At 41.4% G+C, this 144,179-nt stretch overlaps 4 protein-coding genes across 4 annotated transcripts; 1 reads left to right on the top strand and 3 right to left on the bottom strand.

Moving 5' to 3' along the window:
• Positions 1–61,626: 61,626 nt before the first annotated feature.
• On the bottom strand, positions 61,627–66,663 carry C2H3orf38 (chromosome 2 C3orf38 homolog). The gene is made up of 3 exons (XM_058800263.1): positions 66,531–66,663; positions 65,026–65,246; positions 61,627–63,310 (listed from the first exon to the last, which is right to left on the bottom strand). The coding sequence occupies exons 1-3, from the start codon at positions 66,661–66,663 to the stop codon at positions 62,735–62,737; spliced, it is 930 nt and encodes a 309-aa protein (XP_058656246.1). The 3' UTR covers positions 61,627–62,734.
• Positions 66,664–69,803: 3,140 nt separating this feature from the next.
• ZNF654 (zinc finger protein 654) lies at positions 69,804–99,889 on the bottom strand. Its single transcript, XM_058800564.1, has 9 exons — positions 99,757–99,889; positions 91,033–91,178; positions 87,987–88,068; positions 86,592–86,727; positions 82,710–82,912; positions 81,837–81,976; positions 77,653–77,794; positions 73,859–76,184; positions 69,804–73,535 (listed from the first exon to the last, which is right to left on the bottom strand). Exons 1-9 carry the CDS (start codon positions 99,886–99,888, stop codon positions 73,528–73,530), a joined length of 3,315 nt encoding a protein of 1,104 aa, XP_058656547.1. The 5' UTR covers position 99,889; the 3' UTR covers positions 69,804–73,527.
• Positions 99,890–100,327: 438 nt separating this feature from the next.
• Positions 100,328–107,965, top strand: CGGBP1 (CGG triplet repeat binding protein 1). The gene is made up of 2 exons (XM_058800565.1): positions 100,328–100,430; positions 102,775–107,965. The coding sequence occupies exon 2, from the start codon at positions 102,782–102,784 to the stop codon at positions 103,283–103,285; it is 504 nt and encodes a 167-aa protein (XP_058656548.1). The 5' UTR covers positions 100,328–100,430; positions 102,775–102,781; the 3' UTR covers positions 103,286–107,965.
• Positions 107,966–111,392: 3,427 nt separating this feature from the next.
• Positions 111,393–115,594, bottom strand: N6AMT1 (N-6 adenine-specific DNA methyltransferase 1). The gene is made up of 7 exons (XM_058800566.1): positions 115,434–115,594; positions 114,684–114,773; positions 114,199–114,289; positions 113,579–113,662; positions 113,331–113,472; positions 112,549–112,676; positions 111,393–112,125 (listed from the first exon to the last, which is right to left on the bottom strand). The coding sequence occupies exons 1-6, from the start codon at positions 115,577–115,579 to the stop codon at positions 112,570–112,572; spliced, it is 660 nt and encodes a 219-aa protein (XP_058656549.1). The 5' UTR covers positions 115,580–115,594; the 3' UTR covers positions 111,393–112,125; positions 112,549–112,569.
• Positions 115,595–144,179: the final 28,585 nt, after the last annotated feature.

Raw genomic sequence — 144,179 nt, 5'->3', positions numbered from 1 at the left:
CTTTCATATTAGCAGCAGCTTGAAAGAATTCTGGCACGTAATTGGTGCAACCAAACATTGCTTCAGTGAGAACCCATGCAGAAGAGGAAAGCTGCCTATTTAAAGCAGTGCATTTAGAAAGAGAGAGCAATTTGGGATCACAAGACTGCCTTAAAATCATCCAGATTTCTTTATTTTCTGGATTTGATATGTGCCTATGTATCTGTGTGTGCATCCAGGTGTGCCTAAAGCAAGAGAGCTTGAATTGTTTTCACAGTAAAGATTCTTGTGCAAAGTGTTAATTTTAAGGAAAGAAGGGGACGACTGTAAGAATTGAGATGGAAAAGCAGTAAAGATCTAGGATTTTTCATCCTCCATCCTCCAATGCTAAATCATACCATATTTATCAGGAGGAGATGAGTCTCAGGGCAGTGTAGGATGTCCTTTGCCAGCACCCCTTTTCCAGGAGCAAATGATGTCCAGAAAAGCTGGATGTGCGCACTGGGAACGTACGTGACCTACGGTGTTTGTCAGAAGATAGAGGTGCACTCAAGGATTAAATCAATTGCATCTCACAAAAAGGACAGGCTTCCCTTGGGAAAGCTCTGGGATTGCTTGTCAGCTGTAGCACAACTGAAAAACAACAGATCAGTCCTCTGCTTGTTTATGTTGTCACATGCTTCTGAATTCAGCGGCACTTTGTCATCTCATGTCACAACTGGCTCCCTCTTTCCATAAGAGTCGTGCAAATATATGATATTTGTAATAATACAATCAGGACTCCTCAAGCAGGTGCCTACACCACTTTTTTTTTTTTTGCTCCAGTTTTAGATATTACTCCAAGATAAAACTTGGCCAAATCAGAATCATGTCAAGCATGTTCCTCTCTTCCAAGAATTCTGTTCATATAAGCAGTGGATAAGCCACACAGTCCTGCTGGCCACAATGACAGCATATGTATGTCTGCTAATATAAAATTATTCAAAAATAAGAGCAACAAAAATATTACTGAAAATATAGATTCTGCAACTTGAATTATTTCTAAAAAGTATGACACAGCAAACAACCCTTGTGCAAATATTAATTGTAAAATAAAGGACTTTAGGCAATAAACAGACTTTGAGAACTCAGAAATTTTCTCATTGCTCTTTTTTAAACTCAGCCAAAGGAATTTGGGTAGAAAAGTCTTGGTATACTGGATAATTATATGAATAAAGTATAAGACAATCAAGCATGTATAAAAATGCATTTACTCTTGCATTATTCAATTCAACATTCTCTCCTATTTTCTAAGGTGCAAACACTCTAGAGTACTCGGTTAAAACCAATAACAGCAGAGATTCACTTTCCCATTTCCCACACACTGCATCAGCTGTGCCAAGAATAAAACAAAATAAAAACCAACAAAACCAGCCCAAGAACCTGGAAGTCTCTTTGAATTCCAAGAAAGAAAAGTGCTAGGCAATGAAGCTTTAATAACACATTCTGAATTAGATCTAAGCACACAGCAAAGGTCCAGAGCACCCACTGAGCCTCAGCAGCAAAGTGAGATATTTCAAATTTGATCAATCCTGCTCTGGACTGCAGGCTAACCTTCCTTTAAATGTATCTCTGGTGAGGTCAGAATGTGCACAGAGTTCACCTGGCTCACCCAATGCGCCACAGTTTCTGGCTCACAGCATTTCTGTGTTTATCAGGACAGGGGGCTTGTCCTTCAAGGACAACAGAAGCTGCAGGAAGCATTTGGGTGTTTCCAGAAGAAAAACCATTTAATTGTTTAGCAGGCACAGACAGGACACAGCTGGTAGAGATACAACACAGATTTCTGCCATGAGAGGAGGAGAAAAATGGAAAATACAGAAATACAACCCCACCAGGTCTGTGCGCATAAACCAAAGTCCTCCATGCTCCACAGGTCTCGTGTGGCTTTGCACATGATGGTGCAGGAGCAGGGCTGGGCCAACCAGCACAGAGGTTCCCCTGCAGATCTGAGCAGGCAGCTGCATCTGGTCAACCCATTCTGCACCAGGAGCAAGAGCTTGAGCCACTGCTGCTCTTCGGTTCTGCTGCAGGTTCTGAGAATTCATTAAAAACAGCTCAAGATCTCATACGCAGCCAGAAGAATATAGGACTTTGAACCAGCAAGGTCCTGATCCTCTCTGATTCCTGCTACTCTTTTTCTTTGCCCTTTTTACCTCTCTTTTCCTGGCTCTACACTTGCACTTAAGCAGATTCTTAGGAAATAAGTTTCCATTACCAAATCAGGGCACACACTCAGCTCCACTCACTGCTCACCATCTCACAGATCTTTGCGTAACAGCTCCACTGGTGCTGGTTTTAAGCTCCACTCATTTTAAGGCAGAAAGAGGGACACAGGACACTTCAGCCACTGCTCCTGTGTCCCTGTCTGAGCTGCAGCCCTTATCTGGCAGGCCATCTAACAGCTTGTCTTGAGATGGAGTTTCTCACCCACTCACTCACCCAATTTTGCTGAAGTTAATACTCATTCCTGACACAGGCTTTGCCCAGCTATCCAGTGCCTGAGCAGGAACAGAGCAAAACCTCTGTATTCAGTTCTGAGGCACTGACAGGATTTAATTCACATGTGAATAGTGGCATCATAATACAGGACTGAGTCATTCCAAACCCTTTTGAACAGAATTTCATAAAACTCACTTGCATTTAAATCCTGAAGCTTTCCTGATGTAAAAAAAAAAATATAAGCTTACTCTTAAAGAGAATTTCATACGATTGTGCTGTTTGGACCTCTCCATCCTGGGAAAGAGATAAGATCTCAGATTTTAAGAGCAGTATCCATGTGACTTAATGAGTTCAGGGAGCTGGAACAGATATGAAGGCACTCTGAGGGGTTTCTTTGGGGAAGAGATTATTAAGAAGCAGTGTATTTGCTTTAATCACAACTGTAAATGCCTGCTCAAAGCACTTGGTTACTTCACACATTTTAAAATTACAACAAGGGCCCTTAACTGCAAGGGTCAGAGGGGAGTGAGCATTTCTGCAACTTGACTTGCACCCTGCCATCAAAATGCTCTGAACACTGTTCATTGTGGAGGAGCTTGAACATTATAATGAACAATTCTTAGCTAGAAAAGCCTGGCTGATCTGCCACCAGCACAGTTCTGTCATAGGCCAAGGTTAATATAACACAGAAATAAAAAGATTTAACTAGACCTTTTGATCCAAATGCCTCTAATCAGTTTCTAGTTAAAAGTAATAAATATTAGGCAACTGTTTTCTTTCACTGAAGATAAAAAAAAATAAAAATTCTATCTGAAATGTGCAGTGTTTGCCTTCCCCGTTTCTTCCTGAATTGCAAGATTTAAGGGGGTGATTGAGATACAATCAGCATTAGCAACCCAGTAAAATTTTACAGTGAACAGGAAACCATGAAGATTTGTATAAATATTTGCAGAAACTGAAAAGAGCAGATGCACAATCAAGTAATCCAGAGGATGTGTGTATACTTGCTTTTAAAAGAAAACATTTCTGTCCCAGCCTTGAAAAATAATGAGACAAAGAGAATGCTTTCATCAGCTGGACAGCTCCAAAATCCTTCAGCAGTCTGAGTTTGTTGCCAAAATAGAAATTATTAGGGAAAATATCTTGGCAGAAAGAAACTTCAAAGCATGTTCTTGTCAGTGTAGACTTGAAGGTCAGTTTGTCTAAAGACACAATATAGCCTGCATTGATAATACTTATATAACACAGCCATAAAAATAACTATATTGAACCCAAAAAGGAGAAAAATCAGGTGAAATTGTACTGGCATCATGTCAAGGGTCCACACTGACACCAGCTCTGTTCCCTGAGAGACTGGGGCCCTGTCTCAGGCAGATATCCCCAATTGATGTGTCTGCATCACTCCTGTTTTCCCTCTAATATGGTTCTGCAGAGCCGTGCCAGTTCCTACTGAGTGTGAGAAGATTCACAGAGTGTGAAATCTTGCAAACTAAATGAGCCATAGGAGCAGTTTGCCCAAATCCCATATGATCAGCGTGGTAACCCTGTCACCTAGTATGTTATTTCCATTATTAGCAATAACAATTATTCAGGCACAGAAATGACAGAATAAACCCCTCGCTCCGAGCGTCCGCGCAGCGCCGGCTCTGAAAAAAGGATTATTATGTTTTTCCACTCACAAAGGACAACTGTATGCTAATGTCCCCCCTTCCCTTCACTAAGCTGCAGGGAAAGAGGCTTGTCAGGCTCCTGGACAGCTCACACTAATGCAAGGAGGCTCACTCAAGCTCAGAAAATGGGCTGAGGCATCTTGAGTGCCTCTCACTTTGGAAGGCAGCTGGAAGGGAGGGAGCTGTCAGCCAGGGGAGCCCCCAGGCTGGGAAAGGGCTTCAGTGGGAGCTTTCTGCTTGCTGCTCAGGGGGGGCCCAGCCTTGCAATCTTGGAATCACGGCCCCACTTCCCTCCAAAAAAGCACCAGAGCAACCAAAAAAATTCTGTTTAGGTTTTCTCTGCCCCTGACCCCAGAGAATTTGGGCGTTGCCACCTGAAGCTTTGCTGTGCTGTAAAGGAAAGCAGTATTTCTAAGTGGTGACCACACAGAAAACCTCACAGCAGACACTCATTAAAATGCACAGTGTAATAAAAGAATTTACCTAGAGGAAGAAAAAAGACTAGAAGGATGGTTAATAAAAAGAGTATCCTATTTCTGAAGAAATTAACAAGTGAGAAATTGCATTTTCACAACTGAGGTGACTTCCTTGACAAGCATGTTGAAACAGGTTTTAGTTCTACTTCATTTATAGCTACCTTCAGATAGAGCGCAGGGTGAAGTTAACAAGCACAAGTTGCTTTGAAGGCTTTGCTTTTGGTTTCTGGGGGTTTTCTGTATTAGGGATTTTGAGGGGTCATCTTTGTTGGCATTCTTCTAAGAACCATAGTTTGGATTTGTTTTCTTTTTTTTTTTTTTCCTTAATTAAACTAGACATTATGTCCTGTTAATTTTTTTCCAAGAAATTTAGGAAAGGAAGAAAAGAAATACACACCCCAATCTAACATTGAAACATTTGTCTGCCCAAACATAGGCATTCATTTGGCTAAGTAAAGATGTCCTGTTTGCAATCAAAATCAGAGATGACAATGACAAGAGAAGTGGAAGGTGTAGGACAGGAAACCTTTGACAATCCATCACCATCTGCTCAAATTTCACCAAAAAAAAAAAAAAAATCTGTGCAACTGAACCTTGAGGAAACAGTATGAGAAAACTTGCACATGCTTTAGAACAAAGATAAAAAACACTGATTAAAATTCATTTTGAGTCCCAGTACGCTCATTTTCAACCCACCAGTTTGAGCAAGTTTTGCAGAAACACTTGGCACAAAACCTTTTAACTTGTTACAGATCAAGTGTGAGAAAAACTGTGGGTTTATGCCTGAAGCTGAGAATTCAAGTAGTTCCATACCAGGTGAGTGTAATAACACCATTTAAGATGAGCTTTATGAAGATGACTTCAAGATTTACTTCTCTTAAGGTGGCATCTAAATATTAAAAGAAAGCAAGCACTACAACAACAATGATTATTTTGGGGCTCCTTCCCTGCCTGTGAGCAACATCCCTCTGGCACTAACTCATCCCTTCCACATTTAATTATGGATACACTATTGCCGACACACCACAGATTAATGGCTGGGGAGGAGTCCTTGTGAATCATGCCACTTTCAGCTGAGCTCCTTTTTCTCCCACTCTCTATTCCTACCTCTAATGCTTGCTCAATTAGGTTTCCCTGTCAATACTCTAAGAAAATATGATGCACAGACTGGAGGTGATCTCAGTGATGCATCAATATTTTAATGTAATGAATATGAGTAATGAAGTACTCTAAAATTAATGTCAGTTTTCTGGGAATTTCTGCTTTTTTTAATCAAACTGTCTCCTCTCTTTTTGTATGCACAAGGTTTGGGGGCCACCCTTTATTCCTTTCTTTTCTAATTCATGCAAGGCTCAGCTGGGACATGGGCAGGGTTACAGGACCTGACCCAGGAAGGACCAAGCACAAACAAGATCTGAGGGGAAATCCCACAGCTCCATTCAGTCTGGGGAGATGTCTCCCTGCTCCCAGCATCCAAAGACCCAGAGTTTACCTCTGAGAAGGGACTGGAGCACACAGGGAGGAGCAAGAATCAAGCTGCAGACACCACCACCCCAAAACAGCCTCAAAACCACAGCTGTGACAGAAGTCTCTTTGCTGAATCATTCCATTTTATAGGATCTTGAGTGCTGCTTCATTACATGTCCTAAATAGAGCTTGATTCATCTTTTATATCTGGAGATGATCATACATTGCTTTAACCAGCCCCAACCTAAACAAAGAGCATCAGAAAGATCAAAGAAAGATCAGAAAGAGTTTTTTGGTGGTTGAAAAAGAAATAGACAAATAACATGCTTCTAAATATCTTCGGGAAAGGCTCAAGCTTTCCTGTATTTCAAAAACAGTAATTATACAGACATTGTTTAAGAGAGATAAAAATTATCTTTCAACAGAAGATTCTTAATCAAGACTGCAAGATTTAACTTTCTTCCTAAAAGAGGGGCTGTGCTGCAGTCACTGTTCACTGGGATGGTAAAAAAAGTTATTAAATCCAACTGCATTTTAGGTCAAGATGAAGTAAAACAGCTGAAAGTGATCCTTTCCTGCTTTCATATCTATGTCTCCACAATCTAGAAGCTTTTATTTAGTTCACTTGGAATCAAATTATCAGGAAGCAATTAGCCTTCTTAAAATGGAAAAAGGCTACATCATGCTCACTTATTTTTAATACCTCTTATCACATCCAACAGGGAATAGTGAGGATAAGGGGAGAAAAAGATCACTGCTCACAAAGAAAAACATTCATTAGGCAGATACACAATGCACCTCAGAGAAACCCACTGCTACTGCCACCTCTTATTGCTGAGCTCTGAATACATACACTGTTAAAGGGGATTTTTTGGGAAATTGGTGCCCTGCTAGTCTCCTTACTACCTTGAGGTCTCTCAGAGCACAAAGGACTATAACTGGATTACTCTACATCTTATTTTATACTGACATGCCCTTGCAAGGCAGGACTTCTTCATCCCAGCATTACAGAAACGGAAAATAAAGGAGACACACAGGGATACTCAGAGTTGGGACAACTAACACTGGCCTCTGGTGGCCTGTGCAGAAACTGGCCGGGCTCTGGAAATGGAAAGTTCTGAGGCAGCACCATGCCTTACTTTGAGCAGAGCCTACCCAGAGTGCCTGGGGCTGTGGTGTTAATTAACCACCTGCCACCTAGGACTGAACAGCCCGAGAAACCCTGAGCTGGGGCTGGTTTTCCGAGGCCAGCCAAGTCACAGGTATTGTTTAACCTCTCCAACCTTTCCCAGCCTCTCTCCCCACTCTGGTTTGCTGCAGGAACAGCCTGTTCCCCCAGCTCTAAAGTATCAGGTGTACTTTTGCTCACAGAGCTGAAATACCTCACTCTGAATCAGACCGTTCTGCTACAAAACCTTATAGGTTTGGGCTCTGGGGTGAAATCTGCCCTTTTCCCCTGTGATCTGAAATGCAGGAGTGCTCAGCAGGGATCCTGGATGTCCCTGCTCCCTGCACTTGGATCCCTTTTCCAGGTGCCTCCCTGCCAGCTCACAAGGATGCCCCTCCTTCGCCAGGGGGCTGGGAACAGAATTGCCACCCCCTGTAGCACAGGACAGCCTCAGAGAGTAAAAGCAAGTGCTTACCCAGCTTAACACCTAATTTTTTAGGTGGAGGGAGATTTTGCATCAGCCATCCATTTACAGAAAATGGGGAAAATTTTTGCAACTCATCTGGAGTGCTCTGGAGAAATTTCTGGGAACACTCCGTGTTGTCTGACCCTTCTGTATGGAAATATCTTTGTCCTGTGCATCACTTTCAACTCCCCTTTACAATTCCAAGAGAAGCATTGCTGCTTTCACTGGGTCCATCTGGTGCAGTTGCAGATCCCTGATAACCCCTATTTTATCAGGGGAACAAGAAGTCCCCCTAAGCTGCCTCCTGCTAACCAGAGGGGAAGAAATTTGCCAAGGGCCTTGGTAAGCAGTGCCCCAGGTAATTCATGCTGCCCAGAGCTTTGCAGGAGGTTGGATTTACTGTAGTTTTTGTGCACAGCAATGGAAAATGCCCTTGTTTAGCTTCCCAACAGTTGTGGAAGAATTAGTCTCACAATATTTACTATTTATTTCTGCCATGCATCCCTTGAAAAGAAGAGGCAGGATTTCTTTTGCAAAGATCAGGTGAGAACATAGACAGTGAGGGCTGGCTGGGACAGAGCTCCAGACCACCAGAGTGGTTCTCCTGGTGCATCTCTCAGACCAGCCACATTTGTCTCACTCCCTCATTGCATCAGGCACCGCTCAGCACCAGCACAGACACCTGGCAGAGCTCACAGGAGACGAGCTGGGAGGGCCAGAGCGTCCTGGAGAGGCCAGATCCAGCACATGGGCTTCCCAGGCACAGCTTGGATCAGGGACACTCATCCTTCTGCTGCACTGACAACACCCAACAGGCAGTCACACAACATCCTCATTGTTCATCCGGTAGAAAAAGCAACCTCAGAGCGGCCACAAAAGGGAAAAAAAATATGTATGGGCACTCATGGCCCACCATGAGTGGGCTTTGTCTGGTCAGCAGTACTGCCAAGAAAGATGTGGCACTTGGCCAAAAAAGCCTCAGCACAGCAACAAAACCCAGTGAAAGCTCAATTACAAGGTGGCAAAAGCAGTCGCGGGCATCAGCGGTGACACGAGGGAGCGCGAGCGTGCAGAGCCATGCAGGAATGGCCCTGTCCATCTGCCAGGGCCTTGGGGACACGGCTGGGTGACAGGCAGGGCTGGTCAGAGTGACAGAGAACGCTCTCAGCGCCTCATCTGAGCTGCTCTCCAAGTGCTGCCCGACAACTGTCAGACAGTGCAGGAGATATGAAGACGTTTCCAAAGGACGGTAATGAAGTAGCTCTGCAAATTGCTAGGAAGAGCTCCACTCAGGCATGAGGGACTTAGCAGGGAATGAAGCATGGAGACAAAAATATAAAAAGCAGGTGATGAAAATAAATCCCTTCCTCCTACCATGGAGATCTCATCCTGGATTTTCAAGGAGATAGCAAGTAGCTGAAGTGAGGGGCTGCTGACAGCAGAGGAACCACGGGGCATGCAGTAACCACAGAGCTCTTGGGCTGTGGGACTTGTTTAGGTCACGGGGAGGGCCCATGTGGTGCTCCCAGTGAAAACCACTGGATTTTAACACTTAATGTCAAAGGATGAGCTCTGGATTGAAGGGAGGAGTTCAGCCTGCACGGGTGCCTCATATTTGTGGGCTGCTAAAATTGCCTTTACAAAAAGACAAGAGGTTTTGTTTTCCCACATTTCAAAACCTTCCTCAAGCAGCATTTGGAGATATTCCCAGCCTTCCTCATACCCCTTTCCTTGCATTCCCAGTGAGCCCTGATCTTGGCCTGAGCTGCACCACAGGCAAGTCTGTGCCTAGGCAGACCTTGTGCCTTCCTGATCCTGACTTGCTGCATCCACTCCATTTTTTGGGACGATCCGGAAGGAACACACCATTGCCCAAAGCAGCTCAGTGCCGCTGCAGCCATGCCATCACCTCAGTGGTGTCCTGCAGGTGTGTGCCCAGTGACAGCACTGCCCCTGCTGCTCCCTGACAGGTTTTCACCTGTGTGTCACCTCTGACAGCACAGCAACATCCACAGAGTTTTGGTCCCATTGAATGAGGAGCAAATTCATGCTAGTGCCCCAGGAATACTCACTGTACAACCAAATCAAATAATAATGAAAATGAAAAAGTCAAGCCACAAACCACTCTTCTCTTCATTGTCTAGAAAGCCAAATGCAGTGGCTGCAGGCATAAACCCCTTCCCTGCACTCCCTGTGAGGAATGGGCTGGTACAGACAACACTTCATTAGTCATCCATTAAATACTTTCTACTATTACAGCCCAAGGTGAGCCAGAGCCAGTGATCTAGAGTTTAGCAGATTAAAAGCACTCTCAGTTCCTCTAACCATTCTGTCCTGCAGTAGTTTAATTTCTCTAGGCTATCATCAACACATAAACCATTTTTGTAATCATATTTGTTTCTCCTACTTTCTGTATGCAAGCTTTATTTAAGTCTTGCTTTCATTCTCTCAACCATATCTTTTCCCAACTTTTTTTTCCTTCTTGCTACATCCACTGAAGGAAAAAATGTATGCAGGTGTATAACCAGCAACCCATAAATTTTCTATACAAATGCACTTTATAATGTGAGGAATAAAAAAATAGCCCAGTCATGTCAAGCTGCTTTAGAGCTGTAAATGGATCAAAGTATTAAAACACTTACATGAACCTGAATATGTAAGGCTAGCCAAAATACCCAGTGAAAGAAAGCTTTTTGTGATAAATATTAGTTTGATAGAAATCTTACAGCAGTTTCAGTTGGGATTATAGGTTGGGGTGCTTTTTCCTACAAGTCTTGTCAAGAGGTGCCTGCCTAACTGTCTCTTCTGATTGAGGTTTTAATCCTCTTGAAATTAATGGACTCCTTCTGAAGGTAATTCAGCACCTGAAACTGCTCCACTGCTTCTCAGGGGAAAACAGGAGTCAGTCAGTCCATGACACCTTTCACAAAAATAGTAATATTTACTTGCAGCAAAAAGATTGCAAAGTAAACATCTGTGTGTTCATGTGTGTACACACACTATGGATATAAATATATGTGTACATATACAAAATATGAAAATATCTAATTAATGACTTGAAAGCCAAAACTAAATATTGCACTAAGAGTCTTGGTAACTCAAATTTAAGATAGTCTGCTCTCAGATCCTGAGTACATCACATAGTCCTAAAGGGTCTGTGTTTTTTGGTTGCAAAAAGGTGAGCTTTCAGACATTTTGAATGAAAAACTAACTGAGGAAAAAGTGCTCCAGAGCTGCCACTCACTGTAAGGACATGCAGAGAGGAGTTGATATGCAGGAACACTGAGATGTGAAACCAGGAATACACTGCCTTACCAGCCCATCACTAATAGTTCTAACTACACAAAAAAACCCTGGAGATTTGGGGTGTTTGGAACATCACCTCAGCCATGGGATGAGTGCCCTCATGGAGAAGAAACCCAGAGCTGTTCAAGTTCCTGCATGAGGGCTGCAATGACAGACTGACAGAGTGATGTGCAGCCCCCTGACTCCTTCCACCCAGATTTCAGCCCATTCCAGGATAATCCTTTACCAGTCTGTCTTTGGGACAGGAAAGACACCCAGCAAACACAACATCAGTTTGGACCTAAATGGACAAAATGAAGATGGGAAGAGAGCAGAGTGCACAAATCCACCTTACAGAAAGGAAATTAAATGAGAGTAAGGAGCACTTAAGGGACCTGCCCCATCAGCAGAACTTGTCTATGAATGACCTGTGAATTAAATCACACGTTCAATCCTGTAAGCCACAAGCCATCCTCTTATTGAGACAGCCAGAATTCCTCTTAAGGAGAATGATGGATTTCCTGAACAGAAGCATAATTCAGACATTTCTATGGATTAGGTTAGTTCTGATTATAAGATCCATATTATTAGATCCTTCCTAATGAGAATTTAACTGCTTAGAAAAACAAAATAAGTTTTCTGAGAAAGTATGGTGGTATTCAATTCAAAGCAGATCCAACAAAAGAATGTTTTAGACATCTAAAGCTCCCTTGTGATGGGCATTGGTGAGGCTTTGCCTTCCTTTTATTTTTCATAAGAGTTTGTGGAGTCCTGACCAAGCTGGACAAAGTTCCTATCCTCTAAAATTACTGATTTCTGAACATTTGAGCTGATCTATTAATGTTGACTACAATTTTTTGGGGGGCACAGAAAGCCATAGAATTGAAATAAGTTTGTTATATCAGCACACACATTATTTAAGGAAAACATTGCTATTATTTTGCTCCTCACCGAAACCTTAGTTACATTTCCTTCTTTCAGTGTTATCACATAACTCCAAAATTAATAGACCATTCCTTAATGTGGCTTTCATGTGAACTAGTAAGGGGAAATAAACTTTACAACAGCATTTAAAAGATAATCCAATTTTAAGCATTAACTCGGCCAGTCTATCTTATAAATTTTAGATTAACTGATACCAATTTACATATTAGTGTTTAATTCTGGCTTGATGGCCCCCAGAGATGTTCCAGAATCTTGCCATGCTTCATAGATCATATGCTGATATCCTGTATCAGGGAATATAATCAAATGAGTGTATAAACTTAGAATAGCAAAGCTGGTGCGTGGCGGGCAAACAGAAGTTTTTACAGACAGTTTGTACCAATTAAAAAAGTTCAGCCAGTTAACTAAATACCTGAGGCAATCTTTCAGCCTTCAAAGTTGGAGAAAAGGTCTGTTTCAGCACCAAAGAGTAATTATATCCAGCCTGTGACTGGCAGCTGAGTTTACAGAAAGGTTAAGAAAGCCCTATAGGTCAGCATAGCCAAATAACACTGAGATAGCTTAGGAGAAAACAGTAATTGAGGAGCAGAAATGTCAACACTTAATCATAGTCCCCACCATTTTTAATGGGTTGGAAGAAAACATCTGATGCCCAGCTCCCAAACAGTTCTTGCAAAACAGCACCCAGTGTGTTTGGAAGGGATCTGGATGCTCCATTTTCCTGGGGAATCTGCTTTTCCCAGCCTTCCTACTGCAGCAGGTACAGTACAGATTATCGAGCATGGAAAACTTGTGCAGCAAAGAGTTATTTCCCTGAATCCTCTCAGTTTCTTCAGGCTTTAACAACAGCTAAAAGCAGTTCTTGAAAGTCCTTTAAAAATCATGGAGAGCTTAAGAAAAATATGGCTGGAGGCCATATGAATATTGTTCATTACTTTAGATCCAGCCTTAGATATTGTCATGTCATTGTCCCCTAGTTCTGCACCAAAGGAAAGGGCCTTGCACCCACATAAGATCTCAGAAAGAAGAGCTGTGCCCCTGAGCAGGTGATAAAACCACAATTCCAGCCCCAGGATGTTGTTGCCATCCCATCCAAGAGGAAGCAGTGGCTGGAGGAGAAAGGCAATCACAGCAACTAAAACAACATTTGTCCTAACCTTGCTCAGTGAGAGAATCACAGAAATATTCCCTCTCCCCTCTCAATAATTTTATGTTCACAAAAGGGGACAAGCCTTGCTAGATAACCCTGATGTCCCACAAGGGGTAAAAGGGGAGAAACGTGGGGTGACTTAAAGCGCAGCTTATGGCAGAAAAAAAATGAAGAAACATTTAGCTCTTTTAGCTCAAACAGCAGCAGGTAATTTGAAAAATCTTCAACATGCTCTCTGAACCAAGATGGCCACAGAATCACAACTCCTTCCTGAGCTCATGAGATATTTTCAGCTTCACAAAAAAATACCAAAAAGGAAAGGAAAATGCTACAATATCATTCTGAAAATTTAAGGACCTCGGTAGCACGGGCTGGAATACAGAGCTCAACTGATTTACTGCTCTCAAAGCAGGCAGGGGAGAAGGCACCCTTTGTTAGATGAAGACATTAAGTGAGGAAATTACTCTTATAGGAGTGAATTAATTTTCATTGATCTAATTTCCTGACAGACATACCAGCAGTGAAGAGTCTACTAACTGTGGGCTCCTCCTTTGTCAGGTATCCCCTCCTTGTGCTTTTACTGCAGAAGCAGAAAAACAGAACTAAGGAATGGAGGAAATACTTAACATTTCTCTCAAATCACCAATTAGTGTTTCTCTGGAGTAAAAGCTGTCTCATGCTGTTCAGCTTTTAAAAAATTGCTGAATTCAAGTACAAGAATGGCATAATACAGAAATGCTGCTGGATTAAATTCCTTTGACAAAATTGTGCATTTCTTTCTCTTATTTGTTGGACCTTTTAATATGCTTTCAGGGTAGCCCAATCAACTTAAATTCAATATTTGGCTGCAAAAGTAGAAAGTAATGGTAAATGTTCTTTTTTAAAAGATGTTTCTTCTTTAAAAGAAAATATGTAAAATCTAGCTCAGGTACACCATCAATATTAAGATACTAAAGGTTAATAAAATGACATCATAGATTCTCTTTTATATCACCATTTTTTAGCAGCCATCCTTCTAGTGGAAGCACAAGGCTTGATCTTGGTTGAAAGCCTGGGTCTTGCTGAGCTTTCATTTTTCCAGCCCTCTATAAATTTATGGTATGAAATTTTAATTGACTTAATTTCACAGAGTCATAGATTCATTTGGGTTTGAAAAGACTCCTGAGATCACTGAGTGCAACCATGAACCTCACACTGCCCAGGCCAGCCCTGAGCCATTCCCTGAGCATCACATCCACAATTCCCTTCAATCCCTCCAGCATGGGGACTCTGCCCTGGGTAGCTCCACAAGCTTTTCAGTGAAGAAGTTTTTTCTCATCACCAATCTAAACATCCCCTGAAGCAGCCTTGAGGCCATTTCCACTTGTCCTGTTGTTTGCTAATTTGGAGAGGAGACCAACATACACCTCACCACAATTTTTTCCAGGTAGTCATAAGATTGTTCTGAGTCTACTTTGCCTCAAAGGACAGCACAAAAGCAGCAGCTGGTTCTGGCATTGTGAGATCTATTAAATACATCAGTCCTTTTTTTTGTTTGTTTGTTTAATCGAGACATGAAATGCAGCTATGGAGCCCATGTATCCATGTGGATGCATGATGGTGACAACAATATTTCAGCATCACTGGCTATATGAAAACTTTAAAAAAACTTGCACTGTGTGTGAGAAACTGATGGAAAATCTGCATTAGCTGCAATGGGAACTCTTGTACTTTCTGCATTTCCTCTCTGTGAGGCTGAACACTCCTGATTATGCATTATTTCCCTCAGCCTTAGTCATTCCCATGCCCTGCTGCAAACAGTGCAGTCTGTCATAACTTTATCCACACATCCAGACAAGATTTGGACCTTAAAATTCCATTTCTAATTGTAATAATGGTCAAAATAAAGGTGCAAAGCTTTAGCAGCTGGGTCATCCTCTGCCTTCTGCTCACAGAACATGCAGGGAGAAGAAATTCCCTGTCTTTATTGGCAGTTCTGCTGCTGCCAGTGAAACAGGATCACCAGGAAATTTCAAAAAAAGAAGGGTGAGAGAATTTCAGTAAGGAAAACTTCACGCCTCACATAAATAATACCTGAGTTTTCTAAAACGTGAGAAATATCGAAAGAATTAAGGTTATTTACAAAACAGAGCAGTGTGTTCCCAGGGTGCAAAAGGACTTTTGAGACTCTGGTTACTACCACAGTTTAAATCTGCATGCTCACAGGTCAGCTGCACCACAAAATGCAAATACTATAAGAGATTCTGCACTGAAAAGAATTCAAATACATGCCCACTTCAGCAGTTCCCTATCCATGAAGAATAAACCATTCTTTTCTAATTTATTACTGTGATATAACAATTAAAAGCTCATCTCTCTTCCCCACAGCACGTGGATCTGACAAAAATTTTTTCATGCTGTTTTCAATATGAGTGTGCAAGACACTTTAAAAACTGTAGATCACTTTCTATTCTCACTATTAGATGATCTTATGATAATTATTGTGCTCCCCCTTCCTAGCTGTGACATTTAATACAAATCAGGACCTCTCTATTAACCAGCAGCTCCAAGTCAGCCAATCACAGAACAAGAGTGAACCTTGAATTTCAGCTCCCTTCTCATTAACTCCCAATCACTGCAAATATCAAACTGCAGGACATGGTGGGAAACAGAGGCTTTACACTTAGACCAAGAAATCCAGATAGTATGGAATGGTATTTGGGAAAATTAGGTTTTGTAAATCTCTCTCCCTTGAAAAAGAAGGCACTGTGTGTCATGGACTCCAGAACACATCACCTCCAAATATCAAATAATTTCTGATTTGATCAAATATCAACAAGGCTGATGGCAACTGCAAGAAGAAAGGTCAAAATCAATGGCCTTGTGAGGTTTAGAGGGAAACAAGAGGGTGTTTGAGGGCTGAAGAAGTTGGTTATTCACTTTTCATTTAAGTGGGATGGGTAAAGAGTTATCTCACTGCTTTTCTTCGTGTTTACTTCAGGTACCAAGGCAATGCTTGAAGTGACCCAGACAAAATATGTGGGGTTTGTTTATTAGGGGGGTTATATTTGCAGTTTAGTCATTGACACTCCACATGAACTTAAAAAATAAATCACACTTTTCCATAACCAAGCATTTTATATGTAAGGACTTGCTGAAATTCCACACATTTTTTTCTATATTATTCTAAAAACGAAAGTTTTCCCCCATGAATACTTCTGAAAGCAACTTGCTGTCTGGAAAAATAATTAATGGAAACCCAAGTCTCCAAGAAGTGTGGAAAGATGTTCACAGAGTTCAACACTGGAAAATCTTCCCAAGGCTGCTCCACATTTTCACCTCTCTAACAACAGCAAACAAAGAATATTTGACTAGTGAGAGGGAAATCACGAGTGCTGAATTATCACCTACTCACACATCACACTGTACAGCAATAAAACAAATTAGGGTTGGTAAACAAAGACTCCTGTGAGCACAACAGTCAACTCAAAAAATGGCTTCATTCAGCATTAACTGGGACTCCATCCCTACACCAGAAAATACACATGTACTTGAAGAATGTCTTATTTCAGTGTCCTCAGAACCCTTCATAACAAATTGGCTAAAATGGCCACATCTATCCTTACTATGAGATGCATGAGGAAATTATTTTACTGCTTTAACTCATCTCAAAACACAGAAGAAACAAAAAATAAAAATCATAGGCATGTCATGTAGCAGATTAACTTAGGCATTAACTGCAGCCCATTGAGAAGAGAATGAGTAATTATCCTTAAATCATTGGTGATAATTCTGGTCTCCAGCTCTCCACTGCCTTCAGTCAAGAGCAATTCTGATCAAGTTAGTCAAATGGAATGAGTCAAAACCAGTGTGAGATCAATATCAAGTTCAAGAACTGATGAAACCTAGGAGAGAGTTTTGGTACAGTCCTTTTGCTTCCAAGGAGGAAGGGCATGGGGAAGAGGGAGTGGTTTAATGTCAGCATTTAAACCTTGGCTCAGGTTCTGTCCTTCTTTCCCCACAAAATACCAGTAGGAAAACTGAAGTCTCAAAGTACGAGTTTTTTTTTAGGGGACCTTGCTGAGATGTTGGGTTTCTTTGTCGGGGGGAAATGGCTGTGCAGTTATTTTTAGTAGAAACTCCAAAATTTCACATTTCATATTTTAAAAAAGAGACATTTTAAGAAAATGTTGTCTACCCTGAAGATTTAAATACAAAGTTATTGACAAAGCTTTTTATTGCATAACGTTATCTTTAAGACTTACTTCACTTCTCATTATTCCACTCTGATATTTTTTTCGTGATAAATTCAATTAACATCCCCAGGTTGAGTCTGTTTTGTCTGTGATGGTGTTTGGTGAGTGATCTCTCTTTGTCCTTAACCCACAGAGTTATATTTTGTTATATTTTCTCTCCCTTGTCCAGTTGCAGAGGGGAGGGATAGACTGCATTGTTTGTCTTTTTGTTGCTGTTGTTTGGGGTTTTTTAAAGTGAATAGCTTGCTACAATGGACACCTGAATCTCAAAACCCTACATGAGCACACATTTACTCCTCAAAATCCTGATGCCTGCTAACAAATTTTCAGGCTGACATTTTCAGAGAATACTTTTGCCTGTTAAAGCTGGCCCTTGAAGAACCTGAAATTTCAAATAGGCTAGAAAGTTTTTGTTTGCTTTTTAAATAAAATTCATTTTTAGCAAACACATTTGCACTCATCACAGAGGTATCACACAAAATTTACCCTTTGCCTATGAAGATTATCGCTTCCACTGTCCACCCTCTCCGCATAGAACTGTAATTTAATGTACAAATTACAATGGTATTTAAAACACTAACATTTATGCTAAGTATATGTATAATCTCTTGCAAAATTAGATACTGATGTAGACAAGAAAAAGCAAATTAAAATGTTTCAGTTTTGTCTTTTACAACACTTGAAAACACAGATGAAATCACATTCTGCCTGAAAACATCAAGCAACCATACAGAAAAATCCTTCCAAAGGTGATGTGGTGATCACACCATGATCACTGCACACCTTTCTAAAAAAGCTCATTTTTCACAGCACGAGCCTGCTGTTTCATTTTTCAGCCTTGAAAGGACACACACATCTAAAAGTTCAATTTGCTCTGGTAAACCAACAACCAAACCACAAAAAAAGTCTCCCCAACAAAAAAGGCAAAAAACCTAAAACAAACAAACAAAAAAACCCAAACAAAACCCCCAAAAAACAAACAAATTAAAAAAAACCCAACCCACACCCTTACATCAAAGTCAGTGGGAAGAAGATAGAAATATAGACGTTAGGATGGAAATGTTATTTGTTTAAGCAGTCCTGGGGATATTCCCACGCTTACAATCCTCTTCCTTGAAGTGGTTTGACAAACCAGGCAGTGCTTCCAGCATGGGAAGTGTGACATGGCTCTGCTTACAGAGACAATTTCTGGCATGTGCAGAAATTCCTCAGGCTGCTGGACAGAGTCCTGCTTTCCTTGCGGTGGTGTCTCTGAAATACCCAGAGATTACCAGAGAAAGCTGGCATTTATCCTCGCAGAGCTGTTATCAAGTCCTGGTTTGCATCTCTTGCCCTTGTACAGAATGGGATCAACAGTTTTGGGGTTTTTTTTAACTTTCAAGGGAATTGTCATCCCATAGCTGGTGAAAGATAAATCTTGGACAAACACAGGCACACAAAACTTTGCAGTGCACACACATAGTTATTTTCACATTCCTATGCATGATATCTAAGAGAAAATCAAAATGCTTGTTCCTTGCTTCCCCATGAAAAAAAACACTGTACTTTCAACATCACATCACATTCCCATATGGGAATTTTTTTACCAGGCTCAAACTTCCAAGTAGTCTGTACTAAGGTATATTCTTCAGAACTATGAGGTAGCACTGGGACAAGAAGGCAGAGAAAAAACTGCTTGTCTATTTAACCATTCCTGCATTCTTTTTGGTGTTCATAAGTCATAAAAGCCATCATAACATTTGGACCAAAAGTTTCTCAACAAACAGGTATGCAAAAACTGTTTTTTTTAAAAGAAAATGTGGTTTATTGCTGTGTTTTGTTGGCATTTTAAACAGGAAGAGAAGTGGAACTTTTTTCTCCTGTAATAGCAATAGAAGGTTTTACTTGTTGTTAATGGGAAACATTATCTTACCAGAGAGCTGAGTCTTCTCATTTTCATTTATATAGGAGATTGATTAACACTTAGCTAATTGGCACATGCAAATAAGGATTAGCTGGATTGTTTTTCTTCACAGCTCAACGACTATAATTTAGATACTTATTTAGATTAAAATCTGTTATTTTTTTGAAGGTAATTATCTGCCTGTTGTCAAAAATAACACAGTAAAATATATTACTAATTGTATTTTACAAGTGTTTCAGAAAATAGTTAATTAACTTTACTAAAAAAGTAAGCACAAATAAAGCAAAGCTTCACAGTATTGGAACCAGGTCTCCTAATGAGAGAATAAAGACAATTTTTTTCCTAGTGAAGTGAGGTCAAGTAAGTAGAGGATAACTCCAGGTGCGAGCACATCTGAAACTATGAAGTTTTCCAGCAGAAAACATCTGCAATATAACTAGAAGTAGGTGAGAATGCAGACTGGCTTTTGAATCCCCACTCTAAATAGATTTTTCCAGCACTGATTTATAAGGAAGAAGTAAGGCTGTTTGGCTTTCTACTCACCTGCCCTTCCATATTATTCACTGCAAGGCCTATTTTCTAGAACAGCTTGAGGGTGACTGTGTGGTTGGATGGGACAGGGCAGTTGTTTCTGAGGCATTTTTTGAGGTTTGAATTTCTTTTTTGGATGTTTTGGGCTGAGTGAGAGCAGGTGGTCAGATGCGGGTGTTCAGCACAGCAGCAGCACAAGAGCAGAGACCTCACAGCAGCCACTGTGTGTGGCTCAGCTCATTTTATGGCTTAGGAAACAATGCAGCCTGACACAGAAATTCTTCCAAAAAACCCTCTCTCTTTGCTCTCTTCCTGCACTGCTACTGGAGGAGCTCATATAGATGTAAATAATTCATTTTACTACTTATTATCTCACATAACCAAAGCAGCTATATCATGTGCATGACACTACAAAGATTTGAAGTTCTATTATCATCTTCCAAGGTTTATTCTGTCACATGTATGAAAATATTTTAGTAGAACTTCTCACAAAGCACCAACAGACCAAAGGCAAGAGCTTACAGGACAATATTTAAAATTCAGAACAAGCACAATAAAGCTACAGTGACCCATAGGGCAGCAGCTGGCATTGTGAAATTCAGCCTCTCATACATAATTTGAATGTTTCTGTGAGGTGTAGTTATTATCTCTCCAATTTTTCCTACAGCAAGTTCAGTGTACAGCAGCCCCAAAACTTATTGAGGTGGTTGAGTTTATCCACCAGACAGTGAGTGGTGACCATAATCAAACAATTATGTAACTTGACTCAGCTTATTTCCTTCACACTTAATTCAATCCTCCCTTCCCACCTCAAATTTTAGAAAGCAGCACATCCACTAAAATTAATCTCCACAGATTCCCTCTTTGGGTAGCAGGACCCAGGTTCCAGGAAGGTGCCATGGGCACATTTCTGTCACAAAGAAGTGCATTTTGCATGATCAGTGCTCACACCCTGCACATCACAAAGCAGCAACCCCTTCATCTGTCCAGGCTTCATTTCTCACTCTCACTGCCTCGAGCTGGAAGCTCCTCAGAAAGCTAAGAGGGGGAAAAGCACTCCTTGGATGATCTCTGGGTGTTTGCCCACTTCCTCTGCTTTGGATAAAATCTGGCTAGCTTGGTTATTTTTCTCTTTAAGAAACAAGGGAAAGAACTGGATAATCATGTCCCACTTTGTGTGAAATAGCCCACCCAGAGCTATCTGGAGAGTCTCTCTTTCCTTTCTTACCCTCTAAAGACACAGGAGAGGTGACATCAGGGTTTTCTCCTGTCTGGCTGCATTCTGGATACCAGGAATGTGTGCACAGAAATGCCTGAGGTGCATCAAGGAGGACTCAGCCTGGCTGCAGCCACACAGACTTCATTTCTCTGTAGTCCCTGCAGAGTTTCTGTTCCATATACCCTAAATCTAGTGCACAGATTATTGGTATTCCATTGGGATACTGCAGGTACCTCTCCAACACCCTGCTAAAGTCAACTTTAAGAAAGACAACACCAAGATAACCAGCTTGAAGTTCCTCTCATGTCCAAGCACATCACTGACATCTGGCATCTAACTGAAACCTAATTGTACTTCCTGAAACAGCTTCTGGATTTCCTCCAGAGCTCAGCATGATCACTCCCTACAGTGATATTCCCACAGTTTAAAGGAGCTGTGATCATGTCACAAGATGGTGCTACCTCCAAACACTTTCACAAAATAAAATATTAAAACTGGGGGGCACATGCTCTAGGAGCAGAGAACTTCCCACTCAACCTCTGCACAGAACCAACAAGTGCCAAAGTTAAATTTAAAACTTCTAAGTTACAAGTGTACAGGGCAGATCAGAATCAAGCAAGCTCCACACCAAACAACTTGAAAACTTTGCCAGGAATGCATAAGAAATATGCACATTCTCCTTAAAGTCTAAAATAATTTAGAAGTTTTAAATAAAATGTCAGCATGTGTCAAGAAATATTAACTTATATAATACTGCACCATTTTACTTGCCAGATAATATTGTAGAAACTTGGCATTCTAAGTGTTTCATGCTTTTCTAAGTGTTCTTACATGGCTACAATAACTCAGCATGATTGAAACAGCAGTAAATCTTCCCCTGTTTAATTTTCACTTTCCATTTTATTCCACGACTGCTATGAGCACAGTTACATTTGGTTAAAATACCAAAGCTGTAATGACTTAGATTAAGGGTTCTTGTTTCCAAATACCCAGGCTAAACTGGTCTTTAAGGGGTTGAACACTTCAGCACCCATTTAATCAAATAGCTCATAATTCTACACTACTAACTTCTATATACATAATCTTATATAAACCTCTGCATCCCTGCATGCCTTGAAAAATAAACATTGACTCAACCACCTTTTTGAGGGGCTGAGTCCACAAGGACCTCACTTTGACAAACACCTATTATCACATCTAAGTTTTCAAAGGAACCAGCCCCAAGACCCTACAACATTTTTGGTGATTACTACAAGAATATTAAGACAGATTAGAGTCCTTTCCTTCAGCATAAATACAAGCTTGAGCCATCTGGACCTTAAAACCTGGCAAGGAGTGGACAGAGTTTTATTTAGATTTAAGAAAGATGTTCCATAACAGTAAGAATTTGTGAACTGGCTTTGATCTAGGCAAATAGAATATAATAAAGTTTTTTGTTTTGTTTTTTTTTTTTAATTTTCCAGACACCACATGGAGGTGCCTGCAGTTCTATAGCAGACAGTAAGAATGCCATACAGAATTACCCCACCCATTTGCAAGCATCCACTGCATTTTTAAGCGCACTTCATATGTTCCACTCAATGCCAGCTCTGAAATCTTTCCCTGTCTCGGAGATGAGATGAGTGGGAACTGGCAGAGCAGCACTGAGGACTAAAAGAAAGCTCTGTCCTAGAAGGCAGAGCTGGATTTCCACAAATGTCTGTGGTACAGACACCCAACTCCTAGTGGTTTACCAGGATGATCACTTGATACATCATGCTCTTTAAACTTATTCATAATTTATGTCTGGCTTTTTTGGATCCTGAATCCTGTGCCTGCATTTTAGCTCTCATTAACTACTATAAATTAAATTAATAAATGAATAGTTAAATAACTTGCTGGAAAACCCTTAGGACCGCTAATCAGATATCAGGGTTTGTAACCTTTACTAAACCACTGGGAACAGAACACTAAATAACATTTTTATTATCTTTTGGTTGTTAGATATTTATTCAGCTTTAAAACAGTGACATTCTAAAGGGTGATAGCAAGCCAAAAAAGCACAGCCAGAGACAGCTGCATTCAATCCACATTTCAAAAATATACAGACTTAAATTCAATTGATTTTTTTTAAGTATTTTTAATCTTCCTTCCAAAATGTATCACATAATTAGATATTGTATATTTGAGTTTTTAATAGGAAACAGTGAATTGATAGCCTGACATAGAAATCAATATATTGCTTTCTGAATTTTGCTTTCAGGCTACCAACAAACAAGGGAAGACTGGAGATTCAGAAGGCAGAATTTCTTGGTGGCAGTGTTTTATTTACTGGTAGAGGCAAGGACAAGAAATTAGGGCTGGCAATTCCAGGAATGGGGGTAGGTAAGGTTGGGACTTTGGTTGGAATGAGATGTTCTCCAAGCTCCCTTCCAATCCAAACCATTATAAAATATAACCATTAACCAGAAATGTCATGGGATGGTGAAAAAGCCTAATTAATGAAAACCAATATTTTTTCACCCTCTTTTTTCCCCAGTTAAAAAATGCACATGTGTACGGCCCTGTAACTTTTCAATTCCAAACCAAAAACAAGTTTTTGAGCCAATGTGCTACAAATATCACACCTGGCTTTTTGGTACATGCACCAGCCAGAAGAGCCTAACTCATCAGCCTAGGTGTGAGTGCAGTGAAAACATGCCTCACCCACACTGGGTAATCCCAGGGGTTCAAATCCCATCCCATAAACATTCCTGACATCAGCTGTAAAGAGGGATAACCCTGACCTGGCACAACCAGCACATCTCCCCCAGAAAAGGCTCCCATTTTAAAGGCTCCACCAAAATCACACTGAATGAAAATATCACCAGTTGTGAACAACTTCAGGAAAAATCCACTCTTTTAAAATGGGACATTGTTGGTCATGTGCTGACCAGGTAAGTAAATCACACTGTATTGGAAGATCTGCTTGAAAACATGAGCAGCTTTTACAACCATATTTGTTTCAAATTTGCTTTGGATGAAGATATCTGTGCTAAATTTCAATTCAGAAAAAAATTCCAAAGCTATCATCTAGGTAGGAACAGTGGAAGGAAAACACCCTCCTGTTACAAAAATCTAAACTTGAATTTAAAATGCATACACATAAAAAAACCCAACTAAACCTAAAAATTTAACCACACACAAAAAAAGCCCACCTCACATACACTTGGATAAAAAACTAGACACAAGATGATCACACAAAGATTTAATGCTGTCCCATAAATAGACACCACACAAGTCTAAAGTAGAGACTCAAGATGCTGGAATGTAGATTTCTCCCTGTGACACTTGTATGTGAGTTCTGAATTTGAAAGCCAAGCTGAATTCTCTACACAGAAAATTCTCTGTTCAAATAATATCAGCCCTCTGTACTTTTTAGTGTTAATGTACAAGAAAAAGTAAAATATTTCCTACCAGAACTCCTATAAGGAAAGCTTGGGAGGGAACCACAATAAACTGTTGCCCATATATAATTTTCTTTTGTTTCTCAAGTAAGAGAGAAATGAGGAAAATCCAAGTAGCTTGGTAGAACTCGATCACAAGAAAGGGGAGGTGCAAATATAAACTTTGCAAGAAAAGCAAAAAACCACAGGGGAAAAACCAGAAAAGTTATATATTCATGATTTTGAGAAGTCACAGCTACATCCCTTTGTGCAGAGAACAGTAAGAAGAGCAAAGTGTGACAATGCAACATCTCAGCAAACCTCTCTGAGTAGTTTTTAAATATGAAGGGAAGATGAATTTGGATCTTTGCAGCTCTGGATCCATGGTGCTGAGGGAGGAGACTCAGCTTGGAGACCTCTTGCCTTGATCTTCATCATGTTTTTACCACAAGGGCATACTGCTGGCGTTCCTTTTACTCAGAATGGCAGTGAGACCCTTCCACCTTGCACTCCTCATTGCTATTCCACCACAAACAGAATTTTTCCTGCCCAGTCAATGCAGTTGTCTATGCATTCACCATGTCTAGCATGTAGCAGCAAGCAGAGTACCCTAAAAAATCATCTACTCTTGATTTTCATATCCTGCAGTTCACCTTCTATGCTGTTGTCAAATCCCAATGAAGTACCAGGCTGTCCTACCTGAAATTCTGCACTCAATTGAAAATGCAATTTCTTTTCTTTTTAATCTCACTTGGTTGTGTTGTTCCAGGGGAAAATTGGAAAAAAACATGATCTGGAACAGTGCTAGAAACCTACTCAAAGGATGAACAGAAACACAAGAGTCTCTTGTAGCTCCTGGACTCCAAACCCAGAACTGCTGAACCAGACTTCTGCTTGCTTACATCTGCTCAGGATTTATTTCACTTTTCATTTTTAGTCTACTTCATTTTTTTTAGCATCTTAATGTAAACATTCTCCTGGAAAGAGTGAAAACTACAGCTAGAGCCCAGGAGGATGCATGTGTGAGGCTAAGACAGCTGCAAAGCTGAGCAAACATTGCTTGTGAGAGCTCATGCAGATCACAGGAGCAGCAATCTGCTGAACCTGCACCCTTACGAGCCATGACACATTCTCCTGTGCCAGTAGATTTCCCTACAAGACAGATGAGTGTATGTAAATAGTTAATAGATCATGTCCCTTTCATAAAGGCAACTCATCTGACAATAATAAACAAAAACGTGCAAACACAGCACATGAGAAAATGCCTGAAGAGGGTCCAATTTACATTAAAGACAGATGTTGTGACCCTGAGCATATTGTCTTCCTAAGGATCTTAGTTTTTGTGTCAGTCTGTCAAGCATACCCATACATTTCACACAAAGTAAAAAATAAAAATTTAAAAAAACATTGGTATTACATTTTAAATCTTGTAAAACAGCAGGTAACTCTGCGGAAATCAGATTTCAGCTGAAGTTGGATTCTTCAAAGTTGTTGTTTTGAATGTAAAGACAATGACAACACTGCCACAAAGACAAATTTTACATGCTCATTTAAATGGGGAATTTCATTCTACTTATCTGTATTACCTCCTTCTTTCACCCAAATAAAGGTTTTGATTGGCAAAACCTTTCAAACTCGAACATTTAGTTCCAGACATATCTGGGGAGCCAGAGGGCAGGAAATAGGTCACTGGTTTTGCAAGACCTTTATTTACATTTTAGCCAAATAACATGTTTGGATGGGATTTTTTTGGTTCAGCTTTGTCATTTCCCATCACCCCTGCCAGACACCACACAGAGGGGAGGGAGCCTTGGTGTGTTCCCATGAAAGGCAGCCTGTGGCAGACACTGAAACCAGGAATGTGGCAGATGTTGGATGCTCCCCCTTCCCCTCCCCTGGCAGGGAATCTGCCCTTACAAATTCTGGAGCAGGAATGGGGTGAGCAGCTGCTCCTGGTGGCATCATTCCAGGTGGGAGCTCCTGCTCCTCTGCTCCTTTACCTTCCTCACAGCCCTTCACTCAAACCTGGATTTTGAGCAACCTGCTGCTGGAGCCCTCTCCTCTCTCTCTCTTCCTAGCAAGATGGATCTCGTACAAAACTTTCCCTGCCATTTTCATTAAGTCTCTGACTGCACCTCCTCTCTTGCCCCTTTCCCACTCACAGCACTCTGCAGCTCTAAGTGGAATGTGCCCTCACACAGCAGAAGCAGTCTCTGTTCACTACCTCCCCCTCAAAAAAGTCCTGATCAATAATAATCAAATAAAGGCTTTCAGGCTAAAATGCATCACAAAAGCTGCACTTTGGGCTCTAGAACAAGCAAAGGTTGGATATATGTGCTCTGAAGTTTTGGTTTTGGAGAAAAGAAGACAAGGGTTTTATCCCCCTGAGTGTGCAGCATAGCCCATGTCCCTGGGAGGCAGCCCCAAGGGAATGCTTGGTCCCAAAGAGAGATTCAGTGAATCCTTTGGACATTCATCCTACTTTTCCCCCATTTTAAGTAAACTGACTGCTCAGCAACTCAGCTCTGGTATGCCTGGTATCCTTCCTGCACTGTAATTTTAATTCCTGCATGGATTACCAGATAAAGTTTCCTCCAAAGTTTTTTCCCTTACAGAAAGATGAAAAATGTCATAACAAGTTTCAACTTTCACTCCCTTAAAATGGGTTAGCAGAAATTAATGTTATCTGGGTATGTTTTGTGATTAGGTCTCCAACATCTTTCCAGATAAAAGGAGTTTATCACTTCACACTTTAATAACAGCTGAGAGCATGAGCCTAAAGCTAAAAATGTCGTCATCATGCCAACAAGAAAATGATCCAGAACCATCTTAGACAAATATCTTAATAAGAAAAGCCAAACTTTTGCCCTCTCACTTCAGAAACAGAGATACACTAAATTACTCAGATCCTCATTACAGATTTATCCGGGAGGAAGGAGGGGAGGAAAAGAACCAAGGCAAAAAGTTGAAGCAGTTTTTCAAAGAAACTTCCAGCAGCAGATTAAAGCCTAAGGAACATCAGCCTTCTCTCCCATCTATAACACAGAAGTGCTGGTTCTGGGCTTGGATTTCAGAGATGACAAAAGACCACATATAATTCCAGTGGCATTACCAGGAGTTCACCTAGCCTAAAAAATTCTTGTGGGGGACAAGCACTCAAAATCCTGAGCTAAACCAGGAGCAAGTCTTAAATTTGCTGTAAATACACACAACAAATTCAGACACACTAAGTACTTCAAAAGTTCTGAAGGTGGGGGAACATGTAAATTAAAATAGGGGGGGAAGTCTGAAATTTGCAAGAGATGGGTTGTTTGAAGCACAAGAACATCAGAAAACTTCACAGTCTGCTTGGCTAGGAGCATGTCAACGGAGAGGAAGCAAAAATATTTCTGCTACTATTTTTTTTCTGATAAACTTGTTTCCGTGAGCTGAAATGCTGCTAATTGCTGCTGTGGAATCCCTCCCCCAAAAACTTCCCTTCAGCCCATTTTCAGCTTTGTTTAATGAACCAGCTTTATAGACTACATAGAAAGCGTTCCTAATGCCATTCATGTTCAAGTCTTTTTTCTTTTTTTAATCCCTGCTGAAGCCCTGTGTCATATTTTGCACAGGCCAAGGAGAAATCCATATGAAACATATGCAGTTATATAAATTGTGGTCAAAGACTTCCTGACATGGAGATCTATGAGGCTGTGGGATATTCTCCCAAAGGAAGTGGAGGAGACTCTAACAAGTGAGACCCTTAAAACATGTCCTAACAGGAGAATGGCAGATATTAACTCTGTAGGAACTACAGGAATACTGCTCAAAGTAGCTACTCCCAGAATTTCAAGTTTGTCATGGTTACTCTCAATAGAAAGGCCAATTAAACACTGTAAAATGCAACAAAAGACCATATAAATCTATTTGCATGGTTTCCTCAATCTTTAATAGGTTTTTGCAGCACAGGAACCAGATGTACTTTTATTGAACTGGGACCTTAAATATGGTGTAATCCATATGGCTAAAATCACTAGGTAATAACAGTGCATTTACTAGAGGACCATAATAATTATAGGATATTTCTCTTTATGATGTATAAGGAAAAGTTAACCACAAATGAAATTTGTAAACTATTATTTTCACATATGAAATAAGCTACAGAGTAAGTGGCAGTGGGACTGCACAAAAAAAATTTCAGGAAGAAAAGACATTGAGTATGACTGTAGCTGGATCCTGTTTATCTCCCAACTGAATAGTAAGGAAAAGACCCCCCCCTCCAAGCACAGATTCCCTTCCCATCCAGAGGGAGGGAAAGAAACCCTCACCTCCCAGCATCATCCCTCCCCAAGGCTGGAGCTGCAGGAACCACTGCTGGGGATCTGCAGCCCAAGTGCTTCCAGGTTTCAGCCCAAGGAATGGAGCTCCTGACCACATCCAGGAAAGCCACACGCAGAGCTGCAGCCCTGGGCTGTTTCACAGAGCCCTGAAATCGTTCCCTCCCTCTCACATCGTCAGGGCAGGCTGGAGCCTTGCAGGCAGTTGGTGCTTGGTCTTTCATTCCTTCACGTATTTAATAAAAAATATTCCCAGCCACGCTTGCCTTGCTCCTCCCCGGACTCTTTTCCTTGCAGCTGCCCCAAATAGATGTTTCCAGAAAAAGTAAAAATAATCCCAATCCTGACTTCCATCCACTGCTCTCCATTATTTGTTGTGCAAAAGGCTGGTTGGGAAAATGCCACCCATGATTTTCTTAATTACCCCAGCAAGCATGATCCTTAAAAGAAAACTGTGCTAATACAAAGTTTCTAATCCAAAAGTAAAAGGACAATCTTTAAGCCTAATTGCTCCATTCTTTTATTTTGATGCAGACCAGGGCATAATATAAGGGCTGTTTTCAGTAAAAAGTAAAATTTTTATTTATGTTTTACCCTAGAGTAAGGGTACAAAGTGCTAGGACAGAGTTTCAACATTTCAAATTTAACCTCTTTCTTGAGATAACCCTACACTCAACATGGATTGCTTGTCTCATGTTTCCCAGGATCCATCCCAATTCAAAGTTTTCTGTTTGCTTTTCAAATTATCACTAAATGCTTTTAGGATTGAGGGTGTTTTGTTGCTTTGGGGGTTTCTGCTGTTTTGCTTTTCATGAAATTCAGCAGCTGGGAATGTACATTTCCAGCATCAGATTTTTTTCCTCAAATTTCATCCAGAAAAGTACACCTGAAAAATCCTTTGACAGCTTTCAATGAATTCATATTGCAATAATAAAAACAGTAATTTAAGTTTCTCATCTGTACTTGAAACTAGATCTTGGAAATATCTCAGGCTCCTTCTCCCAAGAGTTTAGGTGGCCAAATTAGCCAACCAACCACTGTAAGACAAACTTTTAACTTCTTGTGAGGGTTTTAACTATGTAAAAATTTTATTAAATTGGTTCTGATGCTTCCAGATGTAGTGATAAACTAAAATGTTTCACTCTGTTACAAAGAGCAACATTAACAGGAAACAAAGATTTTTGCATTGTAGAGGGGAGAATAAGAGGAAGCATTTTTTATTATTTCACTTTAGTTTCATTGACTCAAATTATTGAATGACTGATTACAAAAATCCTTTGCAGTACTAACAACTTCTCAGATGATGTCTCTTGAAATGAATTAACACTGTTCCTTTCTGAAAAGCACAATTTAAAGCATATATAGATGTCATAAAAGGGGGCAAAACATGTTAACTTCTCGATTTAACCCCAGAGCAGAGGAGGGGCCATGGAGACCAGCACAAAAACCTTGTGGCAGAGTCTGTGTCCAGCCTTTGAGGCAAAGCTGAGAGCCCAAGCAGAGTCCTGCTGTGCTCCACCACAATTTTTAGGACACAGCTCCACACCCTCCAGGCAGGAGCTGTGCTGGCTCCCAACCAGGCCATCAGCAGCAGCTCCATGGCCTCAACAACTTGTCTGACTTCAGTGGCTGCAGGGGAAAGCTCTGCTCTCCATCACCCATCCCACACCACCTGCTCCTGCCAGCATCCAGCTATTCACTGTGCAGCACTCCAAACAAGAGCCTGCTTCTCTGCCACTATTCACAATCAATCCTGCAAGAGCAAGCAGAGCTCATAAAGAACAGCTAATAATTAATTACACTCCAATGGTCTTCCAGAGAGCTCCCATACATCACAGGCTGTTGGATGCTTTTAATCAAAGTGCTTCATTATCATATAGCCATGTATCACTTTTTCTTTCTTTTTTTCAAATAATAGATGACATTTTTATAGCAGTAACCTTAACCTTTCCAGCCACACATCTTGCTAGCAAAGAAATGCCAAGAACAACTACAAATATTACAGCAAAATATTCTTCCCTTTGGTACATGAAACGGCATTCATACACTTTGGGGATGTGGTGCGGAGAAAACAGTGGGTACAATATAATTTCAACAGAACAAATGTGTATGGAAGCTACTTTAAAATAACTTTACTCCTGCCCCTACCCAGCCAGAGCAGGTCCCTGTTCTGTCAGCAGAGAGAGGTACTGCTGAACTCCCTGGGGCAATGCTAAAAACCAATTTCTATTTGGCATCACTCCACATTCACCAATCTCATTCAATCCCTGACAAAAGTGGTCAAAGTTCTCAGATTCCTGCAAAATCCCTTCCTGAGGGGACACAGCACAGGGGAGAACACAAGACAGGAAACACAACTTGCAAATTTGGGTTATGAGACAGCCGCCAGTCATGAGGTAAGAATCCTGCCTGCTCACCTGAGCCATTTAGTTCTCCATTTTTAATTTCAAAGAATCCTTCCCCCGCACGTTCATTATGGTACCAACAACTCTCTGAAATGCACAATAAATGTTGTTTTAATAAAGTCCCTCCTAAAGCATTCCCAGCAGTGGGCTTTCACCCTTCCCTGCCTCCACAAACATTTGTCTCTTTTCAAGGAGTTGGCCTCAAAAAATGTATCACAGAATAATTTAGGCTAGAAAAGACCTCCAAGATCCTTCCCTGGACACACTCCAGCCCCTCAATGTCTGTTTTGCTGTGACGGGCCCAGAACTGGACACAGAACTCAAGATGTGGCCTCATCAGTGCTCAACACAGGTGACAATCACTGCCCTGATCTTGCTGGCCACACTATTCCTGATCCTTGGCCTTCTTGGCCACCAGCACCCCCAGCTCCTTTTCCTCTGGGCAACTTCCCATAAAAATCTTTGCGGTGAGGTTTTTTCCCATTTATTTCTCCCCTGCTGTTAATCTGTGGGTAGTTAATACATATTTTTAATGGGAATTATACCTATTATGGAAACTTCATTTATTTTGAAGCATAGCAATAATCTGCTAACGCACTCCTGGAAAATTAATTGGCCACAAGCAAATACCTCTAGCCTCTCTGTTCAGAAGTCAAGGGTAAATGGCACACAAAATTCATATTCCAAGACCACATGGCTAGTTTCATGTTCATCACACCCTTCCAAACCTGTCTGGACTCCTAATGACAAAAATTTCTCACTGGAAAAATTGTGTGGAATGCAGCTTTAAAGATCTCAGACACTGTGGAAAGTAAAATAGATCTCAGGCTAGACAGATACAACTTATTAAAATAAAGTAAGTGATATAGAAATAATTCAACTGTTGTGCCATAGGACCTCCCTCTTTTCCTTTCCATGGAGACAGAAGGCACACACCATTTTTTCTACATAGGACACCTACATGGCTTAAAAACTATGCTCTGAAGGTCAGTGTTTACCCAAGTGATGCATGGGTTCAAAAAACTATTTCTAGGGCACATGGCCTTTGCAGCATGGCCAGTGACTGCTCCTATCACAAAGCTGCCAAGGAACAGAAAATTGAGATATTGTGTCTGTCAGTTCCCACAATTTCATACAAGTTAGACCAAATCAAGGAGACTTTCACCAAATGTTAGCATGGAAATGGATGGTTTCCTTCAATTTGCATGGAAATGAATTGTTTCCTTCAATGTGCAATGCCTTGCAAGGAAAAACAAACAGTTCTCATCTCCAGAGCACTTTAAATAGCCTAAGTTAAGATGCCTTTCCTTACATAAAGCTCCTCTGGGCCTGAGCAGAGGATGGAAGTTTCTGCAGCACCATCCACTGTTGCTGGCACTTGGCCTCAATTCTTGGCTGCTTCTGATAGGAAAATGGGCATTCATCGTATCCAGGAGCAATCAAGATGTAAAATAAAGAGAGGTATTTTAAGGAAGCTTTCTGGTCTACTCTGTCCACTGTGAAATGAATTTTAAATTGCCCCTTTAGCAAAAAGGTTATTTTTACATATATGGGAATAGAAATGTAAGGAAAAAAATAGGCTAAGGCTGAAACAGTGGCACTAAAATTGATGTACTGAAAACATACACATTTTTACCTTTCATCTTAATAAAAAAAGTAATGGTGTTAGCATAAAAACCGATTGGAGAATCTGGAGTATTTTCTATTAACTCAATCACATTTCTTGCCTTATTAGTAATTGTTATCTGAGATCTGATAGCATTTGATTCTCAGACTATTTTTTCTGGAATATTTATAAAGTCTAGCTTCCTACAGCCATTCATAAATATGCTTTCCAATCAGAGATACTGAACAATGAACAATTAAGCTCAAAATCCTTGAGCTGCAGCGTCCAAGTGCTGGGGAACTGGAATGTGCTGCAGTTGGATGAGACAAACCTTGTAGATCGCTTCTAACTGAAAATATTCTGATTTTAAACAGCATCCATGGGGATGCAGGAAGGGCTGCAGGGGGTGCTGTCCATGGTCACAGCTGGCTCTTAGGAAATGAAGATAGGAATTCTCTCCCTAGAAAACCGGGGATGTGAGAACAGCCTTTCCTTAGGCAAGCACACATCCAGCACTGAAACATTAAATTGCCTCTTGAGCTGCCATTTCTCACCACAGTGCCTCCAGCTGATGGTGCCAAGCACACCAGGGAGGTGAGGGAATTCCTTTTCCTCTTTACAAACAAGAAACAAACCCTTGCCCTCTGATGCTGACTCCTAGACAGCTGTGCCCCCTCCACACTGACAGAAAAGGAGGGAAATGTTCGCTTCCTGCCACACAAGCACAATCATGGGACAAAGCTCCTGGGAAGGACTCCCATGACAGGCTAAAGCCTCAAATTTTGGTTCCTGGAAGCCCAGATCCGCTCCACATCTCCCAGCTCACACAGTTGCTGCCTATCCCCTGATCCACAGATTGTGCCCATGTGAGAGGCTTCATACTTGGGATTTAACTCCTTGTCACGGCTCCCTCACTGAGAGCCCTGAAAAACCTCGATTTTAAGCAGCCCTTGGCAACTCTTGAAACACCATAATCACCTTTGGGTCCTCTTATTACAAATGTTTAAAAGCTAAAAAATGTTTATACAGGGTCCTGGGGATGCTCAGTGTGAAATGCCAACCTGGGCAATTCCAAGAGTCCTCACAGCAGCCCAGGTTCATTTACTGACAGGCTCTCAGACATTTCCACCCTAGGCAGAAGTGGGTCCATGGGGCATAACTCACCTGCTGAAAATTCCTTCCTTCAGATCTGCTATCTGCCAATTGAGAGATGTCATTATTCAAAACAACAAGCCTAAAGAGGTGGAAGGCAGGGGAATAATTCTGAATCAGGAGTATGAAGTTATTGCCACAAACGAAAGGTCATTTCACCAATTATCTCCTGCACATATTTTGTATTAAATCCTGCATTATTAGGTTCACTAGGCTTTATTCTGATTGCTATAAGGAGAACTGAATATTTATGTAGAGCAAAAGGTTAAATTATAAGTCATTGAAAAATTATGATGATGGATTTCAGTTTAATAAGCAGTGAAATAAGGAATAAAATATATATGCATATACATAAAGTAAATATACTGTGCTTAATTGATTGAAAAGGAAAAAACCTGCTTTCCTATTCTAGGTGATCTCCCACCCCTGCAAGGAAAGCAGCATCAGGAAAGGTTTCAGATTAAGCACTATCCCCTGCAGTGATTAGGTGCTCCACAGCAAGGCAGTTTAAAAGAGTTTAATTTCCTTCACAATTTACCATTCTGATTGATAAGCCTTTTGTAATTCCATTGTGTTAATATAAAACCACCTCCATTTCCAAATGCTGAAACAGAACAGAAGCCACATTTAAAGCAAGATTTTGTGGGTGTTTTTCCTCTCCCCTTGCCCACCTCTTTGAGAGCAGGTCCCTGGTTTTGCAGAGGAGCTGGAGGGCACCAGGCCCACCTGTGAGTGATGGGGCTGGGTGAGGGCCAGGCTGGAGCCCAGGCACAGATCCTGTGGGCTGGCAGTGACAGAGACAGATGCCTCTCTGTAGCTGTGCAGATGGCACCAGCAAGGCATCTCTGGCTCCTCCAACTAGGGAATGTTATCCCACCAAGAAGTGTCTCTGAGCAGAGATAAGAGGAGCAGGGGGGAAAGTATCAGCTTGCCTATCAAGTGGGAGAGATCTGCAGGCAGATTGAACAGCAGAGGATAACAAAATTGGAGTGTTCCAAAAGCAACGATCAGGCCCAGGGGGCTGAAATCTGGGGAGGTGATAAGGAGCTGTAATAGAGTCTATCAGAAGGAGCAGCAGCCTGACACTCAGGGAAACTCACTTGGATGTCTGTTCAGCAACCCTGGGAGCAGGGGAGAGAGGGAGAGAGGAGCAAATGGGAGCTCCAATACTTGAACCAGCACTAGTAGAGGCTTTTCTGAGCAAACTCTACAGCTGAGCACCACTCACTCTGTAGGAAGAACACAGGAACTGATTACATTAAATTCTAAGTGTAATTCAATGTGAAATGAGGAAAAAAGACCAAAAAAAGGAAAAATAAAGCACCAAGGGTGATGTCACTATTTCCTGTCACCAGATCTAAAGCAACCCAGAAAACAAGTCCTTGATGCACAGGGCAGGGAACTTCATCCAAGGATGTTGATAAAGCAGCACAGAGCCACACTGACCACTTGGAATTCACTGGGATAATCTCTGGATAAGTTCCCCTAACCACCTCCAGCTACCAAAAAAATAAATTTAGAGCAAGTACTAGAGAGGAGTTATTTCTGCTCCAGTCCTGACTAACAGGAGAATAGAAGAGAGGCAATTGAGAATCTGACATATGGGAGTAATAAATAACACTGTGGATTAAAGCAGTCCAAAAAAAAAAAGCATGAGTATATACATACATAATTATTTTAAGCAAAACAGCTTTTCTTCTGATAGAGAGGAACAGAATGCATAGCAAGACTATCACTGCTGTGCCAGAAAGAAGCACTTGAAAACAGAAAGAAACATAAATCGTATGTCAAAAACAAGTTTACATGGCTGAGGAATACAAAAGAACCAACATTAATCACAGTGCATTAAAGACAAGACACAAAGCTAACTAGAACGGGACAAAATGCATCAGGAACAAATTGCCTCACATCTAACAAGAGGAAACAAAGGCAAGAAAGACATTGTCCCTACATAGAAGATGACGCATTTGCTCCCTTGTGCCAAGGAGTTCACCAAAGGGGGAGGTGTCCCCCTCCTCCTGGGGTAACTAATGGGAGAGCAGCCCAAGGGCTTCCTTTTCCTCCCTCAGAAGGTCTCTGAAAGGATAAATAGACAGGTACTTCTCTGCAGTTCTCAGTGCCTCCTTGATCTCCATGGGAAGTTCTCCATTGATAGGGGATAATTAGGGAATTGCACACTGCTAGGATCAGTGGGAGCACACAGCTCTGTCTGTAGTGGTTACAGAGTGGTAGCTTGGCTCCAATAAAGCCTAAATTAAGGCAGCATTCCCCTATCATTATCTTTGATTTCTCTGGGAAACCAAAAAGCAGAGAGGGAACACTGAGCTGTCCTCTCCAATCCAGCTGTGTTTGCACAACTGACAAGGACACAGAGACCAAACCCTGCTTGCCTCATAAACACACAGAAAAGAAGCAAACACACATCTGGAAAACAAGGAAATTTTAAACTGTGTTGGGGGCTACATTGCAACCAGTAACAGATCTTGAACACAAGCTGGTCCTGCAGGACATGTGAGAAAGCACATTTTGAGGCAGCAGAAGCTGCTTTTAATGTTGTATCTCACTGATGCCTTGTGTTGATACACTGTTGTGTTGATACTACAAACATTATCGGAGGATTTCTAAAAAGTTTCCTTAAATTTTAAACAAACATACTCTGGAAAATTAAACCAATGGAGGATTTCCCTATATTAGCATCGGCTTAAATCAGTTTTCATAGGAGAAGTACTCCAGGAAATACTAGATTAAGTTTATGTTTACAGAATGCTTAACAGTGCTCACTGCATAAGCAATGCCAGGAATGCACCAGAACCAAGTTTTCAACCATTCACAGTTTAATAAAAGCTGCATTTTGAATGGTTGTTATTGAAATGGTGGCTATAGCCTTCACATTGAAAGAATTTTCCATTTTGTGGAGGGAAAAAAGCAACTCTATCAGAGCTGTATCTCACAAACCCCAACTCCAAAAGCTTGCAACTGAAAATGGATTAATACCATCTGATCAGAAGTAGTAATGGAAGGAGAGGACTTTGGTTCAATGAAAGAGGCTGTAGACATGAGTCAGATTATTTCTACCTTGTGATAGGGCAGGTGGTCCACACATTAAAGGGCAGAGAAGCTTTCATTTGCATCAAAAGCCATAAGAACACATTTTAGGAAGGAACAGCACAGAAAACCAAGCGGCAGCCAAGGATATGATCAGTCAGGCATCCATCACAAATGACTTCAGTGTACTTGATGGCCCTCTGGTGCACTACTTTTTTTTCCAAGTTTCCTCTGCCTTTGTAGTTTGATCAGTCTTATCTCAAGATCTCCTAGAAATCAAGCATGAGATGCTGCTGCTGTAAATCACAATCAGGCACCAGAGTGGTGACGTGGGGGAATTTGCTGTCATTATTTGATCTCCAATGATTTTCAATACTGCTTTGCTGTGGCAATAATTTGCATTCTTATTAAGATGAATTAATATCATCATGTTGTATCATAACATACCCCATTAATTTAAAGCAGATTTGCAGCTTTATCAGTGAGATTCATTTTCCCCAAAAGCCCAACATCCTTGCACTAAAAAGCTTTTAATGTTGTTACCATTCTACTGCATGAACACAACAAATCCTTTCTGTGGCTTCCCTCTGTATTATAAAGTATTTCATGTACATTTTGCTCAGCATCTATTGGAAACACAAGAGTTGTGTCAATACTGCCCTTGTAATGCTCCTGGCTTTCATACCCAGAGATAACACAGTGCATTAACACACCCCACTGGATTTAGTTTAACAGCTGAGCAATGAGAAGATAACCATTTATAGAAGCTGATGTGATGCTGGAGGCATTTGGACCAGGACCAGGCATAGATGCTTTGTGTGATGGGGAACAGGAGACTTTTCCTCTACCCCCACACACTCTTACTTTGACTTGGGAACATGATATACTTTTAAATGCACTCTCTTCAAGTAGCATGGTGGAGAAATTTCCTCTCTAAAAAGCAGGAAGCTATTTTTCAAAGGCTACCTTTTAATTTTGAAAGAGACTGCATTCAAGCCAGAAAATCAGCTACCAATATTTTTTAAGTGATCTAAAGCATGACAAGCTTAGCCAGCAATAGAAAACCCATACAATCTATCCACTATTGTCTGAGGGTTAATATAGTTATACCAAGCCTATTACTTCTGAGCCTCCTAATGAAAAATGTTCTATTTAACAAAGTGAACATCAACATCCTGAAGAAGCTCTTCTGCTATCTGTCTTCTACCTTTAATTTTAATTAAGAAAACAAATGGACAGTAAATTTGAAGCAAAGAATCAACATTAATCTCTAAATCAAAACGATTTACATTGAGATTATAATTAATCATATGCATGAAATATCTTATTTAATAGGGTGATGCCCTCAGTTACTTTGTTTAATCACTAAAACAATTCAATTTCCAAAATTAGAATTTGGAACCATTCCAAACATAACCCATTAAGATTATCAATCCAGCAAGAACAGTGACACTGAACCTCTGAAAAATAAACTCTTCAAAACTTTTTATTCCTATGCTGAAGAAAGTAAAGTGGGCCCAAACAGAGCAAACCTCAATTAAAAATAGGGAAGGGTAATGCAACATCTAAACAAGGAGATGACCCCAAGACACTTGCACTTAAACTTGCTGGTGACATTACTCAATCCCCATTCAAATAAAGGCCACTAGGCCAGATTTTAACCTTCAATAAACAAATCAACTCCATAAAATTACTGGATTTACCTCCAGTTACAATGGGCATGGGTTTGGTTAATTAATTAAGGCAAGATTTTGTCAACATCTTTAATAACGAGCAGAAAGGACACAGTTTTAGCTTTGCAGTTGGGATCAGCAGCTGTAATGGGGGACGCTGCACAGAGATGAAGTGTTGGACAAAGGCACACACTGGCTCTCACCAAAATGTACCAGGGTACACCAGTGATGGCTTCTAAGCCTTCTATTCAGGTTAAACACTTAAAAATGTCTCTTCAGCCACCTTATCCAAAAACAGAGTTACCATCATCATGGTCCACACTCACCTGTTGTTAGGGAGAATCACACATCCCTCACAACAGTCTCCTGTTGTCCTCCAAAACAGGTGGAGGCAGGATTTGAGCAGGCAAACCAAAGCAGCCAGCTTTGATTTAGCCTGGCCATAATATTTCAGCCAGCACATCAAAACATGGCTGGAACACTTCATGGAGACATGAATTTACACACACACAGAGGTTTTTTACCTTCAGCCAAATGTCATAAGTCTTGAGATGCTGCCTCAGCAAGATTAACACAAGACTATTCATTACAGGGATCAATAAGCCTGTCCTCTCAGGAGCTCTTTTCCTCTTGCCCCACTTAGCTTTCCACTCTGTGGCAGGGTGGATTTACTTAAAGGATAAAAGTCTTCTTAGCTGAAGACTGCCCAATGATTTCTGTTCTTATCTTGTATTCTAGCACTATGTCTCCAAAACTAAACAAAAAAAAAAAAAGGAGCAGGGAAGGGAATCAAGAAGAATCTGGGTCATGGTGCTCTGGACAGCCCAAAGTGTGTTTGTATGTCTTTGTGTCACATCTTAACAGAGAAAAGCAGTCACATTCTGCTTTCTTACTTAAATGCCACTTCTCATCTAAAAATTCATTTTTCAAGTAGATTTTCCTCGCTCTGCATGCTCAGAGTCACCCTGCCAGCAGAGGAGAACAAGTCCTTCTGGCTCCCTGCCCCCTCCACGTGCCAAATCTCCTCCAGTGGCACCTCAGCCACCTTCTCCTTTTCTCCCTCACACAGCTCCAGCCCCTCCCTGCTCTGCAAATCCACCAGAAGAGCCAGCCAAGCAAAAAGCACCCCCAGCTCCAAAGCCAGGGTTGGCACTGAGACCTACCCCAGCACATCCCCACCTTCACACAGGCCACCAAGACCCCTGCTATGAGACCTTGATCCACCTCAGCCAGGGACAACCCCAGTCACAAAAGACAATAAAATTCATTGTTACTCTTCAAATCACCAGCCCAGAAGGGGTGAGCAATGCCCCTCCATCCTCATCCTCAGGAAAAAACAAGTTTGCCCATTAGAGCAAGGTTCTTCATCCTACAAACTTCTAGAGGTAAAAATGTACTTTTTATGTCACACAACTCTCTCTGGCAGTTCTTTTTGAGAAGATGGTACATGGCTGGTTAGGGAACAGTCCTACCTCTAACTCTTATTTCTCCTTTGCTGGAAAACATTATTTTGTTACCTCCAGGGACACTACAGGCTTGCATTTGCCTGAATTGCTGATGTGTGTGGAGGAAGTACCTGTAGTTAATGCTAAAATGGGACAAGCTACTGGAGGGGGCACTATTTTATTTCCTTAATAAATAAATAAGTTCTTCTCAGCTTGTCTTCTTGACATATCAACTCCCATGTTGCCTTCAGGCAAGAAATAAAGGATATTAACCAACAAATCAAGTAAACTCATTTTGTGCGCTGCTTTCAGAACGCAACCTGATAATGGGTTTCCTAAATAATTCTCACTTTTGCCAGTGCCAAACCAAAAGAAGGATAAATACAGCAGCAGCCCATCTCACCTCTTCAGAGGATGCAAAGGGATTGAAAGGGAGTCAGAAGCAAAGCATTGGACTGCTCTGTTCCATGAAACCCATGGAGAAAAGTTCAGCAAGACAACACAAACACCTGAAACCAAGGGGTGTGACAACAAAGTGACACCTCCTGAAGTGAAGGAGCACTTGTCCTGCCCAGAAGTGCTCATCCCCCTGGAAGCTGTGCCAGCTGCAGCTCCTCGGGGTAAGGACAAGGCCCTGTCCGCCACCGAGCCCATGCTCAGCTGGAGGAGACCCGGCCAGCCACAGCCACCCCACGGGGCTGGGCAGGCCTGATTGATCCCATTCATGGGGAAATGGAACACCTCGTGCTGGGGAATCCGATCCTGCTCGCTGGCAGGAGAGGCGAAGCTGGGCAGGGAGTGATTAATGGAGAAGAACTGATCCTCCCAGCCCTTGCCACGCAGCCTACTGCTGCCTCAGACAAAGAGGGCTATGTGGAATGCTACCAGGCAGCCACTCAAATCATGCCACAGCTTATAATGCCTCCCCATAGCTCCCCCCTTCCTTTTTAACAGCTACTTATGGGCTAAACAAACTCTTTTTCTACACGCTTTGAAGACTGACAGCAAAAAAACATCCCTGAGGTACTGCAGCCTTATCCAGCCAGCTGCCCCCAGATCACGTCTCCCTTTCACTCAGAAACAAGACCACGAGGAGTTTTCAGAAAAATCCAGAAAAGAAACTCTTCCAAAGAACAGAGACAGATGGAGGGACATTTTGTGAAGCTTCCTTGACGAGAGAGCCAACAGGTAAGGAAGGAACAGGAGCATGTGCAGAGCTTCCAGGGCTGAAGTATGCTCTGTCAAAACCCAGACTAGACACAATGAAGAATTATTGTTGCCTTTTGGCAGTATGCATCACATGGGGGGAAAAAAAAAAAAAAAATCACCAATCTTGATACATTTTTTCCCCTGAATTAATTCCATGGCATGGTGAGGCAGGAGAGTGGCACCAGCCCCACCGTGAAGGGCAGGAGCACACCTCTCCTTCAGGTTCGACCCTCAAATCTCATTAATTGCTGCAGCATCCTCAGGGCCCGATGTTTGCATGCGCCGCTCCCGAAAGGAGAAGGGAGGGAGAGGAGATGAGCACACCCCACACGAACAGAAGGCTGACTGCTCCATCTGGCTCCCTTCCACCCTCTCCCTCACAGTCCCCGGGGCAAAGCTCTGCTAACAAAAAGGGGCTCTGCAAATACCACGCGAGATAAGCACGGTAGCATACACGCAGCTTTTGGCATCTGTTTATCATTAAAGATAACCTCACCTGGATGGCTGGGGAAATGGCCCACCTGCTCTTTAAAGATAGGTTTCATCTCTTCTCTCACAGCAATCTGCCTGTGCTGAGTGATGCTTTAAAAATATACCAAGACATGGTGCTAACACTGAAGCATTTCCTTACCCAGCCGGGCAGGGATAAGATCTGCATCTCACAAAAGGCCAACATATGGTGCTGATAGCTCCCTGATTATGTCAACATTTATTAGTTAAGTAAAAATCACCAGCCTTCTTTAAAGGAAGGAGCCCAGATGCCTGCAATTAATATTTCTCCACTCCACCGAAGAAACTGTAATGCAATTCCTAATGTCTCTACTTGAGAAGGCTCAAAACTCACAAATTATGTCATTAGAAACTGCAATGGGGTAACGAGAGGCTCGGTATAATGTATTTTCATTAGCCGAGGCTAATTGGAGCCAAATGAGTAAAACAATGCAGGGAGGGCAAAGCAACAGAAATCCTTGGGTCTTTAGGAGCCGAAATAAATGAGGGTAATCAGTGGTGTATGCAGAATACTGCATGTTCAATTAATACAAATGGGAGAGCAGTCAACTGCGGCGCTCTGCCGGGGCACACGCGGGAGCTGGTGGGCAGCAGATGTCTCCTTGTGCTGTGCAAACACCAGCAGGATGCAGGATGAGACAGGGAGGATGCTCATGTCTGAGATACCCAAATCAACAGGATTTGGGGGTGAAAACACCCACAAGGTTTTCCTGAGCAGGGAAAGGAGCACAGACCTGGGGAGGAGATAGCTGCCTGCTTGGGCAACACCCAAAAAACCAGAAATCTAGGGTTGAAAACCCCCACGAATTACCACAAGAGGGATATCTGAGCAGGGAATGAAGCACAGACCTCAGGAGGAGATGGAAAATGGGAGGAGACAGACACCTGCTTGAGGGACACCCATAAAATAGGACTGGGGGTTAAAACCCCAAAAATTGTCAGAGCAGGGGAAGCTGAGCAGATAAACCAGCACAGACATCAGAGGAGAGGGAGAAAGGAGATAGCCAAATGCGTCACTCACGCTATGTGAGTGACACGCAAAAATCAGAACTAGGGGGTTGAAACCCCCAAAAATCACCAGATGAGGGAAATCTGAGCGGGGAAAGCAGCACAGACCTTGGGAGGAGATGGAAAAGGGGAGGAGATGGCCGCCTGTCACATAAGAGCAAAGGCAGTCGTGGCAGCTCTACCCTTGGCAGCTCCAACACTTGCCACCTGCACACACAGATATTTTGTGGGGGTGGATTCTCCGATCCATCCTCCTCCTCCATCTTTTCATCACGTCAGTTTAATTGTTACAGTAACCACAGTAAATTGATTTTGCAATTTAGCTTTCAGACCCTTCTGAAGCGAGAACAACCAACCTTGTCTTTCTCTTCAATCTTCTTCTCAATAAGATCAAGGCTGCTGTCCCTCAATTTTCTCCTCTTTTAGAAGAGAGAATAATGATGAGCTCCCTCTTCAGCATTTGCTTCTGGTCCAGTCTGTGGCAGAGCAACATTTTTTTTTATTGCCATTAGGCAAATCCCCTTTTTTCATATATGCTTTGGGACTTAAAGCTTTAGAGATTATGTTATTTCATAGCTCAAAAGCCACAAAATCCCTATGCTTTTTCAAGTAACTGGCATTTGTGTGGAATTCTTGATACCCTTCTTTTTTGCCCTTCCCAAAGAGGAATTGCCAATAAATTATTTTTCTCCAAGTACAAAGCTAAGAGGGTGACATACCTGTAAAACACTGAATTTCCCTGTACAAATTTCCTACTGAAATTAAGCAAATTATAGGAAAGTTTAGTGACCTACCAATCACTCACAGCCATAGATACCCTGCCTCTTTTTCCTATTCTGGAAAACAATAATAAGGTTCTGCATCCATTAATAAAATTGCAATTTCATGATCAAGTCTGCACTGACTAACCTTGTCTTTCATCACTTCTCATCAATAAATGATGCTCTGTGACTTAAGCACTGTATGATAAACATGTTTTCAGTCAAAGACCAATTTTATCTTAAAGCAATTAATCCATTTTTGTTTTAGCATTTGGTACACAGGTTTAAATGGGGGGTTGGTTTTAATTCCAAGATTCCCCTCCCTCCTTATTCACTCCCACAAAAAAATAGCTTTCACACTGAAGAAATCTGAGGGAAAAAAACAAATTAAATATTAGGAAGGTCAAAAAGCTTTATCACTGTATATGAAAATGAAGATGAGGCAGCGTTTCGTTTTGTGCCCTACTACACTGATTGTGCCTGAGGATTACGACAGACATCACACAGGAGACGTCCATGCCACACAGCCAGAATTAAAAAATAGCCAAACATACAAGACTGCACACCAGGAGTGGATTAGGAAAGAATTAAATAGAGAAGCAAAGAGTTAAAGCAATTATGGGTCCTAAGTCCTGCAAAAATTACTGATGAGCAGCTGAACATTCATATCCAGGAGCTGGTAAAATACATTCCAAGTTCCTGAAGTGTGCCTAGATATTTTTCTCTTAGCTTGGTTTGTTGGTCCCAGAAATCCATCTATGTATATCAAATTAAAAAACCAAAGATTTTCTACTGCAAAATCAAACAGCCCTAATCCTGCAACAAGTCTTTGAAAGAGGTCTGATGCCCATTATCCCTTAAAACCCAAGTAGAGGTAAACTTCAGACGCTGCTAATGCCAAATCCAGAACAAGTACATGAAATTCACTGAAAAGAAAGAAATGAAGCTGAATTAACACAATTATCAGCTCCTTGGATCCCTTACAGATGCTACAAAAAAGTTTGACTTAGGTTTAAATTATTTTTTTCAGAGAAAAAAAAAAAAAACATTCCAGGGATATTTCCCTGTAACATATAGGAGAGGAAAAAAAAAAAAAAACCAACAAACCAACAGATTACTAACGTCCATGCGATTTTGCAATTTTTTTTAAGTCCTAAAATTCTGCTCCAAAATAATTCTGCTCCCTTCCTCCCTCAGTGATATATGACAAGGAGAAAGGAAGAACATACAGATGCAAGAGGAGATTCAATAACTGTGTTTAAACATAAGGAAGAAGCTGTGAGGATAGACAAAACCAAAACCCACATCGTTTATTTGAGATTAAATCCTGGTCCCTATTAAGACAGTGGGGAAACCTTCAAGAAGTTTATAAATTTGCCTCTTCTGTTTTAATATATTCCTCCCTCCATTTTTATGTAACTAAACACTAAAAAGGTTAAAAGAAAAAAAAAAATCCTGAAGCATTCCTGTAAAACAGCCCTTCCCAAAAGAAAAAAACCTCAAACTCATAAAAAACCTCATACTCAATTAAAATAGTATTTTCCCCAAAAGAGTATGAATATGTAAAGCAACATTTAAAAATGCCTGTGTGAATAACTTGATGTGGAGAAACTCTGATGACATTTATTTCCATTTTAGAAATTAATCAAGATGAGTATTTCTATTAATAAATACATATTTTGAGGTAAGAATAATGTTCTAGAAGATGGCAGGAAAAACACAAGCCTAAAGGTGTTATTCCTAAGCATAGCATCCAAACCACCTTCCAAGTCAAATCCTACAGATTTTGCTATTTTAGCAATATTTGGCTTCCACATAAAAGAGTGGGAGAAAGGACAGGGGGATGGTCAGTGAGAATAAGCTGCACATTTTTCAGCACACATTTGTAAACACATGATATTAAAATATCTCAGTTAAGTCCTTACTGGGAAAATCCTAAAGGATCTGCTGAAGGTCAGGTGCCAGGCAGATTTCAGCTCCAGGAAGCCACAAACAGAACACAAACAATTCAGGTTTTCCAGACAAACAGAACTCAGTGAAGAATCTGTTTTCCCAAATGGTAGGGAAAAGTGTGTTCAGTGCAAAACCTGGTTCAGCTTTTACTATATAGGTCAGAGTATGTAGGGCAGGCAACCTGTGGGACACCAGAGGTGCCACTACACAGTCTACCTGCAGCAACTCATTTTTCCAGCAGCCAGCCCATCCCAAAGGTTTGTCTGATAGATTGCTTAGGTTAAGCTCCAGCACCCCAACTCATCTTAATGTTCGTGTTTGGGCATCAGTGTCCAAATCCTCCCTGTTTCCCACCAATTCAGCATCCTTGCTTTTGTCCTTGCCCTATATTGCCTTTGGTATGGAGGAGAAAGGAAAAGGCTTTCAAAGATGATAACAGGAGAAGGCACAGTCATTGAAAATTACTCTCTCAGGCCTAGATATCAGACATACAAACAAGAGCTGACCCAGTGACCTTCCCATCAACAGTAGCTAGAACAGAGGTCTTGTATTATTATTTTGTTCCTTGAAAAAACTAAGCTCAAAACACTGCTGCTAAACCCACAGAGCCTCATGTCACTGTAAAACAGAAGAGTATTTCATGTTGCATTTTACAGCATCAGCACTTCAAGGGCACAAAACCATCCATGAGCATTTCCACTGCACCAGAGACAGAGAAACCCACTGGATACTTCCCAGATTTATCTCGCAGCCAAATAAAATGAAGATTGTTCAGCTGATGTTTATTTGCCAGACTGTCAGCTGAGGGCTCCCCTCTGCAGTGCCCAGCTGAGCAGATTAGCAGGACACCAGTGAGTGTTCCTCTGCAGATGTTCTTTATTTGCCAAGCAGGAGCTGCAGCAGGGGAAGGCCTTTCTGCCATGACAGATCTCAGGCTTTTGGGACTCCTCACATGCCCTTCTTTGCCAGTGCACACAGACCTGGGGGTTGCTCCCTAGCAAGCAGGCTCCCAAAATCCTTGCTCTGGTCATCACTCAAGAGTCTTGCATATTTTATTTCCAAAGAGGAATATTTATTTTCTCTCTCTCCACTTCCTGAAAACTACATCAATGCTTCACCTTTACACACCCCAAAAGAAAAACAGCTCTACCACATCCCTCCTGAAAACAATGTTATCCACAGTTCATTGCTTTGACATATTTAGGGTTTTCCCTCAGACAGCCAAGTTTTCTTTGGGGGCAGGGGGAGAACCTCAAACGCCAGGATATCCCATGCACACATCTTTCCTTACACAGCTCCTTGGACTCAGACAAGGAAGCAGCACTGCTGGCATCACAGGCATGAAGAAATCCTGAACAGAAAGTCACAGACAGGAGCAAAGGTTGGGGTTTTTTCTCCCCTCGTTGCCACTGAAATGCTGATGAAGTTGCACATCATTCCTGTGCTTTAAACATTAAAGTAGCAGGTAAAGGTCAGCATGGTTCCTATCTGCCCTGTTAGCATGCAAGTTTCAACTCTGATTTCTCTTTTGAAACACAAAGTGATTCTCTGTCCTGCCTGCGTTTAAAAAAGATTTGCTCTTGAGCAATACCAATTCTAATTACAGTTACACAGAGAGTAGATAAACCAAGGTATGGGAGCAGCAGAGAGAAGAGAGCACCAGGACTTTTTGAAGACACTTATCAGAGACCAGACATGAGGCACTGAGGTTTTGCAGAAGGGTCATCACCTGTGCTAAAGCACTAACACAAAGAGAGGCTATATTCACTTCCAAAAAAAGGCAGATAACCAAAAAAAAAAAAAACAAAACATGCCTCACACTCACAAACACTAAATAATTTCAGAATACCTTAGCTCAGGCCCATGAGCCCAACATAGGGAGAACAAAAGTTGCTACAGCTGTTGATTGTCAGGTCTCTTCTGAGAGAACTTTGACCACGATCATGAAGACCAAGCCAGCAAGGAGTAACTCCAGCCGTCCATCCAACACCACCACCGGCTTTTATTTTCTGCTCCAATACCCCACAAACAAACTCTTATTCTAAAAATGACCAAACAGGCTCCTTCCAGCAATAATCTCCCGGGGCATCATTGCTGTTATCCTGTCAGTTTGGATACCAGGCCCAGCTCACACAGACTGTTGGGGCGGCCACTGGGCCACACAAAAATGTTCTCATCACCTGTTGCTTTCGCCCAGTCTCTGTATTCAATTCCCACAGACCACATGGGATGAGATTTTGGTACCACCTGAAGCAAGACAGAGTTGTTTAAGGGTTCTTGCAATGCCATTAATTTGTTATTCCACCTGATATCACTAGAAAACATTACAGAAATGAGAACTTTCACCAACCTTCTCTCCACAAAGGCAGGGGCACACCACGGTCAGCCAGAGGGTCCTTCTGCTGGGGGAAGAGCTCTCTCCACTCAAACAGGAAATCTTCTAAAACTTCCTCAAAGGAAAATCCCTTCCTGCTCCTGAAAAGAGGAAAAGCCAGCTTCCCTTACTGCCTAATTTTTATCTTACACTCCCAACAGCCCTTGCTATTGACAAGTCAGCTGTGATTAATCAGCCAAGATTCATGAACCGGGACACTCCACAAAACACAGATTAGGAGATTAGCATACACAGCTGACTCCGCCACCTCAGCAGCACTTTACAACCATTAACTAATCAGAGTTTCTTAAACTCCCTTCACCTGGCCCTCACCTGGCTCCCTCCTATCTCTTTCCCCTCCTCTTGCTTGCTTGCATGGAAGCTCCTTCCTCTCCCAGCTGTGAAAAATCTATATTCTGCTCTACCCACACCTTACTTGCTCCCTCATCTTCTCTTTACCTCTTTTCACCCTCAGGCATCCTTGTTCCAATTAAAAACCCCAGATGGAGCAGCTGGAAGATGCCTAAATATCCTAATGAACAGTGAGATGCAGCAAAAGAGAAATTTAAGGCTTCACAAGGAGGTGCACAGCACAGAGGGAAGGAAATGTGAGTGACAGAAATGGGGTAAGGCACATTTGCCTAAAAATGAGGATAGCAGAGAGCTCAAAAAAGCAGAAAAAAAGCAGAAAAAAAGCAGAAAAGAGGAAAAGAACCAAGCCCATTAGCATTTGTCTTTCCTTATCAAGAGGGTTTCAGGTGTGGTGAGTTTCTTGTTGCAAGCTGCCCATGGAGACACAGCACCATGTAAGCCTGTAGGAAAGAGCAGAAGCTGATGCTGACAGGTATTTAAAATGCACTGAAATTCAATAGCTCTGGTTTCATTCCCCATAAATTTCCAGATATCCACAGAATTGAAGTGAAATGTGAATAAAATTCACTTTGTGTTCCAGAAAAAAGAAAGGAAAATTACAAAATAAATACCAAAGTTTCATTATAAGTCTTCTTTCTGTTCAGGATGACTTAGAAAAAATTAAAATTACAATAGAAAATTCAAGGAGAGAATAAATTATTTCATTTGAAGTCAATGTATGTACAAAATCCCATTGTAATAACTTCATGGAATGGTGGAATGGTTTGGCTGCTCCAAGTCCCATCCAGCCTGGCCTTGGGCACTGCCAGGGATCCAGGGGCAGCCACAGCTTCTCTGGGCACCCTGTGCCAGGGCCTTACCACCCTCACAGTCAAGAATTTCTTTCTAATATCCCCAAATCTATCTTATTTTAGTTTAAAACCATTTTCCATTGTCCTATCGCTGGCTGCCCATACAAAAGTCAATCTCCCTTTCATATATAAGCCCTTTTCAGGCACTGCAAGGGGCTCTGAGGTCCTCTTGTCTTCCATTTCCAAAGATCAGGTGCAGCACCTTGAACTTTATCACCTTCACTAATGCATGAATAAATTTTAAAGCAATCATTTGAAAGTTTCTAAGAAAACAGAACTTCTCAAAGCAAACAAGATGATGAGGAAACTGTGCTGCCATAGCTCCAGCCTGATAACCTGATGGAAATGGCTGTACAACAAAACACAGAGATCCATAGAGAAAAAGAAGTTCAGCTGGTGATGCCAGACCCCCAGAATCTCTGAGCAGGTTCAGAAAGGGTGAATCACTCTTACCTTCACCCTTGCTCATGCTGAAATAGTTCTGCACTGTCAGGTGCACTGTGAGAGTCCACCATGGACTGGATTCTTCCCTTGAGACACAACTTGCCTTTTCTAAGGAAATATCAAGGTTCCTGTGAGATGTTGCAGACATCAGACACCTCAGGTGGGAATTTGCAATATCATTTTGGTACTCAGTGCCTGATTGTCTGGTTTGGGGTAAGTAAGGTGAGACCAAGGGGTGCCTTTCTGTCTTTAACTTTATTTCACAAAAGTATGATTTAATTTCCTAGAAAAATCTGGGGATTTGCCATAGGCCAATCTCCAAAGACAGTCAAAATGCAGACCGGGACTGTACCTCAGAGCACACCTGCCTTGTTTGCACAGTGGAATCCTGATTAAACACCAACATGTAGGATGGCCGTGCTAGGAGTCTCTCTTGTTTTGCTGGAGATGGGGAACAAAAAAAAGCATTGTGGTAGAATGGCTCAATAAATTACGTGCAGCAGAGTTAATGCAGGTGTGCTTTCTTGGCCATGGAGCAGGCAAGGGACTCAAGAAGTGACTCTGAGGCAGGGAAATTTGAGACCAGCGGTGCTGCCTTCAGCAGAAAACTGGTTATTTGGAATTAATGATAATAAATCTAGCTCTCTTTTCCTATACCACTCCCCCTTCTCCCAGCCCTGCCACAAAGACGCTGCTGGCCGATGACAGTATCCAAAACAACCCCTTCCCCTTCCTTTGTGTCACGTATTTCCACTGATACAGAACCTTTGTGTCTCTTGCCTGGCTGACATGCCAGCCAGAGCCAGCAATCTTCACTTGGCAGCAATTTCCATGTGAAAGGGATATTTTGAAGAAAGCCTGTGGGCTGGAGCCAAGGTAAAAGCTCCTCACTCTCTCCAGCAAATGCTGCTTTTCCAGTGTGAAAGCATTGGGCCCCTGCCCTCCAAACCACTGTTCCCATGGATTTGCCCCAGGTTGGAGCCTGTCATCATCCCAGCAGGAGTAGGAAGAGTGTTTTTCAGTGGGATGGGGATAGCCAACAGCACAGACATTGTTTCTTCACAAAGGAAACAAACTTGAGCCCGAGGTTTTGGCCGGCAACACATCCCTAATGCAAACAGCCCTCGGTTCTATTGCTCTAGGAAGGGTGACTGGACCTGGCAGGCAGAGGAATAACCCCAGGCAGGGGCTGACAGCTAAATCCAGGTCATGGAAAATGAGAAGCACAGTACGCATTTTTAACAGCTATCCCCTGAAATGAACTGCCAGGGGATGAAGTTGGATGGTTTGGGTTTTGTTTAAATTTTTCAGGTCAAGATTAGGGTGCCCTCCCTGCATCACAAGTTATTGCAAACCTGAGCAAGACTTGTTGAGTTGCAAACACCCTTGCATGGAGCAAGCACTGCCAAAGCATGAAGCTTTGTAGAGCCAGGGTTTCAGCGAGAATGAAATGACCCTTATTGGTACTGCTGTTCTTCTAACTCCAGCCACAGACTGGATTTGGGCTTGCTCACAGTGTCCCTCAGGAGGGACAAGCCCTTCCCAGTCACCTCATCATCCAAACTCCTCTCCTGCCTTTCATCACTGCATGCCACCACCAGGTTTCCTGCCCCCTCCTCAGTGTGCCCATCACCTGCTGCTCAAGGAACGATGGCCGTACCCCAGGGAAATCCCATGCAAGGGTTTTCCCCAGACTCTGGGCCAAAAACGGTGGGGTTTTAGTCACTAAATCTGACTGCTGTAGCCACCCCCTCCGTGCAGGACCTCAGTGCCTCCCTGCTCTACGTGAGGCGAGGCAGGAGAGGAGGGCAGTGTCCTCACGGCTCCCTCAGCTCCGCGATGCTAAAACCAGCCCGGCACAGCTGCAGAGTCCAGGACAGGACCCACAGAGCCCCGGGACAGGGCCCACAGAGCCCCCGGGACAGGGCCCACAGAGCCCCCGGGACAGGACCCACAGAGCCCCCGGGACAGGACCCACAGAGCCCCCGGGACAGGACCCACAGAGCCCCCGGGACAGGGACACGCAGACAGCCCCGGGGACAGGGCACACGCAGACAGCCCCGGGACAGGGCCCACAGAGCCCCCGGGACAGGGCACACGCAGACAGCCCCGGGACAGGGCCCACACAGACAGCCCCGGGACAGGGCCCACACAGACAGCCCCCGGGACAGGGCACACACAGCACCAGTGCCACCCGGCCGGGCCAGCGGCTGCCACCCGCACGGAAGATGCTCACAGCGCGCACGGGATGCTGCGCCAGGATCCCTCCCGTGCGGACGGAGCAGAGCACGGTATTCACGACTGATCCCGTGGCTATCGCCTGCGGAGCTCGTCCCCTCTTGCCGTGGCACGGGCAGGCTCTCTTTCCTGCCTTTTTCCCCTGCGGAGCGCGGCGGCCGCGCCGCCACCGCGGGGCAAGAGCTCCGCAACGCGGCCGCTGCGCGCACTGCGGATGGAGCGGGGCCGGGGGCTCTGCCCGCTCCTCCCGAGCCCTCCCGCCACGTTCATGGCTCAGGTACCTAAACCCTGGGTGAGCATCACCCTGAGCGGGGGGGCACCACTCCCGTCTCCATCCCGCTCTCTCCGAGCCACGCCTTGCTTTCTCATTCCAGCTGAAGTTTCTTATCCCAGCTTTAGCACTGCCAAGTTTTGTAATCCTGCTTGTTTTACTTCATTTGAACTAGAAGACTCCTGCCTGTAAAAGAAACGATTGCCACAAGGGTTCTGCAGGCTGTTACTCTTCCTGTCCTCGAAGTGAATGTCTGTCATTGTTCTGTGCTGGTGGGCATGAACTATATGTGGCAGTGCATTGGCCCTGAAGGAGTTTCTCAGTTTTCTGTAATATGTGTAATTTTGAGCTGTCTTCCTACTGTCTCTATAACTGCAGGAAAAATAAAAACTCACCAACAGCATTTTTCGTGTTGGAAAATCAAGGCATTACTTTATGCTGGCCAGGATATTGTTTTGGCCAGGATGTGCAACAGAAATAATTTCATCCACACAGGGCCCGAGCCGTGCAGAGGAAATCATTCCACCACACATCAATTTTACTAGATTTTTCACACACTTACAGAGTTAAAACCCATAGAAATTCATTGGTTCAGTGTTCATTGGCTCCAAGTCACACACTTCTCAGTATTTGGCTTCCTACTGGTTATCAATCTCTTCACCTTTGATGATAACTACGTTCTCATTCCCTGATTCTCTTACCAAGTTTTTTGGGACCAAGTTTCTCTGACCATGCCAGCGGTGGTTTTTGATCATTGATGGTTGTTATCCTTTGTGTACCTTCTGTGCTGTTCCCAGTCTGAGACATCAGGCCTTGAGGGCTGAAACAGTCCTTTGAAAAGAAAGTTAAAATTCCCTTCCCCAGGGGCAAGGGTGAACAAAACCCATGACCAAAGTGATATAAAAATATTTTGAACTACCACTTAACACTAAGGGCCTCCTGCTTGTAGGGCTTTTCCCTACTGACAGGCTGGAGCACACAGAGTATCCCACAAGGAAACACTGCTAGTACATCACACACACAGGGGTTTCCAGCAGCATTAAATCTGCCAGACAGGAGGCAATCCCACAAATACTCTGCACAGCATTCAGGGATAACACATTGCATGCATAAAGGTAAATTTCCCCACTGTGACCCCTGGAAGACCATTCCCTGTGCCTATTCCTGCACCCTCTACCTTCACCCTCCTTCCCCAGCCCCCCAGTGACTCTGCACCCTGTCCCCTTCACCCCCAGTAATCACTAGAGGACCCCTTATCTCTGTGATGATCTCTGGAAATGCCTTTTGTCTCCAACAGCTCATCTGCCCTGCCCCTCACCTGCTGAGATCAGCTGCTTTCCTACTGGGAAAAAAGAATAAAAAATGAACCCTGGGAATAATGAGGAGTTCTGAGAGCTTTCAAGTTCCCAAAATAAATAAATAAAGAGAAGGAGGAAGGGAGAATTGCATGCTTCTTTTGATTAATTCCCTTTCTTCCCACCCCCAAAGACCATGCAGTAAATAAAATGAAGTCCAGTCCTGACAGACACAAACCTTGACTGTCTGTTTATAGATGGTGTGAGTGCCAATATTCCAGCGGGACTGTGCAGAACGAGTCTGTCAGGGAATCGGAGCACATGTTACAGAGTGTGAAGGTACATGCTTCACATTAAAAACAAATCCTTCAGAAAGTGCAGAACACCCTAAATCTACATCTGCCACGCTGGTTATTCCTGTTGCGTTCTTAAAAATCACCCTGAATTTTATTTTCCACATCTTTCAAGTGCTAGATCTGCAAAGCAGCATTATAAGTGCAGCTGTTGTGAAGTTCAGCTCTGAATAGATATGGAGCCGAATGCTGGCTGGAATTTTGATTTTTACCTCTGAATATTTTTCCATCTTTTGGAAGCTGCCCAGTTTGAGAAAACCACCTCTTCTGCCTATGATCACCGATACCATCACATTTCAGGGTGCAATTTTTTCACATCTGACTCAACCCAGCTCTAACACCTTTTCCTAACTGCCTTGATTCCTCAGCACCAACTCCCTGTGCAGCTGCCTTTGCTTCTGTATTGCCATTACTGTGTCCCCAAGAGTCACATTCAGTGCCACTGATGTCATTGAAAATAATGTCAAGGAGCAGCAAGAAGCCTAGTAAATGACTAATTTATTTTTACTTTTTAATCCTTTGTCACCATCACCACCTCCTGACAAAGGAATCAGACTTGAGGAGGGTCTGTGCTGTACAGCAATTTGCAGTGTAAAAATTTTGAGCAAGGCCTTTGATCACACCAGAATTCAGTCATCTGCAAATACAACACAGAAACCTGCCCACTTCTGAGACATGGTTTAGTATCAGCTGATGACCCTATTGATTTATTTTGTATTTTTCATAATGAGCTATAGCTACATTATAGAGTTGCCAGCATTGGATTGCAATTTGATTTTCCAAGTGCCATTTCTCAGACGTGAGGTTTTTATAAAAGCTTTCCTCATAACAAAAGCCACTTTCAATTTAACAGAACAGTGTTGCAAGTTTGTATCTACAGTTCAACAACAAATAAAAACCTTTTTATTTTCACATAAACAGAGCCTGGAGCACAGCAAAACAGGCCAGTGTGCTCCCTTTGATCCCATTTTTCCTTGGAGGTGGAGGAGAATAACACTACTTCTCCTCTGCTCCTACACATCAACACTGCTGGAACTTATCACCTCTCCCTGGCTGGACTTTGCCAATAAAAATAGAATAAAACATTCTAGCTCAAAGTTCCTAACTCAGAGCTCTTCCTATAGGACTTTGCCTGAAAAATCTGTTTCCTCAGCAAACAGTTCACCCCCTTCCCATCCTTCACCTGGAGCTAACATCAGACAACAAAGGCATCAGCATGACTTTGCCAGGTCTGAGTTGTGTCTCTGCAGACTGTGCAATGTCCTAACACAAAACAAAGTTTAAAAGAAGTGAAAAAAGAAGAAAAAAAAAGAAGAAAAAAATCCTTCCACTCTTCTCCCACATGTTATGGATTTCAAACCTTGGTTCACATGTCAATTCAAAAATATTTAAAAAGCCACAGGGAGGGAAGAGCTGGAAAATATTATTTTCCCTAATTTCTCAAAATCAAGGTCCCAAGTACTTGCTGGAGTTTTTCATATGATTGCATGCTCTCCTCATGTGCAGACCAAACTCCCTGGCCCCTGCATTTCCCCAGGGCTCAGAGCAGAGGGAACATTTCCTCGCCCTCAGGTGGGTCACTGGCCCCATCACAATTATTCTGCCACTGTGTTTCCTTCAGGACATTCAGAGTGACCAACACACTGAACAAGCAGCCTGCCTTGGGTGCAAACAGAAAACATCCCTTTTTCTGCTCAGGAACAAGAACAGAGCTTCTTGTTCCATCCCAAAGCCTTCCTTCAAGGAAATACAGAGCTAATGGTGCTGTCAGAGCCCCCAAAGTTTTGTAACTCTTTGGGGACGGCACAATATTGGAAAGCGACTTGATTGGTATGAAATGTTATTTCAGCTGAGAATGAAAAGAAACACTTCCGTCTGTGCATTAAATAGGAGAACAAATGCATACAGGTGTAACATTTGCCACAAGCAAGGCAGCAATCCCCAGCACTGCTCCAAGAGACAGCTTCCTTCTCCTTCTACTCACCTCAGGTTTTGGCATACACACAAGATTTAAAATGGGGGGGAAAAAAAAGACAAAAGAAAAAGAAGGAAAGAAGGATCCTAATGAGCTTGCAATATTCAACCAATTGTTCCTTCAGGGTATTTCCTAGTGTTCACTTGGTAGTTGAGAAAATACTGACAAGATATTCTCTCAAGAGGCCAGAACAGCTTTAGTGGCACTTTAGAAAAACCAAGGAAGTTTGACAAAGAGTTTACCACAACATCCAGTCTACATAAAACACTTCTCAGGGCATTAACTTAGCCCATTCAACTTAGCAAACTTCAAGTCCATTTGATGTTAAGTTACTCAAAATGCTCCAAGAAGGGGGAAGAGGAAGACAGAGAGAGAGAGAGACAAGACAGAAGAGATAGAAAAGCACACAGGCCACATACCTTCAAAGAATACAAGATTTGAAATTAAAACATCCTGAATACCATTCAGGAGTACACAATTCATCAGACAACTTTTACCTGCAGAGATCAAATGACATCACAAAGAAAGTAGTTACAAATAAAAATCCAGTCCAGCAGCCCTTCACTTTTGACCTGGGATCTGTAACCATACTTTTCTGGCTCATTTTTACTTCTGTTTAAAAACTGGAATACTACAAAAAGCCTATCTACAGACAGTAGACCCAGGATTTCCCAGGTTAAAAAGAGACATCGAAGGTGTTTTGATTAAACTTTTTTGTTTAAACTTTTGTTTAAGCAACCACTGGGACTGGGAGAAGGGGAACAACCTTCCAGCAGCATAGTTTTCCTTTGGCACACTGAAAATGTCAGGGATTTTCCAACATGTGTTACTATCTTGTGGGGACACTGAGAGCAGAAGGAATCTGGAAGTGAAGTGAGGAGCTCAGAATTTCAAAGTGAAAAGGGTGAAAGCTAAAAGACAAAAGAAGTAAAGCTAATTTTAAGCCCATTCCCTAATTTGTAACGCTCTAGTTGCTGCGAGCAGATATGGAAATACAAAACCTCTGATTCTCCCCAGCCCTGCCCAGCATGCAGGAGGCCAGGGGAAGCACACAGGGAGGTAGAACACATAGCTTCTGATGAAAAGTCCAGATTCAGGGCACTCCAAGTGAATTAGACAAAGGAACTGTGCCAGGTAACTCCATGCAACTAAAACATGGCATGGTTACTAATTAAACTTACACATTTATAGAATCCTTATGGCTCCCAAGACATGAGAAATCACAGCTGACATCCTGCAAGCAAGAGGCAGGACACTTGTGCTTAGCAGCTTCCCACATGTGCAGTCACAAGTCCCATTTTAGGCTAAGTAGACACTTTTACCTCTTCCCAGGTCGTGAGGAGGACAGGGTGGGTGGTCTTTTCCAAAGGGCTGCAGAGCTGTCTCCTTGTGTCACAGGACCACATCCACACACCAGCTTCTCCCCAAGGAGCCCACAGCCAGATCATTTCCATAGCAGGCTTTAAAAAAATCCTATCCATCATGCTTAGCAGTGTCAGCCTGCTGCCAAAGTTTGTCAGCTATAGCCTGGAAGCATCCAACTTTTCTAGGTTGGAATCCAAGCCCTCTGTTCCATATGAAAAAGTTTCAGGGCAAACACAGAGTTTGCACCCACAGTGCAAAATTTCTTGTGGGTGGTTTTCTCCCAGATGCAAAAACAATGAACAGTGTTTGAATTAGAATGTTTCTAACATGTTCATTTTATGATCTAATGGTTTTATTGTCACCACTGACACTGCTCATGCTTCCCAGACAGCTGTAAAGGGGTGGCATCCTGGGCTGAAGCAGGAGCTGCCTTGGCAGTGACAAACCAGGCTCCTTCAATACCTGGCAGATCCACAACACAATCCCAGTCTGGGTCAAAAACATGGAAGACCAACCAGCACTGAAATTCAGCTCACCTGGGGAAGAATTTGCCCTTCTGTTGCTCTGAAAGCTTTATCCTTGCTGTTAATCCCTCACTCAGCTCCAAGTAAATTGTGTGATGCCCTCCTGCCTCCAGCAGAGTCCTTGCCTTATATCTGGGGAAAGCAGCTGCTGGAGACAGCTGGAATGATACTTTTATGATTATTACAGTAGCTGCAAAGTCATCTATGCCATGGTTAGCACTCAGATGTTTAGCAGTTTCTGTCACCAACACAAATTTTAATGTAGAAATGAATCTGCAGGCAGCCAGGAGACCCGCAGCACCCCATCCCAGCCATGTTTCCAGAGAGGGGCAGCTGGCAACCCCCTGGAAGATGCAGGAGACATGGCTGAGAGCTCATGGTTTGGTCCCTATCAGGATGCCACAGATGTGACATTGTAAACTGAAAATACTGAGATACTTTTAGTGTCATGAGATGCATTTCTAATGGTAGCACTTAAAGAGTTTGTGTCTCATAAGATGATGTTTCTAATTTCAGAGAAAAAAAGTCTACTCATCTGAGCCTTTCAGATGCACATCAGCCAGCAAGTAATTGAAGACAAAGTGTTTTTCTGTAATAAACCTTCATAATGAAGCACCAGAGGAAAATCCTAAAGTTCAACTCAATAAATCACACTAATCTGCAGAATGGGATTTTCCTGCCACTAATCTTGTTAGAGCTGGGGCACTGTGCAAATATATCCAAACACATAATTACTGTAGAGATATTAAATGGATCGATTTATTTCAATAAAAAATGCAAACTTTGAGGAGAATTCATTAATACTCAAAATCCAGCCAGGCAATAAATAACACTAATGAACTGAGAAAAAGGAATAGATGAACAAGTACTGACATGATGTCTTATGCTTATTGCTGTTAAAGAGGAGCTGACAACTACTCCATTTGAAATATAAATCCTGCAAGGGAAATGCTAGAAAGTGAGCGAAAGACTTGTTAAAAATATGTATGTACATATATATATACACACATTTTAAGAAAGCATTAGGATGAAAACTAATTTAATTTCATCCTAAGGAGGCCATATTACCATTTTCATCACCCTTAAGCTGTGTTTACATTAGCAAACAGTGCTGTGCAACAGGAGCATGAAACAGCTGTTGCTGAGATGCTGCCAGCACAGCATCTCTACATGTGTTGGGGCTTTGCTGCCAGCCAGCTCCAGGGTGGTCCTGCAGCCTGAGTGCCTCACAGAGAGCAGGGCAGCCTGGCCACAGAGCTGCAGGAGCTCCCTGGTCCATTCTGTCCCAAGGGAATTCCAGGGAGACCGCTCTGAAATGTAAATCAGGTGACAAGGATGGTGGGTGTGGCAGCAAACACAGCATTTTCCTCAAAAGCAGCCTCCTGACTGGCACTGAAATGTTTCCTGCAGCAGAGGCACTCAGGGCACTGGAAAGGGCTCACACTAGGACAGCAGAGTGCAACACTCATCCACACAACCCAAACGACCCAGTGACAACCAGGGGTATCTAAAAGAGCCTTTTCAGTAAGGACTGTGAGAGCTTGTCAAGACAGAACCCAAGAACATGTTTTCCCTTGTGCCTGGGAGGTTCTGCAATTTGCCAAGAAGAAAAATCAAAACATTTGGTTTGGTGTTTTGGAATTATAACATGGTATTCAAACAGCACACTTGGAGTTATGCAGGCTGCTTCAGAGGACACTTACAGAGATTTTCTACAGATTCCTGAAAAAGAAGGAAGACATTGAGGGGGAGAGATGTGTCCAGAGAAGGAAACAGAGCTGGGGAAGGGTCTGGAGCACAAGTCTGATGTGGACCAGCTGAGGAAGCTGGGGTTGTTTAGCCAGAAGGCTCAGGGGACATTATCACTCTACAGCTACCTTAAAGGAGGGTGCAGTGAGGTTCTCTTTTCCCAGGGAACAAGACAGAAAGAGAGGGAATAGTCTCAAGTTGTCCCAGGGGAGGCTTAGACTAGATATTATGAAGAATTTCCTCACTGCAAGGGGGGTCAGGCTTTGGAGTAGGCTGCTCAGGGAAGTGATGGAATCGCCAGCCGTGAAAGTGTCCGACAAGGTGCGGATGTGGCACCTGCTAGTTTTACTCAATCCCACAGTTCTTACAGCAAAGGACGTGCTGCCATCTGTCCTGGTGGAAGATCCCCAAATTATTCTTCATTCCTTACCTGAAAGCTGCTCCTGTTCATTATCTGGGACAAGAGACTTCGGTAGCTGAGCAGAAAGAAAGCTCAGATAACAAAGATGAGCCTGTTTCATTAAATCACAGACAGGTTATTAAAAATCACAGTCAAGTTATTAAAAATCACCATTTCCTTTCAACAGTCTTAAGTGGGAAAACGCTGGCAAAGCACCCAAATCTCATCTAGATGAGCAGCTCAGGCTTTTACTGGTTATAAAACGAGTGATTTATGTACAACATGATGTTATTTCCCTTGCAATTTATGCACTCAGAGGGAAAAGAAGAGGTAGCTGTGCAGGAACTACACATCCCCTGCTCCTTCCAGCAGATGCCTCTCTGCACAAACACCGCTTCCACAAAAATCTCTGCTTTGTTCTAACCCAGGTCTCTAAAGAGTTTCTGTAAGGGAACTACTACTGGCAACAAGCCAATAAATGTTGTATTTTTGTCATTTCTTTAAGTTTATCCCAGAAATATAAGAGGTTTCTTAGTTTTCATTCTGCTGAGGGATTTCCTTCAAGCTTTCCTTTAGATCAAGGCAAGGGGGAACCTGGCAATTTCAGGGCATTTTGTTGCCAGCAAGAAGTGGGATAAAGCAGCCTGTTCTGCACAGTCTCCTCGGGACTGCAGCTCCGGGCAAGTGATGAATCTGCCACCAGATGTCACCCAGAGGCCACTCCTGTCACCTGCTGAGACTCCAGCAAACCTCTGGATTTCCTGCAGGCAGCAGGGATGGTCACAGCACTCATCACTCCTGCAGTTACACCCACATTTAGCTTTAGATTTCCACTTTGTGCCCTTAAAAACGTAAAGAAACCTTCAAGCTGCAGTACATTTTCAAAGTGCTTTGTAAGCTGAAGTACACTGCAAGACCTAAAAGCAAAATGCTGCGGCTTTTGGCATCTTTACTGGAGACCTGTTTTTTCTCCTTTTACAGAATTTTATCACCCTGCAGAGTTCACCCTTATCCAGCTTTTAGGGGAAAAGGAACAAGCTACTGAGACAGATAATGCATTGCAAGAAAACAGCAAGCAAGAAGCATCTTGTGACAAGGGAACATAAAAGGTTTCCTGTCATAATAAAGACAATTATAACAGGAAAAACCCAAGCAGAATAAAAAATTAAAGAGATGAAGATTATTTGACACCTTTTACAAACTCCTGAATACACTTAAAACATTCATTTCATGGGCAGCATCCAAAGGAAGCACAGAGGGACACGATTTCCATTGCTTAACGTTCAGAAAGTTCCATGTACTTTGCTGCAAATCAGAATTTTGTTTTTTATCAAATTATTTACCAGAGAGAGATCTAGAAAGCACAAATTTAGCATTGCAGCTTCAGTGGTAGTGATAGACATAAGAAACTGTTATTGAAAACATTTGTTGTGGTAAGAAACAGAGGAAAATGGATGACAACAGTTATGAAGAAATTTTTCTTCATTTTTTCAACCTCCTAAATACAACTAAAATATCCAGTGCTTCCAATGGTAAATCAACAATTAATTCCTTCAGCTCTGAACAGCAGCTTCTAAAAAGAGGGATGAAATCACTCCTGTAAAAATTTCAGCTTTTTGAAACTTGTCCAGCTCCATTTAAACAAGTCCTAACTTTTCCCTTAAAGTCAAGGTTAAGCCAAAACCTTTACCACACAGTCAATGTTCTTCTACTCTTAAAACATTCTGTCTGTGTCAATGACTTGAAAATTGAATTTGGAACTCTAAGTTTATTCTAAACAATAGAAAAATTAGAAGCCACAACTCAGTTGTTTATTGAGAAAGAACATCCCAACACAGTATATGAACTTTTGCTTAGAAAAGAAATTAATTTAAGGAGAAAGCAAGATTCTGACTGTTCACAAAGATCAGTTCTGTGCATACCTGAACCTTCTTGTTTCCTCTCACCCAGCCATACTTCACCAACACACACCTGGGAACAGTTCTTCTCCTTCTGCTAAAGTTATGGGGAATGTTTATGTTTTCAGAACTTTAAACATGAAGACAGAAAATTAAAACAAAATTCCCAAACAATCAAACAAGATGCAGAAAAAGAAGTTTTCACCTCACTTCACCTCTAATCCCCTATAAATAAACACAGCAAAAAAAAAATCAAGTTTTACACTGGCAATAATTTAATAATTTCCTATTATTAAGTAGTAATTGGATAACTTTTCTTAGTGTGACCTATCACTGTAACCACCCAGTGGTAACAAATGGACTTTCAGTACCTGTAATAAAACAGCTCAGAGTAAACAAAATACTTATTTTGAGAAAACATACAAAAATCAAAACTATTACATTAAAAACTCTCTTGTAATTACATACAAAATAACTATCAGAGCATTTGGTTCATACAGTGTTGCTGCAAGTTTTGAAATCAAGTTGTTGATCCAACCCAGTCAGTGCTAGAAATGGGCATCCATCTCAAGCCTGTCTGCTTGGGGACACAGACAGAAAAGATTCTGTGTGTTCAAGACAAAACTGGAACCATAAGGTAAAAGGATAGGAAGCAATCAGTGCAAAGAAGCTAAAAAAAAGACTCCAACAATGCCAAGTTCCCTGCACTGTCCCATTAAAACACATTTAGAACATCCACAGCAGCTGCCTCCATTCACAGTGTTTTGTTTTGGGTTTTCTATTGGTTTTCCTGGGACTCAGATGTCCATTTAAACACGTAGCCCTCCCAGATTTCCACAGCCAGATGCAATGACTTCCTGCTACAGCTCAGGCGAGAGTGTCAAATGGTGTCTTGAAGAGAATGGGCAGTTTGTGAACCCCTCATTACACATGGCTGCCAATCCATATTTAAATGCAACCACGAATAACCAAACTCCACTCTAATAACAGTGCAAAACCTGAAGGAATACCCATGAAATATTTGTTAGCTCTTGGAAAGTGCCTACAAGCATCACTTGTGTTAATACCCTGTATCTCAGCCTGCCACTTAGCAAATCTTACTCAGAGAAGAGAAACTGCATGGCAGCAACAACCCAGCCCCTCAGCCAGCTGTGACAAAATGCTCAGAATTTCTGAGGTTCAAACACAGTCAGTTCATTCCCATCATAGAACTCTCTCAGTTGGTTTGACTCATATTTTATGGAAGGTGGTTCCATTTGCATCCCAGGCTCCAGAGCGTTCTGCCCTACTATTTTAAGGTTCACCAGTTTTATCTTCCAGGTGTTATTCCTCATGGGGCAGCTGATGAGCCCAAAGATTTGCTCAAAGATACCCAAACAAGTGTTGTCTCTGTGAACTGTGCCAGCCACTGCCACCAGCACCAATCCATGAGGGGACATGGCACATTTCAGGCCACTGGAATGCAAATTTGGGTTGAAGAGGAGACATTCTTCTTTAACCAAGGACAGCAGGCGCAGGCTCACCATGTCTGCACCCACATATTGTTCCACGTTTTTTTCCAAAGTGTTGTAACAGAACTTCAGTTTGGCATCCTCCCAAAAGTGCTGTGGTCCCCATGTTGCTTCAGATTTTACTCCCAAAGGGTGCTGAGAGTTCAGGAGTTCAAAGTACCACTGGCAGAATTCTCCTCCTAGACCAACAATGTCATCTTGTGGTGACTTCTGTCCACTTCCATGACTCTGCAGTCAAGCAAATTTTTTTCCTTAGAACTGTTCAGCAAGATTATCATTTAGAAAAACATCAGATCATGCACATACTTAGATTAAACCTTTTAAGAGAGTGCCTGAAGAGAAATACCAAAGTAAAATCTCATTTATTTTTACCAACATGATCATCTAATGTAGAGAACCAGGACAGGTTCTTGGAATTACACCCAGAAAGTGCTTCACTGTCTTGGGCTCTTTACAAACAAAGAGGAAAATCCTGGTTCTACTGAAAAAGAGCAAGGAAAGGATGTAAATTGACATTTTTTGGAACTAAATGTACAGGAACTTGGTAGGTCTTCTCAGTATTTATGACTTGACAGCAAGACGTTTTTTAGAAATAAATCAAATATCAAGTTTGCTAACACCAAAGTCTGGTAAGTATTAAATTGTGTTATAAGCACTAAGCAATTAAGTCTGGAGAATTCTGTATAGAAATGCAGTATTTGCTTCACTACAAGTTGAAATTAATTTCCAATTCTGTTACATGGCTTAGGGCTTCCCATTTCTTCAAAGTGGTGAAGAGACAAGAATTAAGATAAAACAAATGCAAAGAAAGATGTGATAAATAACTCAACTGACTTTCTTTTAAATTTATGAATGTGTTTCAAGTATTTCATTTATGTACCATTAACCACAGAATTTTGTTAAGAGAAACCTTTCTTTTTTCTCTAATTATGCACACAGAAAATTGTTTTGAAAACAATTCACAGCTAAATGCTAACTGTCATCAGTTAATCCCTGAGTGAAAGCTCAGTGCAAGAGATTCTTAACAGGGACAGAGCTCTCACAGCCCAGGAGGTGGGGCTGCTGCCCATGAGGGTTCTGAACTACAGCAAGGGGGCCAACTAGAACCACAAATTAACTTCTTCAAGTTCATTACACCATGAGGATTTGCTAACTGGCAAAAGTTTTTACTTCCAAACAAGCTATTAACGCCAAAATACATTTCCTTACACTGTATTAAGTGTTACAAATTCATGGACAAATTTTGTTCAGCTCTTTCTGCCTCACATGGAATTCATTGCTGCAGCTCAAGAGAACAGCTCTTACTCAGCTGAATGTTTGTTGCTTTTCCTTCTGATCAAGAGACATCTGCATGGACATTTTTTAGATCTCAAAGAGGAAATAATCATCTAAAATACAGGGGTAAGGAACGTGTCTTCTGTTCCCACCAGTGTTCTGTTGTAGGTTTTCCAGATCTTGGGGGCAGGCATTCCTCACTACAGCTCTGAAGAGAGCTCACCATAACGATGAGTTCAGTTGTTTGGAAAAACAGGAAAATAAATGGCACTGACCTGCCACTGCTGGAAACAGCACATTTAATCAATATATAAACTCAGTAAAACCCCAAAGGCCCTTGCAGGATTTCTGTGCCATTCTTACTGTTTTCAGTTGCCCCTCAACTCACAAAACTACTTGTGAATAACTTCTATTTTAGTCTATAAGACAATCTAAAAACTCAAAGCATGGAGAAGACCCCTCACATTAGAGCTCAAACAGTGGGGAAAACAGAACAGACATCTTCACACGTTGTAATTTAAAACCCTACCAAACCCAACTGACACCAAACCAACCAAGAGTTAAAAAGGTTTGGGACCTTCCTACAGGTGCAGAGCCACATTTGCACTGCTCACCCTGTGGAGGCAGCGCTGAGCAGCCGGAGGGTTTCCAGCAGCAGCAGCACTCACCTGCGCAGGAGGTTTCCTGTGCCCTGGCTCCGGGGCTCGAGCCGTGAGCTGCCTGCTCCAGAGCTGCCTCACTCGCTCGATCAGGACGTGTTTCTCCGAGGAGGGAGGCACCGAGATTCCCTGCGCCGCCAAATACTTGAAGATGATTTCTCTGTAGACTTTCCTGCGCCTCAGAAGTTCCTCCACGTTTTGGCTGTACACCAGAATGGCATGAATGGCCTCTGCAAAGAAAGAAATTGAAGTTAGAGTTATCTTCTTTCACAATAAAAACCCAAACCTAAGCTATTTCTTAAACTCCTGAGCTCCAAACACAGCACAAGACAAGGGGGCAGGACATGAAGACAAAAGTTTGTAAACTGAAATCTAGCCTCGTCATCTCAGACACAGAATACACCCAAAAGCTTGCAAATATGCTTCCTGGACAGGAATTCCAGTGACTATTTCAGCAATGCACAGTAGTTTGAGAAAATGAAGCTCCACCTCCTTCCTCCTTCTTGAAGCCTGCTGGAAATGAAACTAAATCTGTTTTACTTCCACACTAATGTGATTACAACTCTCACATTCATAAGAATATGCATCCTAGCACAACAGTGCACTGAGTGGCAACAATAAACAAAATTCAGCTACAAGGCTCTGTGGCAGAAGAAGGAAACATGATAAAACTTAAATTCTCTTTAAAGCAGTTATAGCAGACAGTTCCCACCTGAACTGAGGCTAGCACTTAACAGGGGACCTATAAAACCCCTAAATCTAACCAGAAAGAAATAGCTAAAGCAAAACACAAAAATCTTTTCATTTAACTTACAAACACTGCAAAAAGTAGGGGAAAAAAGGTAAGAGGAAAAAAAAAAACCCAAAACCTACAGGCAAAAGACCTTCCAAAGACATGTATTGGGCAAATCTTACAGGTTTTAGTTACATCACATGAAATATACTCAAGGCTGAGTACAAGCACATATATATTACATATACATACTCATCAGGTGTGTGTATATATATACACACCTGAGGCCACTGGGCAAAAACCCAACAAACCCAGTGGCCACAGGTAACTCATAAAAAATTAATTCTTAGGAAACAAATCTCAACAAAGCAATGGAGGATGGTCACAACTGGAACTGTCCTGCAAAAAAAGTAAGTTCAACGGAGATTTGTATTTTACCCTTTCAAAACCTGAAAGCAAATGTGACTGACGCCACCAGCGAGAGACTAGAGCTTTCAATACTTCTAAGCACTAAGGGCCCAGCCGTGCTCGCAGCTCACTGCAGGGGTCTGACAGGACAGAGATGCTCGCGGAACTGAAGCTTGGCTAAGACCCCGTCGCCGTCGCAACCTCCTCGGCCTGAACAGCCCCAAGCTCCGAGCAGCCACCCCCCGGAGCTGCCGGGCCGCAGGAGACCGCTCCCGGCAGCGACCCCGAGCCCTGCGAGCCCCGGGGCAGCCAACGCAGGGCCCGGCCCCGCTCGGAACGCCCTGGGCCGGCGGTGCCGGCGCTGCCCGCGCACCTTGGCGGCTCTCCGGGTGCACCAGGCGGTTGGTGACGGTGTCGGTGAGCGCCAGCAGCTCCTCGGTGCGCAGGAGCTCCAGCAGGTCCCGGCACCCCGCCCGCTCCCGCTCGCTCAGCCCCGGGCCCGCCATGGCTGCGCCTCGTGCAGCGCCGAGCGCCCGCCGGAAAGAACGGCCGGCACCGAGGTTCCGCTCGGAGAAACGGTCCGGGGGGCGCACAGCGGCTGGAGGCGGGCTGAAATGTATAGATTGTGCGTGTTAAACTCAGTTGAGATCCGAGTCTGTCCTTCCCTTCCAGCCCGCACTGATGTCGTGCTGAGCTCTGGGGAGATGCCGGAGAGCAGCAGCATAGAAAGGGATGTTTGGGTACAGTGGATGGGAGCCGGCCCTGGAGCCAGGGGCACCATCCCTGTGCTGGGGACAGCTTGGACAGGGAGGCGATTGTCCTGGGGACAGCCAGGGGGATTGTCCTGCTCTGCTCTGGGCTGGGACAGCCTTACCTCCAGTCCTGGGGCCCCTCTGGGCACCACGGTTATAAAGCCATTAGAGAGCGTCCATGGGGAAGGGCCTTGAGGAGAAGACGTATGAGGAGGGCTTGGTCTCTTCAGCTGGACAAGAGGAAGACTCTTCTCTCCTGAAGGGAAGAGGAGGGACAGACACTGACCTCTCTGTGGTGACAGTGACCTGAAGTGTCAGGGAAGGTTGAGGCTGGGTATTAGAAAAAGGCTCTTCTCCCCAGCACTAGCCTGGCAGAGCTCAAACAACAGCACAACGGTGCTCGTAGCACAGGGTGTGGCTCTCAGGGTCCCGTGCAGGACCAGGAGTTGGACTCCGTGATCCCTGGGGGTCCCATCCAGATCAGGATATTCTCTGATGTCATCCTATGATTCCTACCACTGGTCACCTCACCTGGACTAAGCCAGAGTCCAATCCACTTGTGCCTGAAGCAAGAACTGCATGTGCCCAAGTGATGCATGGCCCCAGGACAGCATGGCACAGCATCTGTTTAAGGAAAAACAGTCCTATAAGCTAAAGATGCTTTTTGTTACTAAATAAATGCAAGCTCTCAACCTTGTGTTACTCTCCTCCACTTGGCACTGTTTTCTCTGTCAGGGGCAGACAACCAGTGATAGACACTTCATAAAAGGGGAAAGATAGACAAAAGAGGGAGTAAAAGACAGTAGAAGCTTCCACTGAACTAAATATCATAAGCTACACGCTGAGAAAAATAAAGGTGCAAAGAGTGCTTGACCTCTCTGTGGCAGAAAAAGCCAACACTCTGCTCCACGCCATGCTTTAACAGGAATGTGTAAGGAGACCACCTTTTTGTGCTAAAGCTGTCTGTGATTTCAAACCTAGGAACACACAGATCCTGTAAAGACACTCAAAATAACTACATTTGAATTACTGATGATGCTTTTACACAAACAACTGAACTCATCGTTATGGTGGGCTCTGTTCAGAGCTGTAGTAAGGAACACCTGCCCCCAAGATGTGGTAAACCTACAACAGAACACTGCTGGGAACAGAGGACATTCCTTATATCCCTGTATTTTAGATGACTACTTCCTCTGAGATCTAAAAAAAGCCCATACAGATGTCCCAGGTTGATCAGAAGGAAAAGCAACAAACATTCAGCTGAGTAAGAGCTGTTCTCTTGAGCTGCAGCAATGAATTCCATGTCAGCCAGAAACAGCCGAACAAAATTGGCCCATGAATTTTAAATTCAGCATTCAGATAAAAACTCAATCTGGAAGCATCTGGAAAGCTTTAACAGAATAATGCTTATTGTCTGCTGTGCCAAACTTCCCTTCATGTGCACAATGATTTAATATTCTTGATTAGTATCAATCCTGCAAACTACAAATTAGACAACTCATCTGAGAAATATAAATTACCTTAGCTTCATTTTGCTTATGTTTCAGTAAACCTTTATTTAGATTTGCAACCTTCAAGGAGTAATGCCTATCCAAATCTTCTGGAATTCAGCAAAACAAAAAAAAACAACCCTCAAGATACCATTTTAAAAATTAGATTGAGATCTTTGCTCTGCTTTCAGTAAGAAATCAGGGGATGGGAGGGGAAGGCAGGGAGAGGTTTCCTCAGCATAGTCACATACCCATTAATCCTTAAGAGAGGAAAAGCACACTGGCATCAGAGATTAGAGACACTTTTCAATATTCAGGACTAATGTCTCCCCACAGTTCCTTTCCTGTTCTAAACCAAGACCAGCCCTGTCAGCAGGATTACCTATAATATATTTACATTTTATCTTACTTTTTAAATCTTCCCCCTTTGGAGGCAATGGGGTGGAAAAGTGATAATCTCAGAAGTAGGTTTCCTTTTTTTCTCTCCTTCTCATAACTCAAAATTCCCTTTAGAGTTTTTATTCAAACTTTTAATTGACTTGAGCATTGAGCAGGAACTGGCATTCCCAAAGGGGAAGAAACAGGAAAATTATTAGCCTATATAAACCAAAAGGCAAACAGTACTCTTGTAACAATAAACTGCTGTCTTAATTCAAGGAGTTACTACAAGGACTGTCATTGTATTTTCTCCCTTCTGTCCATCTGAGGAGGAGCAAAGAAGTTTCTATTTGGTGTTGACATATTTAACAATATACTTATTAAATAGTTTATGTACACATAGCCATTTTGATAAATATTTTTGCTGGCAAAATGCACCTGAGATCCCTTACCCTTACACTGACACTTACTTTCCTCAGGCAAGGACCTCGTCAAAATTATCCACAGTAGAAAACAAAGGTAAGTTTGAAGTTACACACACACAAAAGTCACCATCCAATATTTTCCAAAAGACAGTCAAAACGCTGCAGTCAAAAAAACCTAGGAATTTACAGGGCTGTGAATAATAAATCTAAATTATCCAGTAATTTCAGGTGGCAGTGTTGAACTTTCTGAAGCAAAACAAAACAGCAGTTGCACTGCCTTGCTGTCTGAACTTGACCACCAACCAGAAGCAGAACTACCTTAAAACAGGGGTACCCTGACTTGTTTGTGGCCCCAAATTTGGATGTTGAGCCCTAGGAATTAACTGCTGCCCCCATTTCGAAGCTTGGTCTGTTCAAACCCAAATATGCACACACCTGGAACATCAGGACCTGGCATCTTCACACAGGTGCCACTCAACCATCACATACCAAACATAACACAGCAGCTCTAAACATGACAGCAGCATTTCCAGAGTGATTCTCCAAAAGACAAGATCAGTTTCTATCAACAACAAAGACAATGTTTTATTGAACAAATCTATGTACAGTAAAAAAGGTCTTTAAAATGAAACCCTACTGTCGATTTATTGCAGTTTGATGGCTCAGTTTTAATTTGTACTCTTATATAAAATGCAAAGTAAAATAATTTAACATTCAACAAGGAAGCACAAATTTCCTTTCTTGCTGAACCTGTAACAGCTTTTACAAATTAAGAGTCCCAAATGCATACACTGCATTTAATCAGAAAGGTGTTATACAGTACCAAATAAATTAAGAAAATAGTAACACTACCCCCTTTGGGTCTTTTGTCCATAGCACTGGTGTTAAACAATAAAAGAAATGAGTACAGCTGAACCTTCCATGTGATATTAAAATCACAAAGTTTAATGTTATAAATTATCCAAACTATACAATTCATATAATTTTTATGAATATGGCTAAATAACCAAAGTACCAGTGACCTTGTCCCACAGATATGACCACTTGCAACCTACTTTCAGTATTCCTTTTTTTTGTGAAAGGCGCCTACACCAAGTGGCAGCTTTTTGAAATGAGAAATTCCATGACCTTTACAGTGAAACATGATGGGGTTAGAGGAGACACTCTCAAAAAGAACGCCCAAATCCAACAGAAGGAATGTCATTAATTGCACCAGCTTTGATCCAACAAGGCTCCTAAGCTCATAGAAAACTTCAGGCAGCTTTAGGGTAGCTGGAGGCTTGCATCAGGATTTATTGAATCAAAGTGTTACATCTTCAAGGATTTCCAATTATATCACACAACGTTAAGTATCAGGGGAAAAACTCAGCCAAAAAACCTACAACTTTCAAGACCTGTAACCTGTTTTCAGCCTTAGAAGTTGCAGGCTTGGTATGGGGTAATACTCAAAATTAAAAAAACATCCTTAAAAAGCATGGAGAATTATTCCACACATGATCCAAGTATCTTTTTGCCTCTGATTAAGGTTGCTTAATACTGCAACTATCTGAGAATACCAACAGGTATCAGAGTAGCTTAAAGAAAATGCAATGTCTTTTGAAGTGAAAATAATTATTTTAAAACAGTACCACCCACTTGCTACTTTAAGTCAATTTAAAAGATTCCTGGATAATTGTTAGATGATGCTCATCTTCACCTATATGTAAGAATTCGTATTTCCTATTCTCCAGAGTGTACACACTGAATACATGAGAGAAACAAATGGTGGTGTCCCAGAAAAGCATCTTGGAACAAAAATAACTTTAATGCAGGTACAAAAAATTATGGTCACAGTTTATGCATGTACACATATGCATTTATCTACACACTTAAAACAAAGATAATACAAGTCTCAATCATATTTTTAAAGCATCTTCAAACATATGGAACTCCAGGGAAAAGCCAAAAAGCACCAAAGACGAAAAGGTATATTAAGAAGATTTTACACAAGCATCTTTTTTGATTTTTTTTGTTGACTCACTTTTTAGATTTTCAGAACTGTAATACTTTAACATGAACCTTTTTTTCTCCCAAATATATTTAAGCAATGTCAAGCAAAGAAGGGGGAGCCTGGGAACGTTCAACACAGTACCCAGATCCTTAAAAATTAGTTGGTATCTTAAGTAAAAAATGTGAAAGTGCATTTGTCTGATAAGGAGCATTAACTTGGTTTAAAAAATTTAATGTATTTACACATGTAAATATATATATAGTGTGTATATATGTACATATAATGAATGATGCATTTAAATCAGGTTTTCTGCAACTGCAAAAAAAAAAAAATTCTTTGGTGCCTCAAACATCATACAAATCTCTGGAAGTGGGCCATAACTGGGATTCATGTAATGCACACATATCTGTGATCATAATTTTAGAACCTTTTATGTTAATCCAACTCAAAGTTAAGGCAAAACTCTCCTAGAGCTCAAGAGCATGATTTTGAATTCACATTCTTTTTACCTTGCAGGAAGGGGAAAGAAAGCAGAATTAATGCAAGTATCTGTTTAGTTCCACAGAGGATTATCAGCAGAGGCATTACTGAACTACTGAGTTTGTTCCAGAACTACTCCATAGCCAACCTTACAGAGAAACCCTTGGGTTTGCAAGAGTGAGCCATTGCTACAATGAAGAGAGGGCTTGACGCACCCCCTCATTTTTTACTCATGAACTTTCACCCACCTGTTGATTTAAGCCCTGCACACACTGTGATGAACTCTTCAGTGACAGATGAGCAGAAACAGTTGCTCTGTGCTGTCCTGCATTTCTGGAAGGACTCTGAACATCAGTTTTCACCCCTGTGCCTCCCCCTGCCTGAAATCCTACTAAAACTTCCATAGAACAGAATCCCAAATAAAAAACACATGGCAAGACAGTGTGAGACAAATTAAAGGACCAATTTGTACAGTAATTGGACAATGTGCATGTTTGCCACACCTCTGCCTTCGGGTAGGAAGACCAAAAATTACAATGGCATCTTTTTGGTTTCAAAATCTTCTGTATTACAATTTTCCATATAGAATTGAAGAACTCCTATTTCCTGTCTTCGCATTGTGATTGTTCCTATGAACAATGAATTGTGAATAAAGTGCTTAACATTTAAGTAACTCCTTCACCAGCCTCTGGGAAAGCCTCTCCTTTCAAGGGATGCTACTAAATGGGATTGCAATATGTCTTGGGGATTGAGAGGACTCCTGTTTTCTTCTTTCTAGACAATGAATAATTAGTGACAGTACTGAGTTGTGGCTCATCACCATTAAGCAACATAACAGATGTGAAACAGGTTCTTCCTGACCTTTCTGTTCAACCCCAACCTGATGTGCTCTGCCTCTGTTTGCCTTCTCAAGTTCTTGTCTGTCCTACCAACAGCTGAGGGACCCCTGTGCTTGCAGAATATTAGTTTAACTTAGCCCTCCCAACATTCCAGATTTGCTTCCATCAGCTGCTGTTAATATCCACACAACCTATCACTTGTGTTGGTCTTCCCACACCTACAGCAGATGTTTTACAGGAGCCACTTATACCTCAGCCTTGCAAAGGGCTTCTCTTGCATGCATCCGATTTCCACTGTGTGCAAGTCTTACAAAATAGCACATCAACTCACTTTCTCCTGCTTGTTCTGTACTTCAAGTTTTTGACTATTCCAGCATCCCAGCTAGCTCAAGATTTCCTTCCACATTCCTCTTTGGATTCTGAGTAGAAGTTTATTAAACAATCTCCATTCTTTTGAGCAGATAATGGACTCACATACTCAGAATAAAAAAAAAGTAAAAAAAAAAAAAACGCATGGTTTCTTTACGCATTTATCCACAAGGTAAGAAAGTAATACCTCCTTGAATGATTCCTTCTCAGCAGTGTGGACAGATAGCCATTAACCACACAAACTAAAGCAGCTTTCAGAACTGGCTGGTTGGATTTCCACAAGGCAATGAACACCTCTGCTTCCTCTGCCTCCTCACCTCTATGCCTCATTGTTCTTCAACCTTCATGCTAGAAAAGCTGTGCCATTAAGCTTCAATCATACATTTGGAATGAACATGGCTTTTTTTGATAACTGGTACTTTGGGGGTTTTGTAGCAACTTTTCTGGACTCAAAACCTGCAGAGCTCCTATTACTCCTTTGTGAGTTTTGTCTAGAAAATGTGCTTTGTCTTTATCAAGGTCATGTTTTTCTACAGGAATTTGAGACTGCTTCATGATTAAGGCCAACTAGGAAACAAACTGACGCTGCTTCATGTAGTGTTTCCTTACACCACTCCTCATCTGATACTTTTCTCCACAACATTGAATCAGGCACCTGTAAAAGACAAAAGATCAGAACATAAATAATTTCTTAACCTAGAAGACTACTTATGTTTTTCACCATATTTAGTTTCAAACACGGAAGGAAAGACAGATTGATTGAATGACCCCATTCTGTTTTATCAGAAGTCTTTTCCATTAGTTTGACTACAAATTCTCACCACCTCTTTCTTATTCTGGACAGCATGTCCAATTTTAACTTACAATTTAGCAGAGTACTGTGATTTAGTTAGTGTGTGTCTTATCTATTTCTGTTTGCAGAGAGCATTTTCTGATTGACTGCCAAAGAAAGCAGCATGGAAGGACTGGAGGACTTACTTTCATCATCTGAATCGAATCCAAAGAGCGTCTGACACTTCTTTTGTGCAAGGTGAGCCTCAAGTGCTTCTGAATTACAGTAGATGGTCAAGCAGTTGCCACATCTAAATCTTTCTGTTGATTTGCTACAAACTTTGTCTTGTTCAGAGTAAGCATCTACCTCATCAGCCAAAATTTTTCTCCGTTTTGGCATGCTAATGTAACGTTCATCAAGGTAACTGGGAGGCAATGGTCTGACGTAGGGTTTTGTTAAGATGACACCATACGAAGTAGTCTCTGTTGTCTGATTTGGTTTAGAAGGTACTTGTGAGACTGCAGGAACAGTATTTTGTGGTGCATCATGACAATTCTGTAAAACTGGTAACACTGACCCATTTTCTGTCCTTGTTTCATCTGCTACTCTGTCCAAAGGTACCTGGGCCGCCTTGGATGATGTCTGATCTGGGTCACTGTGCCCATTGACCAGTTGGTCACTAACAACACTACAGTTGTCAGGATTTGGCTGTAACACAGGAGTCTTTTGGTCTATCAAACTTAAAACTGGAGCACTACACTCAGATGAACTTTCATTTCCATTGTGAATTACATTATTTGCTTTCTTCTCCACACTTTGAATATATGTCTTTGGTTCTGCAGAATCTTTCCTTGACTTCCAAGTTGGAATTGGTAAATCTACAGTTTCTTTTTCATTAACGGATTCATCATCATCTTGGTAACTACCAGGTTCTGAAGGATCATCTGAAGAATCTTTTTCACTTGCATCTTCTGAACATTCTGGGGTCTTACTTAAATAATGCTGAGCCTCGTGTTCATACAGCAAAGGGAGCTCCTCAAATAGCTCACAGCAGTTTGAGAAATTGCACTGGGCTTTAAACACACTGTGACTTTTTGTATGTTCTGCAAGCTCAGTTGACAGCTTAAATCTCTGATTACAATTAAAGTGTAAACAAAAGTAAACATTTGGATACACATGTCTCTTCAGGTGGTCTATAAAATGTTGGGAATCGGCGAATTTCCTCTGGCAGAAGCGGCATTTTCCTTTATTCCATTTCATTATGTGCTGCTGCACCTTCAGGTCAGTTGGGTGAGTTTTTCTAGCATGTTTGTTGAGGAATCTTATTTTTTTAAACACTCTAGCACAACCATTAGCAGGGCACTTAAAGGTTCCTTCCTCATCCAAAGCATCAATATCCTTTTGAGGGCAAAACACTCCATTCACTTTATGCAGAATGGGTGACTCTTTACTGGAGCTCTCATCATCCTCAGGCAAGCTCTCTGTACTCAAAGCATCAGGAACATTATTAAAACAGCTGTCACTACTGTTTTCAGTAGCATCATCCTGGTCACTTAGATGGTTTTCCACTGCCTCAAAAACCTGTTCTGCATTCTCAGCCTCCTCTTGGACCTGATCAGAACTCAGAGGTACTGTAGCTGCTGTAGCCTCTGGTTCAATATCTTTGGAACCCTCAGAATTCCCATTTTCAAGAGACACAGGAACACTAGAACATTGCACTTCATGAAGAGCAGGAGCCTCCTGATCAGCCTCAAGAGCTGCAGCAAGATGTTGCCTTTCTATCTTCCTGACATGATTCCTCAAGTGCTTCAGCATCAGTCCTTTCTGCCTGAACTTCCTGGTGCAAAGCACACAGGAGAAGCTGCCCTTTTTTTGGTGAGCTTGTGCGTGTTTCACTATGTGATCCCCAAGGAACTCCTTGTTGCAGATCACACAGCGGTGCCTTGGTTCAGTCTGATCCAAGGTTCTGGATGCCTCAAGAGCCTGGTGGTTCTTTCTGGCATTCCCTTTGGAGCTGGCTCCAGAGCCATTTCCAGGGTCAAGCTCCCCATTGCTGACATCTGTTAAACAGCCACGTTCCTCAGCCAGAGCTCTGTACTCTGCTGTTTTCTCTGTGTTTGCAGGAGAGTTCTCCAGTGTACTTTCATTCAAGCCATCCAAGGCTTTATCCCCCAACAAGGCTAAACAATTCTGCTTGATCATCAAGAAATTCCAGAACTCTGGATCAAAAAACAATCCTTTCTTCAAGATGGGCAGCAGCTCGAACCGCACGCGGTTCTGAACAGAACTAGTGCACTCATTGTATTCTTCATCTGCACATTTGTACAAATGCTCAACAGTGTAGTAAGATTCCAAGGTGCGCTCCAGGAAAAAGATGGAGAGCGCACAAATTCTGAGGATCTCCAAGTCATTTGGCAGAAAATGAGCGATTGCTTTATAAATAAGACTTTTCATGTTGGGATCTTCACGGAGGTCCAGCTGTAGGGCACACCCACATATCTCAACACAGATCTGAAGGCCATCTTCACCAACCTGCAGGAAGGAAATCACAGTGTACATAAACAATTCCCAAACATCCCACATATTAATAGTCACCTACTGCAGAACAGGAGTTCAGAAAGCATCCTGCTACTGAACTTGACCCAAGGGCATGAACATTTTTAAATATTGCTCAAACAAAGCTAGCAATACAGATACAAAAATGGTTTGCACTGAAAGCTGTAAAGCTACAAAACTTCAGCTCTGCCCCATGCAGCTCTGTAGTTAAAGACAATTATTTGGGGATATAAACCAGAACTGCAAGAGATCATAGCTGATCTATCAGTATCTTCTGCCAGCCTTTACATTACCTAGGCTGCTTCACAATATAATTGGACAGTTCCTCTATATTTTGGCTATCGTAACTTTTTTAGCTTTCTTTACATGAAAACCATGATAATATTGCTCAGTTTTGAACAACCAGCAGGAGAACCATAACCCATAGCCAAAAAGTCTAAAAGGCTTCATTTTCCAAAACTGATGACCCATCTTTCTAACGAGCAGAATTCCTATTCAACACTTGAAGCTGGGGGCCCTGTCCTGAACATGGAACTCCAAGGAATGATCAGCAATACTCTGCCCTACAGGCAGCAGATTAAAGCCAAATGTGGCACAGGAAATTTAGAAATAATTATTACCTCCCATATTTGGGTTTTAACAAATACAGACATTGCTCCATAAGTAGGGGATTATTAAAAAAATAAGACGATTCAGACACAAAGAGAATTATTAATATCACCACAGGCATTTTAGAATATATACCCTTGAACAGCAACAAATTATTGCATTTAGATCTGGCAAAATAACTTAGAATTCATTTAGGGCAAAAAATATGAAGGAGCTGTTAAGTGAAGTCAATGGTAACATTTGTTGGGAAACAGCTCTCAGCCTATGTGCAAAGCATTCCATGTGACATCTTTGGCAGATGGGGCAGAACAAGACTGAGATCTAAAGCATGAAATACAGCACAGTTTTCTGAAGCAAAAATCAGGTATTCTTCTGTATTATTCTGCCTTTCTCTTTATTTTATATTAAGCCATTTTGTCCAGTTTTTGTCCAGTTTTGATTTGAATTGGTAACAGCATTCAGAATTTAACAAGGATGAAGGGTACATATAATTACACAGATCCTATTTCCTTAAGAGGTCAGCCTGAAAAAAAAAAAATCCCCAACCCAATCATTCACATTTATTCCATGGACTTAGCCCTCAAACTTGCTGCAGAAACAGAAAAACTCAAATCAGTAAAAAAAAAAAAAAAAAATCTTAAAACCACACAAGCAATCTTAATATTGAAGCCCATTCTGGAACCTGACAAAATTTTAATAATATTATGTCCTTCCCTAACCCCTCTTTTTTAGCTTTCCACCAAAAGTGGTCATTACACAACATAAACATCACTTCTCTTGATTTTAGCTGGTTCCCAAAGGAATGGTGCATGAGGTAAAAACAAACAGAACTTACTTCATCCTTAATGACTTTCATGAAAGGGAAAATGACTCTGATATTTGTAGCAATTCTTAGAAGCTGGTAGCAGTGGTCCACAAAAACTTGTTTGGATGGGTTAGATTTGAGCTGCAGTTTACTCCAAATGAAGATCAGGTCCCTATTAGGTAGAAAATAAAATATTCCAATTACACTGAGTTTTAGAACACTCTCACTAAGCACAACACATTACTAAGACAATTATTTGCATATTCTGTGATTAAAATCATATTTGAGGGTGTAATACTGACCTAATTAACACCAAGACGTGCACAATGGAAAATACAATTTAATTACTTTGTTAAAGCATTCAGGGTATCTCCTATCACCAAGCAATTAAATATTCAACAAAACATTCATGTATTCAGCTCAGTTTCAGAGAAGTGCACAATAAAATCAGATAGAACAGCAACTAGCCCTCAACACTACAGGCAACAAACATCTGTGTGCTCTTGGGATTAAGTCACTTCCAGTAAAAGGATGAAGAGTCCTTAGGAAAAGAAGCTTTTGAATGTGAAAAGTGGAAACAGCATAGGAAGCTCCTGATGTGCCAGGAAATAGTGATGTTCTCCAGTTATTACAGAGCAGTCATACCAAAACTTCAAATTCTACAGCTATCCTACATCTCCATGATCTGCAGTTAAATAACATTCCTGCCTGAGAAAAGGAAATGTAAGAACAGATTAGTGCTAAACTCTGCACATATGTTAGCCTATAAAATAGAGCTACTTGAAGTTTACAGCATAAAAGTTCTGCGCACTTTAATTCAAAGATCTAGGAAGGCAACTGGGCTAACTTTTAGTCACGAGAAGATTTGCCAGCACTAAGATCTCACACAGGGGCAGCTCTAGTTAGGACTCGGGAGAAATCCCACCACAGTGTTACAACGAAAGCAGGACCCACCGACTTTCCTTTTCTGAAGGAAGACACTTGTCTACTCCAGCAATCTCCTCCCTCAGAAAACAAACCTGGCTACTGAGAAAATATTTGGCCGATTTCCAGTGTCAGACAAACCTTTTGAGGTTAAGCTTCTCTTAATGAGCTCAGAGCCTGAAAGAAGGGAAGTGACAGCACAGCCTATGACAAAACCAACTCCGCTTTTAAGTTCAGGACAGCTCTAGAATTCTGCTTGACATTGAGACCTTGACTGGTTTCTTTCAATCAGAACCCAAGAGAACTAAAGTTGAAACAAAGATCACGTCACCCTTATGGGGGAAATTGAAAAACCTATAAGCAGCTCATACACAAAAAAATTAAACTTTCTGGTTTCCTAAAGATACAAACTGCTCACATCTGCATTTACCAAGCTGAAAATCTGAATTCTACATACTTGCAAACTTCATATACAAGTTTGAAATTAGTGTCTTCATGCACTAAACCACTCTTAAGAACTCATTAGAAGCCTCAACCTGAAGTACAGAAGAACTCAGTAATTTTGCTGTTATATGTTACAATTCAATAATCCATCACATCCTCTGGTTTGCCTCCTATCATTTCAGAGCAAGCCATATCAATACTAATCCCAGAGAATGAGAAAAATCAAATTACTCTTGAGAGATTAGTGGTTAAAGGGGCTTGCAGTGTGTTCAGACAAGTGGTAGGTTGGCACAAGGAAAGAGCTGAAAAAGGAGAGCAGAAAACTGCAAGTAGAAGGAAGAGCTGCATGGTTAAAGAACAAGGTGTTACGCACAATTTACCTAGACCCTGACATGAAACAGTATTTTAGTCCTTTAGTTTTATTTTTCTATGTCAATACAATAGCTTTTCCTTTTTAAGTCCATTTCTGACTTTGGAACAATTTAAATTGTTACTGAGAGATCACAGAACTCAGCACCTCCTTACCAGAGGCAACCATGCATTCTAGCCTCTTAACTACCTACAAAATACCAAAACCACTATGTGCCTCCAGCAGCAACATGAAATGATGGTTAAACGCTCCCTAACCTAGCTGGATCTAAACAGTTTGCTGCTCTTAGTAAGTAGTGAACATGCTTTGCCAAAAGATTGATCAAACTGTGGTAAAAATTCTTTGACTTACTAAATTTAATGCATAGAAATCACCTGAGAAAAGCCAAAATAGCATTTAAAAATCTTCTGTCAGAGAAGGAAGGCCATCTGTGCCTGCTTGATCAAAATATTGTCTTCCTGAAGAGAACAACACTTTGATACAAAGTATAATAAATTGATTTCTTGCCATTATTTCACACAAAAAATTTAGTATGACCAAGCACAGCTTGCATGATGATTTATTTTCAGGAAAATAATTTGTTCATCTGAATCTAGAGTTTATTCTTGATATCAGTGAAAATTTGAGTTTTGTGACCAAGCTGCTTAAAGATCATCTTCCTCTAAGATGACAGCTAATGGTTTTAGCTAGAAGATTTCACATAGGCTGTCACAAATATTTGCTATTTACAGCTTTCTAATCTGTTCTTTTGCCATATCTTTGCTAGTAGTGTTAGCAGCTAGATCTCTGTTAGATCTGCAAGGCCCTCAATTCCAGATCAGGTGAGATGATTTCTACTGTGCTGGAAACACTAACATGTTCCCTGGGGAAAAAAATAGACACTGTAAGTTCATTTAACCTGGCTCCTACTACTTCAAAGATTGGACTACAGCATAGTCATGCCTTCACAACCTTTGCTGCAGTTTCCATGAGCTAAGAAGTATTACAGAGTTCTTGTGGAGAACACAATTGTTAAGGCTCAGCATGTGAAGAATGAAACTTCTGCTTGAGCAGCACAGACAGAATGGCTCTGAACTCTCTTCCAAAGATCCTCAAGTTCTATATTCTGAATAAATTAAAGTACCGAGATGGCAAGATTATTTCCCTGAAATCTAGATATCAAACAGTACTCGAGCCTCTAGCAGAATTTCCTCTTGGACTCATCTTTGACATCTGATTTGCCAGAACAACAAGAGATACATCTTGCTTTGAGCAGCAATTTCAAAAATGGATGATGCAAAACTTGATCAGCTGGGTAAAAGCAAAGTCAACATGTTACTACAGCAAAAGGAGCTTTAATTACAGTATTGAAAATGCATTTCATCAAAGACTGACTCCCCCAATCAGAAAGCATTAATTCATGGAGGTTATACTTGTAATTTCCTAGTAAGAAACAGGGAGATGCAACTTTTGGGCTGGAATCAGCAAACACGGATTCAATTCCCACTGAGCTCACACAAATGCCATCTTTTGGGTTGAACTTCATCTTTCCTATGGGGACAGTCCTGTCCATCATTTCCTGGACAGACTTGAAAAACGTCAGCAGCCATTGCCAACACATTGTACTACAATGGATGTCATTATCATAATCCCAACGGTTTTGATTGAGCAACTACTCCTACTACAGCCTAGTAGTTAAGGAAAAAAATTAGTATCAAAGTAAACATTATCACATCTAGCTTGTACTAGTTTCTCAAGACAAAAAAGCTTCTTGATTTCCTGGAATCTGGGAACACAGAAACCCAAGGTAGCTTCTGAACTCAAAATTACTTCGATAGATAATTTGATCTCTATCAGATCCTTGCTAGGATGTTTTGCTTTAACTACCTAAACAAAGAAAGCATATTTTATCAAGGGATGCAGATCTTCCTATAGTTACAGAAATTATACAGGCTCAACAGAATCATAGTCCTTAGCCATCTTCCAGTCCTCAGAAAGATGAAATCTAGAAAACACAGACTTAAAACTAAGTCCAGGTATCAAAATAATTAAATGGGTGTGAAGACATCTTCAATGTTCTCTAGAGAACTCCATCTAGGTGATACCTCTGTTCATGACAACCAAGTTGCCATAATTAACAGCACATTTTCAGCACCACACATTCTCTTTTTAGGCACACTGGTAACACACTACAGTTACAGAGCAAAATATCTACATGGTTAAGACTACAGACTGCATTTTGCTAATAATAAATGCTACATTTCTAGGTAGGGTACATAAAGTTTCACTTTTCTGTTGCTTGGAAATAGGAAATAAAGAGTTATAAACTATTAGGCTACCCTATATATGACTGTGTTAAAGGGCAAACAGGCACAACAGAAGCACCAGGAACACTTGAAAGTCATTTTTATCTTGTATTTTTAAGTTAGACAAGTTTCATTTTGGCAATAAGCATGTATTTTCTGTTCAGCTGCTTCCCCAGAAATAAAGTATTTACCATATACAATACATGTCCCCATTTTGGAGCTGTGGGACTAGGAAGGATTCACAAAGCTGTAAGGCTAAGGTAGTCTTCCCTTCTTTTTCAGTGTTGCAGATGATCTCAATTCCACTCTTGCAATCAGTCCTCAACAAGTGCTATACAATTAAAATAAAATCAATTTAGATCAATTTGCTGACATGAAATCAAAACCAATCAGATCTTGCTCTACTAAAAACTTCAGGAATTGCTATTAACACAGGACATCTTTGAAATGGCTTTTGTGTACACCTATAAGTAAAGATTTTAAAAGGATTTCAAGCTCTTTCATATTCTGATGGTCATTACTCTAAGAAATAATTGTCTCAGAAATTAAAACACAACACTAAAGCACTTGTTCTTGCCATTTTGGGTAGCTTGTTCTTGAAACAAGGTCAAGAAAACCCCTGTTATCTACCAAGTGCTATTAGTGATAAAATAGCTCAAATCAAATCAGCTCAAGTGCCATTTTACATATTGGGGCATCATTAAAAAGCTTGAACAAAACTATATCATGTATGATTAATGTTAATTAGGCTCAAGTGCTTTTACTAAAACTGTTAATAGTAAAATAGTCAATACACTGAAGTCACAAAATATTTAGGGACTAGATCTACCAGAATACTTGACCAAAAAAATGCATTTCAGCCAACAAGATTTGCAGGCACTTCACATTCAACTTTTCCAAGCTTAAGCCAGCACAAAGTTGAGCAACGCCAATGTGGCTGCCTGATTTTATGACATTTGGTTCCACAAAATCAGAGTCCCACATGCTCCTCTTGACAACTCATACACAGCAAGTATAAAGCACCACTTCATTTTAAAAAAGAAATGTATACTGACAAACAATACCTCCTGGAATAGCTGATCTTCTAATGGTGACATATAAAGACAGGTGAAAAGAGCTTGATGGAAATACAGATCTTTACTGATATCTGGATGATTTATGCAAGATTTGATAAGAGCCATTGCCTCAGGGATGCGTTCACAGGCAATAAGGTATCTGGCACGGAGTTCAAAGAACAGTGGATTTTCAGAGCTTAAATATTTGTTAACTGCACAGAAAAGAGAGATTTAAAGGCAATTAGAATATGAAGTCCAAACAACAAATATATCTAAATGTAACTCTGTCTTTAATAACAAATAATATTAAGAAAAAATAAAGGCTAAAAAAAGTCTATAAAATATTAAATACCATAAGAAATCTGTTCTGCTTCGAAACAGAAACTGTTATTTTTCTTAAACCAGTAATCTAATTCAGTATTTTGTTTCTAACAAGTTAACACAAGGTGCTACAAAGGATTGGTGAAATTTATATTGTATAGAAGCAGATGTGAGCATTTTAAAGAAAGAAAATTCCCTCCTTTCTAAGCAGTGGAATACGTGTGACTGTCAGAAGCACAGGATTGACATCACCTCCAAAGCTATAATTATAAATATTTTTAAAAACCTCAAGATACTCATTATCCATTAAAATGTAAGACCTCAAACTAGTGAATAAAGTTAACTGCAATTCACAGGCTATTGCCTTAAAAAGCTTTGAACGCCTTGATTTTGCTTGCTTGGAAAACATATCTTCCTCTGAAAGGGTTACTGGGCACAATTCCTATCAAAATCCCTTTAAAATCTGGCTCCTAATTTCTGGAAATCTTTTTTAGCTCTAGAAGGTAATATTAACACTAACATTTGAATGAAAAAAAATTCAAGTGAGATACTGAAAATACTCAACATTGAAGTAACTGGAAATTCATAAATACCTACAAGACATGCTTTGCATCTTTTTTATAAATGATCATACAGATTGTAGTATCTCTGTCGACTACAAGCTAAAACATCACTAGCTACAAGGCTATAACTTGAGTACTTTAGTATTTCATGTTTTAAAGAGACAAAGATTGTCAGTTTAAAGTCAGTGAAGGCAGAAAATTCATCCCTTAGAAAGGATCGGTATTAATTACAAGCAATTGAAATTGATGATTAAGAACTGGTTACTAAAAACTACAATCAGAACAAAGAAGTTTTCTTCCCCCAAAATGAAGAGATTACTTGTACAATAGCCTTTCAGATAAAGCTTTTTTTAAGGATTTAAATACTTTCTTACACTTAAACCCAAGATTTCTCCAGCATCTCTATTTTTATGCAAGCTAGCAGTGTTCCATGCTAATGAACATTTAAGCAGTACAATCCAAGGTGTCAGGTTTGAATTTGATTTGTTAACAGATGCACTGTAAGAAAGAAACATCTCATTCCCATTATCCTTCAGCACTTTAGAGAACAAATTCAGAAAAGGACTAAAAGGCAAGCCAGTGTCTAATAGGGGTGATGAACTGCAAGAAAAACTCATTATATGGAAAAGTCTTTAGAGCCAAGTAAAGGCCTCCCCTTTACTGAATTACCACCCTTAGGATAATAAACTACATCCTCTGTTTTGTATGCAAGCATTACTGAAAAATAAGGCTGGAAGTACTCAGCTCTGCTAAGTGGTAATGGTAAGGAAATGCTGCCCATCTAACAAGTGGCTGTAACACCCTTTCCCCTTAAAGGGGTGAGAACTGCACTGCTCACCCTGTTCCGTATTTCCCACTTGGTGTGGGGAACTCTCAGGTCCCTTCTGCTTCACAAATGAGACTCTGACAGCCTCCTCTCCCAGGGAAGGGCATCTCCACACCCTACACCAGTGCCAGCAGGAGCTCCCAAGGATGTGGGTTCCTACAGCCTCCTCTGTTTCCGAAGTTTTACTGACGCTGCTGGCAAGGCAGTGCTCCCTCCCTGTCCTGGACTGTCCTATTTTCCCAGGGCAGCAGACAGAGCTCTTCTAACCCCCCAAAACAAAGACAACTGCCAACTACAGTAGTGTTTGGCCAAGCCTGAGATACACTAAGAAACAACCTTTATTCCTACCCAGGCAGTGACACTTTGCTTTAGAGCAACAGACACCAAGCAGCAGCTCGGAAACTCATTAACTGCTCCCTCTGACTGCACCTCTGCCAGGTTCTCTTTCAGATGCCCACCTCATTCTCCCCAGTCCATTACAAGTGCCTATGTTTCAAGCCTACTATTTTTCTTTCAACTCCATGACTGCTTTGTTTCCAGCCATCTCCAAAGAGATTGTGACATCTCCAAGTTTACTACAATTCCTGCAGAGACAGACACAGAGAGGTTTGTCTTGGCCTAAGCTTCTCCATGGAGTTAATGAATCCAGGACAGGATTATGTAGTTCACACAAACTGATTTTTGCAAGGAATGGTTGGTGATTCAGCAATAATAGGCAGGTTTTCCTATTTAAATAGCCCCTGAGGGAGCTACATGACCAAGTTTCAAAATACACACTGCGAGCCTATAAAGCAACACAGGATGTTTGCTTTGTGTAAGACTTCACAAGAAGCAAATTTTAGAGGAAGTCAGAGGAAGACAGAACAAGCTCTCAAAATATAAATTATCTAAAATAAAATGTTTGTCAGTAAAGATGAGATGCGTCAAGGGTGTGTGTGAGGATATCAAGGTAAAAGGAGAGAAAATCTCTCAGCAGAGGGGAAGGAGATGCAGCCTGGAACAAAGGGGAACAAAGTGCCCATCTAGTGATAACAGGCTTCATTCCTGCTTTGCCAGGTTAAAAACAAACATCCTCAAACTGTAACCCATAACAGAGAGGATTCATGATGCCCAAGAGAAACATGACAGCAAAGGACTAAACTAATTCTTTGCTGGAGAGATGGAGATCAAGACCTAATTCCCAATTATAATCACCAAAATCATGGGATGCAGAACAAAACAAGGTTCATCTTGGTTTTCATTTTGTTTCTGTACTTATTTGACCAGAACTTTATGAGATACCTAATAAAACTAATGGGTACATCTGTTGCTCAAGGAGTTGCTTCACAAAAGAGGCAGAACAAAAAAGGGATAATCATGTTAATTTGCTATCAAAACCCTTGTTGTGGTTAAGGAGGCAGCTCACTGAGCTGTCCTGTCTTCAGTGCTCTTCCTCTCTCTCAATGAACACAGTCACAAACAGTGATGAGTTTCTATCAGGCCCTACACCATAATAACTGAGCAGAGCTGGAATTTCCTATCACTACCAAACTAAATAGAACTTTTAAGAGGTCCCCTGAGGAACACTGTTGCTTGACATGTTAGTAAAGACTTCACTGTAGCTTGGGTATTTTTCCTCCTAGGAACTTTCATTAACATACCAGTGATTTTGTTCCCATGCACTGCACCTCTCCCAGCTCCAGGAATTACATACCCATAAACAGAAAGCAGCTGTCACATGTAGCCACGAGCATCATTGGAAACAGAACCAAGAAAAGCCACAAGACCAAGTATTTACAATTGAAGAGACAAATAAAATGAGTCAGAGTGCCAGGAGACAAATACACATCAGACCCTCTCCAATCATGTTATTTCAGGAGTCTAAATGAAATCAAGTTGGTCTCCATGCTTTAAGTGAACACTTAGATTCAGGAATTGCACCCTGTGAATTTTATGAACTACTCCATAGCTGCCAGTGATACAAAACCACAAATATGATCTCTAAATTATAAAAGCAAACTTAAATTAGCAAAGAAATTCAGCTTCCTTTCAAACAAAAAGGAGACCAGCACATTTTACTACAGAAAAATAGTTAAAACACTGCAATGCCAGCTGATAACACCTGACCCCACATATTTTTAAAAAGCCAAACTGAACACATTTTTTCAGTACTCTGGAAAATGACTGTGATAAATGAAGTACCTAATTCCTGTGACACAGGCTTTGCTTTAAGAATTGCTTGTAATACTGGATCCTCCCATGGTCCACCATCTCGAATGATTCGAGTCACTAGTTCCAGGTTCAGATTCCTGTATTTATTTAGAAGGTTCTGACATTCCTAAGCACACAAAGAGAAACAATTAGAAAGAACAAAAATATGTTGTCTAAAACAGTAAGATTATCCCAAAGATACAAACCAAGAAACCCACGCATGGCTGAATATTTCCTCAGTCAGTAGTTGGAGCTACAAAGTCTTTCACTGACCATACAGAAAGCCCTAAAGCAACAACTGATATTATCTACAAATAGCAATACAGAACTGCTGAAGGTCAAATTCATGGCTTCTACAGCCCTCAGCAAGAGCGTTCCATTTGTATAACAATGCAAAACCAACTTGGACTGGAGGTATTACTGGCACACACTGAGACAAGCCTTCACCTCATGACATCCTGCACAGACTAAGACATGTTCAGCTGGATTTGTGATTTCTGAGGGAAAAACTGATTTAAGCCATGAGTCACCAGCCCTCAAGCAATCATTTTTCTCCAGATCTCTGCGTAACAGGAATTATGTTTGCCTGTAATATCATGGAATGCTTTAGCCAGCCATTAATTTCACATGTCAAGTTCCCTCTCATCCCCATGCATTATTTGCTGTAAAAGTGTCAACAACACCATTAATCAACAGAAAATTTTAGTAATGAGTTACCCAATATTGAAACAAAAAAAGCAGTAGAACAGTGGCTTCCATCCACATACAATTACCTGCTTTTCACTGCCAGTTTGATTACACAACTGCTGCAGCAACAGAGCTGGCACATTAATTTGGAGAAGCAGTAATCGAGAGGTATCAACATAAAAACAGCAAAGGAAAAGCTTTTTCTCAAACTGCAGTTCCAGGAGCAGTATTAATAGAGACACAACCCAGCTTTTCATCCTTTCTTTGCCTACAGAGCTTCCTCTCATGGTGGCACAAACCTAAAAATCCATTCAGGTATTAAAATAAAAGACAACACAAACCAAACCCCACACTTACCTGGCAAAACAAGTTCTTAATCTGGTCACTTATCTTATGCAGTTTTACACAGACATAGAAAACTCTGTCCCAGTCTACCAAAGAACAGACCAATCCATGTTCACACTGATTTGAAGACTTCATTGAGATGAAGCTTTAATTTCTAATTGACTGATTAAAACCAGAGGGGAAATGTGAGACTTCATGTCATGAACTGAACGACATTAAGCTCTAAATAAACATAAACAAGTGAAGTTTCTTTCACTATAATGACACATTTCCTCCAGGTCATACAGTCACAAAAACCATCTTAACATCTACTAAAATAATATTAGAAGTTTATAAGAAAGTAGGCAACACTACCTGGATTGAACCTAGAATATCTTTCAAAGGATCTTCATAGAACTCATCCTTTCCAAAGAACAGCAGCAATTCAAAAAGACTCCTAAAAAACAGAAGTAGTGACAAGTCAAACTAAAAACATTGATTCAAAAAATGAAACTACTCTTAATCTCTTACTTTTAGCAGCATTCAAAAAAACTAGGAATTCTGTGAATTCTAGACTTGCGCCATGTGGAGTCACTCAAAGATTTCTCGTGGCCAACAATTCCTGTTTTCAGGCACTTACTACAAACACACTATTTCATTTCAGCCTGTCTTGCCATAACTAAAGTCTCTCTATTAAGATGTTGGTTTAAAGGTATTAATTATTTTATCTTTTCAAAAAAAAAAAAAAACCTTTTGAAGACTATTTAGTAGAGGACAGCTTTTGTGCAGATATGCAAACAAAACTATGTTCACCTTCTGTGTGGCATTCAAATTCATACTACTTGAATTTTACCACCATCAAGCTTTTAATCAGATCAGATCTTTGTCCAGCACGATGAATTCAGAAGTGTTACCCCAAAAAGAGGTGGCAGAAATGGGTGAAGAAAGGACTAATACTTTCAAAGCTGCTTCAATTAAAACTGATTTGTTGTCTCCATGGTTTGGATCATCTTAAAATACTGGTCTAGCATTTTAGTTCCTTTAAATCCTGTTACAGAATCAGAGAAGTTGGTAAGAAGCAGCTTTCCAGATCTCCTTTCAATTCAGGTTTTTGTTTATAAAAGCCTCCTTCCAGATAATACAGTTGAAAGAATTCAATCAAAAACTTGGCAGTTGTGGATCTGCAGTGCAACTGTTCCTGTTCTACCTGAAGATTCTGAGAAATTTTATTTCTATTAGAAAAAGTACCAGGCAGGCACTGCACTAATGAGCTGCAATTGCTGATTGACAAAGTCAAGGGCAGCAGACAAGAACTGAGCAACACTCAGAGGAACAGGCAGGACTACAAAAATACTGTGCAAATTAAAGGCATTTTTTCTCCTCAGTAACATTTTCATTAAACATGCGCATTCAAATACGTCTTAATACTCAGACAAAATTAAGTTTTCTAAAGGAATAATGAAAAAGTACCATAAAATTATATTTCCAATAGATTATGCACAAGTTTTTTTTTTTTCTAACCAATGATTAACTACGCCAAAAACAGGCTTAGAGAAATAGACACAAACTTATTATGTTCAGTGACAATTTCTCTTAAGGCTAAGCCTGTGTATCTCAATTCAAATATGCAATGAAAAAACAATCCCTACCCAAATAAGTACATGGTTCTGAAAAAACACATGAACTCATTTCATGTTAAACAAAATTTTGCAGCATACTTGACTCTCAGGAAAGGTCAGCCATGAGTCACATCATGATCTGGCAAGCAACCAAACTGGAACTTAAATAATAAGACAAAACTAATTAGAGCAAGTCATATATGCTTGCATTTAAATTTGTTTTGACTGACTTAAAAAGAGGAACATCTTGCAAAAAAAAAATCTGGAAATCAATAGCAAACAAGTGTAAACTACAATTTTCTGCTTGATCAACGCACTTACTCACAGGCCAATATAGGAAGCCATCAAAATATTTTCGTTTCCTCATCATCAGTCTCCAGTTACAATTACTACAGTCAGTTCCAACTTAGCTTACTTCAAAACTGTCTGCAGCACTGCATATCCACATTTATATCCATCTATATTGACCACATCACTGCTTTGGCATCAGAAGATTACCTCAAAACACCACTGTGGCCCATTATAAAACCCCCTGATATTAATGCAGATGCTGCTTCATTTGATATGAATAGCAGGGTTATTAAGTATAGGAAATAAACCAGTTGTTCCTGTTAACAGTTTATTGTCCGGTTACCAAGGAAATCTTACTCAAGGATGACAATACAGTCAGGCTGAGTTTTGCTTTCCAAGAACTAAGACCTAATATACACTGAATTTTCGCAAGAGATTTGAGAAGGTTGCCCAGGTAACTGGAGCTACTAAGCCCTGGGATCCCTTCATATTATATCACATGAAAAACTGTGCCAGCCAGGCAGAGGAATAAATAATCTGACATCCTAGAATGGAAGCATATCTCATGGAGTAAACCCAGTCTCAAAAACCAAAACAGACAAGGGTCACAGGAGCTCAGTGAGCAATTTACTTCTTGATGATCCAGAAAGTATCCATCCAAAAAAAACCCTGAATTTCCAGCTTTTTACCTCCCAAGCTTTGCTGTTTAAAAGTACATATAAACATAGTTTGAACTCGGTAGGCTTTTTCCTTAAAACTAGTGAAAAAACCCACTGCAACAGATGTCACTATGTTTTCATGTAACTTCAAAAATTGTGGTCTTATGATGCCATAAATAGTCCTCTCTCAAGCAGTTTCACACACACAAAACAGGAAATGTCCACAGTGAAGCTTCAGCAACATTTAAAGACAGCATTTATTTTTCATTATGTACTTATTACCCTGACACTTTCAGTCTTCATGTGGGAAAATGACCAATGCATCAAGACAAATGAAATTTAAGCAAAATTTATGAAACAACATCATGCAGTTCTTGAAGCTGAATGTGACTTTGGGTCAGTTAACTGCATGACAAGTAATTTCCAGAAGCATTTCGATGACTCAAACATAAAAATCCATACAACTTCCAAGTAATTGACTTCTTTCTTAAGACATTTATCTTAAATACTTAGCTTATTACATCACTATATGTACAGAAGTAAAAATTTGAGATTATTTAAAATTATCTACTGGCAAAGGTTGGTCTTCAACTACTCCAAAATAAGGTTATGATGATCACTTATTTCTGAAGATTATTCATTTTGCCAGACACCCCTTATGACAAAACACCATCATAGCCAACTTGAATATTTAACAAGGATACAAAAAAAGACCAAAATAAACTCTAATAGCCAATTTTTGGTTCTGTGTAGCTATACCACCTGTAAAACCCCTCTGGGGAGCTGTGAGGATCTGAAACCCTTTTGCTGTGCTATGGTAAAGGAAGGAATAACAAAAGAAGAAGTACTCACAAAGCAAGGCTACTCAGCACATACTGCACGTGCTCACACTCGGCTGGGAAGGACACGCAGGCAGACGTGAAGCAGCACAGCGCCGTCTGCAGCACCTGCAGCTGAGGCAGAGGCACCTGCCACCTCCCAGCATAGTCTTCAACAACCTAGGCAAAACCATGGAAATGCACATTATCATCCATGACATTCTCCTTGGGCAGAAAGAAGCAGCAATGTACACTGTACCTGCTTTAGCTTCCCACCTTCTCCCTCAGGAAGAGTTTGTAACTTAAAAAACATAGCTGTTTTCTGGTTTATGACCTAGATCGTGAAAGGAACATCACAAGGAACCTTCAGCTACTCTTTTCAGAGGATAACACAGGAAATACTTTCTTCTTATGCTGTGCCACAGTAGATATTGCACTCTGCATTTAAACACAAGCTTTTATTTTGCAAGGGGATGCAAATTAGAGAGTCTGTAACAACATCCAGACGTTCTCGTCTAAAAAATTTCCAAGAGGGGAAAGAGTAGCCTGCACTCCTCCAGCCTTTATGTCAGCGGAGTAACAAACATTCCAGCCCCTCTTCCTTATCTGATCAAATGAGTAAATTTAGCTTTATTTAGACCTAGGATGGATCTAAGGCAACAGCAGCTGAGATGGACCCATACTTATATGTAGATTTGAAGTTTTCCAAACTCATTTTAGTAATTTGTTTGAAAAACTGTTAGCTTAATGCAGCAAATACCTAAGTCATTGAAGAAAAATTAACAGACTTGTACATCAATACTCTTCCTCTTCAGAAGACTTAACACTTTTTTATAGCCCTGCCTCACAGATCTATGAAAAGTTCCCTGAAATACTTTTAGCCAAGTCCCTTTTATAGAAAACCACAAAAGCCTTAGAAAAACAAAGCAGACAGAAACAAAAAAACATCCTTTAGAAGTGTGAGCCTCCAAAAGGTCAAACAAAGGTAGAAATAAAGCATCACTTCCCACAATGCTCGCACCTGATGGGCACAGTATAGATAGACTCATAAATTAGTTCAAGCAATAAAGCAACATTTTGTATCCTACTGTACATCCCTCACTTCACCTCCAGCACTCATCTGAACCCACTGTAAGCTCAGGTCGGAATTACTGGGCAGGGAACAGCCTCTCCCCAAAAAAAGCCATCAGTCCCAGTCTGCACCAGCTCCTCTGCCACACAAACACCAGAGCCAGCAAAGAAAGGAACACAGCAGCAACACCACCTTGGCCTGGCAGTTGGTCTGCAGCTCAAATGTACCAAAACAGAAACAGCCCCCCATCCCAAACTGCACAGGAAAAACAGGAATAGCAAACTATTCCTGAATGTAGATAACCTGAAACCCTGAATTCATCAACCACAGGAAAAAGAACTCTAACTGGTCAATTCTCAGCAGACTTGCAACAATCAGGAAGACATGGGCTGTGGGGAGTGTGTGTGGACAAAAAGCTAAACCAGGTATAAAATAATAAATCCCAAACCACACTTCACACACATTCTGTACAGAAAGAGGGGCAGGAACAATGTGTACTTCAAGGCCTGTTTTTAAGTTCTCATGGAATAACTTTTCCTGTAATAGAAACCAAGCTCTTCTTTTGTACTGAATACTCAAGATACCATACTTAGAATGAGAACTGCCAAGTGGAACACAAGTAAAAGTTAATCAGCACATTTTGAACAGGCACACCAATTTCAATACAGTGAAATCAACCAAGAAAAAAAAAGAACATAACATTGTCAAAGCACAGTGGCCTTGTTCAATACACAGAAAGCCAGAAGGGAAGCAACCCTTTTTAACGTGACTTTCTGCAACAGGTGCTTTCAAAGTCTCTGTTAGAGTGCAATTTTTAGTACCCTTAAAGCATGACCCCTCAGTCTGTCTGTACATGCCTTTGCCAAGAACCATGAAGGGACTGGGCCTTTTTGCTTTCCTTCTCTCATTCAGAGCAGATAAAGATACTAAAAGGAGGCTGAAGCACCTTCCTGACACCAAATCCCCCATTCAGCTCCATCTTTCCCCCACACCAACACACTGCTTCCCCTCCTTTAACAGGTTTTAGTAACTTAGAGGAAAATCCAAGACTCAGATGTGTCCCCCTAAAAAAAAAAATCAAAACCAGACTCAAAAACTTCTGAGCACACAGCTAAGACAGCTAACCCCAAAAATAACAAGGTACTAAGTAAAAACCTGGACTGTAGCAGTGAAACAAGAGCTTTTCTTGGAATTTCATGTTTTAACTGATTAATCATACACATATTATAAAGGATAAAATATGCACATATAAAATTATGTTATGACTGATTAATTCTACAGATATATTTTAAGTGATTAAATATGCACATATAAAGTTATTTGGCTGTATTTCAAAGACTTAAGAGAAACAGCATTGCAAATAATTAGATTTGCAAATACACAGGACACAAACCCCAAATGTTTTATGCAGTGCTAGGCTGGAAGGTTTTTTTACAGCTTTTCCTATTCCTCCATACAAGAAAAAAAAAAAGAAACTAAAAATGCCACCAATTTTAAAAGTCGATCATTACCAGAATTTCAAGTAAAGTTACTCCCATAGTTTCTTGTGAGATTCAACAGTAAAGTCACCACAGGATTAAACCCACAACAATTCTGTGAGTTTTTCTCTTGATAGTTTTCAGACATAGAAAGCTTCTTGGCAAATGTAATGGTTGTCATTCCTTAGACTAAATATACGTAAGGGTTGTCACGTGACAGGACAAACCCAAAAAGGGCATGCTTAGAAAAACCAAAGTTTCCTGAAAATTAAAATCCTTAATTAAAAGCACTCACCACAGTTGCCTGATCAGCAGAAATACCAGAGCAGCTCAGATACCAAAGTTCAGCTCTATAACTTGAGTAATACTACATTTCCTCTTCCTGGAAACATCACAGCTTTTTAACTGTCTTTTGAACCTGCTTAGTGGATGAAGAGCATTTTGTTTTGTTTCCAAATCCAAACAAGCCAACCATGTGCTTACAAATAAGGATTTTACTATACAAATAGAGAGTAGGAAAAGCCTTATGATTTTAGGATAATATGAAATATTATTTGACATGTAAAAGCTGAAAATGGCTTACACTAAAATATGTAAGCAACGCCTTTACTGAAATTCACATGTGGATATTATATAAGGAGTAACCAAACATAATCACACTTCTAGCAAAAGAAAACATCACCCAGCAACAGTACGATGCATCCATGAGACAAGTTACTACCCTTAAAGCTAAATGCTTTCTCCCTACTCTTAATCACCAAAATCTCATCCATCTCCTCAGCCTGCTTCAGGCAAGAACACTTCCCAAGACTGGCTACGTATTTGTCCATTACATTCAGCCCAGCCAAAAAGTCACGTTTGCTTATATTCTGTCACTTGCACAACAGTGAAAACTATACATTAGTTCTAGAAAAGCAGTTTGGACTGATTGGAGCAATGATTTATGGCTGCCAGATAAACGCACATACTCACAAGTAGAAATATTCCTCCTCATCTTTTGATTAACACCTCACCCCCCCAGATGAAAAAGTCAACTAATGAGAGGAATTGTTTTGCTCACATGTGAACGGGAGATCTGCCAATCTCGTGAACACAAAACTGCTCACATCCCCATCAACAAGCAACCTGTAAAATTCAGTTTAATAGGTATATCAGTGAAGTAGTACAATTACTTTTCCCCATCTAAACAAAAGGACGAAATTCCTGGAGTTTTCTATTAGCTCCTGCACCACGCATGCCTTTTCTAACTTGAACAAGCCCACGTAGCAAAGGCGTCAAACTGAAGCATCACTCACTGGACAGCTTCCCTTTAGGTATAAAAACCTGCAACTCCTTTCTAACTTATAATCCTGATACGTTTTTTCCAAGGAAAAATAACAAGCTTCTTTCCATGCAAAAACTATACTTCATGAAAAGGCATTAAAACCTGAAGAAGCAGCAATACCTAATAGTTGGAAAGTACCAAAGAAGAAAGTTTCAGAGAAGTAAAAAGATGTTACAAAGATCAGGAAAAGCCTACGATGTATTGCACAAACGTACAAATGTTTCTTTTGGAAAAGAGTAACTCCTTAATCCTACTTGTAAAACAGGGAGATCATTCCCCAGGGTAAAGCTGAAAGGACAGCAGGCACAAAAGCTGATGAGAATCACCCTGAGTACGTGAATAAGAAAAGATTTTATGATGTTAATGACAAGAGCACTGGAGAACTAGAAGCCTGGAGGAGTCAATCTTCAGATAAAGAGCTTGCAAATCAACTGCTATTGTGAAATCTCATGGACTGACTGAGGAGCCAAGCGCACTTCACCCACCAAAGCCCAGCTTTGCATGACAGACCCTTATCAGCCTTCCCATCAAGTGCCAGAGGAAGAAGTGACACCACCAAACCCAGGCCAAGGACATCCTTCTGCACACACTGGTAAATCCTCACCTCGGCAGTAAAACCCACGTGGATTTCCTTTTAAACGTTAATTCATTTGAAACTCAAGCAGCACAATACTAAACTAGCAACAACTAAACTGAACACACTGGTTTCCACCAGTCCCACGCGTAAAAAACACCACGACATGGTAAATTTTAAATTTAAATAGTTTCCAGTACTTACGGTACTCTTTGAAATTTAGCTACTGAAATGTATGAGAGGCCCTTTGCAAGCTGTCATGTCACAAGCAATATCAACATCCAAAAACATGAAAAAAGTAAAATATTACCTACAACAGCAGTCTAAAAATTTGAGCCATTAACAAGGAAAAAGCGTATTTGTTCAGGAAGGTCCAAAAACCCCAAAATAACAACATCACAAATTACTACAGGAGCAAATAAGCGGTGCAAAATTACAGATTGTGTTTTTCAGAGACATACGCTTCAAGGATGTTGAAGAAATCACTTTTCACTGCTAGTATTCATGTGAGCAAGACTTTTGTAGCTGAGCCTTAAAATGGTGTATGTAGATCAAATATGGATCCCAACGGCCCAAAATAAAACTCTGGCAGAGCCTAAAAGTTTGGGAAGGTTTTCTTTGCCCTTGTTTTGGTTGCATTTTTTAATATAAAAACAACTTAACCACTATTGATCCTAACTCCAGAGTAAGAGACAAAAACAAATACTTCGAAATTTAGGCACAAAAACTGTGAAACAACATTAACCCCAAAGTCAGAAGAACAAACATCTAAAGCTGTATATTTTTTTACTTCCATCACCACAAAGCAAGATGAACAACAGCTGAGTCACAGACCCCTCCCTGTCTTTTTTTACCTGCTAAAATAAATCCAGGAAACACTATCTTCTCTGGTGTGTTACTATATTTTACTACTTAACTTTTTTTTATAAGCCCAAGAATTGTTTTTCCACCAATTAACATAAGCAAAGGAGGTAATCTTTCTTTCAGGAGGGGGATAATGCTGGAAGGCTGTAAGCTGATGCCACAGGAAGAACACATCAAGGTGTTTACCCCCCACAGCATCACCTTGTTACTTGAGATGAACTCACCTGGTGTTTATTCCAGGCAGTACCAACAACATAAAACATCTAGTCCAGTTATGCAGCCCTGAGAAATGCTGCAAGCAACTTATAATATTATCATATTAAAGTTATGAGAAAATCTCAAAAAAGAAGTTAATTTCTTTTTCTAGTTAATAAAACTGTACCCACTTCCATTGCAATGAAGGAAGCTACATCCATTTTCCAGCTCACCATTCAAGTTTGTTTTTAAGCCATACAAAATTGGAAGGTCATCCATCCAATTACCAAAGTACTCCCCTTAACCCTCATACCAAAAAAGGCCCCATCTATTCTGTTTTTACTGCCCTTCATCACTTGTATTTCTGTCTCACAGGAACATCTCAATGGCTACAGTTCCTGAGAAACCTCCTGAAAAAATTTCAAATTCTGCATACAAACACAAGCTCAAACTCTTCCAAACACTTAAGCTGAGGGAGTTTCTTCTAGGTACCACCTTTCAAATGTCTTTAACTTACAAAGTAGTTACAGATGCGTTGTTCTGTTGCCTGCCAAAGCTGGGAACAGCAGATTTGCTTTTCCCAACATCCAAGTGGGCCTGGAACTCCACAAATAAGAAAAGCCACATCAGCAAATTGGAGAAAGTAACACAGAAACAGCTGGTGAGATGCATAAGCTGGGCACTTGACTCATCTTCCAACTGCTTTTTTTTCCCTTCCAGCCACAAAAAGCTTGATTTCTGCTTTGCCCATGTCATCAATCTCAAATAGCATTCCAAGAAAACATTTTATTCCATTTTGCCTTGAAAGATGCAGACTGTAATGACTCTCTATGACCACAAACACCTACAAGACCCAGATCCCAAAACTACAAATGGGCTTCAAGATGCCACGTTCCAGCTGCATCTTGGATCACTAAATTGTCATTATCCATAAACTTATGGAAAATGCTCTCATAATCCTGACACCTCATCTTCCTTAACTGGCACTTAATCAATCCAAAACTCAAGTTGAGTTACAACACTCCAGGCCTCCAGAGAACTGAATCTGGCTGTACACAGCAGGCTTTTTACCTTTCTAACATCACTTAAGGATGCAAGATGTGCACAGCAAAGCATTTCAAGCTCTAAGCCACTCTCAAAGATAAATAGGATGTTTTGTGTACAGAAAACATACCTACAGACTAAAAAAAGCTTTATATACCCTTTGCCTCATTTATCCTGTAGTTCTTACTGAGAGATGCTCAGACTTGATCAGCTTAACTACAAGCAATCTAAACAGAATTATTTTCAGGTGACAGCAAGCTCCAGCACCATGTCTGAAGCACAGCCAAGTGTTTTGATAGGTCATTATTCTGAAAATAACAATGTTTCTTTTGGGGAGTCCAAACTCACCACACCATCACTAAGCAACTACTTCTACAACTGCTGCTCCACTTAGGACACAAAACCAGGGGCACAGGAGGCAAACCAGGACCTTGAGAAGGGCCAAATGGGTATAAAGACAAGCAAAACTGTGTTAGCAGTGCAAAGTGCAGTGAGGTAGGAAGGCTCAGGCAGCACAGCAGCCAAACACATCCTCCAGGAGATCTGGATAGAAAACTACAAACATATGTTACATGTATAGTTACACAGTGTCAATCCCAGGAGGAAAAATGAGCTCATGTGGAGCACATACAACTTCATTTGTTGTCAATCCATGAATGTCACACAGCTACAGGCTTTTCACACCATCACACCCCTTAGGATCTTGTGTTTATGTAGTTAAATCAGCAGAAAACCCCACTACTAAAAAGCATATTTAAACAAAACAGTGATTACCTTGAGCACATGACTGCTGTTCACACCAGGCCAAATTTACACAAAACAAGCAAAAAAAAAAAAAAAGAAACCCTGCGGACAAGCTGTTAATATATAACTTAGACTCATCAGGATTATTCAAACTATGCATTGTTGAAAACAAAGTTTAAGAGAAAAGGAGCAGAGCCCTTTACATACTCCATACTCAGAACATTGGCTGCTTTTCTGGAGAGCTCATCAACTCAAAGTAGGGGAGAGAGTTTGCCAAACTCCCTACACACAAAAATCTGCATAAATCAACACGAGACATATAACACATAAAACATTTGTGATACAACTATTTCACAGGAAAACTCTTCTTCTGCTCTTGTCCTCTTCTGTTTCCTACTAATTCATACTTTGCCCTGGAACTGGCATTAGTACATGATGCTATCAACTTGTCTGGACTTCCTCAACACAACGAATTCAGCATACAGTAAGCACAGAGAGAAGAAATTAAGATAAAACCCCCAGGGTCGAGCAAAAGTTAATGTCTTTCCAAACAGCCAACATAATCAAATATGGTTGTCATTCCTTACAGTTGTAGAAAATGCCAGACTTCCAAAAACATTTGCTTCTCCTTTTACAGGCTCTGCAATTCTTGAGAAATTATAAAACAGAAGAAAACATGAAAGGATGAACAGCCCCAAAAAGCAACCCATGGACTTATGTGAGCAGAATGCCCCCTGATATTACTCTAAGAACATATAACAGTAAACTATATTTCAAACAGGGTGTTTCACTGAACGATGAAACAGGAACAAAGTGACAACATGGCATCACACTTTTGTAGATGGCAGAAGACAACTGTAGAGGTGAGCTAAGTCAAAAAGTTGATAAAATGAAGCAGTTCTGCATAAAATAACCTCTGGGCTGTGTCTTGGGCAGCAGCAAGTGGCGTGGCTGGAATACACCACAGGTAACTGATGCTCCATCCACACCTGCTGATGAAAGCAACCAGGAGCGGCAACCTGTTGGTGCTTGTCACTTCGCAAGGCACACCTACGGGCTTGCGAGGAGCACAAGAACCCCGGGCCCGCATCGACAAAACGCTGCTTTTCTACGGACAAAACCCAAAAAAATCACAGAACACCCTGTTCTAATCCGCTCAGGGAGGCGAGAACTGTTCCCGAGGCCCTTCTCGCCTCTCGGCCACGCAAGCGAGGCCACCGGGATCGTCCTGCCCGCAGCACCGGCAGCACCACGCGGGTACCGCAGCCGCCCCCGGCTCACCCTGCCCGCTCCGGCTCCGGGACCCGCCTCGCCTTCCCTCCGTGCCCCCCGAGAACCTCCCTGCCGCCCGTCCGCGCTCCCCCGGGCCGCGCCCCGCACCCGCTCCTCGGCCCGGCAGCGTGAGGGCCCGGCCCGGCTCCCTCCCCGCTGACCCGGCGCTGCCCCCGCGCCGCGGCGCTCACCTGGCAGAAGCGGCGGCAGTAGTACTGGCTGCGGAGCAGAGCGGGCAGCCCGGCCAGGAGCCCCGGCGCCGCCAGCGCCTCCAGCTCCTCGCTGAGCCGCTCCGACTCCTGGTCGCTCTCGTCTTCCGCCATGGCGGCCCCGCCGCCCCGCGCGTACCGAGCGCCCCCGCCCCGCCGGAAGAGCCGCCCCCGCCGCACCGCCAGGCGTCCGGCCACGCCCCCGCCGTGCCGCACTCCCATTGGTCTGCCTTAGCTGCCAATCAATGCGCAGCTTACTTCTGGCTCCGCCCCTCCGGAGAAGCCCGCTGCGATTGGTGGAAAAGTCTCGTCGTTACTTCAGTCCCGCCTTTCCACTGGCTGCTCCCCCCGTCTGTTACGCCCCTCTCCGCAGCCGCCCGCCCGATGCCCGTCCGCTGAGCGTCGCCGCCCGCGCTCTGATTGGCCGGCGCACGCCTCTATCAGCGCTCTCATGCCCGTTTCCCATTCGTAATTGGGCCCAAACCTTGCCCATCTCCGCGGCGAACCAATCAACGAGTGACTTCCGGCGGCGGGGGCAGGCCGGCGGGGTGGGCGGGGCCGTGCGGCTGCGGCGGAGCGGCGCGTCCGGCCCGGCGGGGCCCAGCGCGGAGCGGCGGCGGCGGAGCAGCCCCGGGCGGGCGGCGCGGCCGCTGCGGGTAATGGTGTCCGGCACGGGGCCGGCGAGTCCGCGCGTGGGGAGGAGGCTGCGGGGCCATCCGGGAAACACCCGCGCTGCGGGGAAGGGCCGCAGCCGCGGGGCCTGGGCTGTGCAGGGCCGGGCTCCGCGCGTTTCACACGGCGCCGGCAGCCCGGGGGACGAACCCGGGCGAGGAACGCACCGAGTGATGATCCCGGTCCCCGGGCGGAGCCCACCCCGCGCTTGGAGATCCAGGCTCGCTGTGCTCCTCTCCCAGCGTCTCCGGTGCGGTGACAGCGGCCACAGCCCAGACCCCGGAGCGGATCCGTGGGCACCCCGAGCGGGGAGGCAGCAGCACTCTGCAAGGAAACACGCCAAAACTTGCTATCCTCTCCCCAAACTAGGCCTACCAAAAATCCTGTGTTCTGCTGCTCTCAGAATCCCGAGGGATTTTGCTGCAGTAGCACTACAAACACCTGTTTGGTGGGGGAAGTTTTTTTGGCGTTTCAGAAGCCAAAGCAACAAGTTTGTGTTGGGTTAGGATTTGCTTTCTGCTTGATTTCAGCAAATGGTTGCTTCTGAAGCTCATATATAAAGCAACAAAAAGAAGAAGGTTACATTGATGATGGATAAAGTTTGTTTATCATTGTATCAGACTAAGATTTCTAGGTCTGCAAAGCCACAGTGAGAGCAAACAAAATTCACGAGGAAAGTAGCTAATACCAAGATCTTTGTTTCATTTTTTTGCAGAAGCTTGTAATCTCTTCTTGTAGCAATGGCTTAAGAAAAAAAGGCAGTGTTGCAGACAGAATTCTCTATTCCCTTAGTTCCAAGGCAGGCAAAACCCATTCTGGACAGCAGAAACTCTATGCAACCTTTTTTTTTTTAATATTGCTACAGCAAACTGGGTAACAAAAGCAAAGTACAGAGAAGTACATTTGGAGGTACCAGGAGAATTGAAAAGCAACATGGTTGCCTTTTAGGGGTTATTTTAAGGAAATGGGTAGCTAATGTGGTGACCATTAATTTTGCTCAGAAAACCTCAAAGCTGAACAAAGCTGTTACTTGACTTCAGCTTTACTTTGAAAACTCCATACCTCAACAACAAAAGGACACAGGTCCTTTTAATTTCAGAGCACTTTACTGGGTTATTGCCGGCTTTGGTGACACAGTCTAGTTTAGAGTGATGCTAAACCTCTTTGAAAATACAATTTCTTATTTTGCATTGCAATGGGAACATAGGTTTGCTTCTATCAGGCTGTTCCAGCAGTGACAAAATGATTTGCTCTAAGCTCCAGGTTTAATCTAAGAGCTGTGGTTTAAAAACGTGGGCTGCTTCCAAACAAGTGCTGGCAAAGCTTTGGTTTGGGATTTTTTGTTGAGATTTACTTACTTTTAAAAATGACAGTAATCATTTTCTTGCTTGATATGGAAAAAATACAGAGAAAACATGAACTCAACATAATTAAGAGACTGTCAAATATGTTGAAAATGCTAAGAAGAAAGTACCCTTTGTCCTAATGTATAAAGGGTAGAAAAGTGTCTTCATGAAAACCCAAAAGTGGTTTTTTTTTTTTATTTTAACTGATTACCAGATTGGGTTTTGAGAGTTCTGTTGAGTCACCAAAATATTAGTGGTGTAAGGAAAACTTCAAACAATTATTTAAAACTACTTTCTATAACTGCATTCTAATACCCTATAAGAACATATATATATATCCACCACAATCTCAACAGCTTCACAATACATACTATTAAAAAAATCAAATAGAAAAAAACTCTCACCACATTAATAAAAACTTATACCAAAAGTGCAGATAGTCTCTCAGAGGAATCCGTTGTCATCTTATCACAGGGGTCCCATACTGTTGTCTCCTTATCACAAAAGTATCATACCTGCTTGGTGTTTCTCCTGGGCAGCTCACACAGCAGTGGCTTTTCCTCACCCAGCAGTCAACAAGCTCCAGTCGCCTTCTCAAAAGCCCACCCCACTCTTTTATAGCACTCTTCTTCTCATTGCTCACAGCTGTGTCCTGCTAAAGTCAGGCCTGGTCCTAATCTCTGATAATTGGCCCAGCTGCAACTCCTTAGGGGTAAGATTACTTTCTACACTATCTTTATTTTCTTATGTTCTATCCCCCTACAGTAACCCAAATAACAAAACCCACTCCTCGTCATAAATCTAAAAACAAAACCAAAAAAGAGTGGAAGTGAAGGAACTTCATTCTCCCATTTATCTGGACTTGCAGATGAAAATCCTTTCACTAGCAGTGTCACAAACGTGTCTAACATGTAGCTAATGACATTTCAGGTGTCAGCAGGTGCCAGGCTGCACACTGAATGAACTCTGGTTTGTTCCCCAGCTTTGCCATGGAGCGGTTCGGGGTGAAGTCGGCGCCGTCGCGGAACCGCTCCAAGACCGCGCTGTACGTGACGCCCCAGGACCGCGTGACGGAGTTCGGCAGCGAGCTGCACGAGGACGGGGGGAAGCTCTTCTGCACCTCCTGCAACGTGGTGCTCAACCACGTCCGCAAGTCCGCCATCAACGACCACCTCAAGTCCAAAACGCACACCAAGAGGAAGGCGGAGTTCGAGGAGCAGAACGTCAGGAAGAAGCAAAGGACTCTGACTGCCTCCCTGCAGTGCAACAGCGCTGCCCAGACAGAGAAAAGCAGCGTGATCCAGGACTTTGTGAAAATGTGCCTGGAGGCCAACATCCCCCTGGAGAAGGCCGACCACCCCTCCGTGCGGGCCTTCCTGTCCCGCTACGTTAAGAACGGCAGCTCCATACCCAAGTCGGAGCAGCTAAGGAAAGCCTATCTGCCTGATGGCTATGACAATGAGAACCAGCTCATCAACACTGAAGACCGTTGAGAAGAGAACAGTTTTCATCCTTGTTGTGAAGTTTTACATATTGATGGTGTGGTTTATTTTTATATTCATGCATATATACAGTGTTACATATTGATTTTACAAGCTATTTTGTATTCTTGTAGAAATGACAATCTACTCCTGACCTTAGCGGTGTGCCACAGATTGTTGCTAACCCTGCTGTGGACTTCGGAGCTACGCTGATGCAGAGCTCGTGAGGAATGTAGGGAGCATCCCTGGCATACACCCGATCTCTGTTCAGTCCAGCTGTAACTGAGGCTGAGAAAAAGGCACTTGAATGGAGGACCCCAGCTCACAGTGCATCCAAGAAGATGGTGTGGTAGGGATTGCTGCTCGTGGCAGTGGATTGCTGAGTCCAGTATCCTGTCCCTGAGTGACCAAGAAGAGGGTCTGCACCTTTGGAATGCAAGAAGCTCTAGGATGGTTAGTTAAAGTATCACTGCTCTGTTGGGGGAGGACTATTGCAACTTTCTATTCAAGCTTGGTTTACGTTTTGAAACAGGAAACATTTTTCTTCTAGAACTCTCTCTTATGCTGTTTGGTGCAACTGTGGATGTATTCATTATCCAGCTTAACCAGCCAGTCTCTTGTACTGACCTCTGAACTCCACTATTCTCATAAGGCTGGGAGTTCTGCAGGTTTGCCATGTCTGCTTTTCTAAAATCACCGTTCCTTTGTCTTGGTTTCACATGCCCCCTTCCACTTCAGTGCCAATATTTTAAAGCTGAGTAGACAAACCAGTAACTGAGTGTGGTTTGCAGTGCAGCTGCTGTCAAGTGAAACTTATGCTGGACCAAGTTCTTAGCAGAGATTACTGCCTTTTTCCTACTAGCAGGACTAAGCTAAATCTAAATTGGGGATGGTAGAGGCACTAAACTAAGGAGTTGGAAAGTTTTTTCATTGTGCACAGAAGAGGCTGCTCCATCTTTCCTGAAGGTCCTTTACACATCTGGCCTCATCATCAGCCTTTCAGTCAAGGGAGGTGAAGTGATTAAAATAAAACAGTTACTGCAAAGGTCCTTCAGTACTTGTAAACACAAGTAGGAAGGCAGATACACTTTGAACTTATAAGGGAATTACAGACCTGTATTTCTTACTCTGTGCCACGGCCACATCTATTGCACTGGCAGAAAGCAAAATGGGAAATTGAAGAATTTAAATCATGTTACTCTCTCCAAAATCTAATTAATAGTTACTAAGCTATTCCAAATGCTGATGCCAAATAGTTCACTAACACAAATGTTCCATAAAGGTTTGGAATGAAATGAGGGAGTACTGTGCAAAGTGCTGGAATACAACTGACCTCTGCCTGCTTTAGATCTCCTGGAGATGCTCTGGGTTCAGACAGGTGCCTGCATCTCCTGGGTGCACAGGAATCCTCCCTCTCCATGGATACAATGGCATAAGGATGCTTTAACTCCTGAGGGTGGAGCCAGTTGTCCAGCTTCCTTCCCCAGCAGAGTTTCACAGCAGTTTATTTACAGTGATACCAAGAATTGCTGAAAAGAGACAAAATAACCAGATTATTTTGGGTTTAGAGCTATTTCCCACCTGTATCCAGAGCAGTCTCCTTTGCTGGGCTGAGATTTAGATACTTGGTAACAACTTTTTTTTTGTGCAATTAGTCTGCAGAAATGCACTTGTGTTTCACGTCCTGCTATGAAACCTGCTGGAATAGATGGACAAAGCTAAAAAGCAGAAGGTTTCCTACCCATGTGCATCAATCCAGGGGTGCTCAGCCCACTGCTGGTCTAGGACTTCAGACAGAAATAACAGTAGCAACTTTTTAATCTAATCCTAGAGATCAAGATATGCCTTCCTAAATATAATTTTTTATTGCACAAGCTTGGGTTTACCTTAAAATCCTTAACTGCCTTGGGCTAGAACTGTTTAATAAATCTTCTGAAGCCAAGTGAAAGGTAAACTGCCAATAGCCTTTTCTGTCCTGACAAGTACTGAAAGTATTTTCTCACTGTTTCCTTACAGTGAAACAACATCCTTGCTTTAACTTTTAATCTTTATTGAAACCTCAGCAATGCTATCTTAGAATTGAAGCAAATGGAGAATAATGGGATATTGAGAAAAGAAAAGCAGCTAGAGAAATAGGATGGGCAAGAGGAATTTGGGCTAGTTCAATCAGTTTTGCTAACATGGGATTTTATGGCTGCAACCCATAACAGTTTTATATGGGATTAGATGCTGTGTGTTCTTCCCTTGACTGACAGACTGACAGACATTTTGAATGCTTCATGGGAACATTAAATAGGTTCCTGCATAACTGGAAAAAAAAAAGAAGCAAAAAAATCAAGTTGCTTTCAAATTTACAGTTTTACATAAAAATGAAGCAATTGGCAAGTGTAATGGACTCAATTTGCAGGACACTGCTGTCCTAATAATAGGATATTTTCATTTAAAAATAAAGCCACAATGCTTTTCAAGCTTTTTTGAAAATCAGGATGTTGACCATTGCAACAAACATTAATAATGGAGTAAAGCTATGAAAAATAAAGCACTTGCAGGTAATCTAGAAAGAATGAATAAGTTTAAAATCATGAACATAACCCACATAATCAAGGCATTTTTAGAAAAAATATGAGTAGGTGATTGCATTCTGTCATGAAACAGAGTCCTGCAAACACTAATTCAGAACATAATTTTGCCAGTATGGCTGCAGATGGATGAAACATGACTTCATTTTAATTGCTGTTGATCTTAGGGAAGATTTACAGCAGAAGTTTTCTCATCTATCTAAACCTAAGGAATAACGAAATCCTAGTTTTGAGGCTGTGATGGAGTTGTTTGAACAGTCTCCATGGGGGATTAATTTCTTGTGCAAGAATGTATTTCCTGTAAAGAAGAAAACTCTCAGAAGTAAAGGGAGGATGGTAACAGTGTCAGCTTTTCACTTTACATCCAAATGTGGAGACAAGCTCTAAGGGATACTTTCTGCCCTGTGGTTTTAGGAATATGTTTGAACTCTAAATGTAACAGAAAAAAAATTAAAATAAATATTTTCTTCTCTGACCAATACTTCAAAACTAATTTAGCCAAGTTAGCTGAAATTACTCCCAAGTGCTTTTTTTTGAAACAAAACTTGCAAAGAGTAAAATACAAACAGGAGCATTCTCTGTTGCGTGACTCCTTATACAGACACACCATGATAGTTTCAGCTTGTATGTTCCTGGAAAAACAGGAGCAAGCTTCAGAAGTTTTAATCATTTTGAAGCCTGTAATTTGGCTGGTCCCATGGGAAGGTGAAGCATTCAGCATAATAAAAGGGAATAGTTTTTCAGTGGAGAGAGAAACTTGTTCTGCACACTATGGGATATTCTCATGATAGAAAGGCTGGTTTTAGTCAGAGCCCCTTTTAGCAATTCTGTTGAACTGAAGAATGAGATGCTCCCTCTTAGCTTTTGCAGCATAATGAGCTGATTTTCAGGAAAAAAGAAAAAAAAAGCTGGAAGTTTGGCAAGGATAATCTCTATTTACATTTACATACAAAAAGAGGCAAGGCTTACTGTTGTTACATTCACATTGTACTCACTGCTACTTACTCTGTGTAATTTGAGTGCTTGTTGTCTTTGTACAATTTTAAAGTCGTGTCTAACTTTCAAAATATTTTTATTTTAACAAAGTTTCTCACTGTAATAGTGCTGTTTAGTCTCTTTTGGTCTGATGAAGATGCTTTATTTTTGTTTTGGTGGTAGGGATGTTTTGTTGATGGTGAGTGGCCACAGAAATGGTTTTATTTAAAAAAATAAGTCATGAACTTATGATTAGATACAAGAGTGAGGCTGAAGAAACCCGGGTCCTGCAGTGCCACAAGACTTCCTGTAGGAACAGTAAGACCAGAGTAAGTGATTTAAGTTTTTATATTAAAACAATACTGAAGAGAAATACTTTACATTGTAAAGTTTTCACTTGGTAATGAAAAAACGGTCTCTTTTAAAAAAAATAAAGGTATTCCTTTTTTTATAGAATTTATGCATAATCTCTTATTTTACCAATTAAGTCAATTAAGAACTTGTGGTAGTTCCCATAGAATGGTGTAATATAAGACACAAAAATGGATGGGGACAGGAAAATTTAAGGAGCTGCTGCTGTAGCCTAAGGTAACATCAGATATTGAAGCATTTGGTTGATTTACCTGTGCAACGACACTGAGTCTGTTTCAGGACTGGTTATACAAAACCTCTGCTTCCTGTCACTCCTGATTTTCTTCATGGTGACAGAAATTCCCTACTGATGCCTTCTGCTCCAAGTGAATACCAGTTGGAATGATTTTTGTACATTTTGACACTGCAGTAAACCATTTGTAGTACAGGATCTTGCAGCTACCCAAGGCCTCAGATCTTTGCAGGAAGGGCTTCTGCAATGTGGAAGAATTCAAAAAGGTCACAGTTTGATTTCTCTCCCTTGGGGACTTCATGAAAATTGAGCAAATAACATCAACCCATCAAAAATTATCATCAAGTGTGGGTTTGATTGTTTACACATTTCTTTTCCTGAATTCTGACCTGTCTTGACATCTGAGGATGGATCCATGATAAATTCAGGCAACCTCTTGACCATCATTTTCTCATTTTCAGTCATTTCCAGGTCATAGCACATTAAGATCAAGTGCTTTTTGTTGTGAAATGGAAAAGCAGAATAGAAATAAACATACCCTTTGTAAAATTTTCTTGTGTGGACTATTTGTGTATGAAACAGCACATGCACACTTGCAAAATCAATGTATCAGTCAGGATTTCTCTAGAAGCTGATGCAGAACCAGGTGAAGCAAATATTTAAAGTTCAGTAATTAGGCCATGCTAAATTCTGATGGTGACATTTTACCTTTTTAACTGAATCAGGGCAGTTCAATCCATATCCAGGATGCAGCAGGGTCAAGTACACACAGCTTTCGGGCCACAGTGACATTGATAATTAGGTCTGACATTCGTTATTTGCATAGGCTGAAGGAGAATCTCTGACAGTTCTGCTTTATTTTTTCCTCATCCCACCACTTTTTTTACAAGGGGTTTGGAATTTGTGCCTTGTGCAGCCACCTCTTTCATATCTACAAGCACATCTCAGGTAGAAGCACAAAGTGCAGGATGAGAGTTGGACTACAGAGAGCTACTGCAGCTCAGGTGAAAGTACTGTTCAGTACTTCTGTTCAGAGTGGACAGAAAAGTATTTAGGGACTTGAGAGGTTTTTAGGAGGGGTTTGTATATTGGTATGCCTCAAGTGTTTTTTTAATCTGTCCTCCAGTGCACAAAATAGCTCCAATTCAGCATTGAATTTCACTGCAGTAACTGACATTTTCTCACCTCAATTCTTCTATAATTAGCTTGAAATTGCTTCCTCCCTCCCCTTATTTCTGAAGCCTGTCATTACTCCAAGACAAATCCAACAGCTACAATACCCATGGCTGCACTTAGGGAAGTGTTTTACAGACAAAAATCCCCCAAGTGGAGCTTTAATCAGCTCTGGACAGAATTAACTGAGCCCCATCCTGAGAGCACCCAAGCTGGGCCGACAATCCAGAACCTGGCTCAAGATGTGTGCTTTGGTTTAACAAGGCTCAGCTCACCTCCTGAAACTGAAACTGCTGAGGGAAAAGTGGGGAGATGCAAAAAATCTCATGTTGTGAAGGACTTGCATCAAAATGAAGGAGCTGACCCCTCCTCTAACAGGAAATCACAGGAGTAAAACTGCAGGGGCTACCTCGGCTGGTGCAGCAGCAAATCCTGAGCTCTGAGACCACCAGTGACAGGCAAGGAGCTGATGGGACACTGGAACATGGCTGCTCCTTTAAGGCACTAAAACCTCCTTCACGCAGTGTTAAAAGGTAATTTTCAGCAGACTTCCTGCAGCCCACTCTCAGAACGCTGTGTCTCACTCTGTGGTTTCCTGCAAACAGGAAAAATGCAGCCCCAAAATAGAACTTTGGTCTTTTTCTTCTTGTCAGAAGAAAAACTGAGGTGGGACAGAAAGAACATTGCATAGATTACGGTTGGGTTTTTCTTTTCACTTGCCTTCAGCAAAGTAGCAACAGCCCTGACAAAGGAGACTGAGTCAGGTGAAGTTTCTATTTATAGCAATCCTCAGGTCTGAAATTCACCCCATGTTTTTGGAGCCTTTTCCTCCAAAATAGTATCTAATACAGAGAACTGTTCTAGTTGTGTTTAAATGGAAGAGATTCTTTGAATTCAATTGCACTGAGGGTTTTTAAATACCTGATATCTCTTAGGATTCAACAAAGAAGTTACGGAGTTATTACAGACAATGCTCATATGGTGACATCTTTTTCTGCCATTTCCCTTTCCTAATTATAGTTTAGGATTAGGACTCTCATTCCTTACCTTGCAAATACTTATACTTATTTAGCATTTACTATACCTTGAAACGTGCTTTTAAAGCAAAACTATACTCTTGCAGTATCTCAAATCCATGGACTGAGTTAAACAAAACTTAAAAAACTAAATTACCATTTGGAGATTGAAAATATCTCGTTTGTATCTTAATAATATCATAAAAATAGAATGGCTCAAGGGGGTAATTAAGTCTCAACAAGAGAAAAACTTCCCTGAATAACCAATTTTTCTCTCAGAGCTGACTGTGGATGCAGCCAGCAGGTGTCTTCAGTGCACAAAAATGCAATTTGTGGTAGAAGTGGTTTGGCTCAAGAGGAGCCCTGCTGTGTGTGCAGTTACACTCAAGGTGTTCTCTTCCATAAATATTTCCCATTTAGGCTGGATTGGAGCTTTTATCAGGCTTTTTCAGCTCCTCATCCTGCACCAGTAGGATTCTCCTGATCACTCCATCTGAACACAAAACTTTCGACAGGAAAAAGAAATCCAAACATAGCATTTCAGAAAGTTGTTCCATTATTTTTCCCAAAATATTATTCTGGAAAAAAAACTTGATAATTTAGACTTTGGTAAGCATTTCCATCATAAGCAGAGGTGACAATTGCTATATACAAAATTCCTGTTTGCTTTCAATTTGGTTCTAACTTTATGAAGAAACTCTGCATGGGCAAAAGTTTTTGGGAAGGTTCACCTAAGTGCTTCAATGTCTTAAAAACACTTAGGGAAAAAAAATCTTATAGACATGCTGAGAAAGAAACACACAAAATCCAAATTACTTGTCCTTATGAAGATGCTGAGAACAAGCAGCAGAAACAATCATCCCTTACAGTGCAGACTTTTGTGTGAAGAGTGAATTTTTTCAACTTCTTAATTGATTGATGTTGAATTAGAGTCATGCAGAAGCACTGAATACATTTAAAGTACTGCTTTGTATCCCTCCTCTCTATCTTGCTTTTGTAAAATCAAAACCTCACATGCAGGAGGATGTTTAAAAACCAAAAAAACCCTGCAGCTTTGTTCATTACTCTGTGAGGGGAGACAGGAGCCAGAGAAGGGGAGATGTTTTTTAGACCCTCAGGATCACCTTCTCTTTCCAATGCCCAGACAATAAAGGTTTCTCCAGTCATGTTGATAAAAAGGATAATCCTGTAGATTCCTCAGGTAATGCTGGCTCAGAGCAATTATTAAATTTACAATAAGATGTGGCCTCATAATTAAACCTGTCTGTAGCTATTAAACAGTACAGGTGGAGAACAGAAGCCAAAGCAGTGCTCAGTGCACCCTGCAGATAATGGGTCTTATCTTACTACCATAGCAGAGCCTCCTAATTTAACTGAAGAGGATGATAATGATAATAACTGAGAAATATTCAGTAACTGGCCAGATAACAACTCCCGCACCTGAGGACAAAGTACTTTTGAACCATGGCCAAAGGTTTTGGTAGCATTCAAACCTGAGCTTGCAATCTGGAAATCCTACAAGCTCTAGGTCCAGTCTGCAGTCAAATTATCCTTAATTTGACAGTGTATCTGCAATTATTTTGCTTAGCCACATTTAATTATCATCCCACTTTCAACTCTAAATGTTTTTGAGTAAGAGGCTGTGCTAATTTGGACTGATGTGAGGACTACACTGTGCCCAGTACCCTCCTGTGATAAAGCACTGCTAAAATGACACAGATTACTACAAATATCAAAATAATGTTTATAGGAGCATTACATAAAACTCTTGCAAGTCAGTCTCTACAGAACCATGATGGAATTTTTTCTTTTATGCACTTCCATCTTACCCCTTCTAAACTTGTTTGGTTTTTATTTTGCTCAAAAGTAAGCTGGGAGTTGAAGCCAACTTATTTAAGCTTTGTATCCACAGACAAAACAATGAGAGCCCCAGAAAACCCTCTAGTGTATACCAGAAAATCTACATTAGTGTTTCTTTAAAATGGGAGGGAAAAAGTGAAAAGGACTAAAATTCAATTTCTATTTGCAAAATTGTATTCCTCAAAAGAATTCCCAATGGCAATATAAATACATACAATTACTAAAATAAAATTTTCCATCATTCCTTGAGAAGCCACCTCTGAAGCTGAGGGAAGGTGTCTAATGGTTTGCAGAGCTGTTGTGCTCATAACAAGGGATTGAAGAATTGGAGAATCCTCCTTATCTGCTGCTGGAACATATGTTGGAAGAGATGAGAAGTTCAGTACCCTGAGTAGTAAAACTCTCACAGCTATGTGAGAACAAGTGAAACAACTCCTAATTCTGCCTTCACATTTTGCATTGTATAAAGTGCCACTGTATTTCCATCTGTGCACTGATCCAAACTTCCTCCAAATGCTTTTGTGCTGAACTCTGAGCATCTGTGTATTTTAACCAGGCTCTTTCTTCTTCTCTGAAGGTCACAAGGACATGGAGGACTCTGGTCCTTAGTCAAGGCCAAAGTGATCCGTGCTGAGAACGCTGATCCTGGGAGAAGAAAGAACTTTTTAAGCCAACAGAAGGATACCTTAATGCTGCTGCTTGTAAATTTGCAGTTTGTGGTGAATGCTGATGGTGTCAAATGATCCTGGTTCTGACCAATGACTACAAATTGAAGACTGAAAGACTACAAATTAAAAACTGAAGACTACAAATTAAAATTGATATGTGTGCATGGCTTGTAGAAGTGAGACTCTCTGCTCTCTGGTGTGTGGCATTGGTTATGTCAGAGGATATTAGATCATTATGAACCCATTGATATTTTGTTCCCTAGCTCAGTTTTTGAGTTAATTTCTTTCTTGATCTTTTGCTTGTATGAGTAAGTTCCTGCCACTAACAAAGGGCAGATTGCATTCACTTCAGTGTTTACCAACTGACAACTCTGTGTTCAATTTTCTTCATGCCTACTACCTGGCAGGTGAAGAGAAGTCATCAAGATTTCCTAAATCTGAGGATTGTCAGCATCTCTTGTCCTGCTCTCCTGGAAAGCACTCGTGTGCCTTTTAAGCCACTTCTCTTCATTGTTTCCAGAATTTCATCTGCAATGGAAAGTGCAGCGTTTACAAATGAGTTGAAATTGGTTATAGAAGATAATTCTAAAATATCTGCCAAGCTGTAAAGCAAAGTTTATAAACTCTGTCCTTCTACTCTTTCAGGCAAAAAGTTTTATGCAAAATAATCTCCAACCAAACTCTCAACTTACAAACTGAAGTTTAGCGTTTTGCTAGAATTCTGTATGAATTGCAGGACAAAGTGAAATTTGTAATGCCTTCTCACAAAAGCTGCCTAATAAATCAGGTGTGAAGAATAATCCTGACATTACATGATAACTTGTGGCCATCAAGCATTAGATCAGAAGGAACAATTCAAAATATTTTCTCTATACCTGTAACATGAAAGATATCACATTTCCCACTAAGCCTTTTCAGCTAACACCACCATTCTCTTCCATAAGAAAGAACTGGCCTGGCATCATTAATTAATTCAGACTTAATTAATCCACCTTTCAGGCTTGGAACTGAATTCCTGCAGAGCTGCGGGGGTCCCCCACACTTTCACTTTCCAAACTAGCTTGGGGAGTTCGTAGTTTTGATAAATTTGCTTGCATTTTTGGTCTAGCTGTGATCAACATTTTGATTTATACCATAATAACCCTGGTTAGGCCCATTAGAATGTCCAAGGACAGTGCTCACCTGGATTATTTTCTTTAATTGTGACCAAGTAGAATAATCCTCCTGGTGAAAGCAGGTCTGGTACTAATGAGAAAACTCTATCCATGACTTCTCTGCCCTGTTTGCCCCCAGCCCAGGATGCCTCTATTCCTTGGCTTTTCACCTAGGAAGAAGGAAAGCAAAGATTGTTATAAAACAGAATGACAGAACTGTCACAACAACAGACTGTAGCAACACTCTTTTTAATGTGTATTTCAAAATTTTCCTACCTCTTCAGATGGTGTTACCACATATGGTGGGTTAAACAGCAGCAGATCAACCTTCCCATTTAATCTTGAGGATAATCCTTTGACCTGTAGGTGAAGTTGATGATTGTGTGGGGTTTCTTTTTGGGAACATGAAGAGTGCAAATGTTTTGTAAAAGTACAGTTACATAGTTCAGTTGTTCAGCTATTTTAAATCCCATTTATTGTGGCCTACCGACATCCTCTTTTATAAACATATAAAAGGGTTAAAGAGAAAAATTAGCTTTGCTCCATATCAATTTTTTAAGAAACTAAAGGTAACAACAGACACAAGTTCTAATTAAATCAGAAAAGGTTGAGAACTAAGAACTGCATAACTTTAGACAAAGGGCTATGATAATGTCAGGCCACTATAGAATTCCTCATCCAGCACTTTCCAAACTAAATCTACAGATTTATTTAATTAATACAATGAATTCTTAGCGCTTAATTTTGAATTTTATAGCTTGAGTAGTTGGTTGGGGTTTTTTTGGCAGTGGGTGATGTCCAGAGGTCCCAAACTATTGTGTGACCCCATGATCTCCAGTAAGTATTAAAAAATTACAGAAACCATGAAAGAGGTACTCTTGAAACCTCTCTCTTACCAAGTCAGTGATGACAGGCTGCAGATGAACATTGTTCAGCAGAGCAGTCTCCTGGGTACAGTAAGCTGCCATGGGGTTGATATCTGTGCATCTAAAAGGGAAATATTACAAAGTGTAAGTTATACGTTACTGTACCTTATGAACCATAAGCTAGTTTATAGAATCACAGAATATTTCAAGTTAAAAGGGATCCACAAGGATTAAACCCAGCAAACACAAGTGTAGGTTTATTAATTTGTCTGAGAAATGAGAAAATGGATTTCTAGTCACAGCACTACTCATTTACTACAGAACCCGAAGTAAATAATTCAGGCTGCACAGCTCTGAAATGCTCAACAGGCTCTCTTTGCTTTATGTATCTATAGAATTGAGAAAAGAGTAGTTTTTAAACTGTGAAAATGACAAATATGCATGAGAGGGCTAAGCATCCTGGGCTAGGCATCCTTTATTATTGCATGCAATAGTTTAGGTGCTGTTATACTTACAGGTACAGTACACCGGGTCCAAGGATAGAAGAAGCCACAAATGTTGAAACCACACCAGATCCAGATCCTATTTCAAGGCAGATCTCGACTCTGAAGAGAGAACAGTCTGGATGACTTTAGTTTGTAACAGACAACAGATTGGTCAAGACAGCATTATAGAGCACAGTGTCCTCCCAAACATGTTGAAGTACAGAATCACAGAATGATTCCCTGAGCTGGAAGGGACCCCCAAGGTTCATCCAACTCAAGCCCTGGCCCTGCACAGACACCCCAACAACCCCACCCTGTGCATCCCTGGGAGCGCTGTCCAAAGACTCTCTGAGCTCTGCCAGGATGCTGCTGTCACCATTCCCTGGGGAGCTTTGTCCAGTGCCCCACCAGCCTCTGGGAGAAGAACCTTTTCCTGATATCCACCCTAACCCTTCCCGACACAGCTTAAGGCCATTCCCTCAGCTCACACAGAGCAGGACCAGCGCTGGCACCTCTCATGAGAAAGCTGCAGACAGCAACGAGGTTTCCTCTTCTCCGGGCTGAGGATGCCAAGCACCCTCAGCCTGTTCTCCATCTCCGCACCCCCACTCCAATGGCTCTCCAATGGCTTTAACACCCCCGTGCCAGCAATTCCCCCTCAGCTCACCCCTCCCGGCCCTTCCCCATCTCCGCAGCCCCTCTGGAGCTCTCACATGGCCCCTGTGCCAGCAATCCCCCCTCAGCTCACCCCTCCCGGCTCCCGTGCCCGCCCTGCCGCACCGAGCCTCCCGCAGGCTGTCCGCGTCCCGCTCCAGCGCATCGAGCAGCAGGAAGGTGTCCTCGGCCGGCTCGTACACGTCCCGAAAGGGCCCCCGCGGGCCCAGGTGCTCGTAGCGCGGGGTGGGCAGCGCCATCCCGGCCCGCATCCGGGGGAAGGGGCGGGACGGGGGCGGGAACGGGGCGGGACGCGGCCGCACCTCCGCAGCATCGCTGGGTGACGCTCGGATGTGCTCGACGCGAAGTTGCAGCGGTGCGGTGGCATCTTATGGCCTCGATCCAACATTAAACACCATCGGTGTGGTTAATGTGCGATCCCCGCCGCCGGTGCCCCTGCGGGCGGAGAGGGAGGGTCGGTGCTGCTGCTGTTCCTGCTCCTGATTTCGGTGTTCGCTTCACAAGTGGTGTTCCCATCACCAGAACGACCACAGGGAGTCAGCACAAACCCGAAGGAGAGAGCTGCTGAGGAAGTTTCTGAGACGCACGCGGAAACCCTGATATTGATATCCAAAATACCTCTGTTTTCTAATAATAAAAGCTCTATTTTCTAATACTTCTGTGATTCTTAGCCAGCAACACTAGACAGCATCCTTATGTACCAAGCATCTGAACTTCAGAGTGGCAGAAACACGGATTGGTTTGGGTTGGGAGGGACCCTTAAGCTCATCTCATTCCATCCCTGCCATGGTCAGACACCTTCCGCTGTCCCAGACGGCTCCAAGCCCCGTCCAGCCTGGCCTTGGGCACTGCCAGGGATCCAGGGGCAGCCACAGCTGCTCTGGGCACCCTGTGCCACAGCCTCAGCATCCTCACCCAGTAAAATAATTCCTTCCTAATATTCACTCTAAAGCTACTCTCTATCCATCTGCAGACGTTCCTCACTGCGCTGTCACTGCAGCTCCTTGTTAATAGTCTCTCTCCATCTTCCTTGCAGGCTCCCTTCAGTGACTAGAAGGCTGCAATTAGATCATCCTGAAGCCTTTTCTTTTCCAGGCTGAACAATTCCAGTTCTTTCAGGCTTTCCTCCCAGCAGAGCTGCTCCTTCCCTCTGATCATCCTGGTTCCTCCTCTGGACTCTCTCCAACAGCTTTTTCCCATGCTGAGACCCCAGAGCTGGAGGCAATAATTAAAGATTGAGGAAAAATTTCAGGCCCCAGATCAGATTAATGATTTTTCTCCATGAGACCCAAAGACATTCTGATCAAAAGCAGAAGGAAGAGCTGAACATATTCTAATTCCCATTAAATGTCTCTGTTGGATTATCAATGCCCTGAACACTCAAATTCTGAGTAAGGTGACTCTCTAGGTCAGTGAAGGAAAAAGATGATGTTAACAAAGTCAGTGCAATCAGATATCCAGAGATTAATATTCACAGATCCAAATATGAGGTTTTGACTCAAGGATTGTTTTTGTCCTGTCATGGAAATGATACCACCAAGATTTACCTTAAAATAGGCTTCTTGATCCACTATCTTAAAAAACAATTGTAGAAACTCTTAAGTTCAGAAAATTTCGGTTTCCAGAGTGAATTTATTCATGGACCTGATCTTGTACAAATATTACCTTTTAATTTAAAATGTTACATTCTCTTCAGGAGACAATACCACCTTTTCTTGGCTCCAAAGGAAATGTAATAGATGCTCCTTCATTTCATCTGCCTTCCCAAAGATTTGCTGCTGTTCCAGAGAAACAAGCACTTGTAAAACATATTAAGCTTCCATAAAATTCCATTCCTTTGGCCAAATGAAGTCATGTTAAGAGACAGAATTTTGCACTGTGCTCATATTAGGAAAATTAATTCTTTGGATATATTTTTTTTAATCTCTCCAGGTGGTCAAGCTTTAGAATGCAGTAGGAGAAATTACTTCACCTCCTTCAGCTGTACTGCTTATTATTTTTGGCTGTTTCATACTTCATGAAATCTAGTTAATTATTATTGGGGGCTTTTTCTAATACTTCTAAGTCCTTGTGGGTTCATTTTATAAAACATTTATTTTTACTGCTTACATAACTACCTACCTAAAATGTTTTCCTTGGTAGCCAACTGTACTGTTTTTGCCAAAACAGATTCTCTTTCAATTTTGGGAAATTGTTGGAAAGCTGATATTCCCATTTTTCAGTCGTGCCTGTGCCATGTTATTAGACTGGGCTTTATGGAGATGAAAAATTGATCTTGACAGGAATCATAACCATTTGTTTACACTAAGCTGTATGGCTCCATCCCATCTGGAATTCAGTGCCATGCCTCTCATACAGAATCCTTAACCCATGATTTCCTGTCAGCCCTCAAAGACTTCCTCTCTAAAATTCTCAAACATTTCACAGATGCATCTGCTGGAAGAGACCTAGGCCTCTGCTGGACCTGGGAATTCTCCTGTTTTGCTGCATTTGAGGAAGTAGAGCCCTCAGGATAACTACAAAGAACAGAACTGCTAAGGGAAGGCCGGAAGAAACCTCATAATTTATTTCTTCAACTGAGCAAGTGTCTCCCTAAAAGTAGATAATTTTCTTGCCATCAGTACTTCTAATCAAAAGATATCACTTTAGTGCTCTAATAATTAGAAACCTTGTAGATCCTGGCATAAATACAGAGGGGATAGGTTTTACATGCAGTCTTCTGGCAAGTATGTAAACTTAAGCAATTCTTTTCACAGTTTTTCTTAGTGGATTTGTAGGCAAAGAGAAGTTTTCATCAACCCTTGTTCTGCTTGACTAAATAAAACATGCTCTTAAAATTTTCCTGTCACAAGACATTATTTTCATTTCTCTTACCACACTTCTAGACATTCTGCATGTGGATTCAAGTCCGACTTCACCCTGAATGTGACTGGCACAAATATTACAGTTAATACCTTACGGATGCTTTGCATAATTTACATGCTTCATTATCTCTTGTGGAACTTGCGTGGTACATGCCAGGCTCGTGGTTGCACTTGCTTTGCAGAAATGTTTTTTGCCTTTTTATGATCATCTGGTTTTCCTAAGTTTTTCTCAATAATTTCCAAATAACTGATCATAAGGTGAGAATTCTATAGCATTTTATTGATTTTAATAGTTCCCTTTTTGCATGCCTGTTGCTCACATGCTGATAATTTCATTTTAAATTGATGTCTCCTGATGTCTTGTTGTCATAACAGTGTTGCCAAGGGTTCTGATGAAAACACTAAGCACGATCAGCCCCAGGACTGAAATTTCAGGAGTCGCCAGTAGTGACTGAATTAGTCACTATTTCTTTTCACTATAGTATGTTACTAACTTATATTCAGTTTCTTGTTCACTTCATGCTCCTGCTGCCAATTCCAGCTTAGTTCATGATTTTCCACGTAACATCACATCTCAAGATGTATGGGAGCCTAGGCAGATTAATTTTTGGTGTTTAAAAATGGAGACAGACACTGCAGTAATGTAGCAAGGTGTCCTGCCTCTGCCACATGGCCAAAATTGTCACTCAGCTGTTATTTTTAGTTGTTATCCCATTTCAGTGGTACAGAGGTCCTGCTGTTTTCCTTCTTGTCCTCTGGAACACATCCAAAGCTTTTTTGCTCCAGTATTTAATATCTTCAATAGAAATATAGAATAATAAAACTCTTTTGGTTAGAAGGGAATTTAAAGATCATCTCATTCCAATGCCCTGCCAAGGACAGGGACATCTTCCATTAGACCAGGTAACTCCAAGCTCTGTCCAACCTGGCCTCAAACACTTCAAATTTTAATCATTCTTATTTTACATTATATATTTTGTAAAATAAGCTTTTTCAGTAATCAGTCTTTTATCCTATTTCTTTTTGACACTATCACATGCTTGGGGTGGTTGTTTAGCCAATATCATTGAAGACTATTCCTGCTCTCATTCATTCCATCTCTTAGCTCAGTCAAATGCTTTCATCCCTTTCTGACCTTGGCACCCTTGAATTACATGGTCATCACTTAACCAAGGCCAAAATAATATAATCTTTTTACTGCCTTCCTGGCTATTAAGGGAAGAACTGGTGCTGATGTTGATGTGAAAACCACTTGGATGTCACTCATTTCTAGTCTCTGGATAATTAACTTCTTTTTCCAAGTGTCATATCTCCCAGCGACCCTCTCTAATCATACCTGAGTTTCCAAACCTACCAAACAACAAACCTTGGGGTTTATCCTCCAATAAAACTCTACAATCTCCACAGATACTGTCAAATGAGTCAAATCTGGGTTTACACATAGTTCTGTTGTATTTCTAAGGTGAACAGCTCAAATCTCTTATCACTTCCCTGCCTCCCTCCTGATTGATCCAAGTCCTTGCCCTTACCTCATTCTGCAGTACATCATGGCACAGCTGTGGGATTTTTAGACCTGCTAAGGAATGGTCCAGGGATGACATATGAGAGAGCAGGAATGCTGGATGCTTGTTTACAACCCCTCCTGAGAAGGTCCTGGAGTGCATATTAGACTTTAAAAACCAATTGCAAGGTCTTGAAGGAATTATTACATCACTCCAACACTGCAATGCAGCTGCCCCAGGGGAAAGGCAGGGAATTTTTAACAGTGCATAGAAGTATTTCAGCACTTCAGGAGAGAAAGTGAATAATGCCATAATCAACTGAGCAGAAAGGGAATGTTTAGTAAGTAGTCACATATAGTTGTTTTAACTGGATTTAGGCCAGAAACCTGGGAAAAAACCTGCTGCTAATGGCAAAAATGGAATTGGGGTTTTTAAGTCACCAATGACCAAATCTTTTGGATTTCATTTGCGTATTAAGCCACACCACTTAAAGCAGCAGAGTTGTGGTGGATTTTTTCTTTTATAACTGGTTACCAACATTTCCTCCTTCAGTGAGCAGGAATGATGTCTGATTTCCCCAAAAACTCACAAGAAATTAAGTCCTATTCAGGCCTGTACAGAGAAGCAGCAACACCACGGTCAGTTGGTTATTTCAATTATTCAGTGCTAGAGAAAGCAATAATTAATACCAATTTTGTCTCATCATAGGCATCTGAGTGGATTTAAATGCGCCCCACCAGGTCTTTACCTATTTTAATTTATAATTTTATTGGCTTCATCAGAGGTATAACCACTCTAGTGTCCATAAACAGAAGATAGAAAACCTAGAAAACACAGTTATAGTTGTCCTTAGACATTTCAGGATAAATGTATTGTCATCAATCAGAAAATAAATCAGCATCATGGAAAATCAGCAAAAATGTGTTTGAGATACCGTAAACATACCTTAGGTTAGAAGGAGAGGAAATAAAATTGGAGATATTATTGTATTATCATATGTATTGATGATGAGATATATAAGCGTACAGCTATTTATAATGGCAATTTTTAAAATGGTATTTCATGTAATATGTGTTACCTGATGATGTATATATTTTTAATATCATATTTTTGTGTCCTGGTTTTGTAAAGAAGCTCATTAATGGGAGATGAAAAGCTGTTGAAGCCAGGAGAAGACTTGGACTTTATGGAGAATAGATTAGGATGGGAGACAAGGAAAGAATAAGAATAAAATGTGATTGGAGCTTTTAAAATAGTGAATGATAAAAACTACATCATATGAAAGGAAGAAATTGAAACTATGAGTGAATTCTTGGGAACTCAAAAAATTAAAGACAATAAAGGTTTTCCTGTCTGTATTTTAGTATAAGGAGATATTAAAAAGAGTTTTTGCTTCAAAATAACCCTTGAAATGTCCTTCATAATTACATTTGGAAATCGTACGTTGTTCAGTCAAAACTAGAACAGCAAAATTTGGGAGGGATGAGGGATTTTATGGCAGTACAAGACAGGAGCAAACTGCCACCAACACAATCTGAGTGCAAGGGACTATGAATGAGAGGCCATGTTGTCTCTGGCTTTCCATAACTGTATATCAAGACTTTAATTACTTTTCTTAGCTTTTTAAAAGGAAGAGAAAAGAAAATACACAAAAAACATGACTAAAAGAAGAAACTGAATATATAATGAGAATATATGTTAATCTTCAGATTAACATATATTAAGAAGATTAACATATTCCTGGCTGAGTTAGCCTGATCTACAATCAGAATGTGAGATTTGTGAAACTTTTTTTATTTTTGGATTGTAACATTTTCGTTGGACTACACCCAAACAGAGCCTTTGTCCAGTAACAACAACCTCCTTAAGTTGTCTGTTCTTCACACTCACAATTGGTAATATATTTTAAAGGAAATACTAAAAATATGTTACAAGTAGAGACATAACATATGTCAGGAGGAATGAATGAGGTGATTTAGAATTCAGACTTTCAAGGTGCCTGGTTGGTGAGCCATGCTCCAAAGGCTGACCTCAGGAAAATTGCTGTGATGGTTGCTTGTCACTCCTTCTCCCTCACTTTGGTCTCTTAGTGTGGGACTCAAGTTTGTAAGAAAAGTTGGAAAATATTTTGTGATGTGGTGGTGAGTTGAGTCAAAGCTCTGGGGATCTGCATCTCCTGTGTGTAAACTTGGAGAGCTGAACTCAAAGATTTTTGTCCCTTTCAGCAGCAAATCCCCACCATGGGGTATTTAAATTACAAAAGCTGAGAAGATGAGGAGCACGTCACAGGGAGAAGTTTCCTAGCAAGAACACAAAACAAGCAAAGAAAACAAGGAAAAAATGCTCTTTGTTTTAGAAAGATTTCTCAGATTGTGTAAGATGAATTGCATTTTTTCCCCTTTTGCTGAGTCTGTAAATGTTTTCATTAGCTGTCACCTGTATCAGTGGTACTTTGGAATATGCCAGAATATTTGGGGGATATTTGAGCTCCTTGGCATCTTTGGTGCCTAAACACAGGGCTGCCAGTGTCTAGGGGGTTTTTGGGACTTATTTCAGGAAAGGGAGTGCTAAGGTGAAGTAGTGCTTCTAAAGGGAGTAAATCTGTAGTATCCTCACTGTGCAAACAACAGCCTTTTGAAACATGTAGGAGTTAGAATTTGGGAAGGGAATAGAAACCTGTAAATAGATACACAAATCAGGTCACTCTTTATTAGGCTCACAGCAATTACACATGGGAAAAAAAATTGTTATAAATCTTTTCTGACGTTACATATGTTAAAGAAAGCAAAACTAATCAATCACTGGGAGATAGGCTGGTGGTCTGATTAATTAATGTAATTCTCCCAAGTCAAATTATTTTTTTTTAATATGCTAGATATTACCATGAAACCTATCAAATTAAAATTCCTACAGCCATGGGTTTTTTCATTTCCAGCTTAGAATAACAATACTGACCTTGGAATGAAATATTTTTTGAGATTAATGACCAGTTTGGGTTAATGATCCTTGGCTGTGCTGCTGACCTTCATCCCCTCTCAGCCAGGCATTAATCCTCAGGAAATTTACTGCACTTTGATTTTTGTTGCTCACAGATGTACAAGCCTCAGGAGCTGGGGCAAACATGTATGTTGTACATTGCATCAAGAATTCTTACAGCAAAACCACAGCAAGAACAGCTTGGAACCTCTGAAAAATCAGAAAGGCAAATCATCTGATTTTGATCAAAGAATTAGTAACAGCCTTTGCTGTGCACTGTTCTCTCTGTATGAGTCTTGGAGCAATTATTGAGGAGTATTACAGAATACAAAAAATGTAGCCCTTGGCATTGACTATCAGGATCAGGCATTTCTGAAACTGCTATCAACTCTGAATTTGAATGCCAAATACAATATTTTGCCTTGATGCAATTCTTCCAAATACCATCCATCCTCCTTTCACTGGAAATGGTGCAAATCAGAACAATGCTTTTATGAAGGTATGAAATGAATGGAAGGTTTTGGCTTCCATTTTTCACTACCCACAGGTCACATAATTAATTCTTGCACTTAGCTACAGCTTGCAGAGGGAGATGATGAGGCAGAAGTTTTGCACAAGATCTTACAAAAACCCATATGTAGAGTTATAATTTGAAAATGAGATGTTTCTTATTAATAATGATGTTGGTGTTCATTCCTGAGGACTTTTTTTCTTCTCTGTGCTAAGGATGTGATGTTTATATACCTAATGATGGTGTACAAATTGGATTTACCTTTTCTAGCACCAAGGATTTCATCAGAGCTCCAGATATAGAAACAAATAGGAATAAAAATGTGATATGATCCTCCCTTCTACAGTTGTTTGAACTGGCAGTTCTGGGAAAAAAAAAATTACACAAACCCCATGGCTGAAATCAGACATAAATACTTCACTGTATCAGAGGTCTTACTGTTAAATTTGGATCTAATTAAGCTTCTTCCTTCTGAAAATGAACAAACAAGAAGTTTGAGTAGGAAGACATCCTAGAATACTTTAGCCACGTCAGTTAATGCCTGTAGAATTTATTTAAGCCAAGACATTTTTCCTTGAAAATTAATGGGTTTTAAAGGCCTTGGCAGATCCATTTTCTTCCATTTTCTGTGACTTTCTTGTCCCAGTTCTTTACCAGCCTAGGCTCTGCATTGCCTCCCAGCAGTGTTCTGGCTAAGGGAAATTGTATGAAAACCTTGGAAATGCTGTATTTTAACCAACTGTGCAGATAACCAATGTCGCAGGTTTATTTCCCCCACAAGCAATTCATCACAACATCTTCCCAGCATTCCCACATCTGGCAGTCTGAGAGGCAAAATACCTGAGGAGCAGGAGTAAAACTCCACCAAAATGTTTTATTTACAGGATAATTTCTGACTGTGCCGATGTGGATGGAGCAAATGAAAGAGTGGTTTTCCCAAGAGACTAAAAAGAATCAAAATGCTTCTTAAAGGACTTCGTGAGGACTGTTGGGCATTTTTTAAATGACAATAAGTAGAGTCATCTTTCTTGCCACACAATAATAACTTTGTAAACCTTCCATCAGAACTCTTTGCATGTTACCTAAGCTACATCCAAAAATCCAGTGAAGTCTTAACAAAGTGAACATTTTATGGATATTTTCCCCTACTATGTATTGATAACACAAAACTGCAAACAATGTAGCCTTTCTCTAGTTCTAAGAGGATTTTGCTAAGATAAAATGAGAAGTTCAGCAGTTGCTCAGAACTCTAGTTTTAATGTAAATTTTGTGTCTTGCAGTGCAGAGGAGAAAGAAGGAAGATGTTCAGGCAGATTGAAAGAACTTAATATGAAAATAACTGAACTTTATTGTTTTGGTCATCCCTGAAACGAACTGAAATGTTTTGTTCTCCAAATCTCTTTTGACTTTATGGCATTTCACCAACATTAAATTTATCTAATTTTAAAATATTTGTTCTAGTATCACACTGACATTGGAATATGAGTGATCTTTTTATAAATAGCAGTGCAGGTAATAAACATTAATGATTTAACTAAGAGTAAAAATTTATGGATGGCTCATCACTCACCACTATTCCAGCTCTGTCTCAATATCCCATACCTGAGGCAAGAATCCTCAAATATTTAGTTATTGATTAACAACAGCCAGCTTGGAAAGATTTTGAGAACTGGAGAGCTATTGACAATGAGGACAAGAGAACCAGAAAAGGACAAGAACATCAGACCAGGGCAGGAGTGGGAGGACATTCCCATTACAGTTCTTTGTCTTCCAGTATGTATAAGGCATGGAAGGAAGTGTTTTATTTTCTAATCTCCCAAAATTACCAAGCAACATCCATCCTGGGCAGATAGTCCAGCCTGCGCTGCTGGTGGTGGGAGAGCAGCTGTCACTGCTGTGGCACAGGGAAGGACAGCTTTGGGCTCCCTCTGGTTCTCAGCCTGCAAATTTTGGGGCCACAGAGGGTCAGGGGAGTGGTGAGGACAGGCTGCACACACTGCTGGCCTGATTCAAAGCTATACAGAGCACCTGGCACAGCTGAGTCTTGGACAGGCCTCCAGAGGGGTTTTCTCTGACCTGTTTTTGTGAGGAAATAGAGAAAATGCTCAAATCTGCCATTACACCCACTTCCATCCACCTGAGGGATTTAGACTATCCCTTCTCCCAGGCAAGGAAGGACCAGAAAGCCACTGTGGTCATTCCTGATATGTCCTTAAAAATATCCATGACACAGGTTCCAGAGTTTTCTAGGCCCTCTTTAGCACTTTGCGCTCTTTTGCACTTTTCTTAAAATTAGAAAGGACTTTTCAAAATGCCTGTCCCAAACAGCTCTGTTTTCAGTTCAAGCCTGAGTCTCCTTGTTTCCACCAAAGAAATAAGATAACTCCTTGCAGTGTGTCCTGCAGTGAAAGATTGTTGTCATGACTGCCACTTTGGGCACTGTGGTGTTTAACATCAGCTGGAAATTCGACTCCAGATAAGCTCCTGCCCTTCCTCCCTGTTCCCTTCAGCTAGAGGGGAACAAAGGCAGAGACCGAGGGCTGAGATAATTTACTGAAAGCAAACAGCAATGAGGTGAGGAAATGCACAGCAGCAGCAGCAACCTGTTTGGGTAGATCAAGATTAAACACAATCAGACCTGATTCACTCTCTATGTGCCAGAACAAAAGGACAACAATCAGTCCTTCTCTCTATTCACATCACATTTACTGCACAGAAAAAGTTCCTTTCTTTCGTGCAGGACCATTTTTTTTTCAAAGTGTTTCATTTTTCTCTCTAGCCCTGCCAACATTCCTTTCACATGAAGAAATTTGAACAGATTTAAGCCCTTGTTCAGAGCACAGTTTGTAGTACAAACATGCTACAGTTATCAACTCACAATGCCCAAACACACGGGGGCAAAAACAGACTGAGCTCCCACAACTTAATTTTAGAAAATGGTACAAAAGTAAGTGTTCCAAAAGCAGATCACTATTTTGTCATCTATTCATGAAAAGTGGTTAAACTAATGTGGTCTATAAGATTTAAGATATATACTCAATAATTAAAATATTCAATAGAAATATAAATGGTACAAAATAAAATACAAATTACCTCAGCACACTTTTGCTTTGTCTGCTTGGATTCCACAGGTTAACTTTATAACACAGCCAAGGAGACAAGAGTTATTATTGCAATTCCACCTGTCCCCACTGGTATGTACCCAAAACTGAGGCCAAGTCTAGCTTGATGTCAAAATGGATCCACTACACAAGAACAGAATTAGCCTAACTGACAGCACTTGATGTTATCCAGACACTCTTAGAAAAAGGAGAGAAGCTGAACTGGACTGAATTTTTGCTAGGGAAAATATGCAAAAACGAGGTGCTGAGATTTCTGCTGAGTATTCATCTCTGAAAACTATTTTTTTAGCCTTCTCATGTAGAGTGGGACACTGCCAAGGAAGGGGATGACAGCAGTGAATACACATCTTGCATCCTATTTGAACAATAGGATAAATTCCAAGGTCTTGGTGCACGTGATTAGAGTGCAAATTCGTGGGAGCCTTATCTTGTGAGATGACAGAACAAACCCACAATCATTCAGATGTATTGCAGTGCCAGTCCCAAGGGGGTCTTCTAAGATAACAAAAATCTCTTTTTGTTTGCATGTGGCCACTCATATTAGTTTTTAAGCTGTCTGAGTTTTTGTGGAGACTGGTTTTCTGCATAGCGTGTCTGAAACAGGAACTGTTTGGAACAAAGTACTGGGTTAGATTTTTCAAGATTGTTTAGATTTATCCTTAAAAAAAAGAAAAAATGAGTAGGCTATTCACAATTAAACTGGCAGAGAAGGCGATCTGAACCCACAATACACTGGGGTTTTGGTGGCCGTGGTTCCATTAGTTCCATTAGTGGAGAACTAGGTTACTAAGACAAAAAGATTGTCACCACTAAATGATTTAATGGATGATTTCTGTTTCTCTCCATTCAATTGCTGAGTCATCCCTTTTAGTGTCCCTAAGGTTTGTTAAGGTCAGAGCTTCTTTCTGGTGTCATTTTGCAACTGAATTGATTCATGTAACAGTTAACAAGAAACTCATGAATAGCTATTTTTCCCCTGAAATAGGTATTTAAGTGAGGACGCTCAATTTAATTTGGGCAGATTTATCAAGAATTCAGGACCAAGAGAGAAAAAAAAAAAAGGGGGAAGGAAAAAAAGGAAGGAAAAGTTCCAGTATTCCCTGGCAGATAGATCTGTAATGACTAATTGTGTCTGATGGTTGTAGTAGCATTTTGCTAAACAATGTTTATAGTTCTTGTAGTGTATAATTTGGCAGGACACTGCTGTTCCTTGAGAACGTGGAATTCAAATGCCTCAATGTTGGAAACATACTGTAATTAAAGCTGCTGCTTCATTAATGGCTGGTTTGTGAGCTATGTGATCCTCCACTCCAGCAAAATTGCAAATAGTCTCAACAATTATGCCTGAACTGAAATAAAACCTAGAAATTAAGCATAAGTGCAGTGAAAAAGCAGGGAAAGCATCTGCATGGGTCACAGAGTATAAGCATAGAAATATATGAGATTTTGAATTGAAGCTCAAAGAACAGTTTTAAAAACACAAGTAGTCTGAAATCTGCATAATTTCCTTTGCCAAGCTATACATGAGATCATCCTTTAACATTTTTAGGAGGGCACTGATGAGTTCCAGAGGGAGCTGTGTCAAGCTTCAGCATTCCTTACACAGTGCCACAGCACAGGCAGTAGAAGGTGCTCTTGTAACACCAAAGCTTGATTTGACCAGCTCAGAATGCTCCTGCCCCTCATGCATCCCGTGTTCCAAAAGCCACGGAGCCAAAGGATTGCACAACCTGATTGCTTTTAATCAAGCAAGGCCAGCTTTAGCCACACTGAAGTGGATAGAGAGGGAATTCCTTCATGGTATAGAGACTTATCCCACTGCTTTTGTTCCCTCTCTCTACAGCAACTAGATTATCCTTCAGCCCTCTAAGTTCTGACAGCTCTAATGGTGCAGATTATTTCTCTATTTAAATAGATTAGAAAAGTTAATTTCTACTACATATGGTTTACCTACATAACAATTAGGATGAAACAACTTTTACTGCTTCACAGTGTCAGAAATTGGGAATCCTATTGCTGCAGTCTTCAGGAAAGGGAGCTGAGCTTTTTCCTGAGCAGCTGTTCATGGTGAATGAGAGAAAACGCAACAGTTTTTCAGTTGTTTTGACATCCTGTCTGTTTTTATCTGAGCATTGCAACTACAAGAGAGCTAGCACTTTCCATGCCCTTTCAAATGCCCAGGTAAAACAGAGCCTGAAATTGTGAAAAAGGATCTTATGAGTGGACAGTTGTTGATGGTTCTGGTTTCCATTGCTGGGACATGGATCTCAGCACTCACAGAATGAGGTCTGTGGATGGGAAACAGATAAGTAACACAGGTTCACTTAACTGGAACATTTGAAAAAAATGTTAACATTTCTCTTTAGACATTAATGGATGAATTTCAATTTGTCCCTTCAAGACTTAAAAGAACTTACAGTTGTTATTCGCTAGAGGGAGGCGTATTGTAATCCTTACTATGCCCTGGAAATGACTGTGTGTTTTCACTCACATCTTAGTATGAGTAAACTGTACTACGAGAATCATTCTTTAAATAAGTCCTATCTATGGATTTTTATAGTTCATGGTGATTCCCAGTCTGAAAAAGAGGAAGTGCTAGTGAGATTTTCTCTGAAATTTAAAGGAAGAATTATCTTGAGTATCTTTTACAGTAGTGTTTCCTGATTAATGACAATATTAATAGCCAGACAAACCAACAGGGCACATGCTGTAAGACGCCTCAAGCATCACACATATTGATTAATACATAAGAACTTGAGAATCTTTAGAAGAAAAAAGGAAATGGATGTTTTGAAGTCACAAGTTTGTTTCCTTTTATGTCTTAAATGTGATTATTTATTTACAGCCCACTGCGGTTGTGCTCATTAGTGATGACTGAAAATCTGTGCCAACAAGTTTCCATTAAAATTAAATCTAAATACAAAGAAGGGAAGAAGCAATATAAAATTACAGGATCACATACCTACTTGGTTGTTTCTGAAATGGGCATTGCAAGGCACAGAATTCCAGATAGAGATTATCCCTGTAATAATGTTGGCCTTTAGGCTGGCACAGTAACCCACACACACTCAGACTGTACCACCAGAGAGCTTGATGCTTTGTTTGGCAGAACATTTGAACAGAGAATACATGACAGGTAAAAATGATTCATTCACCCAGAGAATTATCCCTTTCTCCTGAAATACAACCACACTTGTTACAAGCCTAGTCACTGCAATTATACATTCTAGAAACTGAAATTATCATGCAGTAATAAAATCACAGGATAGTTTGGGCTGGAAAAAACCTTCATTATAATCTGGTTCCAACCACTCTGCCATGGGCAGGGATGCCTTCCACTAGATTATGTTGATGCTTAAAGTACCACAAATTCATGGAAATGATGCAGTGCCCAGACATGGCAGTGCCCCTGCTGCCTCAGACGCAGGACCAGTAGGGACCAGCATGTCCCCATGCTCTCAGCAGCTTCCATTTGCTTTTTCCCATGTGTATTCCTCCACACAATTCACTTCTTAAATGGCTCTGACATTCCCCCAGCAACCTCCCTCCCTACATCCCATCAGAGGATTGTCACCAAGGCAAAAGAGCCAGGCTGGGCTTTTTCTTAGATGGATTTTTGGCGTATGGGCAGACAGTTTTGAGCTTCAATGTTATGAACTGCAGTTGCCAAGTCACAAGGCATTTTCCTGATCTTCTTGCTCCTCTCAGCTCTGTCTGATACAGAGATTTAGGTGCAGCTTCTTCGTGATGCTGCATTCTCTAGAGGCACATTGCTTGCTGTCACCTTTGCCAGCTGACCTTGGGTCTCGGGCTTCCAGCATCCTCCTCCTATTCCTGGAAAATTTATTTTCATCATCCAGGTGCCTGGGAAGCGAGTGTGGTTTTAGTGCATTCAGTCCTAGCAGCAGACAGAGGAGTTTCAGGAAGATTCATTGGCCTTTTTGAGCCACACATGATGAGTGGACATAACTGCACTGATCAGAGGCAGACAGGAGCCAGGAGAAAGCAAGCACTGTGCAAGCCCCACACACATTGATGTCATGGATCCTGATGTCCAGAACCCTCTTTGACCTCATATTCCCCTTCCTTATAAACACAACCCACCAGCCATGCTCCACCAGGCAATGTTTTTGCAGTGGGATCTCTGGGTCATTGATGACATCATTGAGATATCCCAAAAAACAGGCAGGCTTTGCATCTTCACATCTGGAAGCTCTAGGCTTGTGCTTGAAAGCCCCCTGATATCTCCCAGAAATGCAGGTTTGCTGCCTCCCCTTTCTGCTTTCCAAATTTGACTTTCAAATGAGCAGAGCAGTAGGAATTTTCTTTTGTGCTTGGTCTGGGCATGTCCAGTTCAGCACTTTGTAATTAGTTAGCTGATTTCACAGAACACTGCATGTGGCGTGCAGCAAGTGATTGCAAAATGGGTTATAAATGAATCCATAAAAATGTGGAGCTTTGGCCCATGATGAATTTCCAAACAAAATCCTTGGATGCTGAATGTTATTTTGATTTTTAACACCTGTAAAAAAATGAGATTTATTTCTCCACCACGCTCCTGGCCTGGAGATTTATTTTGCTTATATTACAGTCAGGCTTATCTAGGGTGTAAGGTTTAACTTCTGGTTAGGTTTCCAGATGCAATTACTGTTTTAAGATGGGCGGTTGTACCTATTCCAGTGATACTGTGTTGCTTCAGCAGATTTTTAATTCTCATGCATACATTTATTTTGTAGTATGTCTTGGCCTTACAGGGAACATTGTTCATGAATCTCATGAAATCCCAGCAGCCTTCACCTTTATAGGGCTTTTACATGCATTCTTATAGGAAAGAATTCCTGACAGGCTGTAAGAAGTCTGATAATTTTATTTCTGATCTGGACATTTGGGTTGGGCAAGTGTGCTGTAAGAGGCTCTCCTTTATTTTCCTGTTCCTTTCTACGCAGTGAGCTTGCTGTAATTACCACATGTGACATCTGAATTTAGGACTCCCCCGGTACTCACTAGAGAGTGAATTGATGTCACTACAATGACACAGGAGATTCTTTTGTTTGCAATTCTTTTGTTTTAACATGCTTTTTATTTTAATATATTTTTGTTCTCCTCTTGCTTTCAAACTATTCCCAGCAATTAGAGAAGAACATTGTAAATTTGCTTCTGATTCATGGAGCTTGAAATCATTTTCTCCAATGGAAATTATCCTGCTGGTTGTATGGTCAACACATGTTAAACACTTACTCTGAAAAAGCACTGCGAAGCTCATTAAACATGGGAGAAAACCCCCAAGAATTTAGTAGAAACTAAAGTAACAATGTTAATTTAGAATAAATGGAGGGTTCAGTCAGTTTTAAAATGGATAACTTCAAAATATCTGCAGGTGGATGGGAGGCTGGATATGCCCTGGCTGTGTGCTCTGGGAGCCCAGAACCCCATTCTATTGTTGCATTTTAATTACTGCATTTATTTAAAATAGGGACTTTCTTCTCCATGATTGGGCATTCTTTTACTTTTAAACAAAAGAGTATCTTTGCTTTTCTTCAATTTTATTTTAAAATGCTGTTTGTTAACTGTTGATTGCTTGTCTTGGAAAACAAGCTTCAAAAAAATATCCAAAACAAAAAGATTCTGTGCAGCCCTTTAGAGTGAGGATACCAACAGAGTGACCTGCAGTCTTTAATTAATAGACACAGTTTGTTATTTATGGACTTGTAGATTTAATTGGTAGTGCTGTAGGAATTCCAGGAGTAACAGAAGATTTAAATTCCTCCATAAATATGTTGCCAAGTCGTCCTGCCTCAAATCTGCAAGAATGTTTTTGTTTATTCAGCCTTTAGAGTGCTTCATGCACATATTTCTAAGTGGAGCTGATCTGAGTTTTTGCTGAGGGACAAGGTTCTCTCCAGACCCTGATCAGAGCCACACCACACGTGTTTGCGTGCAGATGGATGTACAGGAGGCAAATTCAGTCTCCTGAGGCAAGGAGGGAGCGCTGATGCTGCTTGGTTCAGGTGCAGTGTGAACTTGCCCTTCTGTACAAAGAGGAGAGCTGGCTTTTGTCTAAGAGGTTAAAGGGATTGTACTGGAGTGTCCAGTTCAGTAAAAAAGTGAAAACTCAGAAGACAACGTGGCTTGAGTTGCGTTGAACATGAAGTTCTGTGATTTGTGTTCCAGCCTGAACAAGCCCCAGAAGGTGTCCTGTGGAAATTTCAGCAGAATTGTGGCACAGCGTTCCTACCTGGGTCACCTCTAGTAGGAACCAAGGAAATAAAGGAGCTTGTAGAACTTGTGGAGATGGACTTGTTGGCAGTGCTGGTGCCACCTCCCTTTCATCCAGGCACTGCTGTTTTCTGCAGTCCCACCTGCACACCCAATTCCTTCAAGTCACCTTTCTTCTAATTTTTTACCCCTGCTCTTCCCTTTCTACTTCATCCCTTTGTTTTTGTCACCCTACCAAGACAAGAGATGGGCAACCTGTGAACAGCAGATCATAAGATCACAACAGAATTTGCAGAATAGGACTTTGCAACATAAAGTGCCTTTACTTGTTCTGGTTTTGAGCTCTGTCTTGTGGGAAAGACTGCACTTGCATTTGTGCTTTTTCAGTTATCCCTTTTCCTGTCTAGGGAGAGCTGCCTGCTCTTCTCATCATTCCAACTGCACAGTGCTTTTGTCCCTGTTTCTCCCTGTACATTGCTCTGCTTTCTCAGAGAGCTGTGATATCTCTGCACTGTGATGAGGTGGAGTGGGACACTTCATAACAAAAGACAAAGTTGTGTTGGGTTTTCTTGGCCAGGATTGATTTCAGAATTGGTGAGAGAAACAAATTTGAAACCAGGATGTATCTAGGTGGGTCTAGACTTCAGCAGCTGCTGAACAGGCAGGAATTTCTGCAGAGATACAAAAAAGCAGTTTATATTTCACGTTTCTTATGAAAATGGCAAAAAGTTCAAATCAACTAAACAAGCTCCCTAAAGCAATTCCTGATATTTATAAAAACCCTAAGACATCAAGTTACAAAATTAAGCACCTGGTTTAGGAAGTGCCAGTCATAAGATTTCCTGGTCAATCTCAATACAGCTGAAATATGAATTGTGCAAGAATTCTGGCTCATGTCTCATTTGCATGTGAAACACTGCAAAGTTGCATATTTCACTTATATGTGTGTAAAAGAAGAGTGTTTGTATTTTGCAAATTAAGTGTTCATCTCACACTAGTTGAAGAAAACTGCAGATGTAGGGTCCTAGACGATGCCTGCAGTTTATTACATGCCTCCTGCTGAAGAGTGAATTAGTTCCCTGTCCCTGCTGAGCAGCTTTGCCTTGGTTTGCACAGAGGAACCTTCAGCAAACTCATATTAACCACATTTAAATGACATTTTACTGAATTGAAACCCTGGCAAATGTTGCGTACAGAATCTCAGCATGGCTCAGGCTGGAAAGGGCATCTGGTGCCACCTCCCTGCTCCAACATCCCAGAGCACAGGGCACAGGAGTGTGCCCAGATGTTCTGGAATATCCCCAGTGAGGAGACCCCACAGCCTCTCTGGTCTGTGCTCAGGGCTGGGCAGTTCTGCCTCCCGTGCAGGGGAATTGCTGGGCTCAGTCTTTGCCCATGGCTGTGGTGCCACTGTTGGCCCCCAGAGCAGAGCCTGGCCCTGCTCAGAGCCCTCCCTGCACACAGGGACACCCAGAGATACCCAGGGACAGGAGGGACCACCAGGAACACCCAGGGACAGAAGGGACACGCAGGGCTGAGGTCCCCTGTGAGTACAATATCCCCCCTACCATCACAGGGCTTCCTCAGAGCAAGCTGTGACACTGGACCAGACCTGGATCATGGACATCCAGGGACATCCTGAGGACTCCTGAGCTGGCTGCTGACCGTGTTTGACTCTGTGGAGTTTGTCCAAGCTGGGATCCTGGTCTCCCATGGCTGCAGCAGATCAGTAACCTTCTGCACTCCTTTGCTGGCGCCTCCTCCAATCTGGAACCGTGCCCAGCTCTATCAAGTCCCCAGGACTTTTTGTTCAAACTGGCAGAGGTTTAGCCTTTTTTAACCATTAATCACTAAATTGTGCAAAGTGGAGAGTGGGAGACAGGACATTGTATAGCCCCAGACATAATAAATAGTTTACCAAGGATATTGCGTGAAGTCACATGGAGAATTCTTTAGTTATTTATCTTTACTACGCACCAGCTGAGAGCAGACTGGAGTGCATTTGCTGACAAGATTTGTGTGCCATCAGGAAAACATTTTACAGACCTACCACAATTGTCCAGATATTATCCTAAGAATAATAATGACAGCACTAACAGAGTACCTGAAGAAGTTCTTCTAGCCATAGGATGCTTTCAGGTGCACAGATGGAAAAGATAACAAATATGCCTCATCAGGAAAAATTTGAAAGCCAATTAAAATATTTTTCCTTTGCAAAGATTGTGATTTGGCAGCTGATTTTATAAATGTTCTTTAACTCAAACAAAACTGTTTTCCATTAAAAAACTCTTATTCTTTTGCTCTCAAGTTGCGTAAGACAAGCCTGAGACAGACATTTTATTGCTGAAGTCTGTTTAAATTTATCTTATGACTAATTGGGCTTTGATTAAAGTATAATAAAACATTAAGTGTCTGTAGGCTGAGTCCAAAAACTACTTTTCCTTTTTTGCAAAAGATGATTTTTGAGCGTGTGTGACTCAATATTTCAGTCTAAGGAACTCCTGGTACTGTAAGTACTTGCAAATGGCACTTAAAATTTGTGGTTACTCCTAGTGTGTAGCAATTTGTGGTTACTTGCAGAAGAAAACCTCCACATAATTTACCCTATTGCTGTGCTATCTTTATAAAAGCTTACCATGGTTTGATTAGCTTGTAAGAAACAGCAAATCTTTACTCTCAGGGTGGGAGCTGGGAACTCCACATCTCGAGGACTGTGAAGGATTGGAATTTTCTCTTGCTCAGAGCATCTGCCATAAAATCTCCTGACTAAGCCCCTAACTCAATGTTTATTGCCATTTATAGTCTGCTTGTAGTTGCCTTAAGATGAAAGGTGCCTATTCTGGTTTCCTACTGTTTTCATAAAGAAAGAAAGGGATGTAAATAATACAAATAAATATTTATTTCTTGCACTCCTCCCCTGCCCTCACTGAAATAAAACTAAGTGTCCAATAGAGGAGCTGGACTCAAGGTCAATACAGTATTTGGGATAATGCTTGATCTCTCTTCTATTATTTTTGCATCTTTTATTGACATTTTGGTTTATTTTCCTGACTTTCTCATGGGACTGATATTGTGCCAGTAGTAAGGCTATACATAACCCATTCAAATGCAGTTTTCCAGCTCTGCCCACTGCTGGCATCCATCTGCAGTGAGTTTTCATGTGTGCTGCTGTCCAAAAAGCTCAGCCAGGCAGAACAAAAATCTCTGCCCCAAAACCTGCAACTGTGAAAGTGTCAATTCATTGCATACATTGGAAGAGCAATTAAAAAATTTAGATGCACAATCAGATTTTTTATTTTTTCCATTCTCTGGGTTTTTTTTTTTTTTACCAGAAGGGAAAATGTGCTGAAAGGCCTTCTATATTACTGACTTATACTCTGAACAATAGCACAGAAAATATGGCATGATATAGTTTCATGCCTATGTAACAGCAGCTTTTATGGCATTTTGTTGAGTCCACAAGACAGATTTGTCCATCTTCCAGTTCTGCAGGCTTCTGATCTTCTTGAAATTCAAGCTGCATTCCCCTCGACTTCTTCCTGTCACGACAACTTCCCACCAGCCAAACCATGTCTTGTATTGCATTTATGCAAGCACACATTCTTCAGATTCTGTTTCTGGTTAATCTTTCTCATTCCTTGTCTTGCAGAGGCTGTCTGGAGAGACAGGATTATGGCCTTGGATTTGGAACATATTGCTACGTGATGCAGAACAGAAATCCATTAACTCACAATGCAGAACAGCAGAACATATGGAAACATGATGCAGAGCAGAACTCATTGTTCCTTAATGGATGTGGCTTTGCAATACTCAGAAGGGGCAGAAATAAGAAGAAATATCCACTTCAGGAAGCAAAAAGTATTATGACTCTTAATATCAGCAGGAATATATGGTTTTTACAGATCTGCTTGCCAGAGCACAAGGGCAGCTCTTGTTACATGTTAGTGTACTTTAGAGGCTAAGGCGGGGTAGTCCAAAGAATGGGATCACAATAACTAAGTTTGCTCATCTCATTATGCACTTCTATAATGCCAAATAACCTTTATTCTGTTGAGTTTTCCAGAGGATCTGTTAAAAGCATAATGATGATCATGCAGAAATTGCAAAATTCATGTTTCAAAGGTGGTTTTCCTAGAAATGTTTCCTTCCAGGCAGCAAGTTGGTCTGTGTGATATTGAAATTTTTCTGCAGGGTTTTGCTCCTCAAAATCCAGGGGTTATTCTGGTCTGTGTACAGGAGGTTTCTCTTGATGGCTCATTGGATGCAAGGAGCATCGCACAGCATTTTAATTGTATGTTTCTTTCATCCTCGGGCTTTTGCAATTCCCAGGATCACAAAATGGGTCATGCAGGAAAAGACTTTTGAAAGCATCTAGTCCAGCCTCCCTTCTGAAGGAGTCTGCCTTCACTGAGTGCTGACTCACACTAATGATGCCCTTACACCTTGTGCCAGCATTTGCAGGAATATTTAACACATGTGAAGGTGGATTCTGCAGCTGTTCATTGAGGGACATAATTTTTCCTCAGTGTCATAGAGTAGTCTGTCAGGAAAATGGGGTATGGGATGTGCTGTCACCTTACTGACTGTCCCCTACAGTTTGCAGCCCCACAAAAAATGTGACATCACCTTACTCCTCATTGCTCAGCATCTGATATCTCTTGATATGACCAATATTTTTGTAGGCTTGGTTTGCTTGTTGGAGTCATCCCTTGAAGGTGAGGAGTTTGAAGTGTGATGTGTACTGAGGTATCAGTGTGCAAAATTCATAAAATTTCCTTTTTCTCTGGTTTGTAGCCTGATTTAAGAATGGAGGCAGGGAAGAGTCTGGCCAGTGCAGAGTGTCAGACAAGGCAGGCTGAACTCTCCTGTTGGAGAAGATGTCTGTGAAAGCCAATTAATTTATGAGTGGCATGTCAAAATGCTAAGGAAGGGGAAACAAAGCTGAATCAAGAAAGAGAAGGGAGAAGGAGCAGTCCTGAAAGCAGTATGTGATTTTGGCCTTGCAAAAGTATGAAACTTGACAATAGAGAGAAAAAGCGTTGCAGGTGTGAAGAGCTGGGTGGCTCTAAGGGTTCATAACAGAGAGGTCTTTGAGAGGCAGCAAACATGGAAGGAAAGCAGTGAGCAGAAAAGAGTACAAAGGATGAAGGAAAAAGGGTGAGAAAACTAGGAAAAGGGAGCAACATGAGTACTAAAGAGTGAAATTAAGAGTTAATTAATTCCATTTCAGTGGGTGAAACTGAAAGTGATAAGGCAGCACTGAGAATCACCAGCTGGAAAGGACTGGTGAGATAGAAAAATTGCTGTATCCAAGCTTCACACTTAGGGTGACATTTAATTACTTTACTACTTTATCATAGTGCACTATTATCATATTGTTCTAAGCAAAGTTAGAAACTTGAATTTTTTGCTTGGTAATCCTGAAGGTTTTCTCTTGGCACTCAATCTTTGTCACACTCCAATAACAAACAAAGCATCTTGCCATGTAAATGCAGACATTTATCTTCTAACCTTTTTTTAAAGTCTCCTGCATTTCCCTTATTGGAATAAGAGCTAGAATTTAAAGCTGGAGCCCACAGTACTGCTGATACAAAACATAACAGGGTGTGACCAGAGATTTTTGGCTCTCACTGAATCCATTGGAAGATTTACTGTTGACGTCAATGGGAGGAGAGCTGGGCCCACGGTAGGAGCTACAGTAGTAAAAACATTGCATTTGACTTATTTAGCTGTATCTCTGCTTGCCAGTGGCCCTTTGGGCACTGCATGTAAATGAAGACAAAACAATAAAAGAGAATAAAATGTCTCTGATTCCAGCAGATTTAGAACAAACAGTGACAAATCAAAGTATGCAGTGGTGCAAACTGAGTCATCACTCTGTTTATGCCAGGCCATCCCACACTCCCATGAAACCACTGCCTCCTTAGGGTTTTGCTAGCATACAAATCAGCACAAAAAGGTGGATATTGATAAAAGAGAGTATTTTTAGGCTTTGAAATCAGCCAGAGTCAGTCAAATTCTTGGCCTCAGCCATGTGCTGCTGAGCAGTGTCAGATGCTCACACATATACAAATTGACACTTACAAGGCACACTGTGCCTAGTGCCAAGTTAGAAATAAATTGCCTCTTCATAGGTTCACCAGGGCCTCCTAAGTACACTAGAGCCTCCTAAGATTCATTTATTGTTTGCTACTGGAGGGATTGGACTGCTCCTGGGCAGAGAATGAAAATGAATTCAGGGCAGCATCAGGGAAACTGCATAAAATGAAGTGCAATAACTGCAAAGCTGCAGTTTCATGGGATAATGTTTTGGTTGTGCTGCATGTGGAAGATAAGGTTTGACTGTAATTAACAACAGTGTGGGCTGCATAATTAACTCCAGGGGAGTGCTGCTGGAAACCAACTAAAATAAATACCAGCACTTACTGGGGAGTGTAGGAGAGGCTTTGCTTGTGCAGAATTCAGCCCTGAAAGGATTTCCCTCGGCTGAACAGAGCTGCTGACTGCTGGTGAGTCTCTCCAAGAGCACAAAGTATTTTGGTGCTGGAGGAAGCTGAATATCTTCATTTTGCCTCTTCACTTGTCCAGGCCAAATGTGATACTAAGTTCTGCAAGTCCACCTGAGGAAAAATCCATGCATGTTTATAGGACAAGAAGGAGGAGAACCTCACCTGTTGGGATGAGCCATTGGTCAAAAATCCAGTGTGCTGTCGCTTGGCTGTCTGATACAGCTCATGGTAGCACAAAAGAAACATAAAATTCACTTGGGAAGTGCTGCACACCAGTATAGGACGTAACAGCTCTGAGCTTACATCTCAGAGCCAGCAAACCCACACCTTGGACTGTTTTCCCTCCTGGAGAAGGTGCAGGCCCTGACTCTGCTGGTGAGGCCAGTTCTCAATAGCATTGTCTTTCTGCAGATAATTATAGAATGGGTTTGGACAGTTAAGAATTATGATCTCTACCACATGTTGATGTAACAATTAACAAGGGAGCTGAGGGAGACAAAGCTTTACCACAGACTCCCCAAATGAGTCAAGATGGTGCCTGTGGTGAGAGGTTCTGTTCCCTGACACAGTAACTGAAAACATTGCAAGAGGAAGAAGGACAGAGGCCTTATTTGTAGTCATCTTTCTAAAAAAGAGCTACAGATACATAATAAAGAGAATACATGTATTGTGCTGGCTTGTCTGGTTCTTCAGACCTGGGGCAGGCCTTGAGCTGTGTTGGTGCCATCAGCAGTTTTCCTTTGGTTGTGATGGTCTCTCCTGACTGAGGGAAGGTTTCTAGGGAGAATCTTGGGGTAGTTCATACACATGGGAGAAATCAGACAAGATTTAGGACACCCAAGCCCCTTTGGGTGAGAAGGGCTTCAGCTTTGTGCCTGTTTATTCTGGTTTTGTCAGTAGGTCTAATGTAAGGTGTTGTCTCACCCTGAAAACCTTGCTGTGCTTGCTTCTGTAGTTCCCAGAAGCTTCAGTAATGCTTCCAGGAGTGTTTACCCTGTTTAAAACTGGCCTATGCAACTTCAAGCCCTGGTATGAAGTGCTGAGAGCATGATCTTGTCTTGGCTTTAGCAGTACCAGTGCTGCCAGCTGTGGCTGGGGGGGCTGCTCTGGTTTTTAAGAAAATTCAGAGGTCTCCAAACACTGCTCACTACCTTACAATAGTGATAGATGAATCTCTCAGTCTTTAGAAAATGCTTGTGATTTAAGGGCTTGTTGTAAAGACAAATGAGAAATAAGAAATGGAATGAGCTACTTTTCTCTTTAATTCATGGCTGTGGGAAAAGAAGTGCTTTGGGAGCAGAGGGCAGAGCTGGGAGAGCTCCTGCAGGCATGGTACCCCCTCACCCACATAGACCTCCAGCTCTGCTTTAAATACTCTGCTTTTAAATATTTGTCCTCTTTTGGGGCCAGAATTTTGGATTATTTTGTGGGAAAAAGAAAGGAATCTCTTGAGGGACATGTTTCCCCCCCTTTGCCCTTCCTGTGCAAGAACTGGAGGTTTTATAGGCAGAGTTTGTTTAAAATGCAAAGAAGCTGAGAAATGGCTCGGGAGCAGAGTTGGGAAGGATGGGAACAGCCTGGAGATGTGAACACCAAGCACTGCCTATGGGTGCCTTAATAACTGCAACCAAATAGCTCCCACTTTTATCAGCAAGCTTTATGTGTTTAGGGCTAGGCATCAAACTACAATTTGGTGTGAATGTCAGGTGTTGATGAAGAGCAGATCCCAGATGGGGCAGAAAGGACATTTCATGCAGGCTGAGTTAGAGGTGCAGGAGTGGAGCTGTGTGGGAGACTCTTGGCTGAGTTTATTGCTCCAGGCCAGCTCAAGCTGCTGATTCCCTGTAACTTCAGCTGGAGTCATTTGATGTGCTTGGGCATGTGGCTGCAGTCTGCCCTCAGAAACACCTCTCTTAGCATGGTGACCTTAATTCCTCCCCTTCTATTCTCTGTGTTAAAAATAAGGAGGAAAGAAATCCAGCTTTTATTGGCAGAGTGCTCTGCTTGTGCCACTTGTCCTGGGGGCACTACACCCACACTGAGCTCCCAGTGCTTGGGTGTGGGAAGCCTGAGCCTGAACATTTGCCCAGGCATCAGGAGTGAAAGGTCTTGCAAAGATAGTTGGGACATTTCCCTTTTAGTTTGGGTCAACCCAAGTGTCCTGGGTTAGGAGATAGGTCTCACTCCTTCTTCATCCTCCATGGAGAAAGGGACAGATGATGACTTTGGATATTTCCCAGCTTTAGGTGTGGTCTTGCTGTGAATTGTTCTTTGGAAGCATGCACAGCATTTATGGCATTAGCAGCTGGGACCTGTTCATAAGAGGAGCCCCATTTTGTCTCCATTTCTGTAAAATTCACACTGCAGGTGCAGGAGACATTCAGTGCCCTCAGGCACAGGGTGTGACCCTTGGGGTGTCTGTGCAGGGCCAGGAGTTGGACTCAGTGATCCTTGATGGTTCCTTCCAACTCAGGGTATTCTGTGCTTCTACAATTCCAAATTTCCTGGCTGCAACCAATGGATACAGTGAAGAGTCACACTCTGTTCTGCTGAAGAAAATGTGTGTAACTTTACAGTGCCCTAACAAAGTTAACTCCCCTCAGATGCACGCTCAGATGTCCTGCACAAACCACAAGATGTCAGTCTGGCTACATGAAAATTCAAGCACAGTCCTGCCCAGGCTCATGCAGTATTTTAAACTCTAATGTCTCTAGTAACACAATCTCTGCATATACCACTACAATTTGTCCTGCCACACAACCATAAATCTTCTTTTACTCTGCAGTGACTCTTTCACATAGGGCAAAATATTTAAAATAAAAAATTATGTCAGGGAATGTAATTTACCTCTTGTTAAAAATAGCTTTTAATACTGAAGTGTCCTTGATCTTTATGTTCTGGCTCTGGTTTTGCTGTGCTAACACTTGCAAGGACACACATTGGCAGGTGGGATTAGTTGTACCCTTACAAACCATTTCCTTGAAGCACTTTGTGCAGAAAGCACTTTAGGTATTAAACAAGTCATGGGTCACTTTTTCTCCATGTTTCCTTATTTGACTGATCCCTGTGCTACAGTTTCAATTTCCACATGCATTCCCTCAGACCTTTGCTCTGGAAATTAAATGGAGCAAGTCCAGGGGAGGCCATAAAGATGATCCAAGGGCTGGAGCATCTCTCCAATGAAAATCAGCTGAGACAGAGTTGCGGCTGTTTGCTCTGGAGAAGAGAAGGTTCCAGGGAGAGCTCAGAGCCCTTTCCAGGGCCTAAAGGGACTCCAGAAGAGCTGGAGAGGGACTGGGGACAAGGGATGGAGGGACAGGACACAGGGAATGGCTCTAAACTTAAATAGAGCAGGTTTAAGTTGAATATTAGGAAGAAATTTTTCCCTGTGAGGGCAGGGAAGTCCTGGCAAAGGTTCCCCACAGAAGCTGTGACTGCCCCTGGATCCCTGCAAGTGTCCAAGCCCAGCAACCCAGGCTGGACAGGGCTTTGAGAAACCCTGGGTTGTGGAAGGTGTCCCATGGATGACAGAGAATTGTATTGTAACTAAATAATCTCTAATGTCCCATCCAACACAGACTCTTCTTTCTTTCTTTCTTTTTTTCTTCTTCCTTTTTTTTCTTCTTTCTTTGTGTCATTGTTATCTGGGGAACTGCAAGTGCTCAGTTCAGGGTGCCCAACTTCATCAGCAAAGGGGCTAGATCTCAGTTTTGGAATCCTTCTTGCTGATTTCCTCCATGTGACATTTTTCCTGGCCATGTGCCTGTGTAAGATTTGCCTCTGGCCCAACCCCTGCCTGGTAAGAGGCTCCTGGGTCTGTTTCTAAGCACTGTGACTTGACCAGGCACTGGGAGAAGCCTTTGTCCCTTGAGGTGATGCCATTCCCCCTCTGCATCACAGGGCTGTAGGAGGATGGCCGAAGGCAGGACCTGGCCCATGTGTGTGCTAATGAGACAGAAACCTTTCAGAACATGACAATCACCCTAATAAATTTCTTGGAATGGTGGATCTTTTCAGGTTTGTTCTTTATTTCAGATCAAATCCTACCAAACCTATTTATATTTCTCTGGCAATAGATGTTTGGGGAGATATTCAATTAAACCCCAGTTTAAATGTAGTTAAATGAATTTAAAACAATTTCCATGTGTAGTTAAGTGTATTCTCCACCACTTCTAGAAGAGTCTTATTTCTGTGTATTACAAATCTTCTGGGTTAATAAATATGTTTCACTTTGTATCTGACATTCAATTTCAATTGGCAAAGACAGAGGAGTAGTGAGATAAAGCACAAAGTTAAAAAAAAAGCTGGAGAAAGAACAAACACAATCTTGAAAAAGAGGAATATTTTGGTTATTGTAGCATGATAATATTAGTGGAAAGAAAGTCTGCCTGCCACTGAACACTCCTAGTGTTTACAGGGAGGATGCTGCTGCCAATGTCGATGTGAGCCTGCTCGCGGAGAAGTCCAAATATTGTCAGGCAGCTGCAGATGGCAGTGCAGGACTGTGCATGGAGAGATGGCCACTCTCAGGGGTTGGGTCTGGTCCAGTTTTGTAGCTAAACTTACTCACTCTTTGCTACTATGATGAAACCCTACTGTAATCCAGGCTTGCTGCTGGTGTTGCTCACTCTTGAGGGGATTGCAGGTGATTTTCCCTCATGGTACAGTTTTCCTTCCAGGCAAGTGTAATAAATGGTAACAGCTGAAAAGTGCAATATACTTTAGTAAAGGATGTAAAAAGGGATTTAGATATTTTTCATTGGGGTACCACTGATCCATACATTCATATTTCTCACTATTTTCACTCATTTTGTGTTGCTGTAACAGAGCGTGTTGGGAGACTGAAAAGAAAACGGGGCAGCTCTCTGCCCAGGCTTTGGCACACCTTTAGGTTTCCTCCTAAAATCCTTCTGAGATGTGGCTTAGGGGTTCAGAAGATAAATAACTTCTTATAAGAATGACTGAAAACAAATCTAGGCCTCAGTCTTGCAGCCATGTGTTTTAGCAGTCTGACTTCAGACCCTGCGTAGGATCAGTCATGTGCAGAAAGTATTTATGGAACTGGTGCCCTTGATGGAATATAAAAACCAGAAGACCCTGCCTCCAAATAATAAAATAAGATGCATAACATTTTTCTTGCATAGGATACAT

This window comes from Ammospiza caudacuta, chromosome 2 (assembly GCF_027887145.1).
Source record: "Ammospiza caudacuta isolate bAmmCau1 chromosome 2, bAmmCau1.pri, whole genome shotgun sequence".
Taxonomy (NCBI): Eukaryota; Metazoa; Chordata; class Aves; order Passeriformes; family Passerellidae; genus Ammospiza; species Ammospiza caudacuta.
This window is presented reverse-complemented; position numbering and strand designations above follow the sequence as displayed.

What these genes read in the sequence shown, in the direction of transcription:
- C2H3orf38 (XM_058800263.1), bottom strand. Translation starts at nt 66,663, where the DNA reads ATGGCGGGCCCGGGGCTGAGCGAGCGGGAGCGGGCGGGGTGCCGGGAC. An exon ending in GCACCCGGAGAGCCGCCAAG is followed by an intron (nt 65,247 to 66,530) that starts GTGCGCGGGCAG and finishes CTTTCTTTGCAG; the next exon opens with AGGCCATTCATGCCATTCTG. An exon ending in ACAGGAAACCTCCTGCGCAG is followed by an intron (nt 63,311 to 65,025) that starts GTGAGTGCTGCT and finishes GCTTGACTGCAG; the next exon opens with AGTCATGGAAGTGGACAGAA.
- ZNF654 (XM_058800564.1), bottom strand. Translation starts at nt 99,888, where the DNA reads ATGGCGGAAGACGAGAGCGACCAGGAGTCGGAGCGGCTCAGCGAGGAG. An exon ending in AAGATCAGCTATTCCAGGAG is followed by an intron (nt 81,977 to 82,709) that starts GTATTGTTTGTC and finishes TTAATTGTATAG; the next exon opens with CACTTGTTGAGGACTGATTG. An exon ending in TGAAAGTCATTAAGGATGAA is followed by an intron (nt 76,185 to 77,652) that starts GTAAGTTCTGTT and finishes TCCTTCCTGCAG; the next exon opens with GTTGGTGAAGATGGCCTTCA.
- CGGBP1 (XM_058800565.1), top strand. Translation starts at nt 102,782, where the DNA reads ATGGAGCGGTTCGGGGTGAAGTCGGCGCCGTCGCGGAACCGCTCCAAG.
- N6AMT1 (XM_058800566.1), bottom strand. Translation starts at nt 115,579, where the DNA reads ATGCGGGCCGGGATGGCGCTGCCCACCCCGCGCTACGAGCACCTGGGC. An exon ending in GGACCCGGTGTACTGTACCT is followed by an intron (nt 114,290 to 114,683) that starts GTAAGTATAACA and finishes TTTCCCTTTTAG; the next exon opens with ATGCACAGATATCAACCCCA. An exon ending in AGCCTGTCATCACTGACTTG is followed by an intron (nt 113,663 to 114,198) that starts GTAAGAGAGAGG and finishes CTTCACCTACAG; the next exon opens with GTCAAAGGATTATCCTCAAG.